General features: G+C 45.4%; 5 protein-coding genes across 13 annotated transcripts in view; 3 read left to right on the forward strand and 2 right to left on the reverse strand.

Annotated features, from left to right (window-relative positions):
• Positions 1-35,431, forward strand: part of LOC119174475 (uncharacterized) — a 37,770-nt gene extending 2,339 nt beyond the window's left edge. The window contains exons 2-13 of one of the 7 annotated variants that reach the window (XM_075895587.1): positions 5,891-6,226; positions 6,300-6,320; positions 7,815-7,901; positions 9,116-9,205; positions 11,714-11,848; positions 13,033-13,094; positions 24,423-24,559; positions 25,817-25,949; positions 29,073-29,171; positions 30,895-31,029; positions 31,605-31,769; positions 33,988-35,431. In XM_075895587.1, coding sequence (XP_075751702.1) covers positions 5,891-6,226; positions 6,300-6,320; positions 7,815-7,901; positions 9,116-9,205; positions 11,714-11,848; positions 13,033-13,094; positions 24,423-24,559; positions 25,817-25,949; positions 29,073-29,171; positions 30,895-31,029; positions 31,605-31,769; positions 33,988-34,335 — 1,748 coding nt within the window. In that variant the 3' untranslated portion in view covers positions 34,336-35,431. The remainder of the gene's footprint in view (positions 1-5,890; positions 6,227-6,299; positions 6,321-7,814; positions 7,902-9,115; positions 9,206-11,713; positions 11,849-13,032; positions 13,095-24,422; positions 24,560-25,816; positions 25,950-29,072; positions 29,172-30,894; positions 31,030-31,604; positions 31,770-33,987) is intronic. The other 6 variants (XM_075895590.1, XM_075895589.1, XM_075895588.1 and 3 more) reach the window with 6 other exon arrangements.
• Positions 35,432-43,875: 8,444 nt separating this feature from the next.
• On the forward strand, positions 43,876-56,582 carry LOC142817806 (uncharacterized). 3 transcript variants are annotated; one of them, XM_075895594.1, is made up of 5 exons: positions 43,877-43,997; positions 46,406-46,837; positions 49,094-49,161; positions 50,961-51,123; positions 55,273-56,582. In XM_075895594.1, exons 1-4 carry the CDS (start codon positions 43,916-43,918, stop codon positions 51,054-51,056), a joined length of 678 nt encoding a protein of 225 aa, XP_075751709.1. In that variant the 5' UTR covers positions 43,877-43,915; the 3' UTR covers positions 51,057-51,123; positions 55,273-56,582. The 3 variants fall into 3 exon arrangements, with proteins under 3 accessions (XP_075751711.1, XP_075751709.1, XP_075751710.1); XM_075895595.1 differs by having other exon boundaries at positions 52,072-55,322; XM_075895596.1 differs by lacking the exon at positions 46,406-46,837 and having other exon boundaries at positions 43,876-43,997.
• Positions 56,583-61,753: 5,171 nt separating this feature from the next.
• Positions 61,754-65,601, reverse strand: LOC142817277 (uncharacterized). The gene is made up of 2 exons (XM_075894337.1): positions 65,480-65,601; positions 61,754-62,505 (listed from the first exon to the last, which is right to left on the reverse strand). Exons 1-2 carry the CDS (start codon positions 65,551-65,553, stop codon positions 62,208-62,210), a joined length of 372 nt encoding a protein of 123 aa, XP_075750452.1. The 5' UTR covers positions 65,554-65,601; the 3' UTR covers positions 61,754-62,207.
• Positions 65,602-67,931: 2,330 nt separating this feature from the next.
• Positions 67,932-87,281, reverse strand: LOC142817493 (glutamate receptor ionotropic, kainate 5-like). The gene is made up of 8 exons (XM_075894509.1): positions 87,181-87,281; positions 85,314-85,414; positions 81,921-82,014; positions 80,017-80,178; positions 76,540-76,693; positions 72,508-72,725; positions 68,354-68,509; positions 67,932-67,940 (listed from the first exon to the last, which is right to left on the reverse strand). The coding sequence occupies exons 1-8, from the start codon at positions 87,211-87,213 to the stop codon at positions 67,932-67,934; spliced, it is 927 nt and encodes a 308-aa protein (XP_075750624.1). The 5' UTR covers positions 87,214-87,281.
• A 12,512-nt stretch (positions 87,282-99,793) lies between these two features.
• On the forward strand, positions 99,794-111,880 carry LOC142817805 (uncharacterized). Its single transcript, XM_075895593.1, has 4 exons — positions 99,794-100,364; positions 103,703-103,897; positions 104,347-104,421; positions 105,689-111,880. The coding sequence occupies exon 4, from the start codon at positions 106,421-106,423 to the stop codon at positions 107,753-107,755; it is 1,335 nt and encodes a 444-aa protein (XP_075751708.1). The 5' UTR covers positions 99,794-100,364; positions 103,703-103,897; positions 104,347-104,421; positions 105,689-106,420; the 3' UTR covers positions 107,756-111,880.
• Positions 111,881-132,056: the final 20,176 nt, after the last annotated feature.

The following is a 132,056-nucleotide window of genomic DNA, read 5'->3' on the forward strand; positions in this document are numbered from 1 at the left end:
AGAAATGGTGTTAATCCAGATTCGACCGAAGCGCGAACTGCAGGCCCACTTATGCAAAGGAGTCTTCTTGTTGACGCATGCATGCTTCGTAATCAAGCGCCTTACCCCCGTATTCAAGAACGTCCCTCCACTCAACGCTTCCCCTTCACTTGAGAAGGCCGATGGGAGCGCCGTCTCTAGGCAGGGGAAGTCACTGCATATCAGCGATAATCTGCCACGATTCTTGAGTAGCGCAGCGTCACTTTCAGCCGAGCAGCGGCGCAGTGCTCAACTCTGTCAAGTGAAGGGTGAAAGTCGAATCGAGGAGCGATTGTGAATACGGGGATTAGTGTTAGCGCGTTTCTTCACTTGAAACGTGTCAGCCACGGTGAAACAGTGGCTATATGGTGCTCGGCTGCTTATCCAAAGGTCACGAGTTCGATTCCGGATTCGGCGGTAGCATTTCAGTGTAAGAGAAATGGTAGAGGCCCAGGTTCTGTGCGATAGTTGTGCACGTTGAAGAACACCGGATGGTCGCAATTTCCGGAGCCCTCCAATACGGCATCTCTAGCATATCGTGGTTTTGGCACGTAATACCTCCGATATTATTACTCGCTTAACGTCTACCAACAGGCAGACTTTTGTTGAGTGCTTCAATTTCGAAACTGCTGTCCCGTACGTGGGCATTCAAGTATTTATTTTCGAACAAGGAGGAGGAAAGAAATAAGCGGAAGGACAGGGAGGTTAGCCAGTCAATAAGTCGACTGGCTACCCTGTGCTGCCCAGCAGGCACATGGCTTGTGTGCCCCGCCGCGGTGTTCTACTGGCTAAGGTATTTGGCTGTTGCCCCGCAGGTCGCGGGATCGAATCCCGGCTGCGGCGGCTGCATTTTTGATAGAGGCGAAAATGCAGTAGGCACATGTGCTCACATTTGGGTGCAAGTTAAAGAACCCCAGGTGGGCTAAATTTCCAGAGTCCTCCCCTACAGCGTCTCTCATAATCATATGGTGGTTTTGGGACGTTAAACCCCACTTATCAACCAAATCAATTACATGGCGTCTGTGCGTTGAGTACACATTGAGACTACGAACTGTCTAGCAAGACAAATATTATCACGTGCAATGGATCTCTTTTTACGGAGATGATTTCCTCCTTTCTGGGCTGTTGAACGCTAGTACTAAAGCTGACGTTACAGCTTCGGCAGTGCATTTTTCGGGGAGTCACGCGTATTACCAACAGCCCAGACAGGACTATGGTGGCGCCCAGGCAACCTTAAGTGAAAAGTGATTAGCACTAGACTGTTGATTCAGCGCATGTGTGAAATGGGGTGAATATCTTTCTGCCAAAGAGTAGGGTGCATATTACGACTCAATTACAGCCAAGAAGCCATGATATCCGTCCACATGAACTACTTTTGTGTGCGTACCGTAATATTCCCAGTTCTCGCTCCATTTTCACTCTAACTGTAATTCTCCCCCCGAAATTTGGTAGACCATGACTAGGGGACCCAATTAACAATCATAAATGCTAAAGGAAGCTAGAAACATAAGTTTGTCATTTGTATTTGACATGGGTTGACAAGAAATATTTTATATATTTTTGTTGTGGGTGCCACTTTGTTCGTAAGACTCGCAAAACAATGATTCACTCTCTGCCAATTCAAACGATTGTTCCGCGCCATGACAGCATCAGAAGAGCACTGTTCAAAGCAGCGACAGTTATATACATGCACTACTTTGTTAAGTGCTATGTATGAGCACATGTCTTGTAGCTCAGCTGGTAAGCGGCCTGCATTACCCCTCCCCCCGAAATCATGCCCTTCCCCATAGCTTCAAGCCTTACTCTTCACGGACGTTTTTATTTTTCTTCCCCGAACTGCTCATTACATAGTGTCTGGTTTTTTTAACTAGACCCTATACAGGGTGTCTCAGCTATGCTTAGCCCGAGCTTTAATATATACCGACACGCTCAACGACGACACGATCAAATGCATGTTGCTTACTGTTGCCTGAAGCGAGTCAGACTATTCTTTGTTTTTTTTTAGCCCCGCCGCGATGGTCTAGTGGCTAAGGTACTCGGCTGCTGACCCGCAGGTCGCGGGTTCGAATCCCGGCTGCGGCGGTTGCATTTCCGATGGAGGCGGAAATGTCGTAGGCCCGTGTGCTCAGATTTGGGTGCACGTTAAAGAACCCCAGGTGGTCGAAATTTCAGGAGCCCTGCACTACGACGTCTCTCATAATCATATTGTGGTTTTGGGACGTTAAACCCCACATATCAATCAATCTTTGTGTTTTTTATATTTGCCTAGTAAGGTCACCTTTATTAACCAACTTTTTAGGCAAATAAAATGGGCCGTATATTCCGATGAGAAAATTCTTCATCGGTTTGTAAAGCGTCCAATTAGACAGTTTCGAGCTTTATATTACTTTTTAGTGTCTTCCTACTAAGAGTGCTAATGCCCGTGATATGCGGCAAATACACGTGACAAGCCCGCTAACGTACCAGCGCACAAGATGATTCTAGTGCTTCCTAACGTTCCACATACGAACGACCGTAGCAGTTGCCCGATTGTGCTGTCTCGACTGGGCCGCAGTGATAGTGATGGTTTTGCGGTGAACACGTTTCGCTATCAACCACAAAAGCGATAACTGCTGTGACTGCTTAGCGCTTTCATTATCCGGTGCGAAGGAAGCGTATGTTTCGTACGCGGAACGTTAAGGAGCACCAGAACAACGGCGTGCGTAGGCGTGCCAGTGCGTTTGTCACGTGGTATTTTTAAAGACGTTAGTCTTTATCGGGGACCTTCGATGGCAACATTTTGGTCTGTCTGTCTGTCTGTCTGTCTGTCTGTCTGTCTGTCTGTCTGTCTGTCTGTCTGTCTGTCTGTCTGTCTGTCTGTCTGTCTCTGTCTGTCTGTCTGTCTGTCCCCGCTAACCATACCTCGAACGGCACCAAACGGCCAACCCCATTAGCAGCGTCCACCAATGTTGCTCAAGTTTTAGCGTTCGTAGGTTGCGATTGTCAATACAAAAGCAATTATTGCGCATATCTGGGGCGCTATAACAACACTTCGATGTTTTGTATGTCTGCCTTGAAGAGGCACACACGAGTAACTCTAAGGAATGTAGCGTTTATCGCGCTGCGCCGATCATGCTACGCGATGCTCAAAAAGGTCTTTCCAACGCTTTGCTATGACGTCACGGTGGTGGCACCTGCCTGTCGCCTTGAATTCTACACCTTATAACCTCCGAGACTGGCGCGCATCTTTCTCCACGGGAGTACACGCCTTCGTTTTTGATAACTGGCAGATGGCGCTTGTGCCTAACGTGTCTCGATGCGCTCGTTCGCCTCCACTACACGCTCGAAGCACTCTAACGCAGCGCCTCCAGAATAATATTCACCGATTTTTTTGCGCAGAACTTCCAATCGACGTTTTGTTCACTCTCTCCAGACGCAAGACTATATCGTCTTTCGGCTACATTTGAGGGTAACATGCAGATTTGGAACCAATTTTTTAAATACGAAGCATTTCTTAGCGAACTTCAGCTACTTTGAGCGTATCTATCTATCTATCTATCTATCTATCTATCTATCTATCTATCTATCTATCTATCTATCTATCTATCTATCTATCTATCTATCTATCTATCTATCTATCTATCTATTTATCTATTTATCTATTTATCTATTTATCTATTTATCTATTTATCTATCTATCTATCTATCTATCTATCTATCTATCTATCTATCTATCTATCTATCTATCTAGCCACCTACAACTTTTAGCTCTCCTGGCCGTTTCGATAATATCAATACCAAACATGGTATGGCGTAACATGGCTGTATGAAGAACATATTTCACTAGTCATAACACGAAAATCATGGTACATATATCATGAATGTCATGATTTACATTACATAGTCCTGCAGCTCTTGCGGTGATTCCGTTCACATGGCATGTTGCAAAACTGGTATGGGATGGCATGATTGTATGGCGAACACAAGCGAAAGACCCTAACATAAAAATCATGATATGCGGGTCATGTAACAACATGACTACATGCAACACTCATGGTGCGCTGGGGGCCGTTTCGCTAACTTCAATTATACCAAATTCAGTATTACGGGACGTGAAGGGATGACGAAGGTATGATACCGGTGCAAGCATGATAAACATGAGATGCGTGCCATGTAACTTGAATACATGCTACGCTCATGATGCGCTCGCGGCCATTTCGCTAACTTCACATGTACCGAACTCGGTATTACGTCACGCGAACGGACGACATAGGTAAATGACACATCCAAACATGATAATCACGACATGTGTGTCATGTAACATGACAACATGCCACACTGATGATGCGCTCGCAGCCGTTTTGCCAGCTTCACATATGCCAAATTCTTTATTACGTGACACGAATGGATGACGAAGGTATATGACTGGTGCAAACATGATAATCATAAGATGCGTGTCATGTGAGAACATGACTACATGCTACAGTCAAGGCGCCAATACATTTCGACGTGATGCGGTGCGCCTGCGCGCCGGCGTTCATTTCGTCGTGTTACGCCAGCGTTGCCACGCCAGGTGCCGGTCCTGCCATATACTCGTAGGCGCGTGCCGCGCTGCGTTGCTTTGACACATGCGTGCTTCAGCGCGTCCGGCGTCTTCCCGTTACGAAAAGAGGGAGATGCAGCGTTGTCTGGGTAACGCATCGGTGCGAAATGCAGCACGTCGCATTTCGCGCAGGTTTCCGACGGACGCTGGTCGCGCCTGGCGCCAGACTATAGAGTGCTCGCGTTTTGCTAACGTAGCGTCGCTGTGCCCAGCGTGTGTGCGCGTCAACGCTACATTGGAGTATATTGGGCCTTTCATGAAGCGCTCGTGGCCATTTCTCTAGCTCCACATATACCAAATTAGGTGTTACGCGACGTCCATGCATGATGAAATATGACTGGTGCAAACATAATCCTGACACGCGTTTCATGTAAGAACATGACAACATACCACGCTCATAGCGTGCTCGCGCACATTTCGCTTGCTCCACATATACTCAATTTGGTATCACGTGACGTGGATAAATGACGAAGCTAAACGACACATCCAAACATGATAATCGTGACACGGAAGTCATGTACGGCATCATTTCTCTTCACCTCGTAACGTTGTGCTGATTTTAAAGTGTAATTTCAACATTTCTCATTCGTGCTTCGCATGTTGATTCCCACTGCACGTGGGATCTGCCAATTTTTTCCTTTGTATTTCGCGAGCATTCGTAGTTAGCAGAAAAACACTAATAACTAAGTTCAAAACTGTCTAATCGAACGTTTCGCAAACCGATATTCAGCTTTCTGGCTGAAAATTTTGACCCATCTTCATTCCTTCGGAAGTAAGTTAAAAGGGTCTACTTAAAAAATTGATCAGAATTCAAAAAATAGTCTGATTCACTCCAGGCAACGGTCTGCAACATGTATTTGGTCGCATCGTAATTGCACTTGTTGGCATACTTTTAATATCGGGTTACATATAGCTGGGGCACTCTGTATACCAGCGTCAATTGTGTAAAGCAATGTATACCTCGCATATTACGAGGCGCGAACAATTACGAAATGCACGCTTTCTTTTGTCGTGAGAACTGTCTCTTTGGTCCGGTTTTAACGCTCCGATGATCATTGTCAAAGCGAATTTTCACCTATGCCTTACCTCGTTTTATGTACAAGACAGTATGTTTTACCACAACACAAAAACACACAAAAAAGGTAAACGTTAACCATCTCCATGTTTCTTGTTACAATGCGTGTGAATACGAAGTGGTGTTGTAGGAGGGCCTGTAAACTAAAGATTGAAGCAAGAAAGCGTAATGCTTTCATGGTGGTTTCTTTCTTTCTTTCCTTTTATTTTTTTCAGAACGAATTGCCCGCGAGCTCAAGGATTCAAGGGCTAAGGGTTCTGCGACGGAGCAATCTGCGGATAACTCTGTCGATGAGGACTCTGCAGATGAGGACTCTGCAGATGACTCTGCAGATGAGGACGGTGCACGTAAGGGCGGTGCACATAAGGACGGTGCAGGTGAGGACGGTACAGATGAGGAGCCTGCTGATGAAGACTATACTTCGAAAGAAGACGCCTCAGATTCCTCGCTTCAATATTCCTCGCTGGAGGATTCTCTACGCGTGGAACCTGTGCTTAAGGAGTCTTCGCCCGACACTATGCAAGAAGAGGTGAAACCTGCCTCCTCAAACAGTACGTTCAGCTACAGTAAAAAAAATATAAAAGTTCGTATATGTCAAAACCAGCGCATTTTTTTTTTTTGCAGGTAGCTTGCCTTTCATTTATGGTGAGTCCTCGAAAGGAACCTTGCGAATTTATTTGCACGAGATGCAACCCCATCCTGGTTCTTCTTTTGTGCAATTTATTATTTGTATCATGCTGTGCTAAGAATGCGGAAGCTCTGTTTACAGATAAGATCTTTCTCACATGGGGATAGGTTTAATGCATCAACAGTGTCTTTTTTTTTTTAACAAGTAGCTTTACTAGCCCTCGCCCTCTGGAAATTATGTTGAACCACAAGGTCGAATACGGGCATTCGTGTCAAAAGGCATGTTGTAGGAAGTGTGGTCCTGTTTTAAATGTGAGGAATTGTTTTTGTTGATTTTTGTTTATGTGCAAGAGGATTTGATGTCTGTCGCTCAGGAAGATATATCGGGGCGATCGAGGTAATTTTTTATATGCTATGCTACATACCGAAAATGAAAGGTCATGAGTTTACCTACATTTCTCAAAAGAAGTGACATTTCGATATGTACAGTGGGTGCGAATTCTAGAAATTTGCATATACGGGCATCATTCTTGTGGCAGGCAGTGCCATAAGTATTGCAGATTGTATCACGGAAAGAATTAAGAGTACTTCATCTTTGTAGAAACGTCCCAGCCCAGTTTTATAAGCAGAAAGAGTGCAGCGTTCGATACGATTCAGGCATTTCCATAGATTGCAATTCGTTGTTACCTCTCGTTGGAGAAATATTTTGTAGCAAGAAGTGACAGAAAATCGCTGTTGATTGGAGGCCACCTATAACCCCGATAATAAGCTCTCCGAAACTTGTGATGGTCGATTTCTTGCAACAGTTGTACGTCTCGAGATTCACATAAGCACGCGTACTGTAAAGAACCTACCACAAATGTCCGATACTCTTTTAAAATGCCCGCCTGTGTACTTCGCCACTCAGGAAACTTCAGACACGTTTTCGATGGTGGCTAAAATGCTTGGTGCCAGAGTTGATCAATGTCGGTGCCCGTTTAAAATCCCCAAGTGGTCCAGATTTTCGGAGCCCTTCAATATGGCACCTGTAAAGTCATATCAGATGTTGAGACGTTGAACGTCAACAATGATTACTATCAGGCAACTTGAGCGCCCAGTTCCTGCAGCCGTCTCGGATGCGAGAGTGATGCGTCAGTAAATGTGGCCTCAACTGATTTGTCCAAAGTATTGGTCCACTGGGCTCGCCTTTTGGTATGACTGCCCTTTCATTGCATGCGTGGGCGTACTGTAGGATCATAACATACAGCATTTTTTTAATAGACATCAATATTTAGAACCAAATGGCGAAACTGAGTCCTTGCTGTAGATATCAGAATGACCTGTGGACGAGACAAAAAACTACCTAAAATTTCGTACCGCTATACATCATACGGTCATCGCACCGCGTGCCTGTTCCCTGGACGTAGCTTCTTTTGCACAAGCGCATTCCCTGAAAAGTTCCGGGAATGGTACGTGATAACTCAAACTATGTAATGCTTTACCTGAAATTTTGTGCCGCCATATATGGTGCAGAAAGCATACAAGGGACTGGCACCAGCGCCATGGAAGTAGGAGTGGCTACCGTTGCCAAAGAATCTTCACAGTCAAGTTCCTCGAGTGGTGGGTCACAAGTTTTCTAGACTGGATAATGGCGTAAATTAAGTTGTGCCCAAATGCATGAAACAGGCAGCCAGCCATATAATGTTGATTCCCCCATCGAAGGCTTTCGTCTCGCAGGGCAGTTCACGGTGCGGCTCATAAAATATATGGGGACGTTCTTCTGCGTATAGATAATTAGCAAGTCATATGTTCTACGCGGACAGCATAGTCTAGATATATTTGACGCACACCAAAGCCCCATTTTTGACAATCGAGCCTTCGCAGCGACGTTCAGTCGCATTTACTGTCATACCGGCAGCTATTGCTTAGCATGTAAAATGCAATGCTGATCGAAAACGCTGGTTTGATTACCGACCATGGCACCCACCTTCAGCTGACGGTGCAGAACCGGCGCTGGTGAAAGGCACGGGGGGAGGGCAGTCCCCCAAAGCTTTACCCTGCCATTTCCCCCTTATACCCTCTCCCCCGAAAGTTAAGATTGTGTTGAGGAAAGGACGAGCCCCCCGAGCCCACAGCGTAGCTTTCTACTGACTTTTTTTTTATTAAATTACAGAGCTTAAGTTGGTGAAACTGCTTAGTATGCCCCACTATGGCGCACCTCATAATCATCGAGGCCAATTAGCACGTAAAGTTGTATAGTTAAATTTAATCTTTCTTGTATATGCGCCCCCCCCCCCCCTTCCAGACTGTCGGTAAAGAAATTACTGCCCAGTGTGCCAGGATGACTGCTGTTGATTCCTACACTGCGGAGACATCACGGGAACACAGTTCAGGACGTGGTTATGCGGTGAAGTCGTCGAACGCATTGTTTCAATGTTTTCTGTAGAGTGTGGCACACTGTAAAACATCCATGGTGTTCGTTTATACTTTCAATGCATCTTTAGTGCTTCTGTCGCTCTGTTACCTTTAATGCCCTTTTCCAGTTTTCTCGGTGAATCGCTGCAAGGTGGTGATTACATTAGAAACACCCCACTACTTTTCTCTTTCTGTGTTGCGCTTCTGGTATAACTTATTTAATACCCGAAGTCATGCTACAGGCAGCAAGCCATTGCCATATGTCCGTGCACAAGGAGAACTCAGACACGCTCATGCTACCCCAGACGCTTCCCAGCCGGGCACGAACAAATAAAAAAACACGAACGAGCAGTGTTGTTTATGTAGTGTGTTATAGATTCTTCTGCCTTAATGCTCACGTTCTGGAATGATTCATGCAGACCGCAAGCAGTCGAGAAGGGCACGTGCCACGAAAAAACCTGGACCGACTCCAGTCACCAACAAAGATTCGCAGGCTGGTTCTTCGAGAGGTATGGTGGAATATATAAGCGTTTAAAACTTGCCATGCGCTTATCGGACCTTTCATTAGCAAAGCGCCTAGCACACTATCGTCGTAGCACCATTTCTTGTCCTGTTGTAGAGGAACACAGATATTACCAGTGTCACGCTATTTTCGCGTGTGGTCTCCACGTGTTGAAATATAACCACGAAAGAAAAACTCTGAATTTCAGAATCCTACACATTAATCATTCCGGAGATGGGTACCGATGTGTTGTTCTAAGTCTTAAGGCCCAAAACTACCTTCCAAGAGAAAAATTTTGCTGACATGTCATTCAAGCAGCACACTCCCCCTCCCCCTTCCCCCACTTTTCTACATTTACGTACATGATGGCAATAAGTGAGAGAGGGCTGTTTGTTAAGAAGTTAAACTAACAGCGCCATTTGAAAGGCGGTCATTTCTATATTTTTTGATGTACCACACGAAACCACCGGTGTACAACACAGCCACACATCACAGGTGTGATGACAGGAGAACCCAGGTATATGTTGGTCTGATAGCTCTATGGTAATTTCAAGAAAATAACGCATGCATTCGGAATGCCTTAATAGGATATAATTAGCACATTTTCTTAGAGTTGATGATGGCCTGCTAGCGCAATTCTCCATGCATTGAAAACGAAAAAAAAAAGCTTCGATGATATCACGATGAACTTTATCGTTCTATTTACTGAAAAACTGCTTTCGCTGAAAACTATTTGACCAAGAACCAGCTATTTTGTTTGGCAGAAATTGCCAAACAAAATATCTGCTAGATGACCTTCCGTATCAAAGAAAAGAAAAAGAACAGGCGAATGTGGGCAGTATCAATACTTGCGGTTAGCCACAGGCGTTATCATCCCCCCCCCCCCCCCCCTGTTTCTCCTCTTTTGATTGTCTTCATGTTCAAGAAAAAGTTTGGGATTCGGTGGCACTCTGGGAAAGCAACTTAGGGTCACCGAGGCCACAACATTTGAGAACCACTGATCTAAGAAGCGACCAAGATTTGGCGTCATTTGTACGCAGCATCACCATTTCACGAGAGAAAAAAAAAAACAAATTGTATATGAAACAAAAATCTCTTTGAAATTCACTCCCGGTAACATACAGTAGATTAAACACAAATTCGATGTTTTCTCTATTCTTTTTCACAATCTTACTAGATATTCCATCATGCCCACTGCAAATAAGTTGCTTAATAAATTTAAGATGACAGCCCCACCATAACTCAAAAGCAGAGCTAAAGCTTAATGTGGGGTAAGATTTCGTTTGACCGAAAAATTCTATTTTGAGGCGTTTCAATCATCTCTTACAGCATCTATCTTTCACAAAAAAAGTTTATCACACTAGGGTGCTCGTGGTTTCAAAGCTAATTTTTGGTCTATTTTTTCTTCTACCTATTGACAGGAAATGGGGTGTACGTTAAGGTGACCTGGGCGTTTTTTTTTTGAAAGTATAAAAAACGTGAATTTACTTTTTTTCTTTGTGTGCTCTTAATTTCACTTACATCTTTGTACAAATTTAATACGCCCCGCCACGGTGGTCTATGATTGATATGTGAGGTTTAACGTCCCAAAGCCACCATACGATTATCAGAGACGCCGTAGTGGAGGGCTCCGGTGTTTCAACCACCTGGGGTTTTTTAACGCGCACCCAAATCTGAGCACACGGGCCTACAACATTTCCGCTTCCGTCGGAAACACAGCCACCGCAGCCGCAATTCGATCCCGCGACCTGTGGGTCAGCAGCCGAGTACCTTAGCCACTAGACCACCGCGGCGGGGCAATTTTTGCGTCGAAGGTCCCCAAGAAAGACTAGCGTTTTTAATACATGCAGCGGGCTTCACCACGGTGGTCTAGTGGCTAAGGTACTCGGCTGCTGACCCGCAGGTCGCGGGATCAAATCCCGGCTGCGGCGGCTGCATTTTCGATGTAGGCGAAAATGCTGCAAGCCCGTGTTCTCAGATTTGGGTGCACTGTGGAGAGCCCTAACTGGAGGTCGAAATTTTCGGAGCTTTTCTCTACGGAGTCCCTCATAATCATATTCTGGTTTTGGGACGTTAAAACTCGTATATCAATCAATCAATCAATGTACAATTTTACCTCGCATTTTTGTGCAAACATTACTCGCAAGATGGGTTTTTCTTGAGATTGACTTTGCGAATTCACTTAATAAAATTCTGGCTTGGGTGTATTGTAAATATGGACTCCCGAAATTCATGCGGCCGCACTGTGCGGAAAAAGCCACAAAAAAATTTGACAGCCATTGCAAGAGGGTATTTAATTCGCTTTCATTGTGCCAAAAAATGAGCACTTTAACTTTAACGTACAGGTTACCTTAACGTGGGCTATGAACCATACGTTCGATATTCTGATTCAAGGCCACAGTCGAGTGTGCGTATTCCACACACATTCGCGGAACCATGCAGATGGTTCACGAGGTGTGTAGTCCCTACGTAAAATACAGTCATTAGCTCATTTGGTTTGCTGGGCTTGCTGCAGACAGTAAACCCTGGACTGAGCATGATAACCAGCCTGCTGGGAGTGCGGAAAACAAGACTGACGGGACGGCGGCGCGGCGGAAGAGAGTCTCCACCAGGTCGCCAGTTCCCAAACTGGAGCACAGGCCAAAAAAAGGTACCAAAGTAATGGCACGGCGCTGGATGGTCATAATGAGAAACGCTGCCTGAAGGGTCGCGTTCTGGTACCTTCATAAGCCTGTGGAACAGCTGATTGCTCAGTGGTTTACCGTAAGGCCCTTAAGGTTGAGCTTTTCATGTGAACTTCCACAGGTTGTGCTTAACAGGGGCCCTGCAAAACTTTTTTACCATGGTCGACGAACGCTCCTGAGTGGTATAGTCGAGACTGTTAAGAAATGCGAGCTACATTGTCGCAGCACGCGGCCAGTAATTTACAGTTCTAAAAAAGAGCTAGACACCGTATGCTCTTCTCTTTACAAGTGATACACCAGCCGCGGGAGGTGACCACGTGCCAACTTTTGCTCTCGCAGTCTTTCTGGAGGTTAGCCACGTGTTCCAAAAAAATTGCTCATGATTGTGAGTAACATGTTGATTGATATGTGGGGTTTAACGTCCCAAAACCACCATATGATTATGAGAGACGCCGTAGTGGAGGGCTCCGGAAATTTCGACCACCTGGGGTTCTTTAACGTGCACCCAAATCTGAGCACACGGGCCTACAACATTTCCGCCTTCATCGGAAATGCAGCCGCTGCAGCCGGGATTCGAACCCGCGACCTGCGGGTCAGCAGCCGAGTACTTTAGCCACTAGACCACCGCGGCGGGGCGTGAGTAACATGTGACAAAGCTTCTTCCCCGTATGCAATTCGTCCCTGCTTAGCTTTTAACGCGTTAGGCGGGATGAGAGAACACAGAAAGCTTTTACAGCATGCCGAAAATCTGACTCCGCTTTTATTTGATCGATTCTAAAGATTATTGTGGTGGTCCGCTCGGAAAGAAATGAAGGCCTTTAGCGAAGCTATTCGATGGTGGCATCGGAAAGTGTGCAGGTCTTCTTTAGGGTTAGACTTGGGAAGACACTTTGAAACGTCCTCCTCTGAGTCTTGGGTGAATTATGAAGTTGTGAGGTATAGTTGTTTTAGAAAAATACGTGGGTTCAAACCACATGCATTGGAACTTCTATACAACTTTTTTTTCGGTGGTGGCCGAGCATATCGTACTGTAGCGTATACACGCAGTTTCAGACTGTTGTTGCCTTAGGTATGTCTACTCACACATTAAAAAAACAGAGCAAAAACAAATTGTGCATGTTGCTTAGAATTCCATTTTCTTCAACTACAGGTGTGCAAAGTGAAAAGCCTGAAGACGGAGACATCAAGGAGCCTGACGAAGTTGATCCCAAGGTAAAGAGTGCATATACAGCAACCGCATTAGGGCACGTAGTATGCATACTATAGTTGGTTATAAAAAAAGAAAAAATCTTGTCACTAACGTCTTGTTTGATGCCCACTAATGATTAGAAGCACTCTGCTAGCAGTGTGGCAGCTTGGGCTAGTTGGTATGGCATGACGACAGTTGTAGCGCGAGAACAAAACGACGACACAGAGACAAGAGGGACACGAAAGACACTGTCATTGTCGAGGCTGCGCAGATGGCACGTGAACAGGTGCCCTGTATTAGCAGGCCCTCCGTGGCTCTGTCCGAGAAGGAACTCGGGTTCCTCGAAGGTTTCGGTGCGCGCAAGTAGTTATAATATTTTTACTTTTCCGTTTCGTTTACCTTTCTGTTTCGTTTTCTTATAAATTTTTCTTTGCCGTTTTTTTGTGCTTTTGTTTTTCGTCTGTTTTTTTCTCTTACTCATGCTCTGCTCTTTGTGCCATATGGTTTTTATCACATGGTTACTGTCTCCTCTATATATTTTCGCGCTGCGCAATAAACTCAGTTGGAAGTTAGCGCTCCTGTCTTTCGTGTCCCTCTTGTCTGTGAGTCGTCGTTTTATTCTCGCGCTATAACAATCGTCAATCTGCTAGCGTCACACACTTGTATTATGGAGAGCTCATTTCCAGCGGCAAAGAAAATTTGGAATTGTGGAGAGTACCGACAAGTTAAGCTGTACTAAAGGATGTTGTATATTAGCTCAAAGAAACAGATGCGACGCTTCAGAAAAATTGGCAGATTCCACGTACAGTGGGAATCGATGATATGCGAAGCACGAATGAGAAATGTTGATATCTCACTTTAAAATTAGCACAACGTTACGAGGTGGAGGTAAACGATGCCGTACATAAATTCCGTGTCATGATTATCATGCTTCGAAGTGTCGTTAGCCTTCATCTATTCACGTCACGTGTTACCAAATTTATTATATTGTCACGAGGTCGTGACGTGGCCAAAGACAGGAAACTTCGTGTTGGGATTTAACTGTTTATTTGGGCGAACCTGTGCCCGGTAAAGGGAAAGTCTAATTACAGCAGCAGTCTTGCACAGATAGCAGTCTCGGACTGATAGCGGCGAACGCAACGTCGGCCTTCGATCAACAACTGACAAGCGGCGAAGCGCGTTGCCATTTATACTCTTGCCGTCGAATGTTCTAGCGTCATCGCTGGCGGTGGCGTAGGTTCCAGAACAATCTGTACCATTCGCACAGTGGGCGTGATCTTATCGAAATGATCTACAGTCCGGAACCTTCTCGAAACCTGCAGGCGCGGTTTGCGCCGAGAATCGTGTGGTGTTTCGGAACCATAACAAAAACTTGTGAAATGGAACGTGGCATTATGCGGAGCTAGCGAACCAGCTGTGAGCACGCTACGAGTGTGGTATGTTGTCATGGTCTTACATGACACGTGTGTCAGGACCATCATGTTTTTACCGATCGTATATTTCGTCATTCATTGACATCACGTAACACGAATTTTGGTATATGTCGAACTAGCAAAACGGCCGTGAGTGCATCATGAAGGGCCCAATACACTCCAATGTAGCGTTGACGCGCGCGCACGCTGGGCACAGCGACGCTACGTTAGCAAAACGCGAGCACTCTATATAGTCTGACCCCAGGCTCGACCAGCGTCCGTCGGCGTGGCTCTGCGGCAACCGGCACGAAATGCGACATGCTGCATTTCGCGCCGATGCTTTACCCGAACAACACTGCGTCTCTCTATTTTCGTCAAGGATGGACGCCGGACGCGCTGAAACGCGCGTGCGTCAAAGCAACGCATGCGCGGCGCGCTCCTGCGAGTATATGGCAGGACCGGCGCCTGGCGAGGGCCGGTCCTGCCATCAGCGCCACCGCTTGTGAGCGCAGACGAGTACGCGCACCGCGTCACGTCGAAATGTATTGGCGCCTTGACTGTGGCATGTAGTCATGTTCTCACATGACACGCATCTCATGATTATCATGTTTGCACCAGTCACATACCTTCGTCATCCATTAGAGTCCCGTAATACAAATTTGACATATGTAAAGCTAGTGAAACGGCCGTGGGCACATCATCAGTGTGGCATGTAGTCATGTTGTCACATGGCACGCATGTCGTGATTATCATATTTGGATGTATCATTTACCTATGTCGTCCATTCGCATCGCGTATTATCAAGTTTAAATGTGAAGCAAGAGAAACGGTCGCGAGTGCATCATGAGCGTAGCGTGTAGTCATGTTCTTACATGACACGCATCTCATGTTTACCTTGTTTGCACCACTGTCACACCTTCGTCATTCATTCACGTCCCGTGATACCAAACTTGGTATTAGTGAATAGCCAAACGGCCGCCAGCGCATCATGAGTGTGGCATGTAATCATGTTGTTACATGACAGGCATATCATGATTATCATGTTTGCACTAGTCACATGTGTTCGTCATCCATTCACGTACTGTAATACCAAACTTGGCATATGTGACGCTAGCGAAACAACCGAGAGCACATCATGAGCGTGGCTTGTACTCATGTTACATGACACGCATGTCATGATTTTCATGTTAGGGTCTGTCGCTTGTGTTTGCCATGCAATCATGCAATGCCATGCCACTTTTGGAATATGTAATTTGAACGAAACCGCCACAAGAGCTGCAGGTCCATGAAATGTATATCATGACATTCATGACATACGTGTCATGATTTTTGTCATGACTAGTCAGATATGTTCTTCATAGTCATGTTATGCCATATCATGTTTGGTATCATTACCATTATCGAAACGGCCAGGAGAGCTAAATGTCGTAGGCGGCTTGATTGATTGATTGATTGATTGATTGATTGATTGATTGACGGATGGATGGATGGATGGATGGATACGCTCAAATTCGCTGAAGTTCGCTAAGAAATGCTTCGCATTTATTAATAAGTTGGGAGCTCTACTGCTCACAGCTCCTCTGCCGAAGGCTTTGTTTCTTGTTCGCGCTTAACTGTATCCTTTAAGCCCCGCCGCGGTGGTCTAGTGGCTAAGGTACTCGGCTGCTGACCCGCAGGGCGCGGGTTCGAATCCCGGCTGCGGCGGCTGCATTTCTGATGGAGGCGGAAATGTTGTAGGCCCGTGTGCTCAGATTTGGGTGCACGTTAAAGAACCCCAGGTGGTCTAAATTTCCGGAGCCCTCCACTACGGCGTCTCTCATAATCATAGAGTGGTTTTGGGACGTTAAACCCCACATATCAATCAACTGTATCCTTTAAAGGAGCACTGACGCAAACATTTTACGTCTTGTTCTCGAGGTTGTGGTGCGTAACTGTGACGATCAGTTTATCACGTCTGGAAACTTCGCACACTCGGGCACACAACGATTATTGATTTGGAGACGACCTTATAGAACCTAATGGCCGCTCCCGTATCGGTGAACACCGAGACAGACTCAACCCAAAGCTATTTCTGGGTAAATGGAAAGTGATGAGCACGGAGAACAGCACCTGGTCGAATAGCACCTGGTCGACAATTCTTTTCAAGAGAGGCTCCCTGGTGTAGCCATAATTCAGTCTGGATGGTTGTAAACATGAGCCACGCTCCCAAAAAATGCACTACCGAAACAAAGACACCAGCGTTCGCCCTTCTGCGCAAGTCTGCAAAAGAGCGTGCCCTCTTCCAGGTTTGGAAGGAGGGAGCGCTCGCAACGAACATGACAGCCAACTCAAGCTCGTAATCCGGGTGGTTGATGGTTGGCTACGTTGTAACGAATTCGGTGCTGGTGTCCTGAGGTCGGGCGCTTCGCGTGCCATGGGGCAAAATGCACTTTAAGATTGCATTTTGAAATATCTTCGAGGAAGTTACTTTTTAAGATTGTTTTTTTAGGTTATCCGTTTTGTTTCCGAAGAAATCTGTTCCAAAAGCGGCCCAGCTTCAGAATTTTGTCGTTCGGGCCCGGTCACGGCGGACGTATTTCGATGGAGGCGAAATGATAGGGGCTCGTGTAATAGGCGATGTCACAGCACGTTCAAGAAAATCAGATGGTCAATGTTTCGGGAGCTTCCACTACATTTCTCATTACTATATCATACTTTTGTGACTTGAACACCAGATATTGTTACTATTAATAATAGTATTATTATTATTATTATTATTATTAGTAGTAGTAGTAGTAGTAGTAGTAGTAGTAGTAGTAGTAGTAGTAGTAGTAGTAGTAGTAGTAGTAGTAGTTTTTCAGTAGCCTAGTCATTTAAGGTGAACAGCCTGACCAGCGAATTGTTCTACTTAACGCTGGTGCACACCGGCGACTAGCAGTGGTCGCGCGACCATTTGCGACTGGTCGCAAACGGTCGCAAAGCGACTGCTTTGGCTAGTCGCTTCCTGACCGATCTTTCAGTCGCGTGACTGCAGTCGCATAGCTGCGGGAAGCAATCAGTGATGCTCAATTTTTGTTTGTTTTTTTTTTTTCAACGCTGTGCGAGAACAAACGAAAACAATAAATGCGGTGCGCTCGGTCCGCTCCGTTCACTGAGCTGGCGGCGATCAGCTGATCGGCGCCGGTCTTCAGAGTTCTCGCTCATAACGAGACCCGGACGTGACTCTCCGGTTTTGCGACTTCCGGTCGCTCGCATGCAGCCTCTGCCGGTGTGAACATCAGTCGCTTTTTGGTCGCCAGTCGCAAATGGTCACGCGACCGCTGCTAGTCGCCGGTGTGCACCAGCCTTTAGACACGTCTCCACTTGATGCGTATATTCAAAACCGTAGGAATACGTATTGAGCTGGCAATTAGGTCAGGCTTCAAACTATTGGGAGTGTCACTGAAGGCGTCAATATCTCTGAAAGCCCAGTCCCCCCTTTCCCTTAAAAACAAAAAAGGTTAACGAAAACCAGGAATGCAATTTAGCAAATAAAGTAAAATTTAATTTGTTTTATTTAATTTTGTCTGTTTTTTGTTTTTTGTTGGTTTTTATGTGTTGTGTTTGTGTGTATGTGTGTGCTCATAAGGTATGGCATTACGGTACTTTAATTACGTAATAGTAATTAAAGTTAGTACTATATATATATATATATATATATATATATTGTAGTGAAGAAGAGGAGCTTCAGCGGCATTTCTCGGCGCATCAGAGGCATCGCCATCAGCATAAGCTCGTGCTTGCTGCGCTTGGCCGGACGCTGCTGACTGCTTCGCTTTCTGCGTTCTGCGCTGCAAATAAACCCCGTTACAAGTGGTGGATTCTGCTGGGTTTCGATCACCCTGGAGCTTCGGAATCGCACTTTACCATCCATTATGCCTACCGACGCAAGCGCCGCTCCAACTCCTCCACCGGCACCGCCTACTGTTCTCTGCGCCGGTTCTCTGCGTCTGCGAGATCCCCCTGTCTTCTCAGGCACAGAAGACAAGGATGTTGACGACTGGATTTCAATGTACGAGCGAGTGAGTACTCACAACAAATGGGATGACACCGCCAAGTTGGCCTACGTCTCTTTCTACCTGTCGGACGTGGCCAAGCTGTGGTTTATAAACCACGAAGCGGAACTCCCTACATGGTCGGCCTTCAAAACGAGCCTCACACAAGTTTTCGGGCGGCCTGAGGTACGCAAACGCCGTGCAGAACAACGCTTACATACTCGGTCCCAGCAGCTTGGTGAGAATTTCACAAGCTATATTGAGGACGTTCTGGACCTTTGCAAGCGAGTGAACGAGTCAATGTCCGAAGAGCTTAAGATCAAGCATATCATGAAGGGCATTGAGGACGACGCTTTCCAAATGTTGCTTTCAAAGAGTCCTCGCACTGTCCTAGAACTGACCGAATTATGCCAGAGTTTTGACGAGTTGCGCAGGCAACGTCTTTCCACCCGACGTCCCTCGGTGCTCGACGACTCTTCGTCCAGCCTTTCCACCCTTGGCATAGGAGAAGACCATGCACCTCTTCTCTCAAAGATCCAAGAGTTCATCCGCGCTGAGGTCGCTCGTCAGCTCTCTTTGATGTCCTGTGTACCCGATCAACCACGCAGATCGCCGTCTACACTCCGCGACTTCATTCAAGACCAGGTCGCACAAGTTCTTCCTCCCGCCCGTGAACCTCCCCCAGTCGCCGCACCTCTCACGTACGCCGAAGCCGTTGCTCGACCTCGACAGCCTGCGTTCCAGTCAGCGCCTATGTATTCGCCGCCGCCCTTTTCGCCGCCGACCTATTCACCGCCGACCTATTCACCGCCGACCTATTCACCGCCGCCTATGCAGATACCACCTCGGCCGCAGTTTTCTGCCCCCCAGCCGCAAGTCGGAGTCTACTCCGACCAATGGCGGACCTACGACAACCGTCCCATATGTTTTTCTTGTGGTGGTGTTGGCCACGTGGCACGTTATTGTCGTCGTCGCCAGGCTGCCCAGAACATTCGACGACTGCCCTCTTTCGACCCTCAGTTTTCGTCTACGCCTTCAAGCCCTCCTTCCTCTTCCTTTCCTTCTGATCGTCCACACGGCCCGACCCGCTGCTCCCCATCTCCACGTCGACGTTCGCTTTCCCCTATGCGTCGCCGTTCCGGACCCACCGACCAGGAAAACTAACGGCCGCAGTTCCCGAGGCACGAACTGCGTCCCCGTCGCCATGCACAAGTCCTCGCCCCTGTCCAGCTAACGTCATTGAAGTGTCAGTCGATGGTATCGTCGTCATGGCGCTTGTTGACACCGGAGCCGCTCTATCCGTCCTGTCCATGAACCTGTGCCGCAAACTCCGCAAAGTTCTGACACCATTATCCGGCCTCTCTCTTAGAACGGCTAACGCAGAAAGTGTAACACCTCTCGCAGCCTGCACCACACGAGTCGTCATCGAAGGGATTGTGTATATTGTCGAATTCGTAGTGCTGCCCTCGTGTTCCCATGACATGATACTCGGCTGGGACTTCCTTGCGAATAATAATGCCGTCATTGACTGCTGTCGCGCTGAACTTGAGCTATCTGCACTTCCTGATGTTGACGCTGTCGAAGCCTCCCTGCCGTGTTATAAACTGTTTGTTTCCGACGACACCACCGTACCACCGCGCTCTTCTCTGCTGGTGACTGTGTCGTGTGACGCTATTTCCGACGGTGATGTTGTATTTACGCCCTCTGCCCTGTTCATTCAACGGAAATGTTCTCCACTGCCCATTGCTCTCCTTACTCTCCACCATGGCGTCACGAAGATGATCGTGTACAATACGCTAGAAGGGCCTTTACCTTTATTCTATGGTGAATGTCTCGGTCACGTGCATCCGATCGACGCCCGTCACATTTTTGACGCTCCATCTAGTTTACTTTCTACGGACCTCAGCGCACTCATTTCTGACTCTGTTGTTGACCAGTCACTCCTTGACGCTTTCCACCGCTCCATCGATGTCGCAACGTCTTCGTCAGAACGAAGCCAGTTAGTGAACTTGCTGCAAAAGTTTCGTACTTCTTTTGACAGCCACGCTTCTGGCCTCAGTCGCACATCGAACATATCTCACAAGATTGACACAGGAAGCCATACGCCTCTACGGCAGCGCCCCTACCGAGTCTCAGCGTCGGAGCGCCGTGTTATTGACGACCAGGTTGCTGACATGCTCCAGCGGGGTATTGTACAGCCTTCTAACAGTCCCTGGGCGTCACCGGTCGTTCTTGTTAAGAAGGACGGCTCCATTCGGTTCTGTGTGGATTATCGACGTTTAAACAAGATCACCCGCAAGGACGTTTACCCGTTACCTCGAATAGACGACGCCCTTGACTGTTTGCAGAGAGCAGAATATTTTTCTTCGCTGGATTTACGGTCTGGATACTGGCAAGTTCCTATGGAAGCATCTGACCGACCGAAAACAGCATTTGTCACACCTGATGGGTTATACGAGTTTACCGTTATGCCTTTCGGCCTTTGTAACGCTCCAGCCACTTTTGAAAGAATGATGGACGCTATTTTACGAGGCCTCAAGTGGAACACATGTTTATGCTACCTCGATGACGTAGTTGTCTTTTCCACCGATTTCGACACCCATTTAAATCGTCTCGAGCACGTCCTCACACGTCTCACTGACGCCGGCCTTCAACTCAACCTCAAGAAGTGTCGTTTTGGTGCTCGGCAGCTCACCATTCTTGGCCACGTCGTATCGCGGGACGGCATACTTCCCGACCCCGCCAAGCTTCGAGCAGTCGCCGATTTTCCGAAGCCAAAAAACTTGAAGGAACTTAGAAGCTTTGTCGGCTTGTCGTCATACTTCCGACGCTTTATTAGAAATTTTGCTTCCATATGTGCGCCCCTTACGGACCTTCTTAGCGGCGACAAGGACCTTTCCACCTGGTCACCAGCATGCGACGATGCATTCACCAAATTACGCCACCTGCTGACTTCACCACCCATCCTCCGCCACTACGATCCTGCCGCTCCCACGGAGGTTCATACTGATGCCAGCCGTGTTGGACTTGGCGCGGTGCTCGCGCAACGAAAGGCAGGGTTTGATGAATATGTCGTCGCCTACGCAAGCCGTACTTTGACGAAAGCCGAGGCTAACTACTCCGTGACCGAGAAAGTGTTTAGCTATTATTTGGGCCCTTGGAAAATTTCGCCCCTACCTGTATGGTCACGCATTCGACGTCGTCACTGACCACCACGCCCTTTGTTGGCTATCCACACTTAAAGACCCTTCCGGACGACTTGCTCGCTGGGCGCTCAAACTTCAGGAATACGACATCCGCGTTATTTACAGATCTGGTCGTAAGCACACGGACGCCGACGCCCTTTCTCGCTCACCCATATCGGATGAAGGTGTTTGCCTCTCTTCTCTCGAGCCTGCACTTGCGTCATCCGCCTTGCGCAACATGCCGGTGGAACAACGAAAGGATCCCTGGATCAGTGGCCTCATAAGCATTCTTTCTGATCCTCTCACTCCTTCGCCGTCTCGCGCTCTCCGCCGCCAGGCTAGCAACTTTTGCCTAAGGGATGATCTTCTTTATCGACGCAACTACCTTTCTGACGGTCGCAAGTGTCTCCTTGTGATACCCCGCCATCTTCGAGCTGCCATCTGCGAAGCTTTTCACGCGGACCCACAGTGCGCCCACGCAGGCCTCTTCAAGACATACGCTAGGCTTCGACTCAGATATTATTGGCGTGGCATGTATAACTACGTGCGAAAGTTCATTCGCTCGTGTGCTCAGTGCCAACGACAAAAGTTACCTCCCGGGCAAGTCTACCCGTCACAACCTCTTCCTTGTCCTAGTCGACCTTTTGATCGCGTCGGCATTGACATTTACGGACCACTACCATCAACTCTAGCTGGTAATCGCTGGATTATTGTTGCGATAGACCATCTGACACGCTATGCCGAAACAGCCGCGCTGCCGACTGACACAGCCCGTGACGTTGGAACGTTTCTATTGCAACGTTTCATTCTGCGTCATGGGGCCCCTCGCGAGCTCTTAAGTGACAGAGGCCGTGCCTTCCTTTCTGACGCCTTGAAGGCATTACTCAACGAATGCCGAATCGTGCACCGCACAAGTACAGCGTACCACCCTCAAACAAATGGCATGACGGAGCGCTTCAACCGTACTCTTGGAAGTATGCTGTCGATGTACGTCGCCTCTGATCATTCAAATTGGGACCAAGTTCTCCCGTTCGTCACCTACGCGTATAATACTGCCGTACAAGCTACTACTGGGTTTTCGCCATACTTTCTTTTGTACGGACGAGAACCTTCAAATACAGTAGACACTATTCTTCCATATAAACCTTATGAGTCCGAAAGTACAACTCTGTCCGAAGCTGCCCGACATGCTGAAGAATGCCGCCAGCTTGCCCGCTCTTTTTCTACCGAGGACCAGTGGCAGCAGCAATCCCGCCAGACTGGGGACCGTTCGGCTCCGAACTTTCCACCTGGTTCATTAGTATGGCTTCGGGCACCTGCTACCGCGCCTGGCCGCTCCACAAAACTTCTTCCCAAATACATCGGGCCATACCGCGTTGTAGAGCAAACGTCACTCGTCAACTATATCGTGGAGCCCATCATCCCATCCACAGACCTACGCTACCGCGGCCGCGACACTGTCCACGTCTCTCGTCTCAAGCCATATTACGACCCATTAGTCGTTTCTTCTCCCTAATCCGCCAGGATGGCGTCTTTTTGTGCGGAGGGCGATTGTAGTGAAGAAGAGGAGCTTCAGCGGCATTTCTCGGCGCATCAGGGGCATCGCCATCAGCGTAAGCTCGTGCTTGCTGCGCTTGGCCGGACGCTGCTGACTGCTTCGCTTTCTGCGTTCTGCGCTGCAAATAAACCCCGTTACAATATATATATATATATATATATGGGAGTGTACACCTAAGGTCTCGTATTTCCTTGTTTTGACACATTATTAATGAGATCTAATAGACAATACTGCCAAGGGAAAGTATAGGGCAAGTTACTTCGAACTACTTGGACCATGGCCTAAGATGTATCTACAGAAAAAGGCAATAATCTTCGTGGCGGACTTTTTAGTGGAGACCGGACTGGACAAGACAGCCAGAGATGGATATATATAAAATGTGTATATTGACAGTAGAAAAGAAGTGTGCATGTCAACATTTTATAACTGTGTGAACTGCTCTAAGAAAACTGTGTATTGGCATGACATTTGAACTGGTTTCAGTGTGATGTTTTTTTTTATTTTTTTTGGTATTGTTGATTTTTCGGCATTGTTCTGTATTATTCTTTTTTTCTCGCTGCAGAACTTGTGATATGGAGTAGCCGAAGCAAGATGCACCTCCAGCTCTCCACAGCAAAACAGTTAAAACATAACGGAACAGAACAGAATATCAATGCGCTAGAATACCAAGGCGAAAGCCCTGGGTACCTTATCAAAGTTAAAACTGTACTAACATCGGCGTCGGCAGGAGTAATAGAAAAAATAATAACCTGATGAAGGAGCCACATAGCGCCATCACAGCGTTCCTGATCACGGGACTTAGTGACGTCCTCATGAACCTGTTATAACGTCATACAACGTGACGCCCCCTCATGGTGCCAATACGGGACGTCTCTTGGTCCGCTAATCTCGGAGGCAGTGTAATATTAGTTAGGGTAGAAAAAGCTTGCCATGTCTCTAATCTCCGAGGCAGTGCACAACCACCGGAGAACAGGAAACGTTTAGAGGGGCAGTGACGCTGGGATTAATACTGTTAGAAGCTTTCTCCTACCAGTAGTTTCAGACGAAGGCTTGATGAATAACGTGAGTTTTCTCACTCGTTAAAGTGCTTCCCAGATTGACTTCAGGCGTACTTGTGCCGTGAAAGCCTTGATCTGTGCTTGAAACGTGCTTTGTTGAATCAATTTCTATTTTTTCTTCTCAGGCTGTGTACCAAGATGCATTGAAGGAAGTAGAAGGCTTAGAGTCAATTATAAACAAACTTAACAGCGGCAAGATATATATTGGGAGGAGCCATGAAATTGAAGTTCGCAAGTTGTGCTTAGCCCTTCACGAGTTCTGGTAAGTTTTATTGTATTCTTAAGTTGACTTATTTGGTCGTATTTTAATATAGGACAACCCGTCAGGGCACATTAAAACAATCAACTTGCGCAACAACTCTAAGGACATACGATTACACGCAAGTCATATCACCTTTATAAAAATTGTCACCAATATTTTACATACTAAAAATAAACTTATGGATTCCATACAGCCCTATAGTATCTTATAACCTTCAAGAATGTGAGGATAAAATGCCTGTTGCAGGAAGTTACTTCGAGGATGAATTCGTGAAGTGACTTCTTCATCGGTATGTCTTTACTGCGGTGGGGTAGGCGCTTATAATGTCAAGTCCTATTTGAATCAACAGGGCGCTGTACACAGCTACGGGAGCATGCGCGTGCAGAATTAGCTGCTATAAAACATCGTTGCCGCGATACGCAGGTTTCGGAAAAAATTGGCGGGGCTTAAACGGCCACGAGTACTCAAACTTCACAGAAGGAGCTACTCAGAACAAAAACTCTACGGCCCGTATTCAAAAACCGACCTTGGCCTTACCTCACGTTTTTCTCAGCTTCCTATACTGACTACATGCGTTATAAAGACACAAAAATGGTAAAAAGGCGAAAGGTAAGAACAAGACTGGTTCATGTAGACTAGTCCAATTTGTTTATCATGTGCAATAAAGGTTTAAAACCAACAAGGAGAACTCGAGGAAAGTATCTACTGATGCTCGTCGCTGAGACATGGCTCATTTAGTGTGAGTAGGTGAAACGGTACGAGTACTCTGCTCGGATTGCTTTCGGAGAACACAGCGACGCCGGAGCTCTATATGCACTGCACGCTAAGTCTGGTTAACCCATTTTAAGGCACTACGTATCAGTGTATATTTGCGCTATTGAGTATGATACGCAATAATTTATGGCTTTATATGCAATCAGTTCAACATCGTGTATGTGGGGGGGGGGGGGGTAACATTCGCACTGACTTGAAGACATTTGCGGTATTTTTTTTTTCTTTTCATGTATGTAATGCGCTTGTTCAATTTTGCAACAGTATTTACCCAGACTTGTTTGCTCCTACTTGTACACCATCTATAAGGGGATTGTACTTTCCTCAAGCGAACTAGTTTGCTTTTTCGCCCAAGCTTACCCACATCTTCGCGATGTAAATAAACTTTGATTTGATTTGATCGTAATGAGATGTTCATGGTACTTGAACTATAAACTACTGCCTGTCACGGGTTTTTTCTTGTATTGACGGGCGCTGTTCTTCCAGTTCCAGAAAAGCCAGAAATCCGGACGTTCGAAAGCGCATGCTGGATGCTGTGCGGCACGAACTCTCCATTTCGTGTCCGCTCTTTGTGTGGGAAGAGGTGGAATTCTCAGCTCCGGTAGAGCAACCTCTTCAGGTGATTTCTGGCTATGGTATAGTAGTGAAGTACTGTGGGCTGCCTTATATGAACAGAAAGTTGAGCCCGCTATCTCATCGGTTCGTACCCACGACTTCAATCTGGCGGCGTATTACGATCATCTCGACAAACATTTGCCTGCGAGTGGAAATACAGTACACAGTACAACATTCTACACCCTTAAAAGGTTTTTACCATGTAACTAGTGTGCTTGCACTATTAGAAAAGGGCATTTTCGCATATGAACACAACCATATCACGCTGGCTTGACAAAGGTCCTAAACACCATTTTGACCGAAAAGCTCGGAAATATATAGGTCGAGAGCCTGAGAACATTCAGCTGCGTCAGGACTGAGTGATTGAATAACGCACATACATGCCCTACACACACACAAGCATAATATAGTTAAGCAACAAGGGAACAGAGCGTCGGCGCTGTAGCTTCATAAACCTATCATGTCACATGTATAGCCATAATACAACAGCTGCTTAGTACCGGTGGAGATATTCCACAATCAGACGAGAAGCATTCATGAAACAAGCGTAAACGTATGGTCTGCTTGTGGATAGCCTCGAAATGGACATATAAGTTATTCTAAACAAGCCTATTATTCAATGCTTTTACTGTTGGCAAGTTCTAATGAGCTGGCTACATTGATTTCTAATGGGCCTTTGTTTTTTTTTTATAAACGCATAAGACCGCTAGCCCTCGAAAAGTAGGCAAAAAAACTAACCTTTATGTAAACAAACAGCTGCTTTACATTGAGGTTTATGTTTACACTGAGGAATTTACACTGAGGCATATGTTCACACTGAGGTTTTTGCGAATTCACTGCTGCCACCGATGTCCGTAGCCACGCTCGCGCTCTAAAGGAAAATGATGACCAGGGCCAGACATTTTCCACACGTGTGTGGAGGAAAGGGTTTGACAATGTACGCGACAGGATTTTCACGTTACTCATGTCATGATGAGACAATCATATTCGTCAAACCAACTTCCTTAAATATTTTGGTGTACATCAAGTTAAGAAGGCGATTTCACGAGCACGCAGACGTGCGCGTCTAGATAAGATATAGGTAGATGCGCGCATAGAAACTCTCTAAACGCCTTTGCTCCACTAAAAAAACGCGTCGCATTCAATACGTATTGCTGTCAGTTGACGCAAATTTACACCCAACTGAAATCAGTTAGTCTCAACACGCTGCCTGTAAAAAGTGTGTCGGCCGTAGGGATGCTGGAAAAATTGGGCAGATCCCACGTACAGTGGGAATCGATCATATGCGAGGCATGAATGGGCAAGGTTGATATGTCACATCAACATCATCACAACGTCACTAGGCATACTGACGTAGTGCACTGTAAACACAAGTGGAAACTATAAGCGCACTCGCGGAACATAGATAAGATGCAAGTATGTTGTTTATAGTCGCGTAGCGATAGCTCCACTAGCGTTTCCAGCTCCACCACTAGCAGTAGGTGGCACGTACATCACTTCCATTTCATAATTATCCACCTGGCAATTGTGTGCGTCGTCCTTTCACGTCACGTAATACCAAACTTGGTATATATGAAGCTAGTGAAACGGCCGTGAGTGTGCTACGAACGTGGCATGCAATAATGTTTTACCTGACAGGCATATCACGATTAGTATGGTTCGACATGTCATTTACCTTCTTCGCCCATTCACATTAGGTAATACGCAATTTGGTATATGTGAAGCTATAGCAAAACGCCCTCGAGTATGAGCGTGGTATGTATTCATGTTCTTACGTCACACGCATGTCATGATTGTCATGTTTGGACGTGTCATATACCTTCGTCATCCGTTCACGTCACGTAACACCAAATTTGACATATGTGAAGCTAGTGAAGCGGCTGCGAGCACGCTATGAGCGTAGCTTGTAGTCATGCTTTTCATGACATGCATGTCATGATTATCATGTTTGGACGTGTCATTTACCTTCATCATCAGTTCGCATCACATAATACCAAATTTCGTACATGTGAAGCAAGTGAAACAGTCGCCAGCGCATTATGAGCGTGGCATGTAGTCATGTACTTATGACAAGCATGTCATGATTATCATGTTTGCACCAGTCATATATTTGCGTCATTCATTCACGTCACGTAACACCAAACTTGGTATATGTGAAGATGGCGAAACGACCGCGAGCACATCATGAGCGTGGCGTATGGTCATCACTTACATGAGATACATGTCATGATTTCCACGTTAGGGCCTGTCACTCATGTTCGCTGAGCAAGCATGTCATACCATGCCAGTTTTTTAATGTCATGTGAACAAAACCACCACAAAAGCAGAACGATCATGACATGTAAATTGTGACATTCATGGCATACATGTCATGATTTTTTATGTTATGACTATCCACTTCTGCTTGTCATACAGTGATGCCCCGCCGCGGTGGTCTAGTGGCTAAGGTACTCGGCTGCTGACCCGCAGGTCGCGGGATCAAATCCCGGCTGCGGCGGCTGCATTTCCGATGGAGGCGGAAATGTTGTAGGCCCGTGTACTCAGATTTGGGTCCACGTTAAAGAACCCCAGGTGGTCGAAATTTCCGGAGCCCTCCACTACGGCGCCTCTCATAATCATACGGTGGTTTTGGGACTTAAAACCCCACATATCAATCGATTGTCATACAGTGATGTTATGCAATAGCAATTTTGGTTTGATTCCATTATCAAAATGGCCAGCAGAGCTCAAAGTTGTGGGCAGCTAGACAGACCGACAGAAAAACACGGTTCAAGCCGCTGAAGTACGCTGAGAAATACTTCACATTCATTTTTTTTTTTTTGCGAACAACTGTGCAGATGTTTATACGCTCGTTCGGGGAATGGGGCAAATGTGAGACTCAAATGAAGTTTATTCAATTAACAAACTACGGCCTCTTCATACCACTGGACACTCGTTAGGAACGCAGACACACACACGGGAGCGCTTGACTACTTCAAGTAACACGTTTCTTGAGACGATTATACTTGTCGGCTCGGGCACATCTTGCTGTTGGGGATGCTTCAAGAATACTGGCTGGCATATCTTGAGAAGACTATGCTCGATACTAACCGATAAATGTAATCAAGTAATCTTCAATTTGTTTCAGGACACTAGCAAAAAAACCCCAAAGAAGCAAAGTGAAAAAAAGAAAAAAACCAAACAAGGGACCTCGGCCAGAAAGTCATCTGCCTATGCAAAGCTCAAGGTTTGTAAGCATGCTCGGGAACGAGGGACAATGAACAAGGGGGAAAAAGTGGAATTGCTTACACAAATTTCTTATTTCGTCGCAGGCGAATATACGTGCGATATGCTGAAAACTTCAGGTGGGGTCAGGCAAATGACAGGCTATCAGGAGAAAAGCCCTACTTTACAAATCATATTGCACTTCTACTAATGCGGCAGCCATATATATTAGGGGCGTTTCCTAGCGTCATCTCTTTATCGTGCATGTCTTATCGGAGTAAAATGAAAATCGAACACCTGCGCTCATTAAGTAATATAGTAGAATGATGTGCGTGATCTCATAGTAAACGTGCCGATAGTTATAGCACGAGAAATGAACGACGACAAAGAGACAAGGACACGAGCGCTCATGTCCTTCTTGTCTCTTTGTTGTCGTTCTGTTCTCGCACTATAACTATCGTCCTGTCATACCAACTAGCCCAAACTGCCACACTTCTAAGTAAACGTGCGCCGTGCACGCTGCCGAACCAGGCGGGGGCACACCTGTCAACGATGACGACCATATGTAGGTCCTTTCTAATGCTCAACACTATTCGGTTTTTATTTGACTCTGATACCTATCCCCTCTTCGGCGTTGTCAAGATAATCATGTGCTACTTTAATTGGCAGACAAGGCCGCTTATGACGACTTTGCAGGAGCACGGAGACTGACACGTGCAATCTTTGCCACTGTCCTGCCTACAAAAGGCTCAACGGCTTCGGAACAAAAGGGGCAAAGGGAGGGTGTGCTGCAGCTGTAGCCATAGGTTGCCAAAACTTGTCATGCTAACTTAGACACACTTTTTCAATATATTTGGGGCTTTGGAACAACTAGCTCGTGTTAGAGCTAGTTGTTCGCAAAAATATCCTTCAACAAGACTCACTCAGAGTCCGGTTCACGAAAGCATTTCCAGACTCCTTCAGTACTATTGAAAGACTCTGGCATTATTCACCCGACATCACACTCACGGCTGGATCCATTTCTCAGTGAGCCCGAGCGAGCCAACTCATCAGTGACTTTACCGACCTATGGGTATAGCACTCGTTCTACAGTCGCACCTCGGCAAGTAGCGGGACCGCTGCTCGACGCTGTGAAAGCCGTAAAAGCCTCGGAGTGCGCCTCATCTTGCCAGCAGTCAACTGCGCCTCCACGGAATAAGTTCCTCGGGATAGCTTCCATAGTTTCATGGGCTTCGTAAATGCGAGCATAATGGCAGTTTGAGCTTGTTTCATCTGCAAGAAGGGAGTCACGTCAATGTAAACAAGTGTACTCTAGCCGAAGGAAACACGGTGCCTTTGGTCGCTTTCGTAGGCGTGGTTTATCCCGTCCGTACCATGACAGCTGGTGTTCGTGGTCAGCGAAAAGGATTAGTTTGTGGTGCAAAGGGTGCATCTGGTGCCTTGCTCATTAATTAGCGAGTGTTGAGTGTGATATATAGGCTGAATACAACTGTGGGACTTATTTGATATAGCTGTCTAAAGACATCGCGATTCGAACAGTACCTCAGCCGAAACTGCGAACTTTTCTATTTTTGATGTTTTTTTTCTCCGGTACCACTCCCTTTTTTCCTACTATTCCCCTTATGTAAGACTGTAGACCACGAATTGATCTTTTTTTTTTAGTTGTCCTGACGTCTCCGGTGTGCCAAAATTGTTGAAGTTTCGCCAGAGTTGTCATTTATTGTTCGTATTTCCATGCCTTTCAGAAACTTTGGTCTGAAATCAACAAAAGCTCTGAATCAGATAAGAATAGAATGAGAAAGCTCCTCGAAGATACTTATGAGGATCGCCGTGCAGTACCACCTTCTACTTTGCCCGAATTTTTCTTGGATGAATACATTGTAAGTATAAATGAATATTACTACTACACTACTACTAGTAGTATTAATACCAGTACTGCTATACTACTGCTACTTGTACTAATATTACTGCTACTACTACCACTACTACTATGTTACTACTACTACTATTTCTACTAAAACACTACTGATGGTGTAGCAAGAAAATGTTTAGGCCGACCCTGATGGCTTTCAATCACTGCAGTGCAGTTGTCAATGGGCAATCCTTGTTCTACGCCAAAGACAAGAGCTTATTTACCGATTCGGTGCGCTCTTTCACTCAATGAAGAAATCTATAAAATCTGTTTTGTATCGCTTCATAGAAAATCTCACAAAATCGGAGGAGAGAGGACGTGGTGCCGCGGTACCAAATTCCAAATGCTGTTCGATCAGCAATACCCACTGCCCGATCACTTCGCGTTTTGGGGTGCCTACTGTATTCTCTTTAAATGTGATCTATGAGTACAAGCAAACCACGAATAATTGTCCCAATGGATTAGTTTTTATTGCCTGCGTGATAAGATTTTAGGCGTGCAACAGTAAAAGATTACTTATCTGCCTGTTTTTTTCTTCTACAGCTCAGCATGGAAGCTGAAATTCGATTTGGCTCGGATATCAGTGCCCTTGAAGAGAAGCTGCGTAAGATGGCAGTGGTGCTCTCGACTGCACTGAATCGAGACTTCACAATAAGGGCCGTCTGCGAATACCTAGACGAGGGCACAAGTCCTTCACTGATCACTGAGGTTTGTTCACAAGTTTTGGACGCTTCTCACCCCTCCGAGCTTTCCAAAAATCACAATCAGCTTGATTTCCCAGTTGTTCATTATCACCTCAACAATTAGCGTAGCTCCAAAATAAACACTTCACAAGTCGAGCATCATCTCACGTGCTTAAAGCTTTATATGCCCCCTTCCCTTTCCCGAGCTACTCACAAAAGCATCTGTTCTTTCTGTGCACTCACCCAAGTACTTTTGTTATTTATCTGACAGATAATTAGCCCTTAACTTAAGCCAACGTACGTTAATATGTCCTGTGTATTCATTATACATCTATGCTTGAATCAGAACTAAGTTTTGTATTGTTAGGTCATGGTAACTAATTTTGGCTGTGTGGCTACATTTTCCATAGAGGCGAAAATGTTTCAGGCTCGTGTATTTTGATTTAGGTGCTCTTTAGAGACCCCCACGCTATCTATGTATTCCGGAGCCCTAAGCTACGATGTTTCCTATAATCATATCGTGGTTTTGGGACGTTAAACCGTAGATACCATTTAATTATTTACATTGCTTGCTATTTTTTTTTTCGCTTTTTAAAGATGGTTTTTGAATATTCGAAACATCGGAGCACTCGACAGGAAGTCCTTCGAATTGAAACGGCAGGTTAACCTGTTGCTTGTGTCAATAAGAAAAGAATCGCACAACAACAGCGTTCCGTGCAGTGTTTAAATATTTCACTAGTGCTCTCATGCCCTACATTTAACCATTTAGCCAACTCTTCTTCCACGCCCTAATACGTTCGGTGGCGTTACGGTGAAACGCTACAACTGCAACAGAATCATCTGCTTCGAAAATGTTATGTAAACTTGATCGTCGGCCATGCTGCTCGAGAAGCTCTTCAAACGCATTCGTATTGTCATTGAAACGCAAAAGCATTCCCATGAAAAAAAAATAAATTCCGGCAGATGCAGTGCGTTACGCGAACCTTGGGGCATTTGGGGACAGCCCGGTCTTCATCAGTGCACACTGAACCATGAATAGTAAAAAGTGTCGTTTCAAACGAACCCGCTAAGATCTCTCGAGCGGAAAAAAAAAGACTGTTAGATGAATAGGAAGAAAGGCCGTACAAGTACACATGATCTAAATTAGGCGAGACAAGAAAGTACCAACCAGACACGATATAGTCACATTTGGAGCCAGTACATTACCAGACACACCACAAACTTGTGTATAAAGTTACGTGTCAGGCCCGACATTTCGAACCCCCGGTGCTGTTTCAAGTGCCAGCGGTTCGAGCGTGCGTCTCAAAGCTGCTGTGGGCAGCTCACTTGTGCAAAATGCGCCGCAACAAGACACTTATCTGATGGCTACAAAGTCGAAGTGGAGGCCCGTTTTGCCAATTGTGAGGGAGCCCACCCCGCGAATTCAAAATCTTGTCCTTTCCGGAAAGACGGGAAAAAATTATCACATTCACAGTTCAAATTAACAATACTTTTCCGAAGGCTTGGCAAAGCGTAATACGAGCCTTCGCCCACAAAAAAACCGTTCTTCGAGTGAGATCATTTTAATAGAGAGCTGGAGAATAGTTTGCCTGGCATTCGCCGGTGTAGTGCATAGGAGGGTAGCACTACGACGGCCTCAGGCAGTCGCTCGTGCCACGCACAGTTGACTGAGGCAACAGTTAACCAACTCTATACGGGGGAGTAGCTAAGACTGCCTTGTCTCCTGTCAACAGGGTCACACCAATAGCCGCTCTAATGCACGGCACCAGCCAGGCCAACGCCGCAGCTAAAAAGACTGCCTCTGGCCTGGTGGGGTCCAAGGCTCCGTTGGCCCTGACGAACCTTAGTCTACTAAGCACCGCTTGATAGAGCGATTGTCTGGCGCGCCTCGGCAAAGGCAATGGGCACTTCTTGTACACCGGCGTAGGCAATGCTAAATAGCGACGAGAACCTCGCTAATGCCAGCCATGGTCCCCTCATATCGATATTACCAGAATGCTGGGAGCCCATGTACTTACATCTAGGTTATCGTTAAGGTTGCCCTAGGTAGATGAAATTTTCATCGTTCCCCACACTACCTCGTCCCTGATAATCACAGCATAATCTTTGGACGCCTGAACTAAACAATTTTAATGAAAGAATGATATACCGCATTGTTTTTTGGAGTTTGTTTTCCCTGTGTCCGTAAACACTGTCCGCAATGGGTAATTCGTAACTGCTGCGTCACCGCATATTACTTGCAGGGTTTGGTACCTGTGGACTACAGAGACAATTCGCCACGCATCTACACGATGAACGGCCGCCTGTGGATATACACCGGTTCTCCGGGGAAGACTGTCGAAATCACCAGCGGACGTATGGAGCGTGCGCTGGTACTGTGCCTGGTACTCTACTACATCAAGTACATAGACTACCCTGAAGCGTTCTGGCGAGTCATGTACGTGCTGCAGTTCGTCCTTATTCCAAGTGACCCTCCGCCCCCAGTTCCGACACGCAAAAATGTGCCAGTATGTCAGGTAACATATAAGATGCGGGGCCTGTTAGACTTGCTTACTTCTAACGTAGATCAAAGGGGACCAGACGCGAAGTGACGTGTGAAATTTTTCCACCACCAGAGGTGCTATGTTCACCGATGCATGCTTCGAAATTGTCAAGACTTGTATTCACTATTGTGTGCATTTGTCAGGGAGTTTCCATAAATTTGCCTCTCACAAATTGTTGCGTTATCCTGACTCCACAAATGAATGCTGCTACTTCCCGTTTTGCACGTCACTTTTTTATTTTTTGCGACAAACTGAGTAATTACTCTCGGCGTACCAAGAACGTGTTTGAGACTTTGCCACTCGAAAAAGTTCTTGTGCACCGCTCATATAGATTTTATAATTCAAGTGTATGTAGAGAAGTTTTAAAACAGTTTCATTCTCATTTTACTGAGCATTACTTCAATTGAACACACACGTTTTATTGTTCAATGCCTGCTCTTCAACTTTTAAAATTACAGATTGCATGTTTACCATGAAATAAAAATTGCATGTTTACCGTGTTTACCATTGCATGTTTACCATTGTGCTAATAATTTCGTGAAAGCACAAGCATTTCTGCCATGGCGACGAATGTTTTACTGTCCCTCCTCTTTTAATTGCGTACTTCTCATGATTGCATATCTTACATTTGTTTTATAGCGTGCTTTTAATGTCACTTGTCTTGAATAGTACTCACGTTAGCATGTAATCACCAGGTGCAATAACTTCAAAACTTTCAAAACACTGTGTACAATGCATTCGCTTTATGACATTTTCGTAGCTGTGGCCTCTCCATTGTATATTAGCACACAAAATTGAGACTGCGTGGATACGCAGCGATACAGTATTGTTGCGCTCGGCATGATTCAATAATCCCATTCCATGTAACGCGGCTTAAGAAAATACTTCACTTTGGTGAATGCATTCAAGTCTCTCTCTTGGGCCACCCATAGAAATTTTCTGTGCCAAATTACACGAGGTATGCTATCTTACCGTAGAATGTTGTGGATATTGGAGTTTCAAGATTTGTGTGTCAATTGTTTGCGACCGAAGAAATGTCATTAGTTGAAATAGCAGCAGGAGTGTGCTTGTGTGTTTCGCTATTCTTATGCAATCTTTACTGTATGTGTGCTTTTCATTAAAATATCACAAGATTTTCGCCCCACTTGCAATTATTATGAAGAAACACACAGTTTCGGCTGATATTGAGCAAAATTGTTCGTATTACGCCATTATCCATAAGCGCCTCACCTTTCTAAAGAGGTGAATATTGAATTTAACAGCTGTTCGGGCAACTATTTAAGTGGCACCTAACCATCTAGATTAGTAGGCTATGATGCATTTTGGAATTATATTTCATGTGAATATTGAAATGTAAAGATGATGGTGAAAATTAAGGAAATGTTTAGTTTGAGAACTCTGGTGTCATCTACATTAAGTCAGTTTTCGTAGCGAACTTTTTTCTTGTAGAAAAGCTTGAGTGAACTGCTTTTACATTGAACTGTTATATTATTTATCGTTTCTCTTTGGCGCCCTTTTTTTGCTGCAGTTCATTGTAATGTGCATGGACAGTGAAGGTTTTGTGCATCTCATTCAAGGCTTGTCGCACTTTCAGAACGGGTGTTTAACACACTATGCCACTGCGAAAGCCTTGAAGAAGGCTACACAAACGCGCGTTTTTGTTTCTCTCGCAGCACTCTTGTCCGCAAGGTGGTGTCACTGTCTAGAAGAGGAAGGTTGAGATCACGCGTGGCTTCCGCGATTAGCTCAGGCAACGCAGCGCTGCCATTTCAATCCTATTCGGTGCGCTTTCAATATAAGTGCACTCTTGTCAACGCTTTCGCACACCCCGAGGAGGCGGCTTCTACCCAAGCCTCGCTCATAGCATCCACAGATTTCAAAATGATTTTCCGACGCTCGCCTGCCTATTCTGGCCTACCTGTACACCACGTTCCGCGCAATAATTGTGAAAAATTGTCGCCGGGCTACACGGCGTGCGCTGTTTTTCTTCGCGTTTCACGACCCTTTAAAGGGGCCCTGCAACGCTTTTTGAGCATGGTCAGTAAACGCTACATATTGGTAGTAGAGGCTCCCGACAACACGTGATCCAAATATTATAGCGCAGCACGCGGACAAATTCACAATACGTTATCAAAGTCAGCCAAAAATTGATTTCTCTTCTCTCGACAAATCACGGAGCATGCCCAAAAACCCCACGTAGCTAGCCCATCTATCAGCCATTGGCTGATTTGCGTCTAGTGGCTAAGGTACTCGGCTGCTGACCCGCAGGTCGCGGGTTCGTATCCCGGCTGCGGCGGCTGCATTTCCGATGGAAGCGGAAATGTTGTAGGCCCGTGTACTCAGATTTGGGTGCACGTTAAAGAACCCCAGGTGGTCGAAATTTCCGGAGCCCTCCACTACGGCGTCTCTCATAATCATGGTGGTTTTGGAACGTTAAACCCCACATATCAATCACCATTGGCTGATTTGAACATGGCGTGCTCGCTCGTTACAGGGATTGCCACGGGAGGCCACTACTTGTCCACGCGTGCGCGTGCGATCACACTGAGAAAGCGGCGCATTCGAAGAAAAAAAAAGTGCTCAAGGTCACAGGGCATGCGCGACGTTTTTCTGTGGCCCTGCCATCCCTCTCTTAGCTTCCAGCGCTTTCTTCGGTACGAGAGATGAGATAATGGAATTGCAGCATGCGACAAAATTTTGTAACTCCGCTCGCACTGAACGGATTCTTAAAATTTTTGTGGTGTTGAATTCGTCAAGCAAAAAGCTATTCCAGTGCATTCATTCCATGATTACTTGAAAAAGTTTTTCAGGGCTATTTTAAAGCAGTGCATACTCAGTTACGGTGTGTGTGTTATGTGTTGTTGCAGTCATGTTTGTGTGGGGTTCCCCGTATGTGGTGTCCAGGTATATGTTCAACAAAACTTCAGCTACAGCAAATGTCAAGTTATAATTATGAGCCACCTTAGTCGTCTGGACGGAGATGTGGTGTTAGGCGTCAACAAGGGTTGGTCCACATCAAGTGGTGTTATATCTGCCAAACACCAATAGACATTGTACTAGCTCCCATGGATCACTGCACAATAAACAACCAACTTCTTCTGTAAAGATAAGTTTTGCTTTCGCGTTACAGTGATTCCTGTGACATGGAGGATCAGCCATCTTTTTTTCATTGAAGGTTGTTATTTGGGGAATCGAAGGCCGAAATTAAGTTTTGTGAGTTAGAAGCGCCCTTTGGCCGTCCTGTTTCGGCAGGCCACAGATGAAAACTCATGGCATCGACTTCCTCAGACAGTGCTAATTTGGCTCAAATCGGTTGGGGGGACAAGAACGTAAGTTAGAACCAGGACATTTCTTTTTCTTGATGTCCCCTACAGCCTAAAGAGTAGCCAGATTGTTGCAAAGTAGCCAAACCTAGCAACACTGCTCCGACATTCACAATTAGTGTAGTAAGGCGTCGAATAAGTCATATAGGTGCCGTCAAAGAACCAAATACCGCAGTTTCGAGCCCACGAGAAAAAAAAGGGATGCCTGAAATGCGACTAAGCATTAAAAACATGTCCGTGAGCTAACTCGAGTTTTTTAATGTTTCGTCTAGCCACTAAGGTTTCTTGAGCATCGTCGTGTCCAGCATGTACAGCCCCCTCCCCCCCCCCCTTTTTTTTTAACCTGAACGCGTGATTGCCGACCACTGTCTATTAGCGTCGTATAACGAACCGTGGTGGCGAAATGAACGAGAATACGTGCATACGTGCAATGAACAGTCCTAAGAGGTAATTTTTTTCCACACTGCACTGATAACCGGACACCGTGATGCCAGGAACAGCCGCTTATTGGTTCGGTGGTCGACACTCGCCGTTCGGGCTAAAAAAAAGTGGGTGGCTGTAGTCGGAGAAGTCAAACACGACAGAGCTAACCATAAACAAGTTTTTACGTGAGTCTCTTGTACGATTAAAGAAAACCTTTTGTCCGAATCGTCCACGTGGCACGCCAAGCCATCACGCTTATTTGCGTGGCTGTGCAAGATATAAAACTGCACTGAGCTAATAATGAAGCTATGCTAACTTCATGCTGTATAAAATGACGTGTGCGGATGTAAAAGGTTGGAGCACTCTGTCTTCGCCTTCAAGAGTAGAGTGAGATGACGTAATCGGGCCCTGTGCCTAATTGGACCTTCTCACTGCCAAGTATTTGGAGGTTGTAGGTATAGTCGGCGGATCTATCCTTACGAAATTTGCAGTCAAGTGCCCCACTCGGTTTCCTCTTTGCTAGTGGTATTGAAATAATGTTTCTTTTGTATGTGTGTTTGTTTTCAACTAGCGCAGGCATGTTCTTAGGAAGTCTCACTGCTATTTTGTACGTACTGGTAGATGTCACCACTTGCATCTCCCGCTATACTTGCGCCTACATTGCATATATATTAGCTATGATATTGGCTAAATAAATACGGCTAACCCTTCGCTAATATTGATTATGTACTGTTATAGCATCGACAATGTTTTTAATGCGTCGTAATACAATGAATAGCGTTATCTACTTCTTCGGAGAAGCATTTCTGTGTATATTTAGATCTACGTTAGGGCTGGTTAAGGTAATCCAGCTGCATTGGTCTGGTACTTGCGAACGAAAACGATAATATTAGCGCTTCTATTTGGAGATCACAACGAATAAGAATCTCCGTTTTTGTCCACGTACAAGAACATTTGTCATTAAACGAAGACGCGTGCGGCGATAAACGCAGACACTAATGGCAAGACATTGTTCCTATATGGGTCGTCCTAATATCGCTCTTGTTGCTAGGGGCCCGAACATAGCACAAGGGTTGCTGTGCTCCTCGACCTTGATCATAACCTCTAGAAACGTTCTGCACCGGCGCTCCTCATGGTAAGCTAATATATTGCGAAAACGCTCGGTTCGCTTAAGGCACGAGGAACTCCCAGTCATCTAAAATCAATCCTCGAATGAAACTTAATCTTTTGAATATGTGTGCGACATAAGTCAAAACAATAGTTTGTCAAATTCACTCGTAGGTCCTGCCTACACTGAGAGTTTCTTACAGGGTAAAAAACAAAGAAAACTGAATCTGCTGCATGTCCGTGTGAAGGGAGAAGACACTTCCCTACATTCTGAAGTTGAAGATGTTCTCGGAAGAGATGTTTTGAGAACTCGATAGGTTTCACAGACGGACGCTACTGTAAGCCGAAATTCGGGGCCCGTGCACGCTTAACCATTACGGCACGAGTACTCGTGGTGAGCTTAGCGAAGGGAGACGCGTGCTTCTTCGAGAAAAACTTCGTGCAACTCGCCCGCGTCCCGTTTCGTGACCCTCGAAACAGAAAGATGGCAACTTTATTCCCAGGGTTTCCCTAGAGTTCCTCTATATGCTACTTTTAGGTATGCTACCTAAAGGTAGCATAATGCCATTTAGAGTTGTGAGCCGGCAAGCCCTAGCGAGCCAAAATGGGCAAAGAGAACGAAGAAGTGTGGTTAGCGCCTCGTTCTGAAGATACACGCTCGTGTCTTTCTGCCCCGCTGTTCCTGTCTTGTCACTAGGGCTCTTGGTGCGTGACAATATACAGTAACTCTAGGTTTCCCCAATGCGCGGTGGTGTCCTACACACATGCAGTGAATATACTGTCTCTCTCTTCCTTTTCTCTTTTCTTTCTCTCCCCTCCTCCATTATTCTTGTCCTCTTTTCTAATATGGCCCCCAGTGTATTGGGTAGCCAACCGCATGCCCTTTTCATTAACCTCCCAACCTGTCTGCTTCCTGTCTTCCTTCCTCGCTTCCAACCCAGACTAGCTCGTCCATATGGTACGAAGGGATTATTTAGGTCGGCATGTCAACGATGGCATAGGGTAAACCACACCCCGCCATAATTTAGCGGCGCAATTTTTCAATCGCTTGAGGTGCAGGTACCGTTGAAACTGACGATAGCTAGCGCAATAACCTTTCCCGCTTCTTATAGTTTTGCTCGGTGAGGTAATTCTTTCACTAATGGTGGCGTGTGCAGGCCACCACTGCGATGCCGTCCTGTTTACATACAGCATCTGCTCAAGCAGCTCCCTGTTGCCGCCGTACGCTTTACGCGATATTTTCGAATAAAACTAGTTCTTGCATTGACTAAATATAACCAGCCAAAAATGAACCAACACGGGGAATCGTAAAAGGGGAGTGGCTAGACTACCAAGTCTTAAATATAGTCTGCAAAGTGGGGCTTAATAAAGAATATTACTATCTTTAGCGGTAATAGTAATAATAATAGTACTAATAATATTTATTGCTTGGCTTTTGGTGTAAAAAAAAAAACAAAGATATTACTATGAGTCGCACTGGTGGAGGGTTCTGAAAATTTTGACCACCCAGTTTTTTAACGCGCACATTAGTGAACTTACACGAGCCTGCATTTTTCCTGCATCGAAAATTTACCGCTTGTCGCTGTGATCGAGCGCGCGTCCTTTTTTGTTCGCAACGGAGCTTCGTAACCGCTAATCTACAGTGACGCCTAAGCATAGGAGAAGGGTCTTCGCAAACCAAAGTAACAAACTGCCATTATTATTCCTTCTAAGCACACGTCGGTATTCATGGGAAACAGACCATAACCGGTTGCGACTTAAGAGCTAATCATGTTCGAACATGTTGCTTTGCTAAATATCTTCTAAATGCGAAGCATGTTTTTCCGTACTGCAAGTGCTTTTGGTGTCAGTCTGCGTATCCTGTATCCATCTAGCCACTTACGTCTGTGTTGTCTCGCGATGGCCCCCTTAACTTGGCGTGAACCAAAATTAGTGCGGGAGGGTAAGACGGTTTGATGAATATAGCGTGCTGGTCAAGACATGAATAATGGTGCAATCCTGTGGCGTACGTCATCTAACGCTTCGCGCCAGACAGCAAGCACACACCAACAGGTATGTATGTGCCACTGGTATGCGTGTATGTGCCACAGGTGATAGACACTTAGTATCTATCCAGGAACGACTAAAAACACGCAGGGGCATTTGTTTACGCGTGAGCGTTAAGAAAAACGTGACATTGGCAGCGTTGGCCCAACGAATGCATAGAATTAATGTGAGAGTCTCAGCAGGAATCTACCCCAAGCATTCTACGTGGCAACCAAGCCTTCTACCACAGAGCCACGCCAGCTCTCGTAACCATTTTTCCAATAGACCCGATATAATGTTCGTGAAACGTGAATTGCGTTTGCAGTGATGGCCATTCATTTTTATAAACGCTACACATGTACTCCTATGATGCAGCCATCACGTCGGGTTAACGTCAATTGTAGTAAGGCGCCATCTATTGATGTTGATTTATGCATCAGTGTCCAGGGCTGCCATCTTCACGAGCACAAGAGCTTCATATCAGCCTATCACTTCTGCTGTTTCTAATACTCAAGTTCCTGTTGGCATCACTCAGCAAGCGCATACAACTCGTCATATAAGCATCTGCAACTCTTGAACATACGCCTGTGGTTGCAACATTTGTACTTAGCGTCATTTCATGACGTGTCGCTCGATGAAAAATTACAACACGGTCACCTTCCATGTACCTGCTTCACATAACGTCGATTTCTAAGGTACGTGGGTTCTGCCGATTTTTGTTAAATATTCACTGCAGCGAGTCATATCGATAGCGGTGACAGTTCACAAGGTATCGACGTCTCTACAGCGTAAAATTTGTCAAAATTTCATCGCAACTACAAAATATACTTTTCTGTGGCCAAAAGCTTCATTTTCACATACAATGAAAGCCATTCGTTACCAATCCGTCAGCTTTTGCCACTACAAATATGCTTCATCGCTGCACATGTCTGTATTGCAGTGGAACATTTTCAGGCCACAACTTGTTTTAAGAGGGCAATGGCTCAGTCAGCTTTGTTCATATACAGGGCGTTTCAATTTGTTTGAAAAATATTGAAAAAAAGGCACTTGTGAGATACCTGTGGCATTCGCTTTGCTTTTGCAGAAGACGTCTTCAGATGTGTACAAACATTAATTACGGCAGTAGATATTGAAGATAAAACAGTTATTGTTCTAAACAGTGGAAATAGCCAATCGAGTCCGATGGGCTAGTTCAAGTCCGTCCTGCAAATAGTCCACAAGTCCTTTGAAATTCCTGAAAGGCGGCCTCTGATAATCACCACTGGGCCATGAAATCGGGCTGATTTAGCAGTTGAAACTGCAACCAATGCGTAAAACAGTGCATCTATCATTCACTTCGAAAACGCCCCTAATGACGACACTGTTTCTCTAGCCGTTATCAGCCATCAATCGAAACACATCACTTCGTGCCGCTTTTCAACGCTCGCTTATCGTCCTCCCCCAATGCGAGGGCAACAGTGTCGGCATTGAGGGCGTTTTCGAAGCGAATGGCAGATGCGCTGTTCGGCGCGTTGGTGTCGGTGTTTCTTGCTCAATTAGCCTGATTTCATCGCCTCCTGGTGATTACCAGAGACCGCTTTTCGATCATTTCAATGCTAATGCTAACTATTCGTAGGAAGGACTTGAACTCACCCATTAGACTCTACCAGCTATTGGAACTGGTTTGAAAGTTAAGTGTTTTAATTTCAATACTTATTGCCATAATTAATGTTTTACACGTCTGAAGCCCCGCCACGGTGGTCTAGTGGCTAAGGTACTCGGCTGCTGACCCGCAGGTAGCGTGTTCAAATCCCGGCTGTGGCGGCTGCATTTTCGATGGAGGCGGAAATGTTGTAGGCCCATGTGCTCAGATTTGGGTGCACGTTAAAGAACCCCAGGTGGTCCAAATTTCCGGAGCCCTCCACTACGGCGTCTCTCATAATCATATGTTGGTTTTGGGACGTTAAACCCCACATATCAATCATTGTACACGTCTGAAGATGCCTTCTGCCAAAGTAAAGCAAACTTGTCAGGTAGCATGCAGATGCCTCCTTTCAGTAATTTGCAGATAAAATTGGACAAATTTCTTGAAACATCCTCTATATGACTTCGGGGGGGGGGGGGGGGGGCATGTTACTTACAATACTTGTGACGTTGCGTAAGTAGTTGGAAGCATCACCTTCAAGTTTGACACCGCTTTTAGGGTCTTCAGTTTTATTATCATTATTCATAACATACTTGCGTTGCCCACTGAAAGTACATTCTGTGCAAGCCTTCTTCATTTTAACTCTGTAAAAAATGAAGCACGTAGGTATTGTCGGGGAGCTTCTAAAAAACACACGCTTGCACTGAAGCGTAAGCTGAAATTCGTAACTGCATCCGTGCTGTGCTTCCCTTTGTCCTATGAAAGTATTGTAACTAATGATCTGCTGTGACATGCAATGGTCCTCTCGATGAGATCACATGCTTGAATGATGCTACCGTGAAAGGAAGTGTGCTCGCTAGAGGGCTCGCGTGCCATTGTTTAGTGCAAACCAACTACCACGTGCGTATTGAGCAGAACGGTCAATTGTAGAAAGTCGTCGAAAACTGCAGGCGACTTCGCGAAAGCTACCGCGCAAGAGGAAAAAAAATAAATAAAATACGCTCTGCGCACGCGTGGACATGACGTCGACGGAAAAGTTACGTGATATCCGTTACGTGATATCCTGAGGCGGTGGCAGTCGGTGCATTTCTCCCAACTGCGTTGGACGTGGCAGCGACCATCTGCGATGGCCGACAACACCGCGGCAAAGTGCCCAAAGAAGAACAGCGGCATCTTTCCAAAACTTCGAGTGGGGCACTTCACACCCGGTAAGGCGCTTGTGATCTTGCGATCTGTGTTCATCGATGCAGTGTGTTGAAATAGCGGATAAAGAACACAGGCCCCTGTGGCTGGCATTTCTAGATAGGAAGGGAGCTTACGAAAGTGTGGTTCAAGAGTGGAGAATCCTGGACACACTAGATCTGGAAGATGGAATAGCTAATCTTCTAAAGGATATCGATAAAAGTAACAAGGTAGTTATCAAATGGAAAGAACAAGTATCTGAACCTATAGAGATACAACGCGGCTTTAACAGAAACGTTCCTTGTCACCTGTGTTCTTTATGCTGTGACAGTGAAGGCAAAACAGACTTTAAAAGGGTAGAAATAACCAGGAGGAGGCTAACTGATTGGTGGCTACAATCGAGGCGCGAGTGAAATCGAACCTTTAAACACAGTGATAGTACTTAACTTTATGCCTAGGTGGCTTGAGCCACCACCCGATCTAAAAGGCGCAGCCGGATGCGTCCATCCATCCATTCATCCAAAAGATGCAAGATGTTATGAAACTAGATGGCGGTACTGTAACTGTTCACTAGATCGTTGTACTTGTGGTTGATAAAAAGATGCAAGATGTTATAAAACTAGATGACGGTACTTGTAGTTAATGATGAAGCATGCGAGATATTATATTGGAAATGATATCACATATGGCGCAAGGCCACCGCCAAGATCCTGCCGTACGAGAGAGGGAGACAAAAGCCAGCACGGCATACACACACAGCGTTGCTCGCGTCTTTAAATGATGATCTATTGGGCGAATTACTCAAAAGATTTGCGGTTTACCGATGATTCCCTCCGGTGCTTCGCCCACTCATCATCATTCACCGCGCAGATATGCGCAGATTTGTTTTTTTTAAGACTTCACCCTATTTGGCGATTTCGTGTAAAACACATTTCCGGTGAACTGAAGGGGCGCCCCCAATATTTCTTGCTTCTTTTGAAAGTCGCGCCTTCCTTTAAGATTGGGCCATGTACGAACTTGCCTAACTTGTATCGCAAGCTACTGAACTTTACAATAATATTCCGGTACCGGTACTACTCAGAGTCGAATTCCACTCTGACAGCGTCTTCCCAAAGTGCGCTTCCGTAGTGTTGTCCATATTTAGTTCCGACTAGTTTCCATCTTTGGGTTTATTTACGTGCACTAAAATCTGTGTAGACAAAGTTTCGTACCCAGTAAACCAGTTGGCACCCTTGAAGGTGCTTGGTCGTGTCTATGACACCCTACAAAAAGGGTGTTTTGAGAAACCAAAACATTTAGGTTGTGGGTGTTTTGGTGTTTCAAAATATTCATGACATGGGTGTTTTGCTTCGCGAAAACACCCTTATCGCAGGATGTTTGTTATTGACACGGCAAGCACCCTTAAGGGTATACCAACTGGTTTACTCAGTCAACACATGGCCGTAGCGTACGAGATCAGGGATCAAAATTTAATGTTCATGTGTACGTGTTCAAACAAAGATGCCATCATGAGACACACTGTTATAGTGCACTCCAACTTCTAAGTCAAATCTCACTGATCGATCATCTTTAAAGCGCCACGTGAAAGCGTCTTCAAATACGTAGGACGAGCACGTTATCGCCCGTCAGCGTTTCTCATGTTATCAGCTCCATAACACCCCGGCTGTTCACGCGATGTCATGAAGTAGTATTTTTTTTTCTACTGGCGCATACTGGAGGAATATGAGCTGCGAATTTTCTCGCCGCCTGCCATGCAGTCGCACGTGCGCTATGTCGTTACTCGCCTGGCTATCGGGCGCCATAAACCGATTTCACCTCGCTTTGTGCGTTTACGACTGCTCACGCAAATATAGCGACCTGTAGCCGATAAGAGTGAGTTCCTATTAGACTCATCGCTTAGTGCTGACCTTGGTGTGGTGCTGACATTGTCCACGTGTTTTATGGAGGAATAAGTGGCGAGAAGGAGATAACGTTTGTAGAGCGCCTAGCGAAGGAGGGAAAGAAGCAAGCATCTGCGGCGATCATTTGGTGCGTACGTTTTTTGCGGCTTTCGTATTGCCTTATTGAGCCGTTTACAACCCTCGAGAATTTTACGAACAGTAATGGGTATTTGTGTTTGGTTTTCCCTCGAACGAAGGTAAGGTCATGTCATATTCGTCAGACTAAAAACTTAACACGCGGCGTGTCGCTGCAGTCCTCGAACACCCGGTGTTCCAAGCGTTTTTCTCCGCTTCGAGGTTCCAGCTTCCTTTGAACTTCTGCCTCATTTGGAGCACTCTTGTTCTTGTTCCGGTAAGGAGTTCTATGTTAGAACTATTCCTCGTGCCGACGAGTTTAAAGCAGCTTCAGGCATCACAATTCATATCTAGATAATAAGCACTAATTCACAAAGGCTTGTCTCAGTAATCCATTCTTTCGTCTCGCCTTTCTGCAGCGCTCGCATCACATATGCACACATCGCAACGCCCGTCTCGCAAAGACACGGTGAACTGTGCAGCTGACGGGCTGACGCAACAGGCCGGCACGTGCCCTTGCGGTTATCGGCACCCGGCTGCGACGGGACCACGCCGTTCGCTGCCGCGAAGACCGCCGCCGCATCCTTTCTCTCTCTCGATGTCGCGTCTGCGTACTGCGCGTCGCATCACGCCACTTGGTTTCGCGCCAAAACACGCCTCTGAGCCACGTCACACGCGGTGCACAGTCCGCTCCCCCCCGCCTGCAAATCGAGCCTGGGAATCGCGAAGAGCACAGCATCGCAGTGGTTGCGTTGGCATTTCTCGAAGCCGGCAGCGAGACACAGCCATGTCGCGAAGGGAACCTGAGAACGTGAAGCGAGAGACACCTACGGATGCAAGCGGCACATGGGGTATGTGAAGGCTGACGCTATTGGCGAATTGATTCTTGTCGGTGGTGCATTGTGATTCAAATGGCCAGGACGCAGAACATGGCGCTTTCTCACGTTCAGTGCCTTGGTTATTTCAGCACACAATTTTTTCTTTCTTTTTTTTTCGTGTGACGTGAGCCTGCGCAAGTTTAATATGGCGCTGTTATTTTATTGTTCGGTTTACCCCGAACACGTGAGACGTTTATTGCAAGGACAGATCAGGGATGCCCTAAAGAAAAGAGGGGAGGAGGGGCGTAAAAAGCCCCAGGTGGTCGAAATTTCCGGAGCTCTCAATCAGAATGGGGTGGGGGTGGGGGGATTATCTAAACCGGATTGCTAGAGATCCCCCTACTTAGTGTCAGATTCTGAGTATAGTACTGATTGGTCGCAAATACCTCTTGTAAAGTGCATTTTCAGCATTGTGCGGTGGCAACTGCTACCCAAGCACCTAAGTAGGTGTGGTTTTGCAAGTCTCTCTTGATTGCTCACTCCTTTTTGGCGTCTCTGTGCCCAAACAATTAACTGTATTCTGATGTAATAAACGCGGAAGTATCTGATGATTTTCTCTCGTACGAGCACGATGTCGTATTACATCAGCCTCGGGCTTCAATATCCCGTTATTAAATGCACTCGGATTCGGAATGGACACTACTTGCCTAATACAAGATATAAGAAGTTAGCGTTTACTACGGTAGTTCGTAAACTACCTCAGCTTCCATTCACGTCTCGCATATCCCATTAAAGCCCACGTGACTTGTTTTATTTCCTCAAGTTTTCTTGGTCCCCGCCGTGGTGGTCTAGTGGCTAAGGTACTCGGCTGCTGACCCGCAGGATGCGGGATTGAATCCCGGCTGCGGCGGCTTCATTTCCGATGGGGGCGGAAATGTTGTAGGCCCGTGTGCTCAGATTTGAGTGCACGTTAAAGAACCCCAGGTGGTCTAAATTTCCGGAGCCCTCCACTAGGGCGTCTCTGATAGTCATATGGTGGTTTTGGGACGTTAAACCCCACATATCATCATCATCAAGTTTTCTCGGGTCAAAGGTACGTATTAGAATGTTCTGCACCTTAACATAATTTCGCGGAGAAATATTTTATAAGGCATCCCATAATAACCGGGACCGAATTCACAAGCCTTTCTTAGTAATTGCTTTTATCGTTGTCAATTGTGCCGCATTTCATTGTATAATGCTGCCCAACCTTGCTATAGAACACCTTCCTCACCACTCCCCGGCCCAAAATGTAGTGAAAGCAGTTCTGCACTATTAACCACGACTGGCTTATGGGAATGCCTCTGACTTAAGGGGGGCCGTTCTGCAAGCGTCCATGAATTCACCGCTCATTTTCTTCGTTCTTCTCCTCTCTCATCCTCCTATATCCTCATCCCATCCTCCAGCGTGGAGTACCGGACCAGAATATTTTCTGGTTAACCTCCCTCCCTTTTGTCTTTCAGTTTCGTTCTTTCGTTATTGCGCCTCACTTCTAAGAAACACTAACCACTTATACATCTTGGGCATCGCACAAAATGAAAACGCACAAGAGAAAGAAACAGGGCAAGCGCAAGATAATGGCGATCATCGAGCGCCATCATATTCAATGATCACGTGAGATTGCTGAGGCTTACCAGATGGCGAAGTGTGTTGGCAATTGCGTTAGCCACCAGCCATCTGTTGATTTATCAGAACAAGAATATATATATATATATATATATATATATATATATATATATATATATATATATATATATATATATATATATATATATGAAACTTTATTTTTAAATATATTTACTTCAGAGAAGTTTTCAGTGATTAGACCAGCGATTGTCCTGTTCCCTTCTCTTCTGTGTTATCATTTTGTGCGCTGCCCACGATGACCAAGTTCCAACTCGCCCGCCTTTCGGTTCTACTAATCACTGATACATTCTGCGGTCACGAAACGTACGTTGCTTTTGTTCTAAAATGTTGGGTAGTTCAAATTTTGCCTTGAAAATTTAGCGTCTCTTCGTTGATTGAGTCCTATTTTTTTCTGTACTGTACACTGTTTGCTTTGCGCATGCCCCCTCATCTATTCATAAGTTGTGCTTTGTCAAATGCAGATGATTCTGCATTTAACGTTCTTGTGTCGTCGCCCTGTGCTATTTCGGTCATGTAGTGCAGTGACAATTGTGCAACACAATAAATATTATGGAACACTTGCTTAATTGAACAGTGTGCTGATATGTTTCTGCTTTGATGCAGAGGTGTTCCCGCTCGAAGAAAGCCAGTCCAACTCAGCAGAATGCTGGTTTCCCTCCCAAGTAAAAAAGGTGTGTGTTATTTTTTTAGAACATTACAGTGCTTTTTATCGCATTGTTAGGCGGAGGTCACAAATTTCATAGAATTAACGAGTGGCCCAGCGGTCAACTACATACGGCAGAACCATTGTTATTGCAAATCGTTATGGGAAAGAAAGGCTCAAAAAGTTGAGTCCTGCCGTTTCATGGCCCAACTGTATATGTGTGATCTAAACTGCAAAAGTGATAGTGCCCTGCTTTTAACTAACCTTGATTCCCGTTTTCCTTTTCTAGACTAAATTGTAACGTTTCAGTCTTAGGATTGCGTCCTCGTTGTATTGAAGACTACCACTTGATGTTTCACTTTATGTCTCGAGACATCTTGGATCACTAACATTTTTTCGCAAGAAATCAAGCGGCGACATATGGAATGCAATCAGGTGCATTAATGTGTACCTTCCAAATCGCACCCCACTCATAAAAGGCATATTCCAGCATTAGTCTGACATATGTGAATACGCGGTTGAGTCACTTCACAAATTCGCTTCGTTATGTTGAGGATAACCAAAAAGCAAATTTTTTCTTGTCCAATAGTACTGAGGATTCATTAGTTCTGTTTGCATATTGATCGATTCTTTATTCGAAGGATTTGAGCCTTTAAATTAGAAGGCAATGTAAGCGGCCACGGAAAGAAAGAATGGAGGATATTTCGTTAGGCTCCATTAACTGTCAATAGTACGTAACACCTACATACAGACTCAAAACCCAGCATTGTGGGTTGAAATTAGCAGCTTAAAGCTAAAACAGCGACAGCACTAAAAAAATCTGACTTTATGAAGGGAAACATTAGGTTAGGAGATTCTCAGAGTAAAGCACCGTGGTGTTTCAGCACCTATGGCTTTGCTCTACTAGGTGCAACGTTACAAGTTCGATACCTAGCCGTAGCGGTCACGTTTTCAGCAGTTGGTGTGACATGCAACACGCCCGTGTATTTGAACATAAGCCTTCATTTTAAATCTTCAGCTAGTGAAAATTCAGACGGAGTCAGCAGCTATTCTGCGTACTACTTTTAACGTATGCGAGACGCAATAATGTTAAATTGTTTTCTCGTCACGTGAATACTTCAACGGGGGGGGGGGGGGGCACCATTCGTCCATGGCAGTATATTATTATTTCGTACTGGTTATTGAATTTCAGTGTAAATTGTACCAGCTAAGTATGTTGCCTATTACTTTGCATTCTGCCACCTGCTCTCAGCATGCTAAAACCTGGTGCCTATCTGGTATATCTCCCCTTGTGTATGTTGTGTAGAGCACTATTGTGTGTGTGTGTGTGTGTGTGTGTGTGTGTGTGTGTGTGTGTGTGTGTGTGTGTGTGTGTGTGTGTGTGTGTGTGTGTGTGTGTGTGTGTGTGTGTGTGTGTGTGTGTGTGTGTGTGTGTGTCGATAAAATGCCACAAAAAAATGCCGCACATGTCGCCCACCTAGTTTGTGATTCTCTGTAACAATATTCTTCTCATACTCTGGCTTGAGAAGCCATATATCCTTATCTCAGACATTGCATCATCAGCGTGCCCATTTCGACGCACTTTTTGTCGTTTTACAACAATGCGGCTGCCATGTATCTTTTCTTTTCTCCTCTGGCTTTTCCAGGTGTTTCATTTTTTTCATTTCAGGGGCCCACAAGCAGCAAAGGGGCATTATTTTTTGTAAGAAAATGTACTGATTGAAGTGCTCTTCTTGTGTAAAAGAAATTGTTAGAATTTCGTAAGAACAAAGCATCTTTCATATTGTGATTTACGTAACCGATTCATTTTGTTTATACAACAACCAGGTGGATGAACGTACGCCACCCCAGGTGCACTGCATCCATATAGGCAATTCTCGTGACTTCAACATATACTGCCGTGAGCCGTGGCCCCCTACCTGATGTGCTGGCTGACGCAAGACCTGCCTGCAGGGACCGTTCAGATGGTGATTCAAGGCACGGTACTGAGGTCAGTCGATGGACTTTGAGCCAAATTTTTACATGAATTCATAATGCATGCCGTCAGATGGATACTATGCCTTAAGTATTTGATAGGTACAATGCTCTGCCTACGGTTGCCAATAATGTCTGCACACCCCAATGTCTTCTGTTCTATTACAATATTCCAATGCGTAGCCGGGATCGTTAGGTGGTTGTTCCTTGTCCCTGAGATGTGTTTCTACAAAGCCACGTACCATCAGCTTCTCCTCCCTTAGCTGTTCTTCTGTTGTTTGAATTCATTCAAAAAAGTACAGACTGGCAAAGGGTCGAGCAGGAGTGCAGGGAAAATTTATAGCTGAAAAGGAAAGTGGCAGGGCAGTTGACGCTCCTGGATTTTGTATACTTGTGGACAGGGGCAAATCAGAGCCACAGCAGGCTTTTAAAGCTTTGTTTCTTGTAGTTTTTTGCATGAGTACCACACTCAGCCTGGTCAGTCTATCAGCACATCCTATATGCCTTTTTTTCCTGCAAACGATTCCGCCAGGATATTTATTTTTTGTATTTACCTGTACATACCGCTACAGTGCGCTTCCTACAGTTGCCAATCATGTCTGCCCACGCGACACTTTGAGCAAACGGCACTACGTGAACGATCCGGTGCCGTGTAAAGCTGTTGCGTGTAACTGCGTTGCTTAACACGCCGGCCCCGGTGTGTTGAAGAAAAGCTTTCTATCGCACTACTTTGTTCAGCGCATCGCGGATAACGCTGCGTTTGTTCACGAAAAGAACACACGATGGGTGTTCCATCCCTTTGTCGCTGCTACACAATTCACACCTTTTGGGTGTCGGCCACTCGTAACCACACTGCACATGACATAGTGAATTGGGGTTGCTGCGAAAGACGTGTGATCAAACTTTCAGATTCTGCAGTGGATCAAGTGTTTGTTGACCACAGTTCTAGGGACTTGTGTTCCAGGAACGAACGAAGCAACATTCATTTTTCGGCGGGGGAAATTCTCCGATCGAGCCCCTTACGGTCACAGGTGTGTAAAATGGCGCGAGCTTTGCTGTTTTTTTTTTTAAGGGCGACCATGTTGAGGGGTTGTGGTGGCGTCTGAAGGATAGTTGTACATGTACCATGGCAGTGCTTTTTTCCTTCTTTTTTCTTTTCATTCCTTCATCACGTTTTACAATGTAGGGTAGCAGCTCGCATGCGCCTCTCGTTTAACTCTCGTGTGTTTCCTTCTTTCCCTCTTTCTCCTGTTTATTTTTCTTTATGATCATTAACAAAACGGACAAGCCGTTAAATTTTGTTCCTGAATATGTCAGCTACTGTTAAAATATAAAGCACTTCTTTAACTGGGGCACTCCTTCGTCATATTCTGCAAAGCTCAGTCAATGTCGATCAGCAAGGTCACAGCAATGGTGATCAGCCTGTTGATTAATCAAATTTATTAGCTTTTTTCGGCGTAATATAGCGCCCCTTGTGTTTCTGCGGGTCAAAGTCTCCTTTCTTTGTTTCAGGGCCGGAGCAGCTTGAGGGCGAACCTTTTCTGGTGTCCGTTGTCACGACTATAATATACGGGGAAGCTTCTGAGTAACGTACGATATAGTCGAAACTTGTGAGACGCAAAGGTTTACTAGTATACCAATAACAATGATAATTAAGACAGAGATATACAAAAACCTTACAAACATATCCTGCTTGTACTAGTCGGTGACTGCGATGTAAGCATTATGGACATTAGGACGTAGCTTTGTCGTCGACTTTTTGTGTCCCTCTATTTACATTATATAGGGCAGCGCTTGGGTAACACATCTGAGACACAAAAGAAGGTTCAACATTCGACTAAAATCAGTGATAATCGTGAGAGAGTATAAAACATCTACAAACACACATCCTTTATAATATTCGGCTACTTCAACATAGGTATTATATACTTTAGGACCTATACCTTCGCTCAGTTTGTCGTGATTCACATCAAGGAGGGGCATGGATTTTTTTTTTTTTTGAACATGCCTACCTTGTTAGAACTATGAATAGCATGAGCGATTGGGCTTTGACTGCCTTGTGAGCTTTCTGAAGACTACGGATTGATGTGAATGCCTTTGACTTTGTTATGGTGCCACCACTGCGTATGCGTCAGCCCATTTACTGACAATTTCTACGTCTGTTTCCCTTCTCTCGCTTCCTGTTTCTCTTTCTTCTGTATACTACCCTTACCCAAACCTCAGCTTAGGATAGCAACCCGGGCGAGTGCCTGGTTAACCTCTCTGCCTTCTCTCTCGTTGTTCTTCTTCTATGGATAGCATGTATGCTTTCGGTGTATGGTATATGTGCATCGAGCGTGGTTTCGGATGAGGTTCCCAAAATTACATGTATGGATGGTAGCGCTGCGTTCGAATACCGACGTTCGCTTCACATACCGCTCCGTTTTTTCGGTAATGCACTGCTGAAAAGATGCTGAAAGCTCCTGAAATTTTCAACAAACTCCAGTTAGACAGCGCGTCTTCGTGTCCTCTTTGTCCCCCGTCTCGTTCGCGCTGTAAAGTTTTCAAGAGTGCATCAGTTCCAGCTCGCCCACCTATATTTACTCTACTCGTGTAAAGAGCGCCAAAATGCAGAAATGCAGCTATACATAATATATTCGAGATGTTGTAGCTATCCCATGCAAGAACTATAATGCATCAGGCTTCTGCAAACATCGACTTGGCCATGCACATGCGAAAAGTTTACTTACGTGTTGTGAAAAACACATCAGCCATCGATGAGTTTACCCTGTACGAGCACGACCAGCGCGGCAAATACAACTGCTGATCTGAGATGCTTTGTATCTTCGCTAACTATACATTACTTCAGGTTGTATACAGATGGCAACACCATAGCACAGCGTGCTCTGGCAATGCAGGCAGTTACCGTGAAAAGAGCAAGGTTTTTTACTTGAGACATCACACTGCCCCACTCCAGTGCACCATAACCAAGGTGTGAATGTCGGTTGCGTGTAGTCGCTGGTTGTTCATCGGTCGCAAAAAGTTGCTGCACCACTGCAGAATTACTTTCTGCAGTAATTCTTCTAGCGGGGTGCATCCGGACTGAGCAAAGCAGTGTCCCTATGTTGGGGTAGCTATAGTCATATGAGCGTTTTATTTCGTCTTGCTGAAAAAATCAAGATGAAGTAATGTATTTACAAATATATTTAAATAACGTTAAAAGGCCATTTAAATAATTTGATTTGTACACTTGCGAACTTTTGTACGTAGCGAAGGAGAAAGGGCCAAGTGCGAGCGTTTTTTTTTTTTATTCATCATAGAAGTTAGTCTGAAGCTCAGAATCTACAATAATCAGCCCATGAAGGCACTGCTACTCTTTATCAGTCTCAAGTAAAATGCCGCAATGTTCCGTCGGCATAGCACAGCAGCCTCAGAAAGACAAGAAAAAACAGGCGTATCATTAGATTTGACGCTGCACTTTAATGCATGTGCTGTACATGTCCCATAACGCGTCTTTCTTTTTGTGAACTCTGTTTCCATGCTACCGTGAACTAGTAACTTCATTTCTTATCTATCACATCGTTTGCATTGTCTTCAGTACAGTCTAGGTAAGACCTGACAGTCTAGGTAAGACCTGATAGAAGAATATTTCGCGGTCTTGGGGCGGAGAATACTGGCATAATATATGCACAATCAACTATTTGGCAGCATGAGCCGTTATTTTAGGTACTTCCCACAGATGTGTGGTTTGCCTTCTCTCTGTAGGTGAGGCAATTTTATTTTTAACGGAGTATTATATCTTGAAAAATTACGCTGGGCCCAGCTGGCCATGCTGTCCAGAGGTTTTTTTCTTTTTTTTCTATGGAATGCAATAACAAGTCGGAGTAAACGATATCAAGATCGTTTTTCTGTCTTAGATGTTTGAACCAATTTGTTCCCCGCTTCCGCTAATGAAGCAACCACCGTAATACAAAAAAAAATTGTAAGTTCTTCTGTCAGTTAGGTGTATTGGACACAGCGTTGGTCGGGAACACCTTTCTAGTCTATGAATTTTTATTATTGCGGGTATGTAAACAAAACTTCATTGCGCACAGGCGTTTGCACCCCGCTCTTGCAGGTTGACATAAAACGGCACAGCCGAAAATGCATCCTTCACACTCGCGCTTTTCTCGGTCTCTTGTTTCAGAACAAGCAATATACAATACACTCTGCAACCGGAAGTTATCAAACGGAGGAGCATGGTCCTTCATGCAGTCGCCAGTCTCGTCCCTCGGAGGAAAATTGGCGCCACCGCAGTCATTTGCGCAACAGAAGTCCAAGGCTTGGTCAACGTTTCTGCAATACGCATATTAAACAAGACGACCCGACAAAGAATTTTTTTCCGCAAGTAGAATGATTATCGCCGACATTGATGAGCTGCTTAGAGCCGAGTGAAGTGTTATTTTTTTACAGCGCTCTAGTAATTACCGGTTCTCAAAGCTCAAAGAAATCAGTGTAGGCAATGACGAATTTCTTTCTGTGAAGCAACAGACAGTTTAGGGCAACGTTTGGTTTACCGAAGCCTGACCATTTCATAAATCTTTAAGGAGTCTTTGTGCGATTGCTTCTCTACAATCGCTAAATGTGATGCGAGATTCCTAGAAAAAAGGGTAGATATGCGATTCCATAATTTCTAAAATGCATCATTAACTAACTATTGCAGACAAAAAACAAAAACATAATAGATGTCAATCGTGGTATATATGGTAGCAGTGTCAAAAAGTATACTCAAGCAAAAGGTAACTTGCTGCTGGCTGGGACTTCATCGTCTTTACTTCTACTGCATTTACATAATGATCAATACAAATACCAATTCCTATACTTTCCTTGGTTTTCTTGTCCGTTGTTTCTAATGAATGGTGTGTCCAGCTCAAAAAACTTGCTTCAAAAACTCCGCTTGCATTCCCTACTTTGACTTTTTGTTGTCCTTGCCACTGCTTGCTCTGGTCGAAATTGCCAAAAATAAGTTACTAAGGAGGGCAGTACTGCTGTAAGAAATCAGCCGATACAACCAAATGTTTGGTATTGCGTTTTTTCTTAGTACAGTAACTAATGTATATCGTCACTGTGACGAGTCAAAAAGTTCGGGGACTGGGAGGCCGTCATGGGTTATATTTGGCCAACCGGGGTTTCTTAACATGCACTTAAACCTTAGTTTGCGGCATTTTCACAATCCCCACCTCTCCTCAGAGTGTTGGGTACAATTTAGTGAGGGGGGGGGGTAGTTCCAGAGAACTGCTGGGGAGGGGGCTTTAGTAGATGCATACTGATAGGTTGGCCATAGATATAGGTCGTAGTATTGGTGTGAGTGGCCTGACTTTTCTACTGGTCAAGGCACCTTTAGTCACCCATATATGATTATGAATTGTTCTGGCTGCGATTATGAAGACACATGTAGGTGCCTTGAGGTTGTGCTTCTACTGGAGTATGCTTCAATAAAGAAATTTAAGCATTTGCTTATTTTCTCATTTTTCTGAGTTGGTGTACGGTCAACAGGCAGCGCCCTGAGTTTACAACCTTCTGTGACTTATTTGCCGTGAAACTGCACATGAGTAGGGCATGAAGTACAGTGAGTTCATTATGGCTATACAAAGTCAAGGTGTACACGACATATTGCAGTTCACTCACACCGGGACAAATCTGATGACATAGCTTGTTGCAATAATAATTTATGAAAACATCAAGAGCCGCCTGCCTCAACCTAAGCATTGATCTTCAGGATATCGATAAATTTTACCATAGCATCCCATACAACCGATGGTGACTGAACATATACATGTGTTCAACTTTCACTACACCTTCATCACTCGCCAAAACATTGACAAGAAAAGCAGCTGTCAAAATCTTATTGCAGTTGGTTTCAGGAATGAAGAGAGAAAAAACTGCTTAAATATTGGGCACAATTTCGGTTCCACAAACGGGCACATTAAGCGAGAACAGAACCAAGAAACAGCACTTCACGCGTTTCTCAGTCTCTTGTTTCAGACAAGCCATACACACAAGACACTCTGCAACCGTAAGTTAATTAATTGGATGGTTGAATAAATACTGTAACCATCTATGTTCGCACTTAGGAAGAGAAAAAAAATACTTCGAACATAAAAGGTTGGGATGTGAAAATAACTCTGAAAAAAAGAATGAAAGGATGTAATTCTTTTAACAGAAACGAAAACCAAGAAAACTTTTCTTCGATAATTCATAATGAGATTGTGCATCTATATCCTCCAACTATTGCTGGTACAGTCGGTGAATGTTTTCCCACGTCATGTTACTTGGTCCCATGCTGTAGTATAGGACCAAGTATTGGTTATGAAACCATTCGCCTAATCCATTCATTTTTCCAATTTGTTCCCCGCTTCCGCTAATTAAGGAACCACTGTAATGCGAAACAAAAAAATCGTAAGTTCTTGTTAAGACGATATTGGTTCATCTTATAAGTTAATTGGACTGCCCGTTTCTGTTTTTTGGCACAAATCTTCAATGTAATTTGTATGACTGGAAACTTTCCTGGCTAACTCAAGCGGGATAAAGTTAGCCCAGCTTTTTTTTTTTAAGAGACTGATCATTGGAAACGAACTGTGTTGCTATCTGTATACTTCCGTTCGTCAGTGAAGTAATCAAGAAAGTTCTGAAAAGCACTGCATACGAATGTCCCTACGTTTAACGTTTATTTTAACTATTACTTTGACTTTTGTGTAAAAGAATCTACTGATCCCACTTTATTGTTTCTTGCTTCGTGTCTGATATGTATGGTTTAAGGCCCCAAAACCACCATGTAATTATGAGAGACGGCATAGGGGAGGGCTCCAGGAATTTCGACCACCTGGGGCTATTTAACGTGCACCCAAATCTGAGCCCACTGGCCTACAGCTTTTTTGCCTCCATCAAAAATGCGCGGCCCATTTCTGCAAAAGGAGATTTATGCAGGCACTTTAGTTTGGCCAGTTTTTTTTTTTTGCTTAATTCATGCCTGCGATACTATTATCACATACTCTTTCTAAAACTAGTCCCCCTAAGTTGAACAGTGGCCAATGCGCACGGCATCCGACCCGAAAGTCGCAGGGCCGATCCGGCCCTGGCGGTCGCATTTCGAGGGAGGCAATATGGTAGAGGCGCGCGTGTTGTGTGTGATGTCAGAGCACACTAAAGAACACCTGATGGCCAAAGTTTCCAAAGCCTTCCCCATCGGCATGTCTCATAAATCATGTCGGGTTTTGGGACGTAGGACCTCAAATATCTTTTCATTATTGTCCTAAAACTAGATGGCATAGAAAAATCTTTTGCTGCTTTGTCACTGATTCGTAGTTTCTTCCTGAATAGAAACGTAACACAATTTTATCTGTACTCACTCAATACAAAAAGAAAACGACTAATACAGTGGTACTGTCGCCAACCATTTTCAGGCCACATTTGTTCCTGATTTATAATAATGACATATCTCCTTTTATCATGCAGTGTAATAGTTCGCTCTACGCCGTCGATGCGAAGTTATTAGCCCCACAGGGGCGTATATTAATAAACTCGGCACTGACCTTCGCAACATATTACGCTGGTGTAAATCGAACAAATTAAAGTGCAATCTTGAAGAAGTGTCATTTCATCACATCAACAATTATTAGTGCTCTCTTTTGCAACTTGTATTGCAGATCATTTTATGAAATGCGAAGCATGTCTTAGCGAGCCTTGGCCACTTTGAGCGTATCTGTCTGTCTGTCTGTCTGTGTATGTATGTATGTATGTATGTATGTATGTATGTATGTATGTATGTATGTATGTATGTATGTATGTATGTATGTATGTATGTATGTATGTATGTATGTATGTATGTATGTATGTATGTATGTATGTATGTATGTATGTATGTATGTATGTATGTATGTATGTATGTATGTAATGTATGTGGCTTGCTGGCTGGCTGGCTGGCTGGGCGAGCCTGTCACCTAGGTCTTTGAGTTCTTTTTATCGCCATCTTAACATGGTGTGGACCAGAAATAATAACATCTGGGGTTTATAATCCCAAAACCGTGATATGATTATGACAGACGCCCTAGAGCAAGGCTCCGCAAATTTCTACCACCTAGGGTTCTTTAAAGTGCAGCTAAATGTAAGTACACGGCCCTCAAACATTCTTGCCTCCATCGAAAATGCAGCTGCCGCATCCGGGATTAGAAACGGTATGGACCGAAATAGGTATAGCGTGGTAAGAAGATTGACAAATATGACTATCTTGTCATGACACAAATCAAGTGAGAATCCTGTCGCATTTCGTCAAACCCATTTCTCAGCACAAGCGGGACACAGCTGTATACCACAAGGTGCGGTATGCTGGTATGCGCCAAGTAGATTTCCATCTTCGTATATGCTCAGGAACGGTGAGGACCATGCCTGGCTGATTTCAACAGGAGTGCATCAATAAAATACCGCACCAGCTGTGTCGACGTGAATCAGACCCGGCCATTTTGCTTAGCAATCAAGTATTTTTTTTTTGTTCTGTTTCACGTCCTTGTTTTTGTCCATATGCTCAGCGCGAACCACATCACTTTTACGGCCTTTTGTTTGCACCTCCTGGCGTCACGCATGAATGTGTTCTCAAAACCTGCACGCCATGTTTGACGCGAAGATAAGGTGTATTACTCGCTCTAAAACTTTACGCGCTGTGATGTTGTGCCGTACTATTTAGCATTTGAAGAAGCAACTGCTTTTTTTTTTTACAAGCGCAAGTTCGCGAGGCCGTATGTCTGGCGCCTCGCTGTTTCACCTAACACCAAAGTTTTGCTTCACCCAGTGTTTGTAAACTTGTTGCTCTTTGACACACTTTGGACTTCAGTAGCTTCGAGATTTTTTTTTTGTACGTCGAATTATTTACGCTGATTATAAAGTTTCACAGCGAACTCGTGGATGCACCCGCAGCGTGCGGCAAAGATTGGATACGTGTTTATGAATTACTTGATTTCCTTATGACCTGTTCTAATAGTCCGCTGAATGCAGGGCTATAGGAAAATTAATAGTTATAGGGCAATTTAATAATTATTCCTGATTTATTGGCCTATTGTAGAGCAAGGCCGATGAAATCAGATAAATTGTCTAGCTGTACCTTTCTGCTGGGTCATGTGATTGAACATAGTTTGCTTATTCAGAGGAGCTCCCTCGGGTTATGGGGAAACCGGTCCCTCATTCTCGTCCCACTGATCGTAACTTTCATGCTGCTGATAAAAATAATAATAATAATGTTATTGTCTTTACATTCCAAAGCCACTGTATCATTATGAGTGACGCCGTAGTGTGGGGCTCCGGAAATGTTAACCATCTGTGTACTCTGACATCGCACATCCCGCAGTCGTTACCCATTCCGCCTCCGCTGAAACGCGACCGCCGCGGCCGGCACCGAACCCGCGACCTTCTGGTAAACATTAGAGCACCGCAGCCACTGATACACCGTGGCGGACAACTGTCACGTGATTCGCTCTTATACATGAACATTCTGTGCTGGTTTGCCATATTGCTGTCGTCGCGAAACAAGAACTGTTACTTTGGTCGATATACTCACAGTAGATCATTGAATGTTCTTGGATGATTGAGCTGTATTTGACTTCGAATGCCGAGGCGAAAAGCTGGATGGATGGATGGATGGATGTGGCTGTACCCTTTAGATCGGGCGGCGGCTAACGCCACCTAGCCGTAATACTTAGTGAACTAACCATTACATTTATCTTTTTTTTTCCTTTAAATAATGAAGTTGAGGATTCGTACTTCGCAGTGAAGGGTTTAATTTTCACTCGTGCCTTGACTTTAGCCACCAATCAGATAACCTCCTTCTAGTTAAGTCTACCCGCTTAAAGTCTATTTTGCCCTCGCTGTCCCTAAATCCCAGTGCTTTGAAAAACTCTGCGCCATCATCCTGAACTATAGGGTGAAGCCCTTTACAGAACATTATCAAGTGTTCGGCAGTTTCTTCTTCCTCTCCACACGCACTGCATACTGTGTCGACCCCTTCGTATTTGGCCCGATATGTCTTGGTTCGCAGTACTCCCGTCCTGGCCTCATACAGTAGAGAACTACCCCGAGTATTATCAGAGATCCTTTCCTTGGCAATTTCCTGCTTAAAAGTTCGATAGATCTCTAGTGCGGACTGAGTTACGAAAGCGACAACTGGTGAGGACGGGAGGTACATAGCTGCATTATGCAAGAAGTGGTCGTCCGGATATTATCACTGACCTTACTCTGTCGTCTTTCGTCTGATACGACTCGCGACCACAAATGATGATAGTACTATCAGCGTAGAAAGTATATATTTAGATTTCTGTTTGATCCTAAAAAAGCGCTTACAACATATATGCTACTGTTTGACCATATTATATACAGTCACAGACTGCTGGAAAAATTGAACTTTCTCTCAGACCTGCTGGCTTCAACACTTTTGACGGTGGTCACTGTACGTGATGAAACTTAATATAAATTGGGCCAACTCATTACTCAATTATATGTTCTAGCTCTGCTGACCTGCATGCCTGTGCGACCACATCACCAAATACTCGGGGTATTTCTGGCCAGAAAAGTCCAAAACCACAAAGTGGGTGACGCATTTCTGCACCAGTTTGGTTTCCAAGAAAACATACGTGTCACTCATCCGCGTATATTGCATTTATAAATCACATAACATGGCCATGAATATGCTACGAAAAGAACTGACACACTATCAATACATCATTTAAAGGAACATGTGAAAATGAATGAATGCTAAGAAAACTTAGATTTTTTTTTTGCCTTTTGAAGACCAGTATATGGTGAAGTGATGACAAAGATAACACGAAACAAGATTACGACATTCATTTGCATGATAACGAAACTCGCATCGTTCACCCATAGTCCTAGAATTACATCACTCTATACGTGTTTTGACATACGATATGCCTTTACTCTGGTAGCATTTGTTGGGAGTCTTTCGTCAGGATACTGGGGAGGGTGCCCCATTTACCCTTTATCCCTCTTGACAAGTAGTAGGTGCAACACAATAAGCTACTGACCTCAACATCCGCAGTTTTCCTAAAAATAAACTTATCTTTCTTTCAATCGTTCTCTCTTTCACTCACGCTTGGCTGTTAGTGTATCGTGGGGGCGAACAAAGAGTGGGGCAACCGAACGCCTCTTTCTGCGCTGCTGGTATGCATGACATTCTGGAGGTGAATATCGGTGGACGAGCAGTTCTGCTACGAAGGCGAGGATGCTGGCGAAGCAGAAGGCTGCGTACAAGTAGAATACGGACGCCAAGTCTTGAAGCCGCAATTCGTCACCTTCCTCCACGACACGGCACTGGTCCAGCGAAGGAATGGCTGTGGCGTACAAGTGCGAAAAAAGACCACTCTCCCCAAGGGCCGTGGTGCTGGTGTGAAAGAGAAAAGATTTACACATTGGTGAAAAAATTCCCCAGGTTGAATTATTTTGTACAATACCATCGATGCCAAGCACTCACAGAACAGATCTCCTAAACTAAAATAAAAAAAAATACCAGCCTAATTCATTCAACATCATTCATGGGCTCATATGATCGCAGAGCACTTCTGTTGCGTGCACCCTGGCACTCTATGCTGTGAAGGTTACGTAGTTTGGACCGGTCTATTATCAAGGGAAAAAGCCTCAAATGCTACATAAAATACGAAAATTGGCTATCGGTGTTGGTATCGGAGTGATTCGAAAAACTACAAAGTTATAATCAAGTGAGGACGCCACCACGACGTCAAAGGTCTTTGAAAGATATGACGTCGTCATGACGTCACTCTTTGTCCCATAACAGCGTATGACATGACGTCAAAAGATGACGTCATCAAATATTATCGTCACTTGGTAAAAGGTGGCCCGTTCAAGGACAGACCGAAAGACAAGGAACATTATTAAGGTTCTAAGGAGGCAGCTGTGCAGTACTACGGAGGACCCCTGGCTTGCTGTCGGCTAATCCCATGTTGGAGCTGGAAGGCCATGCCTCTGTGCTCGATCACAGGCCCTCTAGACTGCCCTGGACTGGTCTTCCAGTTTATAGCTAGTGATGGCCTTTTCCCAGTCCTCTCTGTTGTTGTGCAAAATAACGTGATGTGCAGATCGCTGGCAATGTCCCAATCCAGGAAGAATTGTGAAACCACGCTATAGGAGCTGAAAACTTTCGAAATCAAGGATCGATACTTCAGCTTTTCTCATACCACATTTGGCACCAAAGGAAACGTTCGAAAACTAATCACTTAGAAGTTCACCCACCCCAAAACTGTTCGTAGTTCAATGTACTTTGCGCTTTGTGACATCCCCAGAAATCGCAAAAGAAATTTCGGTTCGAAAGCCGCGTTCGTATTGCTACAAAGCAATAACATCGTTTAAACACTCTGTAATTGTGGCATTGAGAGAGCGAAAAATGGCAGCATGGTTGGTGAACAAACAGGGGTAGATCTTATCTTAGATGACACCAAAAGAAATAAATTGACCTGGGTTGGCCAAGTGATTCAATCGACACAACCAGTGGGCAGCAAGGTTATTGGAATGGCTGCTAAGAAATAAGAAACGCAGCCAATGAAGGCAGGTAACTGAATTGATGATAAGTTCTCAGTGATAAAATGAAATCAGCGCCCACAGGACGGAGTAAATTGAAGATTGTTAAGTCCTTCATTTTGTAGTGAGCTAAAATTTGCGGCAGTGGTGGTGATGGTAATGATGACGACGGTAACATGTATGCGACTCCCAAGAAGCGCATGCACGCAAGTACAGTGAACATAATAGCATTTCGGTGAACACAAGACACACCACCTTCCTGGAAACACTGTAGCTGATGTAGCTTCGAAGGGAGTGCAGAATATCTACGATAAAAACTAATCTTTCTTTCTCATGAAATGTAATTCGTAAGGCTCTGAGACAAGTATCCAAGCGTTCCACGAAACCGAGGTTTCGTGGTGCTTCTTTTATACTCTAGTGTGGCCAGGGAACATCGTTTACGTCATCCTTGCTTTAAACGATAAAGCGTGCGTCTAGTCGTTAGTGTTCTTGTGGTCACCCAGACCAAAATCTGCAGCATCTACTCTTCGGGTGCGCCACATACGATTCAGCACGAAAGGCACCGTGAGCAAATCTTAGTCTTAGATAAAATGCCAACTAATATGATGGAATCTCTTGGTTCATGAACAACATCAGGAATTCATGAAAGAGTTTTCGCCACTTTGAAAAAAAGTTTTGGAGGACAGATACATTGATCGAAATATTAAGCTTCGCTTTAGCCTAGATCCGCCCTGAAATGTTCTATATGCCATTCGAAGATTTCTATATGCATTCTTCATAATTCATAAGTTTTGTCTTTATTTGCCGCAGGTTTCCCTACGTCTTTTGTAAGTTACGATACGCAAGTCTGACGAGTGGAATGACCTACAAAACGCATAAAATTGATAACATGGGTGGTATCTGTTCAAAGCTGTGTAATATTGTGAACCTATTCGTTCTGCCACCCTTTTCTGGCATGGTCAGAAAACGCTTCCCATCAGTAGTCGAAGGCTCCTGACAATACACGAGCCCAAAAAATATAGCACGACACGCGGCCTGCGTTTATTTAATTCAAGCATTCAGCTAGAAATCATTCCCACTTTTTTCTACAAATAATCATAAAACCAAATGACTGCGTCATTGACTTAAATTGAAGTTCATTGGCTGATTTGAGTCTTGCAGGCTGCGTAGTTACGGTTGCCACCGCGGAATGCCGCCACATGCTCGCGTGCACCACGATCACCGTGAAGGTAAGCCGCGAATTTAAAAAAAAAAAAAAAAGGTGTTCAAGGTCATGACCGGTGGGGTGTTTTTTCTCTCTTCCGTGCTGTTCATCCCGGCTTAGCTTCTAGTGCATTCGTCGGGGCGAGAAAAAAAGTGAAAGCAATTACAGAGCGCGACAAATCAATGTAACCTCGCTCTTATTTCAGGGATTCTAAAAATGTCTGTGGCGGTCGGCGGCAGTCGATTCGTATGGCAATGAACTTTTTCAGTGAAGTGATTCGATGGTTATGCACAAAGATTCGTAGAACCTTGTTAAAAGGTTTAAATATATTAGTCACACCGATGTTGCTATGTATCGCAAGGTGTATCATTATTTGGCCCTGTGTGGGTGCACGGTGACGAACTGAACTCTTTTATAACTTTTTGTTGCTGGCGTATTATTCAATTTTACTGTGCTGACTGAAGTGGTGTTTTGCTGCGAAACACAGCCCGTTCCCATTTTCTCTCTCTTTCTTTACTTGATGTAGCGTTCGCCAAGAGAAAAAGAGTAGTCGGTGCGGCCATAAAATCGCCACCCACTGCTATAGCATCTCTTCAATAATAAAACAAGACAGACTCACATTCTCTTGATGCGCTTTCGAAGGGTCTCGTTCATTTGTCGTTTCATGTAGCTTCCGAAAATCAGAGTGTACATGACCTCCGTTCCGAAGTAGAATTCCCCGGGTTCGCCTCCAGCGCAGTATTTGCCCGCCTGCAAGCAGACGAACAAGGCCTCACGTAAGTTGGAGTAAATTCTAGCACGAGAATTCCCGCGTGCTAATCGGCGAGTGTTAGCCTGAGAGGCGCTGGCTAATCCACATAAGTACCCAGCAAAGTGGACGAGGGTGTGGCCTTCATTGTAGCCCAGGCGGTAGAGCTTCGAACGTGTAATTCGAAGGTTCTGGGTTCGGGTCTTGCCCAGAGAAATGGTGCTCTTTCGTTCACACTAAATCCTTTCAGTGTAAATCACAATCTTTACACTTCAGTTCAAAACAACAAACTATGGGCTACATGTTTTGTTTGATTTAATTATCTGCTTTTGCCCCCTTGATACAACATTCGTGTAATTTATCTCATTTCCGACTATAATGAAGGTGTCCAAACATTCTGCTTAACTGCAGAATATTTCTACATGACCACATGATATAGTATGCATATTCAACTATGGCTTGCGTCCGAGAGGGGAAGACAGTACAGGGAGCAGGAATATACCTACGCAAAAGTTGTGAGCATGCTTAGCCATTCCAACACCGTAAAATCGAAACCTACTTATACCAATACTAGAGTTTCACAGAAATTCCGTTGTTATAACCGGTAATTGCTATAAAAGGAATCCACGAGAAAAAGTGCAATAAAAGGACGGCCGGCTGTTGTGAGAAAGCTGTTCTGCAAGATGGATGAGGCCAACAGAGATGAGTGTTAAGGATAATTTTTCGAACATGCCTGGAAACTCGGACGCTTTCACGGGAGCACCGCAAACCGTGTCACCAGAGCCAATGTATCACGACATGTGGCGTTTAGGGCGCTCGAACATTTTCAAGTCCCAACATTTTACTCAAGTAGCATGTTCGAAAGTGCGTTTACAGAAGCCACCACCACTGCTGCGCCGTAGCATTTCAAAGCCAGCTTTGTCAAAGGACAACAGCGCTTTGCTGCAAAGCATATAAAAAATCTGTAGTGGCATTGGGGCTGGATCTTAGATAAAATAGAAAAAAAAAAGGTTTTGCCGATTCCTTACTTTGAAACAGTGAATTGGGAGAAAATTTCCGAAATGAAAACATTTTTCGTCATGTGATCGCCTTGTGAATTCTGGGGATTGTTGTCTGAGTGTTCTTCGTGAAAAAAATCATTCTGAAATTATTGTTACTGCTTTCAATACTAAATTTCGTTTAGATATTGATCAAGGACATTTGTGTAAGCTGTCACAAGATTAATTATATTATTCTGATATTATTATTTTTTGTTTAAGTTATGTCGCTTGAACATTGAGCAAGAACGTCTGTCTAAGTTGATTGATTGATATGTGGGGTTTAACGTCCCAAAACCCCCATATGATTATGAGAGACGCCGTAGTGGAGGGCTCCGGAAATTTCGACCACCTGGGGTTCTTTAACGTGCACCCAAATCTGAGCACACGGGCCTACAACATTTCCGCCTCCATCGGAAATGCAGCCGCCGCAGCCGGGATTTGAACCCGCGCACTGCGGGTCAGCAGCCGAGTACCTTAGCCACTAGACCACCGCGGCGGGGCGTCTGTCTAAGTTGTTAGAAGATCAAATGTGTCGCAATATCTATAGTTGCAACTTCATGTGCGTCTCCAGAAAAGCTGGTAAAATGTTTTATCTCTGCATTTTTCTTCCTATAATATTGCGTTATGTATAAATGTGAGTTACAAACACATGAATTTTGAAAATATTAGATATACTACAATAATTTTAACGTAAAATACACCTTCTGTGAAGTATGTGGTAATTACTTAGGTATTCAGAGATAGCTTAATATTATAAGAGAAAACTTGAGAACGTAGAACATTTTGCCAAACTTCCCAGAGTCATATATGACTGAGCAATTGCTAGGGCATTCTGGGCCTGGAAGTTTAAAGAACACCGCAATCACAGCACGCATAGGCGTGCAAGTGGGCATGGAACGAGGTATTTTTCGTGTGTTTTGTTGGCATCTGTACTAAGAAGAAAAACTCTGGCGATCCTGAGATGAAAAGTTAGAAACTGGGCAGTAGGCCATTTTGCGAATCGACTCATAACTTTCTCGTTACAATTTTCTGCCGATCCTCGTTGCTTGAAAAGTTAGTTCATCAAACATGCCTAATTGGGTAGTTAAGAAGAACACAAAAACGGGCGACGTACTCCAAGCAATATTAGGCTACATGCATCAGGTAGGCTCGTCACATCATACATCGATATATTTTTTTAGACTCTGGCTATATATATATGGGAGCACCCTGTGCGTTGCTCCTTCCAATAAAGCATAATTGCTAGTACAGCTCTGTGTCCTGTTTCTATCGCTCTCACAGTCCTATGATGGCTGCCGCGAACAAGACAAAAGACACAACCACCACACAGACTATTTATGTCGCGTACTTAATTCTGTCTCTTGTCTAGTTTGCGCCCCCTGTCGTGAGTACCTTCCAACTTGCACAATTTGTCATATTGGTGTACGCTTTGTCCCGTCTGCGTGCCTCGTAAATCCTCCAGATATCCTTTACCAGTTTTCTCATCAAGCCATCATTGCAAACGCCAAAGCGCTTGCCAGCGCGGAAACGAATGAATGCGTAGCCGTCCGTCCGACCGGGCAGTTTCACGTTCTCGAGGATAATTCGCAAGAGTCGATTTTGCAATCCGAACGTTGTCAGGAACTACCGTCACAGAGGGTTTAGAAACGAATTTCAGGCTTGATGACGTAATGACGCTTTCTATCCAAGGGTCGGATATACTTGCCTCGTTTTGCAAAATCGTTTTGGCGTGGACAACAACCGCCTTCTCCTGCACGATTTCATGTATCATCTCTTCGGGGAATCTCAGCAGGCCGTAGAGGTCGGTCCCGTCGCGGCGTATCATGCTCCACACTTTTTGCTCTGCGGCTCCTCGAGATGACTGCGTACGAGGGGGTTCAGGACAAAAAATTAAAGGAACAGTACATACTTGCGGATGCTTGTGATAAAGAAATTTCAACATACCTGCGGATGCCTGAGACTAGTTGAATAAATTAACGTGGCCCAATCGGTGGCTGTCGGAGGCATGTGCTTCGACGTTTGTTTACCAGATTCAATAGAACCCGAAGGCTAGTGTTAGACCGAAGGTGAAGCGTAGTCAGATCACTTAAGCTGTTCGTAAGGCCAAGCTATAGGTGCCATCTGCTATTTTTTTTTCTTTTTCTTGTGTGTGATGAACACAGCTTAACAATTTAAAATGAAGGACGGAAGACGCACGCAGTGCTGATTAACAACTTGCATTTTTACTATCCCTCGCATGTACACCAAGACATCACACCATAATACATATTTAGCTGGCGCCAAAAGTGTCGTAGGTGGTAGTCATATGTACTCACTGGTGCACCTCACGTATGCTGTCTCTGTGGCATTCGTTACGACGAACTCAGCGACACATTTCTCATTAAGCTAAACAGTAAAGAACGCCTGTTATATTTCACGTGTCACCGTGCTTTTGTAGAGAAAATGCGCTCAGGTATCATCACACACCACTGCGCCAACGTATTCTATGCAATACAACGTAATGCCACTGTTGCCCCGATACTTTGGATAGCGACTAGTGCTTGTGCTTATCCGAAGTGTGTTCAATCCAGATGAGGTGTTGCTGCTTGGTTAAGTTTAATCACGACCAGGCTCTATCGGGATCAACACAATCGCAATCAGCGCATCGGGACAAGGCTTCTAGATATGGATGTGACAGGCGCCTGCGCCAAGTGTAATAGAAATAACTTTAGAGCGTCTAGTAGCCACCATTGTTCATTGCGATCAATAAATCCCGCCCGGATTGGTGCTGATCACGATCAAACGTGCCTGTGTGACACGTTCGAAGACATGTTTGAGCTTGGCTAACCTTTAGAGAGGGCTGTGCTATTCAGGAGCTCTTGTTCGGGGAGCCCTAAATGTTCCACGTAACAAATGCCAAATACGACACGGGAATCGCACGAACTGCGTCAAGCTTACTCGCAACGTTTACTTCGCGAGGCCTGGTACCGCGTTTTTGCGGAATCAGGACAGTGTTCACAGCTGCGCAATTTTCGTGTCATTTGATGTCAGCGTAAAAAGCAGCATATTGACATTGCGGCAATAACTGGCCGACGCATTTTTTTTTTATATTCAGGCGTTCTAATGAAGCCCCTGATGATTCAGTCGTCTAGATTTCCGTTTGCGTGAGTAGACATTCTGCATCTGTTTTTTTTTTTTTGCTTCTGTGGAATCATTTGACACAAAAATGCCACGCATATTTTAAAAATAATATTCGACGAAGTTTTTATAAATGAAGAATCGCTCTTAGATAAGTTTATGATACACAAAGCCCCATTTCTGAGACTGGAGATTGCTGGTAAAAAACATTTCCGTATGTTAGAGGTCGGTATTTATGAATAAGTGTATTTTATTAGTAGTATTATTTATTACAGTACTGCCGGTCTGATCACCAGACCTTAGGCAGGATTGCGTACAAGTTAATGCGAAAAATCGTCACATATGGGGTATTGCGCAAATAACAACGGACTAACCTCGGTTAACGAAGACATGAAAAATCACAGCATATCCACGGAGTGAACAATGAGTGGGGCGAAGCGCCGGAGGGTTTCATTACTAAACCGAGAACCTGCGACGAATATCGCCCACTACATCATCAGAGACGTGACAAACACTGTATATATTTATATAAGAAGTTTTGTTATTCGTAAGTGAAAGCTATACGTCACTTCTGTTCCCCCTACATTATAACGGCTTTATCGTCAGTGAAGTGGTGGATCAATGATGGGGCGTAGTGGGATGTTTGCAAGGACGAAGTAGTGGGCAGTTTTCAAAAGTGGAACTATAGGCGGTCACGTAAAAACAGGGGATGGACACTATGGGATAATTTGTGGTTCTTTAACGCGCACCTACATACAAGTACACGATCATCTTTCATTCAATATTCGCTACTTTTCAACAGTATTTGTTTTATGGTTGGTGAAGTAATGGATCAGTGATGGGGTGTAGTGGGATGTTTGCAAGGAAGAAGTAGTGGGCAGTTCGCAAAGGTGGAGCCTTGGGCAGTCACGTACATACAAGGGATGAACAGCCCCACGCCTTAAGGAGCTTCACCCCTAAAAAAATGCCACAAAACATTAATAATAACAATTATTTAAAATAATGGGAAAGGAAGAACATAGAAGAAATTTGTAAAGGCAAGACAGCAACATATTTAATTGACTGTGCAACATAATAACTAACAATGGCAATGTTTGAGCAACATATTTGAAAAAAATTTTCAGTGTTCATGTACAAGTAAGTCAGACTTATGGGTTGAAAGGGCCTGAACTGAACATAGAATGACAGCGATGGGCATTTTACCACAGTGGAGGGGATATAATTCTAAATGGTTACAGTTATCGGGGAAAAAAAAGTATAGGCTAAAATATTGGTGCGACTAGCAAACTCAACTATTTTTTCAGTATGATGAGACTGAGTAGGCCGCCGGTGAGTGTCTTTTAGATATGTATTCTTTTTGATACGTAACTGTCCATAATAAAGAGGATGAAAGAGTTTCATTCGCTCGCGATATCGGCGAATTTGCAATCTATCGAGCTCAGCTGTTTCTCAAAGATATGTGACTGATGTGTCTCACTGGTATTTATTAACGATTAACCTCACTGATTTTCGCTGTATTTTCATCTAATATAGAAATATATTTTGTGTGTGTGGGGGGGGGGGGGGATCCCAAACAGCGACACAATACTCAAAACGTAGCCGAATAAATGTTTTACAGGCTAGTAGCTTAACTTTTGGTGAATACTTGCTCGAATTCCTCCCTAAGTGTCCCCTTTCTTTTCATCGCCTCCGCATGTACACATGTGTAGTCAATGTGGTCGTTCCATTTAGGATCGTGAAGGTTATGACTACGAGGTACTTATAGTATGTTACTACTGCAAGAGGTTTATTATCAAAACAGAATGGAAAAATTATAGGGTGCTTCTTGCGACTAATTGTCATTGCGACAGTTTCATCTTTGTTGACGGTCATTCGTCAGTCTGTGCACTATGTTTGAGTTAGGTCCAAAAATTTATTTATTGTAACCTGGTCATGGGGTGTGGTAATTTCGCGGTATATAATACAATCATCAGCAAGGAGCCTTATTTTAACGGGTATGTTCGGAACGATGTAATGATGTATACGGGACAAAAATAAGGAACCAAGAACGGAGACTGCAAATGTGGGGCATTTATTACTCGGAGAAATAGCACAGCAGCTGAAACCTCAAACGCTCTGAATTAAATATAATATACATTCAATGTTGAAGACGAAACTAATGTGAATCTAGTATCAAACCATGTTTCTTCTTAATCGATTGGAAAGGGATTTTGACTCCAATGTTAGTTTAAACCTTTACAAGAAACAACTGAAAAGCGTACTAATAAATAACGCGCCCACTTTCACGTTGTCCAGACAAAATTTATGCTCCTTCTTATTTTGCCCATAAATATACATTATTTTGTTTCTGTATAATGACCTGTCATACATTGTTTAGGTGAACTTGCGTCTTAAACTCGTTTTGTTGATTTTTTATGTATTTTGATACAAATAGTGTACTTAATGAAAGGTACTAGCAGGTATGCTATCGTTATACATTTTACTTTTGTACAAAAGAACTTTTTTTAGTTCGGTCACTAGGTATATTTACTGTTTTTGTCTGTCATTTTTATTCTACATTTAAACAAAAAAATTGTATGCTACGAACAATTTTTCATATTTTTGCTGTTTCCTACTTTTGTGAAACCGGTACACAGGCCTTTCGTCAGGTATTGCTACACCTTTATATCTTTAGCTTCTGTACCGTGTCTTTCTTGGGGTAACACAAGGAAAATAAAGGATCTGAATCTACTTACGCCTTACCTGAAGATAGCGCGTAGCCACGGTGTTCTTAAGAGTGTAGACCTTGAGATTAGGCCTATCGGCGATGTCAGTCAGGGTATTGATTCGCTTGAGCTCAGACTTGACCATAAGGCAGGCGCGCATTTGGCCAGCGAACGCGTTCATCAGTACCACGATGGCAATCCACCAGACGGCGCTGACGATCCGAAGCTCCGTGCGCTCTGGCATTTCCGCAGACGCTGGAAGGATTGAACATGACGCGCCATCGAAGAAGTGACGTTATAACTGGAAAGAGAGACTTGTCAGACGAAATCATTTAAAAGCTACGCCACCTGTTACTGCACTTACGCCTGCCCATGAGGCACTACTCACTTCGTTCACCCACCCTGGTGGCTGCGAGGCTGAGCCCCTTAACAGCTAGGCACCACGGAACCAGTTTGATTTCTCGCTATGTTAGCCGCATTTTGACGGAGGCGAAATGCAGAATAATCCGTATATGGATAGGTGCATGTCACGGAACCCCAGATTATCGACATCAAATAAACCTCCTCTAAACACTTCGTTCATTTTATTGTGCATTATATACGGTATTTTTGATGGTAGGAAACGTTTGTCTGAATTGCCCATGCTGAGTGGGAAAAGCCTCTGGACCTCCACGAAACTAGGTTAATTTTGCTACGATTTCACAACGTGAGCTGTTTGAGCTCACGTTGTTGAAGGTCTATACCGTTGTGAATGGTCTATACCGGTGGCGGGAATCTCTTTCGCCGCGCATTGCGCACTATCACACAAAACAAAACCAGGAAAAGTTTCCATCAGACATTGAAATCAGGTTTTCTTGCTGGTAGGCGAAAGACTCTGGCGGATCCGAAACGATGCGAGAAACGATTAAATCCGAAGCAGCCATCGAATAGCTACTTATGTCTCAACCATCTTGAAACTATGGAAGGAAAAAAGGAAAGAAAGAAAAAAAGAAGGAAAGGAAAGGAACGAAGGACGTAAAGACATTCCTGGCAGAAAAGAGTTTTATTTTCGGGGCCGGCTTGTTTCGGAAATGTCATCAAACAGCGCTGACTGCCCTTTGTCCAGGGCATCGAAAGTAGCTGGCGCTCCTGGTGCCCTAGCCGTCGGTCAAGCTGATTTGATTGTCAACTCTTTCGCTGGCCAGCAGGAGAATGGCTTGGTGGGATAGTGTGTAATGCATCATAAAAGGCTTCAGCACACTCACAAACGGAGACAATGGAGGCGACATAAGACAAACGCTGATATCAGAGCTTGTCTTGTGTTAGTTCCGTAGTGTTTGTCTTTTGTGCGCTGTAACTTTTCCTGGCCAGCAACTTCCCCTTTGCTGCACACCAGCATATTGATTGGGAAGCAGGCCATTGATGGCTGGCATGTCCATGTATTGTATATTAGTAGTGGCTTTTCAGGGCACCATGGGCAGCTTGCAGAGGATTTTGTTGTGTTGTGTTCACCTGGTTGAATATGGATCAGCTAAGGTGTACATAACCTTGGCTACTTCATTTGTACAAGTTCCGCAGCAATATAAGAAAAAAACCGTTTTGGGTGCATTTAACGAGGAACTGTTAGTTCTGGCTAGGTTCTTGTCGTGATTAAGCGCCCACTGACAGCTTCCTCCTTTGCTAACAAATCATTGCATGTGGGTATGCTCTAACATAATATGTTGGGGAGCCTATCATCTTGGCAGGTGTACGCCGCGTGTCACTGAAGAAATTAGTTTCATAACGTAGGCGAATGACAGGTCTCCTTGCTGAAGTCATGACCTGTAAATTGTTTTGGTAGTACTATAATGCCCTTCTACGCCAGTTTTAGTGCATACAGTCAAACACCCTTGTAATGGAGAAGGATCTAGGGCATAAGTCATTTCAATATATCTGACCTGAGTAGTAACAGTAATGAATAAAATCGGTTCTGACAAAGGGTCATTTGCCTCGCGCGAAAATGCCGTAGATGCAAAAAAAACGCATGAAGTGCACGTAACGAAGCTTTCCACGATGTTCATTCACGAAAGTGTCGTTTTCACGTTAGCTGTTTCAGTCATCGGGAGTCTCACGAAGTAGCTTCTCAGTCTCCTGGCCAAGTTAGTGTCATTCTCACCGCATTTTCCGTCGAATATTTGGAAGCATTTAAGTATACCTTAAGCAGACTTTTTTCTGTGATATAAAGAAGGTTTAGACAGAGATGTGGTCCTGATTGTCTTTCAACATTTATTTTCCTTCTGATGCTGCCTGTCGATTTTTTAGCATCGCGTGAACTAATTATTTCATTGCTGTATCCATTATCATGGTCAGTTTTTGTTTCATTAAAAAGTATTAATTGTAACTGATAGGATTCTGAACCAACCAAAGTTCGCATTTAGTTTTCTATCGCTGAGAATTCACATATCTGTTCACTATAAGAAGATTCCACGTACCTAGATAAGGATAAACACACCAGAGCACCAAGGTTGGACGTTCCATATATATATATATATATATATATATATATATATATATATATATATATATATATATATATATATATATATATATATATATATATATATATATATATATATATATATATATATATAATTGCAGTAATGATTGCCCGCCAGCAATGGGACATCGTTTCATCCACTGTCAAGCGGCTATCGCAACCTTAACCTTGAAACAACAGTCCGGATTTGCTTACCATGAAAAGTGACATTCGATTTCACTTTAATTATACGACTTTATGGGGACCGTGCGATATGCAGTCCATTTTCCGCGTGGGTATTATCTACCTCTACGTGTAACGCAAATCCCGCATTGAAAAACTGTTATATGGAGCCGACGAATGATTAGAAATTCGTACGGAAATTCTTAAATATTTGTGTACTTGTGCTTCGTATAAGCTGCCCTACCATGTATTAAATAGGTACAGTGGAGAATTTGCAGTCGTTGTCACTGTTGTAGCCCATGTTAACAGCGTTCATTCTCACCATTGTCACTGCAAAACTGTTTTAACGCGTTTCTGCTGAAAAGATTGCAGGCTGCCAATGCTTTCACACATTTGCAGGCCAGGGCGCATCATCGTGATCGTTGCGTTTTCTTAATTAGCAATAATGCTATTGTTGGGGCTGCATCCCCAGCCCCCCCCCCTTTTTTTTTTTTGCGCGCGTCTATTTCTTTCTTCGCGTTCTTTCCCATCTTTCTTACTTATTCCCCCTTCCCCTAGTGCAGGGTAGCAAACTGGATGCTCCATTTTCTGGTTAACCTCCCTGCCTTTCCCTCATTTTATTCTCTCTCTCTCTCTCTTGGGGCTGCATGTCCCCAAAGCACGGTATGTTTATGACAGACGCTTTAGTTGGTTGCGGAAATTCCGACCTCCCGGTATTCTTAATATAGCGTGCATCTGAATCCAACCAGACGAGCTTTTAGCAATACGCCTCGATTTAAACATGGCCCCGGCGCTCGAGATTTAATACCGCGACCTTCCAGTCAGGTATCAAGCCCCATAACCTCTAAAGCTCGTCGGTGTTTTCTCGCGAAAATGGCTGGCTTCCACTACACAGCGAAACACTGCGTGAGTTGCAAATCGATACGTATATGAGTACATGAAATGGATCCGATGAGAATTCAGATACAATAAAACAAAAAATACATAGGAGAGGTTAATTGCCATAATTACAGTTCGCCACGGTGCAGAAGTGGATATGTTGCTCGGCTGGTGACTCTAAGGTTCCGGGTTTTATCTGAATCGTGGTGGTCGCCTTTCGACCGAGACGAAATAGAGGCCTGTGACTGTGAGATGTCAGTGCACGCTAAAGAACACCAGACGTCCTACATTAAGGGAGCCGTCCACCGCGACGTCTTTCGTAACCACATCGTGGTTCTGGGGTGTAAAACTCGGGATACTATTTATTCTATTATGAGGACACGACGACGCGAAAGTAAATAAACTAAAGTGGAAGAAAGAACAAGTTTTTTAGCCTCAAGGGGTACCTCTCTGCATTGGGAATTCTGTGGTATGCATTAGAACTCAGAAGACGTGAATTCACATAATACGCACCTTCGCAAAACATGTTCTCGAAGAGCATCCAGAAGTGCTGGCTCCAGATTTCAAGAACAGAAGCCCTTTCTCGACGCATCTTCTGCGCAATGGTGGCCAAGGAAGCCATAACTATGCTGAGAAAAACTAAGAAGAAGAGAAGGAGCGCCCACACCTGCGAGGCAGGAAAAGGAGACATTAGGCTGGCTCTTTGTTAAGCGATGAGCTCTCAATAGTACATGCAGTGTCATATAAAAGACAATATGGTGTCTGCGCCATTGCTTATGGTGGCGCAGCTACTGGAAACCATTCTCAAAATATGACCTTAAAATAGTTTTTCGTTTCGCCTAGTCGTATACAGATTTATCTGTAAAAAAATTACATACGCAAATGCGATTAGCTCAACACTTTCGCTGCACATTTAGCGTCGGCAAGTCAGTCTAACTGCACAACAAATATTCTTCGTGTCTACTAGAGAATACCCGAAGTCAACCAACGCACGATTCACCTCGAATAACACTGAAACAACTTATGGATTTGACGCTAAAGGGCTTGCTGATTCAGCGTGAGGCAGCTTAGGTCGTAGCCGGAATGTATTCACATTTAAACGATAGCTGTACTGGTGCCCACGAAATTTGTGCTTGCTGAAGGCGCTTTTTTTTACCATCGCCGTCTCAACTTATTGGCACGCATGCGAGACAAGGTGTGATGAACCTAGGACCTAAATGTGTTCAAACAGACGCAGTCCGAAAAACAAACCCAAATGAAAAGGCAGAGAACTCTTTCAGAACTTTCCCGACCAGTTCTGATATAAGATGACTGTGGACAAAAAAAATTGCTTTCAGATGAAAAGATTTTTTTCTAAGCACCAAAGTTTTTTGTGCCAAGTTCTACGATGGACGTGACGCATTTGTGACACGGATATGGCATGATTATAGTTATAGCGCGAGAACAGAACGAAGACACAGAGACAAGAAAGACACGAAGGGCACGAGTGCTCGCTCGTGTCCTGTGTGTCCTTCTTGTCTCTGTGTCGTCATTCTGTTCTCGCGCTATAACTATCGTCATGTCATACCAACTAGCCCAAGCTGCCACATGCATATGGCATTGTAAAATATGACCTGAGAGAGAGAGAGAGAGAGAGAGAGAAAGAGAAAAGGAAAGGAAAGGGAGGAAGGTCAACCAGGCTAAGCCCGGTTGGCTACCCTACACAGGGAAGGGGTAAAGAGGGGGAAAAAATAGACAAGGAAAGAGAGTTAAAGTAGTACACTAGGACGCATAGCAGCATGCACCGCGCATGCTAAGAGTAATAAAACTGTGAATTGTCAGTGAGTACGGGTTGACTTCGACTGTCTTGCGGGAAGTACACTGCAATCTATGATGTTAAAGAAGGCTTCCAAGGACTGGCTTCAAGGTGCCCAGAACTTGCTGTGCACTTCGAGCTCATTGTGTTGTCAATCCAGTGAGCAGTGTGTGTCTTGTGTTTATCAATGACATCAACACAACGATGACACGTAGGTCTTCATCGTGGAGATCCTCAGTCGAATCTTGTGTCGTCTCTCTGTCGGCGTGCCGAGGTGGTAAGAAAGGCTACTTGACGTCCCCCACTCCCTCTGCGCCTTTTGGGCTATCCGAATGTAGGGTTTTTTGCTAAGTCTTGAAGTCCCGTCGAGGCTTTGCCGAGCAGACCAGACCCTGTTATGTAGGCTGTGGTTGGACGTTGCGTTTACCAACGCCTACGCTTTCCGTATTGGGATGGCCGACACCGCAGCCTGTGGCCATTGTGGCAAAGAGGAAACAGTCCAACATATTCTTTGTGACTGCCTAGCGTATAGTAAACAACGACTATGCCTTCGCAAGGAACTCTACAAATTAGATGATCAGCCTCTGTCGGAGCAGGAAATTCTACAGTATCGTCAGGATGCGACTTCACAAAAGAGGGCCCTGAAAGCGCTACTAGGCTTTTTGCGATCAACTGGCCTTACTGAACGGTTGTAGCTAGGACGCCCTTCCTGTGTGTGTTTTCATTTCTTTTATGAGTGCACGTGCGTTTTTTTTTTCTCTATCTACCCCCTTTTTCTTGCCCCAACTTCCCCGCCCCCAGCGCTGGGTAGCAAAGCAGATGCCAATATCTGGTTAACCTCCCGGCCTTTCCTTTCTCACTCTCTCTCTTTCTCTCTCTCATGGTTGGAGTGATGAGGGAGACGGTGGAGGAGGCAGTGGTGGTAGACGTCGGGAAAGAGAAGTTCAGTGGTGCGCCCTATTACGTGATCGTCCCGATAGGGCAGCGATATTCCTGGACCGTCGTCGGGGTCGGGAACATTGTTTTCGCTTGCTTACAGCATCAGCGGCTTCCTTGTGTGTTGAGCCATTCCTTAACAACACATTCATAAACTAACAGGCGGCATAGCAGAAACGGGAATAAAAAGTTCCGTCGCTGGGCGTCCAACGTACGACCTATCCCTCGGTAGCGGCCGGCGCGACTCGCCCACAGAGCCCACGTTATACAGCTTGCTAACAGCAAGCCTTTTATATGCACTATTTGCCATTGGTGGTACTCAAAGCGAGGTTGCACGAAGGTGACGAGTAGGGCGTGCTCTAAAGGTCGTCATCGCCCGTGCCGTTGCAATGCGCACGCGCCTCCACAGAGCGCGGTCAATCACGCGCATGCTTATCCCGTCGTTTATTCGGGCGTTTTGTACGTCTCGTGCTTCTACTGCAAGTTTACTCTGAAATTGCAGTGATTAAAAAGTACACGAATGTCAAATTCACTCCTGCAGCACAAAATCAGGACGCTGCTCACACGCGAAGTAAAAATTACGACAGTTCGAAGTGATCGCCTCGTATATATACTTGGGCATTTGTTTCGTGCGTATTTTTTTTTATTTGGAAAGCGTCCTTCAAGCATCGAGCTGTGAAAGTTGTTCGTCCAGGCTCGTGCTGTCTCTGCTCATTTCGTGCGTCCTTTCTGATTGAGCTGTGCGCTGCTGGTTCTGAGTTATTCACCGTTCTTTTCACATTGTTATGGGGCATTTCATGCTACACCCTTGTGGCGAAACAAAGCACAATAAACTCTCAATTACCCATGTGGAGACACATTACACTTTTGTGTAATATCAATTCCTACGACAGTGGATCAGCCAATTTTTTTTATCAAAATGAACCATGAGCATGGGGCGCACACGATAGGTGTGTTCACTCCCTACATGATTTCATAAAAACTTGTTTTTAGCCCCGAAAAAGAATTTCTGCGAAAAACAAGAATATTATAATACATTTCAAAAAACACACTTCCCAGAATGCAGAGGAGAAAAGGGGCATTGCTTTTCCTTGCCATGTGGCATCAAGGCAGCGTACGCCAAGTGCACGCACGATTAAAAGTGATATCGTACGTTCATGCAATTGGATGTCAAAACAGACTACACCCTCCCCACCTTTCTTTGCGTAAAAAAACTAAACTGAAGTCACTTTCTAAGAAGAATCACTGCAACAACTTACTTGGAGATCGAAAGTAAGCAGGTAGCCGGCCATGTTTGTTTCACGGGTTTTATTCCGCCCAGCCAAAATGTCGACAGGTATTATCGTAACAACCGGTGTTGGGTCTGCCAAAACGTCGCGGTCGGCAGCTCTGGCAACGGTGGGCAGCGTTATATCGATGACCTGGAGAAAAGCACAATGCTAGGTAAAGCTCGTTGTTGGGCGTTTTGATGCCTGTGCGTATGCCTGCAATGAATAAATAAACCTGCTAAGGAGACGGCCAACACTGATGTAAGTTCCAACACAATATATGATGTATAACCGGATTATAATTTGACAGCGACAAGATTGTTCTCCGAGAAACTAACTTTCGTTCAGATGGACAGACAGTTAATTTTAATCTAATTCTTGTTCCTTCAAAGCAATATTGGCCTTCTTAAAGACACTGAGTAAGCTACATTTGGATTTATAAGCAGACCTGGCGAAGCATGTCTGCTGCTGTCAGCCAGAAAATCTGGTTTTTTTTTTTACTCCATCAATCAACCTTCATCTACCTATACCATACCTAATACGCCCCAGTTACACACCAAAAATAAACTACCCTACTTTTTACTTAGCTTTACTGCCTGTTCATCTCACTAGGTTGTGTCTAAAAAACGAGCCTTTCATACATTCTTCTTGTTTTTTTTATGACGTCAGTGATCATTTTCTGGTTGTGCTAATGTAATCCAACACCACTTCGGTTCACGCGCCGACTGTACAGAATATCTTTCGAGAAATGCCACGATCTCTACCCTGTGTTCCGACTGGGGGAATCAGTCGGGAACCGGAGCCATCTAAGTTTCAGGGCGAAGACGAGCAGAGGAGCCGGAACTGGTAACAGGGAGGTTTATTTACAGTATTCACACGTTCAGGGTAGCGTGATACTACGTGAAAAAATGTAGCATTTTTTCAAACGTCTTCCACTAGCAGTTCAAAGCTTGTCTCTTCCCAGGATTCCCCGCCGGAGCGAAAAATGGGTCCAGGACACTCCAATAAAATTGTCGTCTCCACCTCCGAATAGGGCAAGTCAAATAACGCCTCCTTCTCCACCTAGGAATGAAAGAAGAGGCACGCCTGGTTTGTCCTAGGAGAAGCGTGGCTCCAAACACAATGTGAACATACGGCATGACACCACACAATGTTTGTACCCGATTTTAGACGCCCCAGGGAGCGCTGCAACTTAAGAACGAACTGGGGTAGGTGTAACCGAAGCCATCCCACGCGTCCAAGTGGCGCCAAGATGTGGTTGCCGATCGCAACATCACCCTTCCTCCTGCGGTGTTCATCCCAAGTCAGTCAAGTCTGGTCCCTTCTAAAAAAAAAAACCCTTTTTGTGAACGAAAAAGTCGAAATTCACCCGTTTGTAGTGCAACGCTATAAGGTTCGTAACCCTTCTACATTGAAAGATTCGGCGAAACTCAATGGAGATAACCAGTGTCCACGTACTTTTAGTGAGCCAATTGTTTGCTACTGCATCGCCAAGTGCTAGATTCCTGGTTACCTAATGAAAGTATCTGACAAACAATCATGCCAAGGAAAGTATAGGGGACGTTTTTGGAAGTACTTGTAATGTAAATGTGAAGAAAGAAAAGTGGGTGAAAAGATGATTTTCCGTGGGAATGTAACGAACCTGTGATCTTCGAATAACGCGTCCGATGCTCTACCAAATGGGCTACCATGGTGGCCGTCCCACTGTAAAGTGGAAGGAGGTTATGGCCACCTTCACTTAAACAACTTTTCCTTCTAAGTAATCCACATGATTTTTCTACTTGCTATTACTAGCAAATATTTGTACTTCCATTACCAGTGATCTCTACAGCTTGTGCCATTCCGCAAATCTGATTTGCCTGAAAAGCTCCTCGTACGAAACTGGCATGGCTTACATCATTCTGGAGATCAGCCATTATTCCCGGAGTCCAGGTACCGTTAGGGTACGGCGTTCCGAAAGTCATTGCAGAGGCCATCTTGTACTTGTATCTGCGTCGTGTACGAAAAATAAAATGCAAGAAAATGATTTTGCAGCAGCAACTTATGATTTTTTCTTCAACCTTTTAACAGCGAAGCTCTCAAAGCTGAAGGTGAAACATTCCGCCCCCCCCCCCCCAAACTCTTCGTGCCGTTGGCTAAGCTACGGCGTTCTTTCTTTCTTGTATTGGTTTTTGAAACGCGAAGCATTTCTTTGCATACGGCAAGTATTGTGAGCGTCTGTTTACGTATCTGTCTAACAAGAATTTTGAAAGAGCGCCAACATCGTCTTAATCTGTAAGAAAGGTGACTTCAAGGACTTGAAAAATTACAGGCTGATCACCTTACTCTCCGTTCTTTACAGTTATATACAAAAGTAATATCTCATAGAACTAACGCAACATTAAAGTTCAGTCCACCAAAGAACCAAGCAATATTTCGGACAGGCTACACAATAGACCATATTCATACTATCAATCAGGTAATAGAGAAATGCGTTTAATAGAACCAACCCATATACATAGCCTTCATAGATTATACGAGAAGGCGTTTGAATTAGTCTAGACATCAGCTGCAATGCAGGCACTACGGAATAGGGGCCTCGATGAACCCTGCCTTAACATACTGGAAGAAATCTACAGGATGACAGCCATCATAGTTCTCTATAAAAAAAAGCGAGAGAATCCCAATAAAAAAGAGTGTAAGGCAGGGAAACACAATCTCTCCAATGCTATTCACGGTGTGTTTACAGGAGGTTTTCAGGGCTTTCAATCGGGAAGATTTAGGAATAAGAGTTAAGTGAGAGTATCCACGTAACCTGTGATTTGCTGATCGCATTCCCTTGACGAGTAACTCAGGGGACGAATTGCAGCTCATGATTGATCTGGACACGGAAAGTGGAAGAGTGGGTCTGAAAATGATATGCACTAAACTAAAGTAATGTGCAACAACCTCGGCAGAAAACAGCGCTTAGCGATAGGTGGAGACACGCTGGAAGTTGTAAAGGACGATGTATACTTCGGACGGACAGTAACCGCGGAGCTCAACCATGAGAGTAAACCTAGAACGTTAAGGATGAGGTGGATCACATTCGTCAATACATTCTCAAACCATTAATGATAATCTGCCACTAACTTTCAAGAGGAAGGTATATAGCAGCTGCATCTTGCCGGTACTTACCTACGGAGCGAAAACCTGGTGGCTTACAAAGAGGGTTGAGCTTAAATTGAGGATGACGCAGCAAACGATGGAAGGGAAAATGATAGTGAATATTTATTAGACAAGAAGAGAGCAGAGTGGGTTAGGAAGCGAACCGTGGTTAAGAATATTATAGTTGAAATCAAGAAGAAATGGACTTGTGCCGTAGCATGTAGAAATGTAGGTAGCATAACCACTGGCAGTTCAGGGTATCTGACTGGATTTCCAGAAAACGCAAACGCACGAATAGGAGACAGAAAGTTAGGTGGGCCGATGAGATTAAACAGACGCCATCAGAGCGGCGCCTTGTCACTCGTCTCACAACACGCCCTTGAAACAGATGACATGCTCAGTGTGCCGGAGCTTGGAGGTATGAACTTTTTTAGAGCCTCTACCGAAAAAATGCCCCCACCTCTTTGAAGGGAATCGTGAGGAAACGCGAATGTATTTCTTGCGCCCAGAGAGGGTACCATTGCCTCAGACATTCACCTTCACCGACTTCTGCCATCGCCTTGAGGGGCGCCCAGCCAGCGAACGGTCGAGAGTGAGAAGCGAGGGGACGGGAGAGTGGGGCGCCAACGTTCTCGGCTCAGCATTGACGTTTAATAGCGGCGTCTCGAGCACACATTTCCTGATGTTCTTGAGAGGCACCCAGCCAGCGAATGGTCGAGAGTGAGGCGCGAGCAGATGGTAGAGTGGGGTGCAGGGAGGAGAGAGAGCAAACGGTGAGAAAAGGAGCGCCGAAGCACTGCACCTACCTACTCCTACACTCTCTCGCACAATATGCTCCGGTTGCTAGGGGGACAGTAAGTGCGCGCGCCTTCAGCTTTTCCTATGGGAGAGAAAGTAAGAACGAAGAGATAACACCTGCCTGCGCGCGGACACCACCGCGGACAACGCCAGATGCCTGACAGAGCCCGACTAAGGAATGCATTCGCAGTTTAAAGTTTGCAAGTGTAGTGTGGTAGCAGAAAGCACAACACCGAGTTGATTGCCGAATGATGAGAGAGGACTCTTTTTTCCCGCGCTTTTCAGGCACAGTGAAGCCACAACACTGAAACTTGTTTGCGCTCATCTGTACCTGTGGGTACGTTTCGTGCGTCGTTTTTTATCGAGCTGTGTCTTACGTGTCGAGATGACAACGTCCTTAGTCGCTCTCGTTCTGTGTGTGTTGTCTTCGAGTGCCATTTGTGTGCGACCAGTGCGCTGCACGTTTCCATCTGCTTGCCATTCTTCACGTGACCTTTCAATTTTTTGCTATCGCATTCACTGCTTAGCCCTTGCGGTGAAACGAACTTTTCTGTTATTCCGTCTTTACTGCCTTTACTTTTTGCTCTATATCTAAAACACCTTCAGCTTTTTTCCGCAACGTCATTGTGCACGGCGCTCAATACCTGTGGTGATGCCAAGCGTTACCTCTTTGTGCGCACTGAAATCGAGAAAGCAATATATTTTTGAGCTGCTCCAACATTTGTGCTCACCAAACGCCAGTGTAAATGATGTCGGGTTTCTGCGTAGTCACTGGACATTTAGAAAGGAAGTATCGCGACTACTTTTTAAGCTTTACAGACCTCACATGTTACTGGTAATGGGCGTCACTTATGTTGGGGTGTAATGCAGTGGCATGACGATCAGGCACTACACTGTATGTGGGAAAGTCCATGGGCCACTGGCATGTCCCTTGTAGGGCCGCGCTGTGCGTGAGTGTGAAAACGGGTGAGCTAATTGCCTGAATCTCTTCCAAAGCTAGCCCTGCCGGCAACCTACAACATCCTCATAATATTCACGAATGCTAGACCACTCGATCAACAAATCATGATTTCCATAATTGTATGAAACGTTATCATAGTAGCACGTGTTTCGTGCGTGCTATAAAAATGCTCCGACAATAAGCAACGTTGGAGACCCTGTAGGCAGAAAAAAAATTAAATTGGCGACCACTTGGAACAACCGGGAGTGATCAAAATAAGTATTTCTCTGTGTTGTCGCTGCCAAGAGGCTCCCCTGGCGGGCATTGTATTTTGTGCCATGCATGTGAATATCATCACGAAGCAGTGGTAGTGTGTGTAGAAAGCTCGGCAAGTATTTATATGACCAAGTAATACAGTACTTACGTGCAGTTAAGAACTTCTTGCAAGGCAGAGAAAAAGACTTGCGTAATTCCTTCTACATGAATTTCTCGGTTTTTGAACTTGATGTCAGCAACAACAGGTATCTGAAAAAAATGTAGGAAAACTTGAGCGTGCAGCATACTGTTGTTGGAAAGAGGTTACTGCATTAGCCGGAAAGAAGTCGCGTGCCTGCGGTATGTGCTTTCACAGTGATGATTATGCGAACTTGTCAGCACTTGCCACACAAAGATGGTGACATTGGAGATCGGTCGTCACTGACCCTCCGCTAGCAAGGCGAAGCAGCATGCATTGCCGTCGCTAGCGTTGCCAACTGACAGCTTTTCTCAATTGCAAGCCTGGCTTTCAAGCTATGCTGGAAAGCTCTTCACAACAGACGTCGATTTTCCTTTCAGTAGCTCTGAACTAAGTGTCAAGTCAAGCATATTGGAATGAGATAAGCAATTGCGACTCTCGAGGTGGTCGCTTGTTCTCCGAAAACTAATTTCCCAATACGAAGGCGTCCATGGCATCCGAGCCCTAGGAGCGAAGCAGCGAGGGATGTGGAAATCTGAACTAAGCAGTTTATAAAGGAAGGTGGAAGTTTCAACTGGCAAGGAATCATTGACCAGAGGGTTACTGTTGTGTAAATTGTGCTGAGACCAGTAATCTCGTGGGGACCTTTTTTTTCTCTACTGCTTGTATATAGCGAAAAAGAGGTGCAAAACCAAACACGCCAGCCTTGTCTGTAGAGTGGTCGTATGTATAGAGATACTTTTACTCAACATGCTAAAATAAAATTAAGCCGAGAAGAATGCGCAGTGGAGCTGAGTCTATCCGCCCCTTTTCGGAGTTACAGCTTCACGAACACTGCTAAATATTAGGTCGCTAAAATAAATACGCACTGCGCGAAAGCAAAAGTCAGACTTCCCGTTACTTCTTCGCATTCGCCGGCGCTCTGCCACTTTGAGACCCTATTGGTCACTTACGTAGCTTCATTTTTGAATTGCGAGAAAATTGCGTGTTCAAGAATTATTGTAAATTGGTGAACGTTCTTAATTATCAGCGCTTATTCTGCTTAAAAATGGAGTAAAACGTTTACGTATAGTTCAACGTGGTTAAACCGATCTCGTCGAGCGATACTTCGCATTTGCTTGCTTGGGGAAAAGTAGATAATTCACTTGAACAAACTTGACTTTGTGGCTTTTCTTGATTCAGGCAAGCATGAAACTTTCAGCTTCTAAATTTGGGATCTTTTTGAAAAGCATCCAGCGTTGAGCTGCAAAGTATCTAATATGCAGCTGCGCGTTGTTTCTGTTCGCCGATATGAATGCTATCACGATCATTTCTATTTCTTAGAGTGACATGCGTTTCTCTGAATCCCTTTGGTCAGTTCGGCGGCGACACGCTGTGCACGTGGAACGAAGCCCTTCATGAACGCGCTGGTACGACGGAAAAAAATAAGCGTCAACTCGTCAGTAAAGTTACCTTTTAATTTCGCGAGCAATGAATGAACAATTGCCTGCGGTGCTGCTGCACCTTGAGGCACTGGCGTGACTCTGGCCGAGCTCGAAGATCACATTCACAGAACGAGGCGTGTTGTGAAGGATGTAATTCGCAGAATGGAGCTGTAGCTCTTGAACGACCAGTTCAGCATATTTCTCCGTGCGAGCATACTCTAGGTTTTTCCACAGCCCGGGTGCAGACTTTAGAGAAAAACCTTCAGCTTTAGGAAGTTTCCCACGACGAGACTGCTGACTGATTGAATATCTTAAGCGAGGTTCGGAAAATCTTTTCATCCTTTCGGCAGAATAAACGTATCACCGTTTTCATACCGGCAAATGTCGTGAAGGGCGAGAAATTGCGCACTTACCGGCAATAACCCCGCGCGCAAGTGACAAGCCATTGTAATGCGTGTTGGCTGCAGCGTGAGCGCTCAAAGAGTGCGGGCAAGTACCCTTTGCCTCAACCGTGAGTACTGCTCTCTGATGATATGTGTGTACTCTAATATCGCTGCCGTTTACACCCCTTCCATTGCTAAATGTTCTAGAGGAAATACACGCGTAACACAAAGAGGCTATGCCTTGTATCTCGCGCAATCTCTGCAAATAGTAGCTCACACAAAACACACCACACTGATACCGCTCTGGGAGGTTGTTCGAAGAACGCGGTAATAAGGATACTTATTCAGGCAAATAAGCGCATGTCCATATATTTTTCACAACTGGAGTCCTGTGACCTCGCTGTAAGTGACATTTATCTACACGTTATTGTTCTATGACTCTGCTTACATTAGACTGGTTGATCTCCGAGTGTTTATTTGCGTACGAGACATTGAGTGTGTTTTATGGCTAATATATAGGCTAGCCGTTGGGTTTCATGCGGCATGCTTAAAAAAGCGATCATGCCAAGAATCTACAGAACAGTGTCCAGGTATGAGAAGCTTCTTTTGAGTGATTTATATGGCAACGACGTCGTCGGCACACGCCACAACCAAAATATCGTTGGGTCCCAGCAACTGTGCCGTGGCCATCGCACCACTTACTGTTGCATGTGTGTTCCCCATGTAATCACTGCGGCGAAGCCACCCAGTTCGTTTGCAGAGTACTGTGCGTGGCGTTTCTGGCAGCTTTTGTAGCACACCTCCATGACGTTTCATATATCTCTTTCTCAATCTTTTACTGTAGCTCATACGGGAAAGTGAAAAGTGAAATAATGTTACGTGTGCGGGCGTGTGTGTGTGTGTGTGTGTGTGTGTGTGTGTGTGTGTGTGTGTGTGTGTGTGTGTGTGTGTGCTTGTGTGCGTGTGTGTGTGTGTGTGTGTGTGTGTGTGTGTGTGTGTGTGTGTGTGTGTGTGTGTGTGTGTGTGTGTGTGTGTGTGTGTGTGTGTGTGTGTGTGTGTGTGTGTGTGTGTGTGTGTGTGTGTGTGTGTGTGTGTGTGTGTGTGTGTGTGTGTTGTGTGTGTGTGTGTGTGTGTGTGTGTGTGTGTGTGTGTGTGTGTGCAGGTGTGTCATAGTCAGACCTACCGCTACAACTGGATCACTCAACTAGAATTCTCGTACTTTTCAAATTATTCTCACTTCCATATTTGCGTTAATTTCCGTCACATCTCGACAACATTTCATTTTAGGCGGCAAGCATGAATGGCAGTCAGGATGCTTGAATTCGTTTTTTTTTTTAATGAAAAACAACAGAATCACAGGCATCTGCGCGTGAGAAATGTTTCCATTTAACTTAGGCAGAAGGAATCTCCACGCTTCTGTCCAGTGTACCACATTTCGATTCTGCGAACGCTGTATCTAAAAAGCGGGAGTATTTGTTTCTATCGCGTTGCCTTTATACATGCGAGATAATGAAGATGCCAACGTGTAAGTAAGGCAGTGGCTTGTTCCTGGCTCTTAAGTGAATTGACCATAGTATACGCCGGGATTAAAATTACGTAACGACTTTCGCACAGTACCATCGGGAAGATCATTAAAGGTACCGCTCAAAGAGCGTTATCGCCGCAATATCTCAGAGTTACTCCAGAGTCATGTACAGGGCGAATAAAAAATAATAACACGTGCCAAACGACGACCTTAAAGTAACATCAAGTCAAAAATGACACGTTGCACTCACTATAAAAAGTCAATATCAACGTGGTTCGCCGCGGTGCTGTGGATGTTATGGCGCTCGGCTGCTGACCTGAATGTCACGGGTTCGATTCCGGCGGCGGCTGTCGCATTTCTGTGGATGCAAAATGATAGAGGCTCGCGTTCGATGGCGCCTGTCATAACCATATCGTGGTTTTGGGACGTTAAACTCCAGCTATCATCATTGTCAATAACAACAACGTCATAATGAAACATGCACTGTCATAAATGCCAGCAGTGATGCCTCTAATATTATCTCTAATCAGGAAGTACCCAATTAACCACGCAGGTGTTATGCTTGAATTGCGTTAGTGTCTTCTATAAGCTACTTTAATTCGCCAAGTACCCATAGTTTGTCTCGAGAAAACAAGTTAGTCTCGTTCTCTTCTTTTTTTCTTTATTTAACACCCACAGTATAACACTGAATAATCTGGCTCCGCTGGCACGAAGCCGTCGTGATGATCAATTTTTACACAAATATTTCGAGTAATTAGCCACTCGCCAATGTAAGGCCATTTTGTGCCAGCGTGCTCCGAATATAACGTACCTAACGTGTCTGGCCTTTAACGTGCTCGTTGAAGGCGAGCAATATGACCTAAGTGCTATAAGGGCATCCAAAACGACAAACATTTTTTAAGGTAGACACCCCTGGGAAGCTCTCGTGAAAAATGAAGCGTTAATATCTCAGCCGCTTATTATGTCCACTTTCAACCACTATAACGCTCTGCTCAAAACCCCCCTCTGTATGCCTTGATGTGGCTTCCCGGTAAAGTAAATAGATAAAATAAAATAAACATGGGTGTTTCGCAAAACGGTGTTACCGGGGAGAACAAATGGTGCGCACTTGCGCTCTAGCAGCTCGACTGATACGCCATTTATTCTTGCGTTATACGAGACCCAACATAAAGCTATCATTTACTTTTGGGGTCAGCGGTGTTTTGCGCAGTACAGGAAAACAAAGACGCTTCTAAGGGAACGTGCAAAGCAAACAGCGTCTTCATTTGCGTGATCCCGGTTTTCGATCTTTTGCTACCTGGCAGCAAACAATTGCAATGTCAAGAACATTCATTCTGGCTGTGTAAACAAGATGACTTGCTCATAAAGGGGTTGCTTGTAAATGCTGGCCTATGCAGTGAAGTATACTCTTGCAAAAGCGCCATTTTTTTTTACCTCGGAGCAAGACTTGTGAGTGAAGGACTAGAGTTGTACGTGCTAAATTGGATGCGTGCTGTGTAAAATATCTATAAAATCTACGCATATCCACAGAGGGAATGGTGACGAGTATGCGAAGCTACGTCCTAAGATCCATACTGGCTTCGTTGAGGTTGCTGACTAGTATAAAGGACAGACGGACGCACGCGTGCACGGACAGATGCAGGGACGGACGGACGAATGGACGCACAGACGGACAGCGCCGATCATCATGAATGGACAGATGAACGGAAGGATGAGTAACACGTCTGCGGGGAGCACACGCTTATGTTAGCGCCCCCTGGATGATTTGATTGATATGTGGGGTTTAACGTCCCAAAACCACTATATGATTATGAGAGACGCAGTAGTGGAGGGCTCCGGAAATTTAGACCACCTGGGGTTCTTTAACGTGCACCCAAATCTGAGCACACGGGCCTACAACATTTCCGCCTCCATCGGAAATGCAGCCGCCGCAGCCGGGATTCGAACCCGCGCCCTGCGGGTCAGCAGCCGAGTACTTTAGCCACTAGACCACCACGGCGGGGCGACCCCTGGATGCATTGTGCTGTAACGGAGTTGATCGATGTGGTTGTTTTGCGCTGCATGTCCTTAATACGCCGGACGGTGGTTTATGGACGGAGGGAAATTGTGATTTCGTTAGGTGCTTTGGCCCCCACAACGGGAGGGAAACACGGAAAAGAACGCAGTTCCTGTTGTTAGCACTAACAGTGATCAACATTTCGTTGTAGCAGTCCTAATAGCTCATCTCGGTTCGCCAAGTAATGGTCATGGCAAAATCGCGTGCTAGATCAGAAAAGGAAATTATGGAAGCACCGCTTTTGAGTCAACCATGATAAACACTGTCCAAGATGCAACGAATTTGCTGACATCGCGCGCACCCTGCGTTACTCTAAGCATACCCCTCCACCCAAAGATCTCTTGACCCCTATTTTATGCAACGCCTGGTATGGCGAGATTACGCCAGCCTAAAGAACCAACTTGGACAGAGAACATAACTCGAGACATTTCCGTCATACACCATCTTAACGTCGCCTCTCCGTAAAAAGTAACTAATTGAATAAAGTTTTTGTCTCTCTTATCAGGAAACCTGATGGCTACTGCATGATCAGCGTTTCACTTTAGTTTCGCTTTAAGTATTTTTCTCGATGTCAAAGTATTACCAATTAAGCGTCTGTATTCTCCGGTGAGCCTCTAAGTTTCTGCTCCGTATAGGTAAGTATAGCGGCAAGATGCACCTGTTATATGCCTTTCTTTTGAGGAATAGTGTCCATCTACCAGTCATAATTTTAGAATGCTTGCCCTATGTGCTCTACCCCATTCTTATTATTTAATTACTTCAATCACGTGGTTCGGCTCCGCGGTTGCTACCTGTCCTAAGTATATGTACTCTTCTACAACTTGCTGTTTTCTTTCGAGGTTGTAGTACATTACTTTTGTTTTCTGCACCTAATATTAGGGCCTACCATTCTGCTCTCCTTCGCCCAGTAAGTTATCATGAAATGTAATTCGTCTCCTTAATTACAGTCCACAGTGCATTGTCATCGGCGAATCACAGGTTACGAAGGTACTCACTCTTCATTAACTCGTATTAATTACCTTTCCCATTCTGGGCCTAAGAAAATTTCCTGTAAGCACGTGGTAAATAGCGTTGGGCAGATCATATCACCTTGTCTTACACCTCTCTTTATTGGTATTCTGTGCTTTCATTATGAAGCACTAGGGGTAGGATAACCGCTAATCATTGGGTAACTGACTGTATTCCCAAAGAAGGCAAGCGGGTGAGGGGGAGGCAGAATATAGGTGGGCGGATGAGATTAGGAAGTTTGCTAGTATAAAGCGCCAGCAGAGCACAGGACCCGGTTGACAGGCAGAAGACGGGCAAGGCCTTTAGTCTGCAGTGGGCGTATTCATGCTATTGGGCATATTCAGGTTTTCAGCATGTTATTTTTGTTTTGAACGACCTCAGTTATTCTTGGCATTACCCCTGTCTTTTATTTCGCAGTGAAGAACATGTATTTTTTTTAAGTTGTGTTTTTTGCGGTGAGCTTTGCTATGTTTCAAAGTAAATACAGAAGCAGCGGCAGTGCCGGACGGACGCATAATTCGGTCTGTTTACCTTCATTTCCCGAAAAACACATAATTCGCTTACCTGACATCACGCATCGCGTGAACTAGAATTCATTGCTCTCATGGCGGCCACCTCTAAATCGGGCCAACGAAACAGCAGCGGCGGTAATGCACGGATGCACCGTCCTATCTTTATCTTCGTTCCCCAAATCGGCGTTATCGCTATCTCATAGCCAATCTTGTCACTTTTTTTTTTCTGTTACGCCGCCACTGCTACTGTCTTGCCGTTTTCTTGTCACTGTTGTTTCGTGCAGCGGCAATTTTTTTTTCTCTGTTCTTACAGAGGCAATTGCCTCGCGAGCGCCACGGTGACCACGGGACATACGGAGGCGGCCGAAGAAGCCGCGATAGCCCTAGCAATCGCCACGGTGCCGAACGCTACGATCGTAATCAGCGACTCGCAGGCAGCAATCCGCGGCTTCGCGCGCGGCCGCGTCTCGCGGGAAGCGGCCCGCATCCTTAAGAGGTGCGGTGATGGTGACTCAGTGTCGCGATCGCCACAACAAAATTTAACAGTCTTCCTCCTTTGGACCCCGGCACACACCGATGTCCCGCTTCCGGGCAACGAGGCGGCCCACGCCGCGGCTCGAGGTCTCACTCGTCGAGCCGCGGCACATTCCGTGCCCGCCGCCTCCGCTCCCGAGAGCGGGGCTTCTGATCTGCCGGATCGAGACACCTTGACAGACACGCAGCGACAACACAGACCACAATGGTCGTGGGGTGATCGTCTCATCACGTTCCGAGATATTACGCAACACTACAGACTGGAAAGGCGAAAGTTCCCGCCACCGCATGACAAATTAAACAGACATGATGCCGTAAGCTATCGCTTACTACAAACCCACTCTTACCCCAGCCCGGTCGTCTTACGCCACTGCTACCCGCACTTACACATTACCGATCTATGTAAAGCATGCGGGCACAGAGCAACGCTGCGCCACATGCTCTGGGAATGCGCCGATAACAATGGTCGAGAAACGGCCGCCGTTCGCGATGCGCCTATGGCGGCTGCCAATACCAGGCAACAGGAAGCCTCAAGCTCACTCGTTCCCGCCGCCGTCCCGTCTGCGGGAGCCGCGGGGGACCTTCTCCGTCGGCGACGCCGCCGCTGGGAGGCGGCGCTCAGAAGCTCGGAGCTCAACGACCAGCTCTGGGCTGTCCGGCAGGCCGAAGATGCCGCCCGAGTTCAGGGACTCAGCGCCGCCATCTGAGGCCACCAAGACCAAGCTGCCGGCCAAGTACTAATAAAGTTTCCTCTCTCTCTCTCTGTTCTTACGTGCCTTTATCTGCCGTAACGTCTGTGAGTGTTGTGTATACCCCGCATGCAACGAGACCTGCCAGTGATGGGCGGCTCTTGAAGTGCAACGAGCGTGAGTACGCCTACCATTTGGCAAACTGCCTGCTTGTGCTGGTCTGAGGGCGCATTCAAAGGCAAGGCAGAAGCGGGGTAAAGTACATGGTGGTGCATAAAATCGGCTTACGGGGAAAGTATAGTGAATTAGAATATTGCAGTTTACAATAGTTGAAATCAAAAAGTGCGAGAATACAGGGCATGAAAACTTAATTCATTGCTAATCTGGCGGACATTAAGTGCCTTGACGCTATAGCGGGTGTACCAGAGCAGATAAATGAGATTAAGTAATCGATACAGTTGGTACGTGGCGGGTATGATGAAATTCTGAGTAAACAGGGTGCAGCAACATGATGCGATTAGCAGTTCAAGAAATCGGGCCGGAATTGATGAAATTAAACTCAATTGCGAAAATTAAGGGGTTAAAGCTTTAACTGGAACCATACCTAAGATATCTGGAGGGGCACAGTGAAAAGCATGATATTGACGTGAACGGTGTCCATAAGACTCCAAATGAAAAACTGCTCGCAAAACAATAAACGACATTTCAAAGTCTGTCAAGCTTTCTAAACTGAGTTCGAACGACAACGACGCCCTTGACAGGCTCCCTGTTAAACAATGGAAGGAGCCTGACATCATGGTTACATTATCATAGTCATCGCTATGTGGCGCACAGCGCCGGACGCACAAATCAGTGAGGAAGAGGAAGACGACGAGTTTCTGCGGTTGTTGCTGTGCGCCAGATCTGCGTTCCTGTCGCACCGGCGCTGGGTTGCCAAGTCGTACGTTTTCATGATGAACCGTCATACGTCATTCGGACAAGGTGCGAATATCGATTGGTCCCAGTACCTCTCGTCCTTTCGATAGCAGTTAGCATAGACCTATATGACTCACTTCCCAGCAGCTCCTCGGGTAACGTACGGGTCGTTGTACGAGTCAATCCCCTGACGCATTACTCCGAGACCGAAGCATTTTCGGCCGCTAAGTCAGATTCTTTATTTTCCGGAACTTCATTCTTCTGCATGTAGTGCCGCAGTAACTGCTCAGTGACAGAGGACGCGAGGTCCTTTCCGAAGTAATACAAGCCCTTTGACTGCACGCGCCATTGTTCAACGGCTTGACGGAGAGCTTCAACCGCGCCGTCAGTGACATGTTGATTATTTATGTACGTCGCCTCGGATTGCAACAACTGGGACAATGCTTGTCGTTCGTACCACGCGCTTACAACACCGCCATACAAGCTAACACTGGCTTTTCGCCGCTTCCTGTTATGCGGGCGAAAACCCTGTTGCACCATGAAGACATCGCTTCCGTATACCGACCCGACACTTCCGAGTGCACGACGGTGTTTGAAGCGGCCGAACACGCAGGGAAGAACTGTGGGCAGCTCGCACGTTACGCTAACGACCACCGCCCAAGGTCGCGGAAGCTGCCGCATCACACCGACGCGTTTACACAAAATTTCTGCGACTGGTTCACTCGTTTGGTTGTCGGTTTCACCACACAGTCGTGGATATTCAATGAAGTTTCTTGCCCGTTATGATGAATTCGAACACACGTTCTTCATGGTCAAATTATATTAGGTTGCGAAACTTAAAACGCAAAGGGTCGAAAACCTATTGCCACAGCCATCAACACCTGCCGACGATTCAAGCGGAACTAGGGGAGGAGGAAACTATTAACTAAAAACAAAAGCTAACTATATTACTTTTCAAATAGTCATAATTTTCTGTATGTCTATAAATTCTATATCTTCCATAAATTTACGGTTATGTGACAATTGCCTAAATAGTTCATTGCCTCTTTTTTTTCTTTGGTCGAGTGCCATAAATAGAGGGCGTATATATCCAAGCAATCTGCTATCAGGGCTTGTGTCTAGTTCGGCACATTACCGGGTCAATGAGGCACTGCTCACTTTTGCGTGGTAGTTTCGTGCGTATCTTGCGTAGTTTTTTTTTTTTATTTGCTGATGTGCTGTTCACTGGCGTGACATTTCAGAGCTGAACTAGCTCAGAGAATATGTTAATAGCCGCTCTTGTGACTGCCTTTACTAACGCACGGCTAGCGTACCTCGCCTTTCCTGACGGTGAATGCGATACGCTAGGCAATGAAACGCGGTACTTCACGGTTCCCAAAGCGATATTCGCAAAGCTGCGGTCTCACTGCGGTGGTTTTTTTACGGTTGGGCTTAGCGAACTTGCAAACTATTATGCTGTTGTGCTCGTGAAGAGTGGCGTCACAACTTGGTCAGCAAAGATTTTGGTGAATAAAGCATACACTATTTGGCTAATAAACCCATTTTGCTACGTCAATCTTTTTTTTTGTTGTTGTTGGTCTTCCTTTTCTCTTGCACACGCAATTAGCCAGCCATGAGGCGCAATAAAGTCACACAATTTTTACGGCACGCGAAAGGTCAGCAATCAGAAAAATTTTCCATTTCGCGCCATACAGGGAAAATGCCTGGCGTTGCTACCGCTTCCGGTATTGCCGTCATATTAAAAAACTCCCAAGCATTTCCCCGAGGGTGAACATGGTTAAGTGCGAATGCACGGGGTGATGCTATGAGGGGGAGTAAAGTTAAAATCCGTTGGCGACGCTGATATCGGTGTCAGTAACGCGCCTTATATCCAGATGGTAGCGTTGCCTCCGGGACATCCATCGCACGACCCGCTCTCGACAGGAGACTGAGAGAGAAGGCGGGCGCACGAGAGAGAGGGGTGCGCGCGCAGCTGCAGTGAGCGAGGAGAGCGGAGGAGCGAGCGAAGGGGGAGGGGGACTATCAGCGTCGCGTCCGTGGCTTATTCGGTAGAGCGTCGCGCTGCGGCCCGCCAAGTCCTCTTTCTTTTAAAGATAGAGAGAAGACTGCGGACGCCGCCGACGGCGATGGATGGTTTGGGGTCGCTTATAAAGTGTATTCACACTTAAAAAAATTATTATTTCTTTTTTTTGTCGTCCCGTCGATACGCAGATGGCGATGGAGGCACCGTGCCACCATTTACTGGATACATGTCCCTCTATGCAACTTACGCTGCCAGTTTACATAAACCTTGCATCCTCAGTCAAACACGTCGTTGAACCTGTAATGATATCCCACGACCAAAAACATGGTCGGTCGTAACACGGTGCATGTTAGCCGAGTCAAACCATATTACGGCCCTTATCCTACCTGCGCCTTAGTCACCAGCCTGGCTCCTCCTGTTCACTCTCTGGGGCAATTGCAGTGAGGCAGAGGTAGACGACCAGTTATTCCTGTCGGTCTAATAATTCGGAATTTCTTTTGAAAACTACGTGGAATTGGCCAATCTTCCAACGCGGGTGTATGCCACTGTCCAAGTTTTTACTCTGCCCTACACTATTGCTACCGGACTGACGCTACTATGACTGCTAAGTCGTCTCTGTTTCCGCAATAGATAGTCGTACGAAAACTAGCTTACTATTGAGAGGTTACGGTTTATAGTACCACGAGTATTGAGAATTTATTTCGCTATAACAGCAATGCAAAAAACCCAACATTTATAAAAATAAATTATTGGCAGTCTGCATCCGCGGGGCAATCATCACTGCGTATTCAATCAGCATAGACTATTCTGTGCTTGCAGTGCCTCGCAGTGCCTGATATTGTGATATTCTGTGCTTGCAGTGCCTGATATTGTAAAGGCATATTGTAGGCAAAACAGCATTGTGCTTGCAAACAGCATTGTGCATTGTACCACATCGGAGTGGCCTGGCGTGACGTCATCGTATACCCTGCCCAGAGCAGCGGCCTGTTTCGGTTTTGACCGATTGTTTTTTTGTTTATGCGAAGCATTTTTTAGCGAATTTCGGCGAACTTGAGCGTATCTATCTATCTATCTATCTATCTATCTATCTATCTATCTATCTATCTATCTGTCTGTCTGTCTGTCTGTCGGTCGGTCGGTCGGTCGGTCGGTCGGTCTGTCTGTCTGTCTGTCTGTCTGTCTGTCTGTCTGTCTGTCTGTCTGTCTGTCTACTTAAAGAAATTTAAAATACCATGGCTGCAAAACGTTTCGTTTGCCAGCCGCGGTGGTCTAGTGGCTAAGGTAGTCGGCTGCTGACCCGCATGTCGCGGGATCAAATCCTGGCTGCGGCAACTGCATTTCCGATGGAGGTGGAAATGTTGTAGGCCCGTGTGCTCAGATTTGGGTGCACGTTAAAGAACCACAGGTGGTCGAAATTTCCAGAGCCCTCCACTATGGCATCTCTCATAATCATATGGGGGTTTTGTGACGTTAAATCCCACATATTAATCAATATCAATCAACGCAACACTGGAATAGAAAGAAAAGCAAAAACAAAGAGACAAAAACAGGAAGAACACTTTTAATAAACAGAGCACGATTCAATACATTCATTCAAGAAATCATCTAAAGGCCACTATCTGGTTGATTCAGGATTTTTGTATAGTGTGCAGAAAGAAGCTTCATTTAAATAGGTTAGTACGGGGATGGAATTGTGTCAGATGGAGTTTGTGGCTATATCTCGTGGGTTTCAGTTTATCAGGAAAGAAATATTCGTTAGTTAATGTGTAGTGTGACGTATTAACAAGAATACGTAGCAACTTTAGGCATTCAAGATCACGTCGCTCGGACAGAGTTTGTAGACACAACGTAGCAAACTGAGAGAACCGGGAGAAATCCTGTCGTAACATTCGAAAATGAAACGGGTGGCTTTCTTTTGAACTGATTCGGTTGTGTTATTGTCCGATACTTTATGAGGGTTCCATACAGGGAAGGCATATTCTTGGCTTGGACGGATGAGTGCTTTGTATGTGAGCAATTTCGTTTCAAGTAGAGCATCTTTTTTTATGCGATTTAGATGGTCCAGTTCATTTGAAACTTTATTGCAAGTGTATTCGATATTTTTAGACCAAGACATGTTCGCTGAGAAGATGAAACCTAGGTACGTGTAGTCGGACACATGTTTCGGAGAGGATTCATTGAAAGAGTAATCGAACTGAGAAACAGAGGCGCGTTTACAGAAAGAAAGAGTGACTGTTTTAACAAAATTTGTACTCATTTGCTATGTGAGGCACCATCTACAATATTTTTGCAAAGAATAATTAAGTAAATGGTGATCATCATTGGTAATATTTACACTATACAGTACACAGTCGTCAGCGTGAAGGCGGATTTTGGCAGAGACATAATTGGGCAAATCATTTATGTATAGTAATAACAAAAGTTGTTTCAGGAGAACTGAAAGAAACATACTGAAAACGGTTGTTTGAAAAACTAGCAATCCAGCCAACCATTAAGTAACTGTTGAGGATAGCGTGAAGTTTATGCAGAAGTTTAGAACGCGTAACAGTATAAAATGTCTTTGAAAAGTCGATAAAAGTTGCATCAACTTTGTAACCGAAGTCCAGAGCATGCAAAATGGCTTGCGAGAATTCTTCAAGCTTAGTTATTGTACTATAACCTTGGAGAACATCATGCTGAGCATCACTGAGGATGTTAATATCTTCAAGAAACTCCATAATGTGCTTAAAGATTATGTGTTCTAAAAGTTTACATGATTGAGGCATCAATAAAATTCGGTGATATTTAATGTCGACTGCTTGCTGCCAGATTTATGCATAGGAAGAATGTTGGAGAAACTTCTAAGATAAAGGAAGAGATAGGGGCACAAGGACTTTTGAAAAATTAAGGTGAAATTGCGGCTAGTACACTCATAATATCTAAAAAAATATATTAGGAATGCCATCAGAACCAACCGATTTCTTATTTCCTAAATGCAAAATTATATTCATAACACCGTTGAGGGACACAGAAACATTATTAACTGTGTTATCTGAGCCATGATTAAAGCTAGGGATATACAAGTTGTTAGTTGCAAATATCGACTGAAAGTATTCATTGAACGCGTTAGAAATAACTGAAGGGTCACTACAGAAGACGTTATTTATAACAAGTCTATTTGAGGCAGCTGATGTGGGTAAAATATAAGCCCAGAGTTTTTTTAGGGTTGCTTTTCGTTAAATCTTGCAACGTAATCTAGATATAAAAGTCTTTAGAAGAGTTAATTTTGATCTGAAGTTCACCTTCTGCAAGGTTAAATTCCTATATATTAGGGGTCGTCGTTTCTTTTTAGATGCCTCAGTCTAGCAACATGACGCAACAGGCGAAGTATATCATGCGATATCCAGGGAAGGTGGGGGCTTTTGTTTTTAGTCTTTATCGGGACGAAGCGCTTAATACAAGTTGTCCAAGTCTTTTTTTTTTAAAAGCCACCAAGGAATTCACATCATCACATTCGTTGAGGCGTTCGAATTCATCAAAAGAACCAGATAAAAGATCAAGAACAGACGCATCGTCGACTGCGGCCCAATCTGAGGCTTTTAATGACGAGTGCTTATCTTGCCATCGCGATGCATCGCATGCCCATGGCCATTTCTCATTCATTTCGACTATGATGCTCTCCACGCCAGTTCGTTCCCTGTATACTCTGCTCTGTTCTTGTCTCTTTTTATTATTATCACTATTTTTTCCCTTTCCATTGCTCACTGCATCGTCCCAAGCTTAATTTGCTTTTTTATCCTCCAGGTTTCTGCTTCAGGATGATAGTTATAGCGCGAGAACAGAACGATGACACAGAGGCAAGAAGGAAACGTCTTGTCTCTGTGTCGTCGTTCTGTTCTCACGCTATAACTACCATCATGTCATACCAACTAGCCCAAGCTGCCACACTTCTTCTCCAGCTTCTTCAGTATAGGTAAGCTCCGGTAAGATGCAACTCTTATACAACCTCCCTTTGGGGAATATATTCTCCGCAAAATAAATCGAAATGGTCAATGAGAGATTTGTCAACCTTTCTAAAAAAAGAGGGAAAATACCAAACTTCAACTTCAAGTCGCCGCAATCCCTGAAAGAGCAGCGAGAACAAGAACAAGAGGTGGTGGAACTATTTAATGATCATTACATGTACTTGGAGTTGCCGACGTGTACCGTCACGCAAGACTTCGAAGAAGGAAAAGAGTATGACTATTTTTTCTACGACGGTACCCTATAGTGTAAATAAAAGTGGTTCACAGTAACAACATTTGTCTCTGATTGTTCGCGTGAATAAAACGCTCACTCGGCTTGGATGCGGCAGTATGAACGTGGTGGTTAAAACGCCTATATACGTGCCTGGCGCGAGCTGATGACGAAAGATAAGTCGTGTGCTATCGTGGAGGTCGATGAATACTTGCCTAGACGGGTCAGCGTTACATGTGCGGCTATAAAAATCCGCCTGAATGCGAGTGTAAAGACTGTCTTATTGGTTTCGTACCAAGCGGTAGTATGAAAATACTCTGTAGAATACCTTTGCGATCCGGAACAATGCTTTCAACATACCACAATAAACGTTGCTGTCGGGTTCGCGACGTACGTCGGATAGAAAACGTAGGAGTACCGAATTGGCTTTCTGTCGTGCTCCGGGCCGTCATTCGAATGGCAGTTGTCTAAAAGAACTTGTGCTCGGGCGCTGTGAGGTGCCCCAACGCTATGCGTGGTGGACCGCTGTGATCAAACTAAACATCCGGAAGAAAACATGGTGAACTTGCGTGCTAAAATGTGCTTCGATACCTATAGACGGCTGGAATACAGGCGACGGAGAACACCTATACAAATCTCAATGGATGATCGGGTTCAACGAGGATTCACTATATAGGGACGGTAATATGGTGGCTCTGTAAACGAAGATTGATATGTGGTCCTCGTCATTGAGGTTTACTTCACAGGTTCGCACATCGGCCTCAAACCGATCGCTGTGCCAGCTACCGGTAGTGACGGGTGGTTTTATGTAGCCAGGGACGTTGCATGCGGTATTAATTACGAAAACGTATATCGCGCATAAAACTGCGTAACTGATTTAAAGAGATGGCGTAAAAGTACGTGTTCTGAGAACTTCGGTCTGTAATTGCTAAAAATGGCTCAAAAGATTGCATAAACTGCTTATGCGCATGATCCTGTATCGACACCCTTCAAGCAGTGAACCGTTCCCGCCAGACATTAAAACCGATCGGTGTCATCTGTCGTAACAGCAAAGTTTAAACCTACTACAGCAACGTGCAAGCAAAAATTAGGGGACCCTAAAGTATGCAATAGCGACATCCTGTTCCTAGTGCGTAATTTGAGCGCTTAATGCACAAAACTCTCTCGAACTTGCTATGCACCCACCACATGGCCTTGAGGTAACAGGCGCCGTAGCGTGTGTGCCATTTGTATAGTGGGTGACCGGCTTTAAGTCACGAAGCCATTATGATAATCACATGCTCTGACACCCACAGGCAATGGGTGCTTTTACCACAAGTGCACATTTTGGCGGCAAGATGTGCACTTGGTTCAAGCTTGTCTGCACTGTCTTAGAGATGGCCGCCTGCACCAAATTCAGTCGTCTTCAAGAATCCGCTCTTGAGCATGATCCTGTATCGACACCCTTCAAGCAGCGAACTGTTCCCGTCAGGCCGGGTGGTCTCACAGAGGACTCATTCATTCATTTCATTTATCGATACTGTCAGCCCTTTGCGGGCTATTATGGAAGTGGAGTTGACTAAAACAGAAATGTGCATAAGAGAAACATAAGAAAAAGAACCTTCACTACTGGAACAAATCATTTCAGAGCACATACAACAAATATATCATAATGGCTAAGCATATAGTTTACAGAGAAGTTAGTGAAAATTAAGAAAAGAGAGCATCACTGCCGAAATAGACATCATATTTTGCGCATAATAAAACAGATAATTAATATCATAGCCTAGTTACAAAGCACGTAATTCACACATATTCACAATCTTAGCGCATGGTATCAGAGTGCACTATATGTTTTGTTGCTTCTAAAAAGTCAGTAAGCGATTTGATTTTCACAACCGAATCTGGTACAAATTCCACTGATTCACATCATCTAAGGACTAAGTCACCTGACTTGCGCGATTTGGACTCCTAGCAGCCCGTCTGCGCATGGTGTACTATCAGTCCCCGCACACTTCTTCTAGTTTTTGTATTCTAAATAAAGTATCCTAATTGTTTTGGTATAGGAGCAAACATTCAGCATTTTTTACACGTGTGAACATATATTTCCAAGCTAAGCACGAATAAAGCAAAGTTATGTAATAATTGGTAGAAATAAAATGCTTGCTTGGCTATTTTCTTTTTTAACACACTATATCCACTATAATGCACTATAACACACTTTATCCAGACGCTGTATATGTTGCCCCAACGGGCGGTGCTTTTGCTCTTATCTCATCGACTGCCATGTGGTTCGTATGCTCCTGCCATTTGTTTTCACTGTGCATGTGTGGAAATTTTCAGAATGCCTTGAAGGCAAAAAATTTGGTGTTTGTGAGTTCGAACGCGTTCTGAATGTTGAAGAGCCTAGGAAAAGGTCACAAGGCACACCACGCTGCTCCGTGGTGTCACAACTCGGGAAAAAAACAGCTCAGCGAAATTTTTTTCGCTTCCGAGAGTACGAAAGCTATATAATCACACGTTTTGTTCGGTACGAATAAGCAAGTGCTATCCTTATCAAAGCAGCTACAGGACGAGCCGGAAATTTTCTGTTGTTGCTTTACAATTATTTTTTTTTGGCACTACGCGCTTTTCAGTAATGTTGTAATCTTGTGAAGCTACTTTTGGACAGTATCTCGTAGGCCGGTTGATGCCAGCTGACGCGCAGACGGAAATTTCCCTTGGGTATCGGTTTTGCCTGTGGCGGATCTTCATTTGTTTTTCTTCGTGAAGAAATCTTGCAGAGCATGTTCGCTGAATGCGCCTCTTCGACAAATTTGTTCGGCTTAAGAGAATTCCGACGACCAGTTCCTTGCACTGGCAATTACCAGTTTTGAATGTTTAAAAAAGGAGCCCCAAAAATCATTTGCGTGGCAGTGACTGCTTGCTTTCTGTGTTAAAAGAAGTTCGTGTTACCTTCGCAAAGGCCGAACTACGCCTCGCTTCTCAACCTGTGACATATTATATCTTCCCTTTTCGCACTCTCATATTTGTGGTGATTTTACTTTTGTGGTGCTGTTTATCAATATCTATGGTGGTGTTTGTTTTGTTTTCTAGGTGTGACGTGTGGCGGAATTGCGCCAAGAGGCAAGACCTGGAGGGACTCACGCGAGAGCAATTCTACGGCGGCTACCACCTCTTCTCGGACCACTTATCACCGAATGTCCCTACGCGAGCCCTGCCAAAACACGGCTCTTATTTGGACGGCTGTTCCCACTGATGCAAGGGAAGTAGGATACACAATCGACGAAGGTAAGAAAAATAATTTATTGGTGGTTGATTGATATGTAGGGTTTAACGTCCCAAAACCACCATATGAATATGAGAGACGCCGTAGTGGAGGGCTCCGGAAATTTCGACCACCTGAGGTTCTTTAACGTGCACCCAAATCTGAGCACACGGGCCTACAACATTTCCGCCTCCATCATAAATGCAGCCGCCGCAGTCGGGATTTGAACCCGCGACCTGCGGGTCAGCAGCCGAGTACCTTAGCCACTAGACCACAACGGCGGGGCTATTGGTGGTTGTGAATATGTGCGCCGTTGCAATTCATTACCGCACCTTATCACCTGACGCATAATTCACGTTCCATATTTATGCATAAGTTCAATCTTTACATTGGACTTCATGCTGCCGCCTTGATGTACTTTACAATCGCCTTCCTTCATTACGTGCTGACTTATATGCACCTTATCTTCAAGGACCCCCCTGGGCGGAAGCCACGGCTGCTTTGGTTCAAGAACCCCACGGCCAAAAGAGCGTCGCCCAGGAGGCAGGTATGCGCTAGCCGACCTGTTGATTTTGGGCATCAAGGAAGGGGACTCGTATTCTTGCTTTGAGTAGAACTATTATGCAGGGCACGACGCAAAAAGTAAGTAGCATAGAGCACTCCTTTTTTTTTTTTGTGTGTGTGTGTGTGTGTGTGTGTGTGTGTGTGTGTGTGTGTGTGTGTGTGTGTGTGTGTGTGTGTGTGTGTGTGTGTGTGTGTGTGTGTGTGTGTGTGTGTGTGTGTGTGTGTGTGTGTGTGTGTGTGTGTGTGTGTGTGTGTGTGTGTGTGTGTGTGTGTGTGTGTGTGTGTGTGTGTGTGTGTGTGTGTGTGTGTGTGTGTGTGTGTGTGTGTGTGTGTGTGTGTGTGTGTGTGTGTGTGTGTGTGTGTGTGTGTGTGTGTGTGTGTGTGTGTGTGTCGTTTGGTACGGCTTGATGTGACGTGGCGCCGAAAAATTTATTCCGCGTGCGCCAGGAAACAGTGTTCGTTTCTTTTTTATTGTATGACCATGCGTAGTAAAGGGTGTTCAGAATTGCTGGTGTAGTTAACGATGCGAATATTTCCCACCTTCCCATGCTGCAGCGAACAACGCGATATTTTTTTTTTCACAACGACAGAATTCGCGCTCTTAAGAAGCTGCAGTGCTATTGGCCTTGCTGTAAACAATACATCTGTCACCCGCCGTTGTCGCGTATCGGACATTGTGTTGTACTTAGAACCGCGGAATGAAATCGCGTTTCGAGAAGGACGAAGTTAGCGCATACCTCCGCTGGTCGAAATAGTTCGCAGTTGCTCATTACGGCATGTCTCCCGCACGTATCATGGTCTTTCAAACCGAACAATCCAATACGACAAAACCAAACCTTGCGTGCGCGCGGCAATAATCTCCATAAGTTTGGTTGTATAGCATAAATTTTACAGGAGCAGGGGTGCTGGCGCCGTCAAACAGCCGCTTTTAAATTCTTTAGACTTATTACCTCTTGTGGGCAGAGTACAATGCGGTTAAGCGAAAGTAAATAAAAAACCTGCAATAGTATACAATATTCTGAGCCAGCTAATGAGACAACAGCAATTGTGAACATATTACGCAGATGTACAACAACAATAAAACTTGGAGCGTTGCTTAATGCCTCTTGGTGAATATTTTAGCTCAAGTCATGCAAAGATATACAATCTCAGCTGAGCCACATGCGTTGGAGGCGCCATTTGACGGAACGTCGAGACTGGTTTAAAACACGCATGGACCTTAAGTGCTGCAAATTTTTCTCTCTTTTCAGAAGGTTGCCCCACAACTGCCAGCTCAGCCTCCTCCAAATTATCGTCTCATCTTGTCTCGGCAAGGGCTAGAAATATCATTAAATGCATCAATGTATTTATTTATTTATTTATTTGTTTGTTTTGTGAAGAAGAAGATGTGCCTGCAGCGATGCTGTATGCAATTTCATTCGAGAATCAAAGCGCATGTCATAATAATGCCTGCTTAAATATATTTCTGAAGACACTTGTCTAATTTTGAATGAAATTTGCATATTCATTTGATTGTGACCGGGTGAGATAAGCTCGATTGTCTGGTCTACTCAAAATTTCTGTCTTCCACTGTAGTATTACCTCACCTTTTTCTCTTCTTGATTCAATCTTCAATTATTTGTTTAGTTTAATATTCCTTTTTAGTTAATTATTATTTTCTATTACATCATTAGTTTTTTCATTAAGGATAAACCTTTTAATATATCTCATATAGGATACTTCTAGATTTCATGGCCAATCCCCCATAGTGGGTATGTGCCAGTGCGAAGGGGCAACAACAACAACAACAGCAAGCAGCATCGCCAACGTCCGGCTCTCTCGGCTCGTGCTTCGGCTCGTTGCTGTGCCGATCGCTGGACGGTTCTTCACGCTGTCTCGTCGCTGTCTTTAACGGCTAATAAACCTCCTCACATTTGGTGGAAGGTGCTGTTAATCCCCGTTGCTACACCCTGAAGCTGCGAAGCCGCACGCTACCACCTGTCATGACTGCCAACGCCACTACATCGACGCCTTCGCTCCGGTTCAACTGCCCTGGCCATCCTAGGCTACGGGACCCGAAGGTCTTCAGCGGTGCGGATGGGGCCGACGTCGAAGACTGGCTCAAGCACTACAGACTGGTGAGCGCCAACAATAAGTGGGATGAAGCCGACAAGCTGGGCCACGTAATATTTTATCTCACTGGCGTCGCCGAATTGTGGTTTAATAACCACAAACACAACATCCCCACATGGAGCGTCTTCAAGACGTCATGTGCTGAAGTTTTCGGTCGGCCGGCTGTCCGCAAGCAGAGGGCAGAACAGCGCTTGCGCGTCCGCTCTCAGCAGACTGGCGAGACCTTTACCAGCTATATTGAGGACGTCGTCGACCTTTGTCGACGTGCGAATGACACCATGCCCGAATCTGACAAGGTCAAAAACATCCTGAAGGGCATCGACGACGGCGCATTTCAAATGCTCTTGGCAAGAAATCCGAGCACAGTTTCCGAAGTCGTCAGCTTGTGTCAGAGCTACGACGAGTTGAAAAAGCAACGCACTCTGACTCGGCAGCCTCAGCATGGTGGTGAGTCACTGTTCAGTTTCGACACCCTGCCTGACAATTCGCCGTTGCTTCAGCAAGTTCGAGCCTTCGTCCGTGAGGAAGTCGCCCGCCAACTTTCCCTAGTGCCCTTCACTCACGAGACCACCACCCGTCTACCTGCCCCGCTTCGCACTGCTATTTCGGAAGAGGTTGCCCAAGCTGTTCCTGTTGCGCACCACGAGCCGCCTCTATCCAGCTGTGCCCACTGCCAGCGTGCCGCGCAGCCGGTAGGCCCTCCTGTCGCCTATCCGCCAGCCGTGCAGCCTGTGGCCGCGCCCCTAACGTATGCAGCGCAGCCTGTGGCTCCTCCCGTCGCCTGCTCGCAAGTGATGCAGCCTGTAGCAGCGCCGTTAACATATGCAGACGCTGTGCGTAGGCTTCCGCAACCACCCTACGCCTCGCGCTCACAGCCCGCACACCCGGCTGCTTATACTGCACCTTGGGTGGCACCACCAGTCGCCAATTCTTGGAGGACGCCCGATAACCAACCGATATGCTATGCCTGCTTTACTCCCGGACACGTTGCCCGCTACTGCCGCCGTCGACCTCAGACGTTCGGCGACTATGTCCGATCGTCGCAACCCGGCAGCCAACCCTTCGCGCAATACGGGCCGGTCTCGTCACCTCGCTATGCCCCTCCCAACGACCCCGACTTCGTGACGCCGCGCGCACCCTCTCCTCGTCGGCGATCACCCTCCCCAATGCTTCGCCGGCCCAGACCTTCTGACCAGGAAAACTAAGCACCGCAGTTCAAGAGGCAAGAACTGCGCCATTTTCGAACTGTCTAAGCCCTCGCCCCTCTCCTGCTAACGTGGTCACAGTAACTGTTGAAGGTTATTCTACTTTCGCCCTTGTAGACACCGGCTCCGCTGTTTCTGTTATTGCCGTTAATGTCTGCCGTGTATTACGCAAAGTCACGACGCCGCTTTCGGGACTGTCACTCCACACCGCAAGTGCACAGCAAGTAACGCCTCTCGCAGCCTGCACTGCAAGAGTGTCCATCGAAGGCATTGTTTACATTGTGGAGTTTATGTTCTCGCTGTCTGTTCGCGTGATGTCATCCTCGGATGGGACTTCCTATCCCGCCATAATGCCGTCATCGACTGCGCACGCGCTGAAGTTGAGTTTTCACCTTTTTGTGATGTCCCATTACTTGGCGCTCTTCATCAGCCGCCGAAGTTGTTCGTGCATGAAGACACCGATATTCCACCTGAAAATTTCACACTTGTTCCAGTTTCATGCAACGCCTACACTGACGCTACAGTCTTTTTATGCCTTCCGATATCTTCACGAGTCGTCGAGCTCTGCCGCTGCCTTTCGCAACGATTGACCTTGCCGCCGGAAGAAGCAATATGTTCATACTCAACCCACTTTCCACACCTGTCACTTTGCTTGCAGGGGAATGTCTCGGCCACGTGCAGGATCTCGACTTTTCGGCTTTGGTTGATGTCCCGAATGACTACTGCGACCACCAAAAGTCACTTTCGGCACTCGAGGTGTCGTCCAAGGGTACGTTTTCTGGCGCCATTGCCGACACTCTCACTGCCACTGAACATGCCGACCCGCTGGATCTTCTGCAAGAGTTTAGGAGCTCTTTCGATGTGTCGCAGCCTCAACTGGGCCGCACGTCACAAGTCAAACATCATGTTGAAACCGGCCTACACCAGCCACTGCGTCAAAGACCATACCGTGTCTCCACTGAAGAGCGCCGCGTCATCAACGATCAAGTCGAAGATATGCTTCGTAGAGACGTCATTCGACCATCTCACAGTCCCTGGGCGTCTCCTGTCGTCCTGGTGCGTAAGAAAGACGGATCTATCCGATTTTGCGTAGACTATCGTCGTTTGAATAAGATAACCCGCAAGGACGTATATTCTTTGCCGCGCATTGATGACGCCATTGACCCCTTCACGGAGCGGAACTCTTCTTGTCGCTGGATTTGCGGTCTGGCTACTGGCAAGTTCCAATGGCTGAAGCCGATCGCCAAAAAACTGCATTTATTACACCTGACGGACTATACGAGTTTAACGTCATGCCCTTTGGGCTTTGTAACGCGCCCGCCACGTTTGAACGACTTATGTATAATACGCTACGTGGCCTCAAGTGGAATATGTGCCTCTGCTACCTGGACGATGTCGTGGTTTTTTCGCACGACTTTCCTACGCACCTCCTTCGCCTCAGGCACGTTTTGACTTGTCTGACCAACGCTGGCCTGCATCTTAACCTGAAAAAATGCCGCTTCGCTGCACGCGAGCTCGTCATCCTAAGCCACATCGTGTCGAAGCACGGCGTATTACCTGACCCAGCAAAACTTCGAGCAGTCGCAGAATTTCCCAAGCCGACGACCATCAAGGACTTTCGCAGTTTTGTAGGCCTATGCTCATATTTCCGGCGCTTTGTTCGCAATTTTGCATCCATCATGTCACCATTAACACAGCTTCTTCGCGGTGACGTGAACCTCTCCTCCTGGTCTCCTGCATGTGACGTTGCCTTCACTACTCTGCGCCGTCTGCTCGCCTCGCCATATATTCTTCGCCCTTTCGACTCGACGGCTCCTACTGAAGTGCACACCGACGCCAGCGGCGTCGGGCTAGGTGATGTCCTCGCTCAACGAAAACCCGGCTATTCAGAATACGTTGTAGCCTACGCTAGCCGCACTCTGACGAAAGCCGAAACTAATTACAGCGTGACAGAAAAAGAGTGTTTGGCTCTGATGTGGGCGCTTGGAAAGTTCCGGCCGTACTTATACGGCCGCTCGTTCGATCTAGTAACTGATCACCACGCGCTTTGCTGGCTCTCCACGCTGGAAGACCCTTCTGGCCGCCTTGCGCAATGGGCACTCCGCATCCAGGAGTACGACATTCGCGCCGTATACCGCTGTGGACGCAAACACTCTGACGCCGACGCCCTGTCCCTCTCACCTTTGCCACCAGATCCGACGTGCGGAAACACGTGCCTCCAGTACTTGTCATCGTTAAAACTTGACTCAATTGCCACCGAACAACGTCGTGACCCGTGGATCGCATCTCTTCTCGAATATCTATCCGGTACGCCCAACCTTCCGGTATCTCGATTCCTCCGACGTCAAGCTTTCCATTTTGCCATCCGCGATCAACTTCTCCATCGACGCAACTGCTCTCCTGATGGCCGCCGATGGCTACTAATCATTCCACGCACTTTACGATCGCAGGTATGCGCTTCTCTTCACGACGATCCAAAATCTGGCCACACCGGGGTGTTCAAAACATATGAACGCCTTCGCCATCGCTATTACTGGCGCGGCATGTACAATTTCGTACGCAAATTTGTGCAGTGCTGTCCTGACTGCCAGCGACGCAAATCACCACCGCTGCGTGCGACTGGCGAATTGCAGCCACTTCCGTGCCCTGCCAAGCCATTTGATCGCGTTGGCGTTGACCTCTACGGCCCCCTTCCATTGACACCAGATGGCAATCGGTGGATTATAGTGGCGGTCGACCATCTAACACGCTACGCCGAAACAGCCGCTTTGCCGAGCGCTACAGCTCAGGATGTCGCCTCTTTCATTTTGCAACGCTTTATCCTTCGACATGATGCACCTCGAGAGCTCCTTAGTGAAAGAGGCCGCGCTTTTCTCTCCGAGGTCGTCGAAGCTCTGCTTTCGGAATGCCACGTAATTCATCGGAAAACGACAGCATACCGCCCGCAGACTAATGGGCTAACGGAATGGTTTAACCGCACGCTGGGTGATATGCTCTCAATGTACGTGGCATCTAATCATAGCAACTGGGACCGTGTTCTCCCATACGTGACATTTGCATACAATACTGCAATACAAACAACCACGGGATTTTCACCTTTCTTTCTTCTTTATGGACGTGACCCTTCCCATACAATTGATACTCTACTTCCCTACCGTCCTGATGCTTCCGAATGTCCACCTATCTCCGATGCTGCTCGACAAGCCGAAGAGTGCCGCCAGCTCGCCCGTGCGTTCACCTCGGACGAGCAGCAATGCCAGAAAGAAAACCGTTGCACCTCTCTTCCGGATCCAAACTATGCCCCAGGGTCTCTCGTGTGACTTGCCATCCCATACCAAACTCCGGGACTCTCATCAAAACTTGTCCCCAGGTACGAGGGGCCTTACACCATTTTAGAGAAAACCTCTCCGGTTAATTACCTAATTGAGCCAGTTTCCCGATCGGATGACATGCGCCGGCGTGCACGTGACATCGTCCATGTTTCCCGCCTAAAACCGTATCATGAGCCTCTCCCTGAAACTACTTAGGTCGCCAGGATGGCTCCTTTTTCAGCGGGGGCGATTGTGAAGAAGAAGATGTGCCTGCAGCAAGCAGCATCGCTAACGCCTGGCTCTCTCGGCTCGTGCTTCGGTTCGTTGCTGTGCCGATCGCTGGACGGTTCTTCACGCTGTCTCGTCGCTGTCTTTAACGGCTAATAAACCCCCTCACAATTTATATATTTATTATTGCGAAGAGCAACCATAAGTTATTCTTTGTTACTTGGATGCCTTCAGCAGACGACTCTGGAGGGCTGCCGAATTTCTGTTAACGCGAAGTAGGGAATAACAAATGAAGTCACTAGATTTTGTTTATTTACCAAAAGAAAGTAACGAGTCTAACAGTGCTTGTGAAAAGAACATGTATGAGCAGAATCAGTTTCAGGAAGCGAGATATTAGCACTCAATCATAAGATTATGTATATATATAACACATACTTTGTCAGTGTATATATTTGGGCGGCTTGTCTGGGTTCCATGTCGTAATTCCTTGGCAGCTTTACACTGACAGAGGCTCAAGAAATAACAGACAAGCGAGAAGTGCAGTACGTTCCACTGATATGTTAATAAACAGAAATATAAATACGTATGTGTCTCTTTCGTGTGCCTTTTATCCAACAAAATGCCCCTTCCCCTTGTTTGTTCTTTCTTCACTCGTTTTTCTATCGTGGCACCAATGAGCAAACCTTAAGATACAGTTACGGCCACTAAGCAAAATGTATTGAACGGTTGTTTGTGTACATATCGGTTCTGTGGCCCCAATTCATAGACAGTGGTGTCAACAAATATAAACGTTCAGCACTCGATGTTGTTTCTCTCTGTAGATTTCAGCTGCAGACTGGCTAACCCTGACTCCCCATTGCCTGGACCATCTGGCCCTTCCAAGCGCGGCCGTTCGGATGTGTGTGTCGTGCCCAGAAACTTCCAACAAAAAAAAACAAGTAATTAGACGCGCTTTTTTTTCTTGTTTATCTCTTTATCATGTTTGGTTATATTCATCTTTTAGCTGAAAAGAGTGGGTCCTTCTTTTTTTAGCAAGGAATAATAAGAGAATATTTCCATCAGCAAGTTCGACACGCCCCGCCGCGGTAGTGGCTAAGGTACTCGGCTGCTGACCCTCAGGTTGCGGGATCGAATTCCGGCTGCGGCGGCTGCATTTTCGATGAAGGTGTAAATGCTGTAGGCCCAAGTGCTCAAATTTGGGTGCACGTTAAAGAAACCCAGGTGGTCGAAACTTCCGGAGCCCTCTACTACGGTTCTGTTGCCAAAACCGCTCTGTGTGCGAAAAAAAATCAAGAGACTGCTACTGGCCTTGATAGCGCGGCTTGCAGAATGTGAGCTGTATGTCAAAGCCGCGGTGGGCAGTCAGGATTCAAGTAATATTAAAATATTTTATAAATTGGCATCCACACCGCGAAATCCGCATTTTGAAGTAAACGGGCAGAAAGTTCATCTCTTTTTCGACCCTCCACACCTATTGAAGTGCACAAGAAATAAGCTTCGAGCCATCTCGCAAGCTTTTCATTGGCGCAAAAACTGCAGACTGGAGCTACATTTGTGAACGATACGAGCGCTTTGACCCACTTAAAATGCAATTGGCGAGAAAATTAACATCGAGTTATATCTATAGGAGGCCTTCTTAACAGCATGAAGGTAAGTCAAGTTCGCAACGGAAGTCCTGAGCGAGTCTGCAGTGTGTCAATAGCAATGTCAGTCATAATTGCTCTCGATAAGCCACCAGCGACTACTGCAGATTTCACACAGCAAACGGACAAGCTATTTGACTGCCTCAATAGCAAAACTGCCACTGGCAGTTCTCCTGATAAAGTGAATTATGCTGTAAGTGCCACCTCCGAACACCCATTTTTTTTTTTTTACGAGAGGCAATCAAATTGATATCGAGTTGGAGATTTGCCAGCCCTAGGCCACCGCACACCATTCGTACCTGGCTAGTCACTATACAGGCTGTGCTTATGCTGTGGGAGCTTCATAAAAACTCCCCGCAGGGGCGCCTGCGCAAGTAGGCGTTTGGTGTGTAGCGACACCACGGACCCGAGCTAACGGGGGAGTTTCTACTCCCTCCCACGCCTAGCCGTGCGTGGCTTTGCCGTGTCCGGGGAAAAGGGGATCCTGGGGGTTGAGCAGACGCTGGGTGATTGGACCTTTAAGGCCCCCCGGCAGAGGCAACACACCCCTTTGGCCCCGGCTTCACGTAGACGGCACCCCTGGGCTGACCCACCCAGGTGAAATCGGCAGTCGCCTTTTCCTATCTCTCTCTCCCTACATCTTCGTCTTTCTTACTTTTTTAGCTTTCCTGTCTACTTCTCTCTTCTGCTTACTTCCAATTTTCTCGGCGGCAAGGGTTAACCCTGTGCAAATAGCCTACCTTGGCCTATGCGCATTGGGTTATAGCAGGGTTGTACGGCTGACGTCTGCAAGCTTTTAGCATCCGCAAACTTGCAGCGTCCCCTCGTTGGGCTCCGTGGTGGGTGGCCGCCAACGCTGCTGAACAACATACAATTAGCATGCAGAAAGCATTTCCTTCACTTAGTGATCGTGCCTCCTCAAAGCGGGTACGCACCGAAGACATCAATTTTTTCAACCGGCCAAGACAATTGTTTCCTCGTTTCCACGTTATACACTGTGAAAAAACTAACAAGCAAGCCAGAACTGTATCCCCCTTCATAGTGGCTAGATGCTTAACCGAAACTCTCGGTGCTGGGTACAAGGTTACCAAAATGGCCAGCGGAGATCTACTTCTTGAGATACGTGACAAAGACCAATTCGATAAACTGAACACCCTCACAACGTTTGGAGACACACCCATCAGTATTACGCCACACAGGTCCATGAACTCATCTCGCGGGGTCGTATCGGACGCAGATTTGCTTGACCTGACCGAAGCTGAACTTCTGGAAGGATGGAAGAGCCAGAACGTGACAAACGTACAGCGGATTAAGATAAGAAGAGATCAAAAAGAAATACCGATCAAACACTTAGTACTGACCTTTGCTTCGAGCGATTTGCCGGAAACCATTCAGACTGGGTATACAAAGACATCCGTGAGGCCATATATTCCCAACCCCCGCCGTTGCTTCCAATGTCAGAGATATGGCCACGGCTCGCAAAGCTGTCGTGGCCGGAAAACTTGTGCTCTATGTGGAGTCGTGGGCCATGCCTCCGACAACTGCGAAGCACCTGCACACTGCGTGAACTGTGGTGGTAATCATGCCGCGTACTCGCGTTCCTGTTCTTTTTGGAAAAAAGAAAAAGAGATCATCACTCTAAAGATAAAAGAAAACATTACATTTAAAGAAGCAAGAAAAAGAGTCTCGCCATTTTATGGCCCCACATATGCTGATGCGGCGCGCCAGGGGGCAGTGTCGCACCAGCCCTCGCCACTCCTTCGGCCTGCGCATACCGAGCCGGAGGTTGTGGCACCTGCCCCCAAGGCGGTTGTAGCCCAGGCTACACCGCCTACTCCCAAACAGAGACCGGAGACTGCAGAGTCCTTGGGTCTCAAGGCCTCACCTCACCAGGCGAGGCCCGAAATTCGAACTAGCAGCCCGCACGTGCGGGCATCCAGTGCCTCCGAGGAGGCAATGGATACGTCGGTACCCTTGGTGCCGAAAGAGCGGCGTGGCTCCTTGGAGCGCGCCAAGAAAACAAAAAAGCCGATAACAGGGCCTGGTGACGGCCCTGTTAAGTGAACTCAAACTCCCTGTCTAAACAGCCACTCGCTTTTCGTACACACAGCACTATTTTACATTCACCATGAACACTCAAATTATACAATGGAACGTCAGGGGCCTTCTCAGAAACCTTGACGACATCCAAGAGCTCTTACACGAACACTCACCAAAAGTGCTGTGTGTACAAGAAACACACCTTAATTCAAAATACACAAACTTTCTTCGTAAATACGTTATTTTCCGAAAGGACCGTGTTGATGCTATGACATCATCCGGAGGTGTTGCCATCATAGTGAATCAAGGAATTGCATGCACACACTTACAACTCCAAACATCCCTTGAGGCAGTGGCTGTTCGAGCGGTTCTTTTTGATAAACTAATCACAATCTGCACTATTTACATCCCTCCTAGCTATCAGCTGCAAAAACGTGATTTACACTCTTTAATTGATGAACTTCCGGAGCCTTATGTTCTCCTTGGAGACTTCAATGCGCATAGCAGGCTATGGGGAGACTCTCGTTGCGATGCGCGAGGTCGACTGATTGAACAATTCCTTCTCTCGTCGAACGCATGTCTCCTAAATAGAAAAGAACCAACCTATTATAATCTCGCACATAACACCTACTCCTCCATAGACCTAAGCATAGTGTCTCCATCTCTTGTGCCTCTACTCCAGTGGAAAGTCGTCAGTAATCTGTACGGAAGTGACCACTTTCCCGTAGTTTTGAGCACAACTACAGCAACTGAGTGCACACCCCGTGTTCCCAAATGGCTCATAAACAGAGCCGACTGGGAACGGTTCCATACCATCGCTCGTATAGATTGGAGTGACATATGTACTTTAAGCATTGATGTTGCTGTCGACTACTTCACAGCATTTTTGATTGATGCTGCAACAAAATGCATCCCACAAACAAATGGACACCCTGGAAAACGGCGTGTGCCATGGTGGAACTCTGAATGCCGAAACGCGCGCAAACAGCAAAACAGAGCTTGGAGGCTGCTTCGCAACTCACCGACAGCCGAAAACCTTGACACCTTCAAGAAAATAAAGTCTCAAGGCAGGAGAACGCGTCGGCAGGCCAGAAGAGAAAGCTGGCAGAAGTTTTTGTCAGGGATCAATTCATACACACAGGAAGCTAAAGTCTGGAACATGGTCGGTAGGATAGCAGGAAAACAAGTACACACACTTCCACTCGTAAACACTCAGGGTGACACCTTGGAAGATCAGGCAAACTTCCTCGGTGCACACTTCGAACAGGTGCCCAGCTCATCCCACTATACTGACACTTTCCAAAAATACAGAACAAGAATAGAAAAGCAGAAACTCGAACACAAATGCACTAGATACGAGGCATATAACCAAGCGTTCAGTCTAGCTGAGCTGCGAATGTCTCTAAACTCCTGCAGTACTTCTGCCCCGGGTTCTGACCGTGTCGTTTATGAAATGTTAAAAAACCTACCGATCGAAACACGAAAAACCTTACTTTGTTTGTACAATGCTATCTGGTTTTCTGGCACTATCCCTAACTCCTGGAAAGAGGCTATTATAATTCCCATTTTGAAAGAGGGCAAGGACCCTTCTTTACCTTCGAGTTATAGGCCTATTGCACTCACAAGCTGCTTGTGCAAAATCTTCGAAAAAATGATAAACTGCAGACTTGTACATTTCCTTGAAACAAACAATTTGCTCGACCCATTTCAGTGCGGGTTTCGAGAAAGTAGATCCACCACAGACCACCTTGTTCGTATCGAGGCACAGATCAGGGACGCCTTCATCCATAAACAATATTTTCTCTCTGTATTCTTCGATATCGAAAAGGCTTATGATACTTCATGGCGTTTCGGAATTCTAAGAGACCTGTCCCACCTTGGCGTGCGCGGAAGAATGTTCCACATAATCTAAAGTTACCTGTCAAACCGGACATTCCGTGTCCGAATGGGCACGGCTCTTTCCCAAACATTCGTCCAGGAAACAGGCGTGCCACAAGGTGGTGTACTTAGCTGCACACTTTTTCTCATCAAGATGAATTCCTTGCACTTGTCCATCCCCCGCAATATGTTTTATTGTACATATGTCGACGACGTCCAGCTTGGCTTTAGATCTTGCAACCTGGTAATGTGTGAGCGACAGGTTCAGTTAGGTTTAAACAAGGTCTCCAAATGGGCAGAGGAAAACGGATTCCGACTGAACCCACTAAAGAGCACGTGTGTTTTGTTCTCTCGAAAGAGAGGCATGCACTCGGAACCCGACATTCGACTGAACGGGCAACGTCTGTCCGTCAAAGCCGAGCATAAATTCTTAGGCCTAATCTTGGACAACAAGTTGACCTTCGTGCCGTCCATCAAGTATCTAAAAACAAAATGTTTAAAAGCCATGAATGTCTTAAAAGTGTTGTCACGTACTACTTGGGGTAGTGATAGGCAATGCCTCATGAACCTCTATAGAAGCCTCATTCGCACCCGCTTAGATTATGGGGCCGTTGTCTATCAGTCTGCTACTCAAAGCGCCTTGAAGATGCTGGACCCCGTGCACCATTTGGGCATCCGCCTTTCTACGGGTGCTTTTCGCACCAGCCCCGTAGAAAGCCTTTACGTTGAGTCAAATGAGTGGTCGCTTCATCTGCAAAGAACCTACATGTCCTTTGTTTATTTCCTTAAGGTGAAAGCAGACAAGAGGCACCCCTCATACTCTACTATTAATGACTTGTCGAGCTCCATTCTTTTTCAAAACAGGCCTTCAATGAGGCAGCCCTTCTCAGTTCGCCTGAAGGGTCTAGCTGAGGACACTGGAGTGTCACTCGAACACAATTTAATGGCTCCTGTAGCATACCCGCCACCATGGCAGTGGCAGACTATAGATTGCGATGTGTCTTTTTTAGAAGTTACTAAACATGCGCCTATTGCCCATATTCGAACATACTTCCTGGAACTTCAACACAAATACACACGTCCTGAGTTTTTTACAGATGCCTCTAAGTCTAACTCCTCTGTGTCCTACGCTGCTGTTGGCCCTTCCTTTTCGGATGCTGGCCCTCTACATCCAGACACAAGTATCTTCACGGCGGAAGCTTACGCGATACTTGTGGCAGCTAAACACATCAAACAATTACAAATACAAAAAGCAGTAATTTATACAGACTCCCTTAGTGTGGTAACGGCTCTGCACAGTCTTAAAAAACAAAAAAACCCTGTCCTCATCTCACTTTACTCTATTTTATGCACACTTTACACACTCAACCAACATGTTGTAGTGTGCTGGGTGCCAGGGCATCGTGAGATTCAAGGCAACGTGATGGCGGATCAGCTTGCTGCTCCGTCCACGAGAGCACCGCCACTACACCCATATTAATCCCGGCCCTTGATCTTAAGCCGTCTCTCAAACGAAACATCAGAGACTTCTGGCAGAGCAAGTGGAATACACACACACAAAACAAACTACACATCATTAAGCCACACCTTGGTCATTGGCTGCCAGTATCAAAATCGCGTTATACAGAGGTAATAATAACGAGACTCAGGATAGGACACACATACGCAACACACACACATCTTTTGTCTAGTGACGATCTACCATTGTGCGACAAATGTGGTGAAACATTAACAGTCCTTCACATACTAATCCAGTGTAAACATTTAGAAACTCTAAGAAAACAACATTCTCCATTACTCTACCGACAACATATACCTTCACACCCTGCAATGTTTGTCGGTAGGGAACCACTTTTTAGTCATAAATCATTGTTAGCGTTTTTAAAAGAAATTCGCAGCTTTCATGTCATATACCCGGGCATACCGTAGCATGACCTCTCCAGAGAGGTTTTTGCTGCGGTGGCTACACAAGAAAGCACATGCCTCACGGCCCTTGGACGCAAGGGTTTGAACGAGTGAGGCACTTGTGCTAATGCCATACATATCCACCATCGTCTTTTATTATCACCAACTTTTGTCATCTGTTCACACCACACACACCTTCCACGGCATGGTCATGATTTTATTATTTGTATGTTTTTACCCGCCTTACTGCGAGGAATTTTATGGCCCTTATACAGCCACTTATCACAATCATTGTCCATATTTTTAGTAAGATGAACTGGCGCTCTTTGGCCGTGAATCGGCCCTTGCGCCATAAAACATCAAACATCATCATCAGCTTCATAAAAACTTCAATTAACTTTACTTGCCTCTTGACTCGTCGCCTCCAGCAAGACTCGCTTTAGAATTCATTCGGCACTTTGAGGCATAAGCATGGCTACGATGAGCAGCTGCGTTGAAACAAGTTTTCATTGGGAAACTGTCAAACCTGTGATCGCGCGGGAATCGCGAACTTGTGGACCTGTACCTACTTGCACGTCCGTTCATTGGTGAGCCTCGAGATGAACAGGCTGCGATAACAGAAATGCTTTTCCCAAGCGAAATCTCAGGTGACGACCTCCTTGACATCACGGAAACGAATGTTTTGTACTGCATTGCGTGCGGCATCGCGCAGCGATTCTTTGAGAGTAGGCTAGCAGATTGTATCTGTGAGCCATTCCTGAGGGGTGGTGATCGGGCATTCTCTGGTTCCCACAGAACTTTAGCCATACTACAGTCTTCTTCTAAGGATGGCAGCCTGTTTGCCAGTTCGACACTGCCTTCTGATGTGTTTTTTTTTTTCATGTAGTGAAGGACATGGAGAAATGTTGTGTGGAACGTATAGGTGTGGTCGCGTTTTTTTGCCGCGGGATTACTGTGCTGGAAGGTAAGAAACAACGGTCTGCCTAAAAAATATTTTGCTCTGAAAAGTGTCGCTTGGACCTGCTGCGGCAATTTCGATATGCAAGGCTGATGCTGCACGTAAATGACATAAATCTGGCCTTCAGAAAACACCGTGAGAGAAAGTCTGCTGCAACAAGGAAGCTCCAGAAGCTTCAAAATCAAACGAAATTGTCTAAGAGCCTATCTTTTTTAAAGTGCAGCGTCTCTTTGGGGTAGTCTTCTGAATAGGCTACTTTAACAAAACCATTTAGCACATTTCCATGTCCCTGTCTGCGCAAACAGCGTACAAGGTATTGCCTTTTCGCAGACATTCACAGCTCACATTGTTGCGCCATAGTTCACTGCTGCGACACGCGAAATTTGATATGTTCTCCTTGATAATGTGAAGTAGCACAAGCACTAATACTACTCGGCATTCTAATACTACTCGGCACTAATACTACTCGGTGATTTCAATGCGCATCACACGTCATGAGGGGACAAGAGTTAGGATGCACGTGGACGTTGTATAGGAAAGGCTATTGATAAGCTAGACTGATGCATTGCGAATAATGGCTTTTTTTAGGTCTCTAGCTTGTACAAGTATTATTGACTTGACGTTGCGTTCAAGTGACGTTCAACTCACGTGTTGCACAGCTCCGGACAGAATGGGCAGTGATCATTTCCCTATATTGATCAATGTTGCTGGCTACCATTTGACGGTGGCTAAATCCTGCAAAGTAACTGATTAGGATCGCTACGAGAGCATCTAGATCACCGATCAGGGGATATGTTTCAGGATACGCTGGCGATCAAAGTGGCTGCAACCACTATGCTTAAGCTACCAGCGAATTTTCCAGCCCCGGACTTAAAGCTCCGTATTTTGTGTGCGGCCAGAAGGGCAGAGAAAAGGCCTATGCGAAGATATGGTGAACCTGCTAGCAAAACTAGTTTCAACAGACTTAATGCAGCAATACGGCGATACAGCAACAAACTTCGGAAGAAACAATGGGCACCGTTTTGTAAGAGTTTAGGTTTATTTGTCAAGGATATGGCGAGTAGTAAATAGGGTCAGTATCCCGCCCGAGCCTTTGAGGCCGTTTATTGACCTCGCGTTATTCAAGGATACATCAATGCCGTCTCTAGCCGAAGAGTTTGCTGACGTGTATGTAATTGTAAGAGAAAATGAACCACCTTACCCACTTCCGGCTCATTCTACATCTGCCATCGACGCACCTTTCACGCTGCGGGAACTTACGTCAGCCATAAGTTGTCTCCGTCGACGCTGTGCTTCTGGACCTGACGGAATTACAAACCAAATGATCTCAAATTTGCCGGCAGAAGTAAAGAGGAGGCTTCTGATGCATTTCAACCATGTTTCAGAGTCGGGAAACATTCCTCAAGCCTGGAAAATGGCCTGGGTCGTGCCAGTGCTGAAGCCAGGTAAGGACAGAACAGAACTAGCATCATACAGACCAGTATCACTAACTTCTTGCGTAGCGAAGCTGACGGAAAATCCGGGTAGTGTTCGGCTGACATGGTGGATGGTGACATGGTGAATGGAGAATCAAAAGGCCCTTCCAGCATGTATAACTGGGTTTCGGCAACGGTTGAGTGCACAGGACAACATCTTGGACTTGGTGAGTCACATGGAACACCAACGAGTATACGGTTTTTCAACTCTGGCAATATTCCTGGACGTTTCAAAAGCATACGACTACGTGTTCCAAGGTGCGATAATTTCTGGTCTTGCATCTAAGGGAATAACGAGGCACCTTTTACGCTTTGTTCAGGCATTTCTTAGTGATCGCTCGATGCAGGTGAAGTTAGGGACAGTGCTCAGTAGCTCAAGGAAAATCACCAGAGGAGTGCCTCAGGGCAGTGTCCTGTCTCCAATGTTGTTCAATGTGGCCATTGCTGGTTTACCTAATGCTCTCAAGACTGTGAGCAAGGCAGTACAAATATCAATTTAAGCCGACGACATATGCATCTGGCTGTCTGGATATCAGCATAAGCGATTGGAAATGATTGGCCAAATAGTTCTACTCTCCGCACAAACCTGTCTTGAATCTATTGGACTAACAATATCAGCTGAAAAGTCTTAATTCCTGCTATTCCCAGGTATGCGAAGACGAAAAACAAGGATGGAAATAATACTTCCTGATGCATTAATTAAACAAGTTAAGTACATGAGATTCCTTGGAGTCACACTAGACACCAGGATGAATTGGTGACGGGCAGTAGACAAGACAATGTCAGCGCTGTCACCTCGTGTAAACATTCTTCGAAGGATGGCAGTAACACGCTGGGGAAGCCACCCAACATCAATGATAAAGTTACACGAGGCAGTAATTGTCAATCGTGTGCTTTTCCAATTGGCTCTGATCTCTCCGAGTGAGTCACAGTACGAACGGCTAGAAAAACTTTATCGCAAAGGCCTCAGAGTTGCTTTGGGAGTGCCAAAGTTTGCAGCGAGCATAAAGGTGCTTCACGAAGCTCGTCTTCCGCCGTTACGTCTTTTGGCCTCTGAACGACTGCTGACACAGCTTTGCCGACTTGGCGAATCGAGCCCAGGACAAGCACTACTCAGTCGCCTTCGGCGACGCACGGAATCGCGAGCTTTCGTGGCCCTCAACACCCTTCGCCATCTTATCATCGATTTTCCCAAACAAAGACAACTTCGACAAGACCCACCTTGGTCACATGAGGATATAGACTATCAGGTGACGATTCCACGGATGCACAGCTAGCGTTCTACACCCACAGCAGAAGTACGTTCTTTGGTACTTGAATATATTGAAGAAAAGTGCGCCGATCATTTGAAACTTTTCACTGATGGATCAGTCGACATAGTGCGCGGAGCAAGTGCTGCAGCGTTTGTGATCACGTCTCTAAAGGTGTCCTGGACTCGAGTGCGTTGTTTCATCGACAGCATGTGAAATCGTGGCAATTCAGGCAGCCCTGAAGAAACTGAAGCTTTGTATAGGCAGCAACAAGTCGTGCTGTTTTCGGACAGTAAGCCCGCTTTGCAGCGGCTAAAACATAGATTGCTTTTGGATCAATGCACTCAAAGATCACTGCGAATCCTTAAAGACCTGCATGGCATTGGTATGAACATTAAGTTTCAATGGATTCCAGCACATGTGGGTATAGCGGGTAATGAGGCGGCTGACAGACTTTCCCGGTGTGCTCTGGAGCTTACACCAACGAAGAAGGCTCCCAAAAACAATCAGCGTATCTTACGAGAAGCTGTAAACAAGCATTTTCACTCGTTATGGCTGACGCCTCACCAGCCATGTGTGACACAAGGGCTATCAAGGGAAGATGCCTGCTTGCTTTATCGCATCCGAACGGGATCAGCGCGTAAACCAGCATGGCTCCACGAGATCACTCTCCGCGACGCCCTTGTGCTCGAAGTGCAAGGAAAACGGTGATATAGAACACTATTTGCTTAAATGCCGTGAGCTTAAGAAGGAACGGCAAGGTTTATTTGAGGAACTGCAACAGTAAGGCTCGCCATGTGACAGCGTGACTGATCTTGCGTTTCCGCGTGGTTCCTCGGTCTTCGGGAAACAGGTGTCGCGACTTCTCTTGAAATTTTTTATTGCTACACACCTCGCATGTGACTGGTGATAAGTGACAATTATGTTTGGGGTATAGTGCAGCGAGATAGAGTACCGGCACAATACTGCAAGTGGAATAGCACAAATGCCGCCGTCTTATGCAGGCTTACGTCGCGCTAGGCACGATTTTCATTTTAAAAGCCTCCTAGTGCTTAGTTAAAAAACAAAGAAAGGACATTAGCTACAATTAGCAAAGAGAAAACCGGGCTGGGCAATTGCCTGCAAATTATGCAAGGCTAGATCCGCCGGCTACCTACAACATCCTCATCCTCATCGGCATTCTTGCCACGAACACTTTCATTTTAATATCAAATCAAGAAGGAGCTCGTTCTAGGAAAGCCAGAAGTTTTTTACCAAATCATGAAAGCATACTCTGCCAAAAGCAAATTCAGCAGAAACGTTGGGGGGGAGGGGGCTTTCACAGGTTTGTTAAGGCGTCTTCAAAGGTCAAATGACTAATTAGCTTCAGTCAATTACAAAACTAATATTACAGCTCAAATTTCTCCTACGCACACAACATGACGCATGAAGCTCAGTTTATAAGCTATCAAAGTGTGTACTTAATGTGATTAAGACATATTTGAGGAATGTCCTCAGAACCGGTCAGAACAGACTATAGCTCTGAGCTATCTACCCAGGCTGATTCGTTATATACAGTCGATCTGTGAACGTTTCTTCATATTTAGAATGTGCCCATTTCGTGATACCTTTGCGCATCACTCTGACCCAGCCCGATTTTCACTGATAATTAACTATCTACACTTGCTGATACTGCATTTACTTTTAGTCTGTCTGCAAGGTGACATTTGTTCTTTGGTATAGGGTTGCGATACTCATGCCTAACTGTAATAGAAATTATGTGCGATAAAAATTGCAACGAATAACTACAGTATACTGATGTGAAAATCTGTAATGATGCCCTGTTAGCAATGATACATCTTTGACCGAGGGTTTACGCGATGTGTAGAGAAATGAAGCCACGTGTTAAATTGTAAATAAAATTTTGCCCAATAAGTAGTGGTGAAAGCACAAGCTGAGTTGTATAGCGAATTCGCTTGCTATAGCAGGTTATTTCGTCTAGCAAGTTTCATAGAAAAACAAAAATAAACTGGTAGTGTTGGGCTCAATGTGTTACTCATCTGCACTGTGTGATCGGTCTGTTATTAACGAATGTGAACATATTCGTATGTACCGTTCTTTATGGAGAATTTCGAAATGTACAGCCAATGAACGTGATGACCCTTGCAGCGATATTCTATATACGATGAACTCTGTGAATACTTCTCTCACGTTCATGTTACCGATGTAGAAAGTAAACGTTTGTATTTACTGCACGAGATAAACAACTATGTTCTATTGTGGCGTGTTTCGTGTTTTATCGTTTGCAATACGTTGCTAATAAAATCAGTGAATTATCCACACCTTACGACTACTATTTTCTTGCCCATACAAAATTGCCATGCTTGAAGGCTTGCTGCCTCGCACGCATTAAACTGGGATTTTTTTTTTTCAAACAAATGTTTCGTGGACGTGCGGAAAGTCCGGAAAATTAATCACCGAAAGTTGGCACTAACACAACCTGAAAAACAAAAAGGAAAGCGGTGCTGTTTTCCGCTTGCGGCTGACACGCAATCGCGCGCTCGTCGAGCGCATAGCAGACGACAAGCAGCTCGGCGTTTCCTCCTCTCTCATCAGCGAAGGCGTTGCCATAGCAGCAATTTTTTCTTTGTTTTTTGTTCATTTCATAGTTTGGTCTACCAAACACCAGGGGCGAAATTGGCGCTATTGACGTGATTATCGCTTACCTGGGGGGGGGGGGGGGCGGAGGCATAGAGTTTTTTAGTATACATTAGAGGGGACTCTGGCGCTAGTGTCTATGGGAGCTGCAACACACGGCGCTTCAGCGAGCATGGGAATAATGGGTAGTACAACACATTTGTCTAATTTTCGTACTTCTGGCCTGCTTCTGGCTCCGTGTGTGTACGTGTGGGTTGAAGCTGTTTTTTCAGGAAAACATAAATTAGCAAATGTTCACCATTTGCAATTCACAACTTTATTCTTTTAGGCTTACCATTTTGAATCAAGTCACTAAGTTTGAAAGGGTTCGTTCTTTCTTTCAAAACAAAACCGTAACCAGCAATAAACAAAGCCGCAAGTACGATTCGCCGCCCGCAAGTACGAAGATGTGTGTACTACCCATCATTCCCAGGGTCGCTGAACGATCGCCGCGCCAGAGTGCCCTCTAGTTAATTTTGGGAAAGTCTGGGGGGGGGGGGGGGGGCTATACTAACTGACCTAGCCATTGCGTTGTTTCCAGCCACTAAGAGTTAGGATGAATGAAAAAATCTGACAGACGTGTGATGTTGAAGAGGGACACACGACAGTTGCGTCGCCGTGGAAATCGCTCGGAAGCACGTGTGACGCACACAGCCCTGCCCATCACGTGGCGTCGCATCCCGACCACTCCCTGAACCAAGGTGAACCAACGGCTCCCCTTGAAAAGAGCGTCTTTGCAATGAGATTCATTGACTGAAATAAATGAGGCATTGGCTTAGTGGTTAAGACCCCCGCCTTCGGAGCATGAAGGACCACGTTCGGATTGGAAGGCTGCGAAGGAAATCTTTCTTCTTTTTTTTTTCGCCGGCACAACGCGTTTGCATGGTACGTACAAGTGTGTTCGCTTACATATGTACGCGTTTAGCTCGGTGCGTAAAGCACTCGCCTGTAAAGCAATACGTGCTACGTTCAAATCGCAGTGCAGCATAGCAAGGTGTATTTTTTTTTCTTTTTCGAATACCTTATCGGGCGTCATTGAACTTTTTTTTTTACTGATTATGACTATCTATTGCGGGGAAGTCAACTCAGCTTCTACTTTTTTACTCATTACGACCATCTATTGCGGAGAAGCCAACTCATCGAGGGCCCTTTAGCTCGGTACAAACGAATATCACGCCCACTACGGAAAGGTGCGACGTCGGACAAAAGTTGAGCCTTATCAGGGCTGATAAAGGCTTCAACTTTTTTCGCTAGTTTTGACCATGTATCGCGGGAAAGCCAAAGCTTCAGTGCACACTTTAGCTCGGAACAAATGTTAAGTAGGCCCACGTGACAAGGCGTGACGTCAGACAAAAGTTGGGCCTTATCAGGACTGATAGGGGCTTCAACTTTTTTCGCTAGTTTTGACCATGTATTGTGGGGAATCGAATGCTTCAGGGGACACTTTAGCTCAGAACAACCGTTTAGTAGGCCCACGTGGAAAGGCGTGACGTCAGACAAAAGTTAGGCCTTATCAGGGCTGATAGGGGCTTCAACTTTTTTCGCTAGTTTTGACCATGTATTGCGGGGAAGTTAAGGCTTCATGGCACACTTTAGCTCGTAACGAACGTAAAGTACGCCCTTGTAACAAGGTGTGACTACACACAAAATTTGGGCCTTATCAGGGCTGATAAGAGCTTCAACTTGTTTTCGTTAGTTCTGATCGTGCATTGCGGGGACGATAACACTTCAGGTGACATTTTAGCTCGTAACGAACATACATTACGCCCATGTGAAAAGCTGTGACCTCACACAAAAGTTGGGCATAATCAGGGGCGATAAGAGCTTCAACTTTTTTTTCTTAGTTTTAACAATGCATTGCGGGGAAGCCAACGCTTCAGGGCACACTTTAGCTTGTAATGAACGTACAGTACGGCCATGTGACAAGTTTTGACTTCAGACAAAAGTCGGGCCTTATCAGGGGCGATAAGGGTTTCAACTTTTTCCGCTAGTTTTGACAATGCATTGCGGGGAATACAATGCTTCAAGGGACGCTTTAGCTCGTAACGAACCTACAGTACGCCCATGTGACAAGGTGTGACGTCAGACAAAAGTTTAGCCTTATCAGAGATGATAAGGACCTCAACTTTTTCACTAGCTTTGACCATGCATTGCGGGGAAGTCAGCTCCTCAGGGGACACTATAGCTTGGAACAAACGTTCAGTAGGCCCACGCGACAAAGCGTGACGTCAGACAAAAGTTGGGCCTTATCAGGGCTGATAGGGGCTTCAACTTTTTTCGCTAGTTTTGACCATGCATTGCGGGGAAGCCAACGCTTCATGGGCCACTTTAGCTCGTAACGAACGTTCAGTACGACCACGTGACAAGGTGTGACGTCAGGAAAAAGTTGAGCCTTGTCAGGACTGATAAGGGCTTCAACTTTTTTCGCTGGTTTTGACCATGCATTGTGGGGAAGCGAACGCTTCAGGAGACACTTTAGCTCGTAACGAACGTACAGTACGCCCATGTGACAAGGCCTGACGTCAGACAAAAGTTGAGCCTTATCAGGAATGATAAGGCCTCAACGTTTTTCATTCGTTTCGACCATGCGTTGCATGAAATCCAACGCCTCAGGGAAATCCGTGCCTCAGATTGCTCCCATCGTAAACATAATTGCCCCGAAGACCCCAAGCAATGAGGTATGGCGGGGCGTTTCCGTGATCAAACGAACTAGGCGCATCATCGCATTCTTTCGCTGCGCCGAAAACATTGTGGAATGGTCTATTGTTCTGCAGCGATGATGTGCAAAGTGTCAACACCCAACGCAATGAATGACTAAAATTGCGTGTCAGTCCGTGTTTATGCCACCTAGAAAGGATAAGAACAAGAAAAACTATGAAACTTACTGTTTATTGTTTAATATAAGATAAACTCTCATACAGTGTTGGGAGTCGAACCTTGCCCTTTCGCTCTCAAGGCAAGCATCTTAAACGCTATGCTATGCGCTGGCATCTGCAGAGCGCGAACGCCAGTAAGCCAGGTAACTGCACCGTATCAGGGATACAAGTAATAATAATAATAATAATAATTATAATAATAATAATAATAATAATAATAATAATAATAATAATAATAATAATAATAATAATAATAATAATAATAATACTTCCTGCGGCGTGTTTTTGCGCCTTTTGTTACTGTATGGGCGACATAAGTGGGCCAGCCGGGATGCACCATTGTTTCTGAAACTTTTTATTTGCAGTAGACGTGCTAAAGCTTAATAACAGTGTTGCACCTTTACTCATGACTCAAAAGAGATAGATGCAGAGCAAGAAAGTCCATGGCCCATTCACAGCGTGGAAATAGCCGTTTTCCGAAGCTGGCCATGCGTGATGATCTTCTTGCGCAATTCCTTGCAGTGACTCTTGCTGCCCTATGCAGTACCATAAACCCTTTCTTACCGTGTTGCCTCGGCTTCGTGAACTTGCATTTCGTAGCCTCCGCTGGTACTCGGCCTCCGCTTCACGGGACACTGCGTCTTTGGCACAGGGCATGTCTGTACAATGTCTACCAATATCTCGTGTGATGTCATGAATACGCCGCTACAGATTTAAATGAAGGAGGAGGAATAAACTTTATTATAAGAAACCAGCAGGTTTAGGTGGCCGGGTTTAGGCCTACCATGAGGGGACGTCTTGCCTCGACGCCGCCTCACGGGCGTGCTGAGTCGCCCAGGTTTGGTCGTCAAGAGCGGGGCTCCGCAGAAGGAATGAGAAACTTTATTAATGAGCTTTCGGGCAAATGCGCCGGAAGAAAGCGGCCTCCACGGGCATCCATATGCGTTTTTTCGCCGCCTGGCCCCTCGTAACGAGCAGCAGCTGGTCTTTCAGGGCGGGGCTGCAGATCAACATCTTCTATTGCTCTCCAAGGGGTAAAACAGGGTGGGGGAGCATGTTAGTGTTGGGGTAAAAAAGGGAGCGGTGACGGGAGATTTTGGCTGAAGTCACGTATTTATTTATCATAGTGCTCCCACCACGAGTTCTAGAGTTCCTGGATATTGGCACACGGGCCGTTCCTGCCCGCTCTGGCTCGGCTGCATTCTTTAAAGTATTCGGGAGTGCAGGATGTCTCTGCTTCTAACTATTGCTTTCTCGAAAAATGTGGATCCGAAGTCCGCGCGCTTACATTCGATCGGTCACGGCGAGATCGCCTGCCCTGCTTGATCAGCCAGTGTACTTGCTTGGAATATTTGGCATTCACCGACTACTACGGCACAGGCTGGCCTAACGTGCGCGTTACGACGCCTTAGCGCCCTGTCCCTCCATATTCACACTTTCCAGCACCTGTAGGTGGCGCGTAGAGCATTTCAATATGGCGGGTCGAGAGGTAACGGACGCTATCCGAAAACATGCGCGTCTCGAGAATAAGGCGGCTTTCGGGCCTCTATTATCTCTAAGTGCTAAACACAGAGATGTATTGTCGAAGGAGAGGCAGCGTTTATCGCTGGTCACGTTTTGCAAACTCTGTAATAAACACGAGAATTTAAAGCGAACAGCGGTGGTGTAAACAAAGCGTCACACGTGCATTTATGGCGAGATGCATGGTTCCTCGCGCCGGCTTAGTTGCGAAAAGATCGTTCAAAATAGCCGAGTGACACCGACGCAGTGAAATAGGGGTGAGTTAGGAGATAGGAACGCAACTCGTGCGATTGCTCTAAGCTCGTAGCCCAGTTTTCGCCATATCGCAGCACGCCTACGACGCACCCGCACCAACCTACCATCACCGTCTTCCGGCTTCCGAAAAATTCCATGTGGTGGCGCTAGCCGATCTAGTATTAAAGTGCGAGTAGGAACGCAACGCGACGCCAAATGCACACGCCACACACGCGGACGTGTGTTTAGGACTTAGGACAGCGACGCTATAAAAGAGATTCTTCTATTTCTCCTGGAATTAACGATAAACTTGGGATGAAAGGAATTAAAGATAATTTTGCCAGACTGTCTTGCTGCAGGGATACTTAACAGTAGCATTTAATGAACGAAGCTTTACTTAATTAGTAAGTCGGTGAAGCGCAAGAATACAGCAAATATGTACAACTACGCGAAACCACTACTTCAAGAGAAACAGTTCGTAATTTACACTCCTCTCCATGCCGTCCAGAGAACCCAGGACATCGTAACGGAACTTCGTCTTTCAGTTTCCTGGAGGGCGGAGCCACTGACTTGATCTGGGGAAAGGTGGGGGTGACATCTGGCTCCCTTTAATATCAGTTCCTCTGAACTCCAATAAAGTTCTTTACGTGGGATGTATAAACAAGGTTCAATTATGGGTAATTTGTAACAGGGGCGACGATAAGATTTTTTTCATTGAGGGAGGGGCGACCCACTTCAAGAGAATTAATTCAGGGAGACAGCTATAGGTGGGAAACCTATGCACTATGTTTTGAACAGATTTGCTTTTATGGGAAGGCGAGGAAAAACTCAGGCAGACAGCATTATTAGGGGGGGGGGGGGGGGGCAGTGGCCACTTCGTTGGCGGCGCCCCTGCTTGACAAGTGCCAGTACCTATGAGAAGCGACACATATTGCAAAAGCTTGACATTCGATAATGGCTTTAAGAAATTCTGGGGCATTTCAGCCCAAAAAACATTACTTCCAGCTTCGCAACACTATCAGCAAATCCTTACCCGCTTTAGATAATTAGAAATACCTGAACAAAAATAAACTTTGCTCTCAAACCCAAGGTGTTCCGTTCGATAATGATTTGAGCAGGTGTGAAACAGCTGTATGACATCAAAGACGGCCCGCAAAATTGAAAAGCGTTCAGGTACACGCAGTCCGAAAAGGCAGATTTTTTTTTTTTTTACTGCGTTCCAAGCGAACGTTGTGGGATACCAAACATCATCAAGACAGAGGTGCCAATTCAGTATGGCGAGATTGCATCTGTACCTCAAGTTGTAGACTTCCCCACTGACCATCAGCATTTGACAATTTACAATTAGTATTTGGAATAGTTGGAGAAACGAACATTTCTACACGAAGGGCTTCGTAGTAGCAAAAAATATTCTTCTTACCTTGAGTGTTCCGTTTTGAGAGTAGATCAACATTAAACACTGGGTATTCCTGCTACCAACGTTTAGACAAGTAGTCTTGTCGAAGCCCCCCCCCCCCCCCTCCTCCATAACGACATTACCACTTGTAGAAACAACTCCAGCAACACCCAGTGTTAAATATTTATCTCTTGAAGCCTCGATCTTCTGAACTTTGGTTTTACATCTTGTGAATATGTCATTGCATTTGAGAAGCCTACTGTACCAATTTAGAAGTATTCTATGAATGATTCGGTGGAACGCCGCTTGCGCCATCAGGCTTCACGTACCAGTCAAGCGCGCAGAAAATCACTCGACTTGTTGAACGCTAGCGAGCGCTAAATAACAAATCTTGTTAAACGTACGTTGTATTTTAATGAACTGCAGGGACCACAAAATTTGGAACAAGGAATAAGCGAATATATCAGCACAAGTCTTTTGACAAGAAATAAGTTCAGAAAACTGCGCGTGCAGTGAGGGTACAGATGGGGCACCTAGATAGGAATTCACACTTTACTGGGCCAAGACTGGGTGGTACTATCGATTATAAGGGACGGCATAAGACATGCCGTTACACATTTTCAATCGAACAAGCCATATGGAACAACAGCAAGCCAAAGGAAGGGAGAAAGTACAGAAATAGTAGAGGCCTTGAAGTACTTGGTAAATGCGGAGCAATGAACGAGAGACATTGTACAACTGCAAATGTGCAAAGCAGCGCACAACAATCAATTAAACACACTCCTCAATATTTCTGAAGATAATAATATCGCACTGATGAGTACCTCAAATAAAACTTTGCACCCTACTAGACTGATTCAAGAACGGCATTTTCTCCTCAAAGGCGGATGCACACAAGCATGTAACCAAC

Source organism: Rhipicephalus microplus, chromosome 5 (genome assembly GCF_043290135.1).
Source record: "Rhipicephalus microplus isolate Deutch F79 chromosome 5, USDA_Rmic, whole genome shotgun sequence".
Lineage (NCBI taxonomy): Eukaryota > Metazoa > Arthropoda > Arachnida > Ixodida > Ixodidae > Rhipicephalus > Rhipicephalus microplus.

Coding starts and splice junctions, on each gene's coding strand:
- LOC142817805 (XM_075895593.1), top strand. CDS start 106,421: ATGACTGCCAACGCCACTACATCGACGCCTTCGCTCCGGTTCAACTGC.
- LOC142817806 (XM_075895594.1), top strand. CDS start 43,916: ATGGCCGACAACACCGCGGCAAAGTGCCCAAAGAAGAACAGCGGCATC. Junction 43,998..46,405: donor AGTGGGGCACTTCACACCCG/GTAAGGCGCTTG, acceptor GCCTTTCTGCAG/CGCTCGCATCACATATGCAC. Junction 49,162..50,960: donor TTCCCTCCCAAGTAAAAAAG/GTGTGTGTTATT, acceptor TACAACAACCAG/GTGGATGAACGTACGCCACC.
- LOC142817493 (XM_075894509.1), bottom strand. CDS start 87,213: ATGGCTTGTCACTTGCGCGCGGGGTTATTGCCG. Junction 82,015..85,313: donor CAAGAAGTTCTTAACTGCAC/GTAAGTACTGTA, acceptor TACACGACGCAG/ATACAAGTACAAGATGGCCT. Junction 72,726..76,539: donor CGAGAACATGTTTTGCGAAG/GTGCGTATTATG, acceptor CAATCCTTCCAG/CGTCTGCGGAAATGCCAGAG.
- LOC142817277 (XM_075894337.1), bottom strand. CDS start 65,553: ATGTACACTCTGATTTTCGGAAGCTACATGAAACGACAAATGAACGAG. Junction 62,506..65,479: donor CGAAAGCGCATCAAGAGAAT/GTGAGTCTGTCT, acceptor CTTTCACACCAG/CACCACGGCCCTTGGGGAGA.